Source organism: Mytilus trossulus, chromosome 1, assembly GCF_036588685.1.
Source record: "Mytilus trossulus isolate FHL-02 chromosome 1, PNRI_Mtr1.1.1.hap1, whole genome shotgun sequence".
NCBI lineage: Eukaryota > Metazoa > Mollusca > Bivalvia > Mytilida > Mytilidae > Mytilus > Mytilus trossulus.
In genome coordinates, this window is record NC_086373.1 from 42,079,587 (window position 1) to 42,215,979 (window position 136,393).

The following is a 136,393-nucleotide window of genomic DNA, read 5'->3' on the forward strand; positions in this document are numbered from 1 at the left end:
AAATATTGAATTGCAGAACTATTGTGGTTGTTGACTGGGAGTATAATAAAAACAGCTTCAACAGATTGGAAACTTGTCTTCAAAATTGATGCAAAAGGTATAACTTTGAAATTTTAATCTTCAGACGTTAAAATAAACAAATAAATAAAACAAGCATGTGTCCATAGTACACGGATGCCCCACTCGCACTATCATTTTGTATGTTCAGTGGACCATGAAATTGGGGTCATCACTATAATTTGGCATTAAAATTAGAAAGATCATATCATGGGGAACATGTGAACTAAGTTTCAAGTTGCTTGGACTTCAACTTCTTCAAAAACTACCTTGACCAAAAGCTTTAACCTGAGGCGAACGGACGCACAGACGGACGGACGAACGAACGAACGAACGGAGGCACAGACCAGAAAACATAATGCCCCTCTACTATCATAGGTGGGGCATAAAAAGTACTAATTTCAGGGTTACACTAAAGACCTGAAAGTGGACCTGAAAAGACCTGAAAAGACCTGAAAATATACGACTGAAATATCAAATTGCAATAACTTTTTTATTGTTGGATGAAATCTCTTCAAGTTGGAATTTTATTAATCGCAAATATTAATATTTCATTAAAATTTAAATATTTTAAATCAAAAACAAGTTTTTGAGGCAAAAAATTGGACCTGAACGGAGAAATGAAAAGACCTGAAGGGACCTGAAAATCTATGTCGGACTAATTCTAACTTCAATGACTTTTTTTTATATACAATGGATATCTTTCAACTTTTGATTTTGTGAAACTAAAAGTTATGATAAAATAGAAATAAAATATATAAAAAATACCATTTGGATGTGTAAACTCGGATCTGAACGGAAAATAAAGTAACATAAATTTGGTTGAAAAGACTGCGGTCAGATTTATTCAATATCTTTAACTGTTTTCAATTATTCTTCTTGAAATATTTATTTTGTTATAGGAAAGGTATCATTGAAATTATAAAGAATTTCATCGAAAATATAATGGTTGAGTTACAAAATTGGGACCTTGTCGGTGAAATAAAAGACACGAATAGATCATAGGGGTAGATGTATTTTAACTCTCAAAACAATGTGTTTCTATTTGTTTCTATTTTAGACAAACGTCTATTAAAGAGAATGAATGACTTTATATTTATACAGTCAGGAACATATTTGAAAACGAAGTACATTGTTATTGATGAATCCTGAACCTAAAGAAAAAAAGAAGATTGTCCATTGAAATTATTCAAACTAATACAACTTGCTTAAACTACATTAATATATAATATTAAAACAGGTCGTAAACTGTTTTATTAATAAATGAAAGTAATAGTATATTGCCGGCCCATAAACCATATTTTTATTTAAAGACGCATTCATGACTTCATTTTTCATTCAGCAGGTCGGACGTTTGTAACAAAGTGCCGGTTCCTGACTTGGGACACCATACACATTTTGACGGGGTTATCGTGGTTTAAAACACCAAACCTTTTTTCAATTATTTATTTCTATGGTATATTATGTCTCTTTGACTTGTAAGTTTTGACATCTGAGTTTTGGTTATTCTTTGGTTTCTTCTGTCTTTTTTTACTTGTTTTGCGTATCATAGTATCGTCCGTCAATAAAAACTAGAAAGATGTGGTGTGATTCCAATGAGACAGATATCTACAAGAGACCAAATGACATCAAAAATGAAAAGTTATCAACCATATCTTTCGTCTATGTTTATTATTTTCGTTTAAAAAAAAAAAGTGAAATTTTAGGCTTATTCAGATTTTTAATTTTCCGTTCAGGTCCGAGTTTTGACAACCTAACAATATTTTTCACATATTTTTTTTTTATTTTATCATTATAACTAACTTTTAGTTTCACAAAATCAAAAGTTGAAAGATATCCATTGTAAATAAAAAAAAGTTATTGAAGTAAGAATTAGTCCTAATTTCAGTGGGCATGACACGTTTCCTCCCAATAATTAACAAACACACATGCGACCTTAACAGAACAGCAAAAACCTTATAAGTTACATTTTCCAGAGCTGTAATCAAATGCATTACTTTCCTATCCTATACATGACATTCATGGTTGAATGTGTCTATTCATTGATACATATTTTTCCTTTGTTACACTTTAACGGCATAAATATAGACAACAGCAATCTAAAATATCTCCAACTGATTAACAAGATATAAATCAAGGAGACAAACAAACTGAGGGAATTACACGAGCTCTAAAAGGACCGAAACCCGGTACGTCTACTGGAAAAGTGTCTACTGGTAAAGCGTCTCCTGATAAGCATACTTCAAAATATAACAATTAGGAATAGGACACCCTCGGTAATCAAGAACGTATCAAACTACTCTTTTGGTGTCAAAAGAATGTCGCTATTGAGTTGAGCTACAGACACATTGCATCTGTCGACTGATTCATGATGGTATTTTTTTTTATATAAAAAAGGCATTATAAGAAATATAGCTTTATTATCTGAAAACTGTAGATTTGAATTCCTACAGTCTATTATTGTCGGAGATTTTGGAGCACAATAAAGCACAATGTTCAAATTGTTACTCGTTTTGACTATATAATTATACTCATTAGCTTAGAATTACTTCTTATATCATTTTTTTAGCATTACCGTACATAAAATTACGTCTTTGTTTTGTTATCAAGGAGAAAATAAAAATGTATATGATATGTTTATGGATGATAGGATAACCTACAATATTAACGACAAGGATGCACAAACTATTAATATCTCAAATGGAAAGCATTTCAAGTCCGATATCATAAATCACTGGAAGGATATTGACATCGAACAGGTAACACTACTTATTGAAATGTAAGACACGACATTTATTTACTACTTCTGTTAATTCATTAATTGCAACACTTTATTAAATTGATAGCAAAAAAAAAAACACACAGAATTATCTGTTTTGTCAATCTATTCCATTCAAGAGCAAACAAGACCAAAAAGTAAATGCTCAAAATCATATATTTATTGAATTGAATATTTGAATATTCAAATATTGTTATGTTCTTAATATAAAAAACAAAGAAATCAGTGGTAAGAATGGGAACACGTATTTTGTTGTTTTTGAAATTTTCTTCAAAATGTTAACAAGTTCGACTGTCGTTCAAGCTATAAAACCAGGTTCAATCCACTATTTTCTGCACTTGAAAAAACTTTTGTTTCAAGTTGGACAATTTTTTGTTCACAAATTAAAGTTAAAATAGATACTTTCGAAAAATTAAACAGTATAGATACAATTTTCTTAATTCACACCGACAGGTAAAGGTAGTTGTATATAGAGATAGTGTGGAGCAAGCTTTTTTACATTTCAATGGTTCTGGGACAGACAATAAAAACTGGTTCAGTCAAAATGGGCTGCTGAACAGTTCCTATATAGATCTGAAGTACGGTTTTTATATTTCAATTGAAGGGTAAGTAAAGATTTAATGTATAAGATAGAGAAACAATGTTATAATTGATCATGATACTTATTTTGATAAGCATGAAACTCATCAATGCTCTTCAACTTCGTACTTGTTTGGCTTGATAAATATTTTGATATGAGCGTTACTGATGAGTCTTATGTAGACGAAACGCGCGTCTGGCGTACTAAATTATAATCATTGATAACTATTATTGATACTTGAGAAATGTTAAATAAAAAAGTGATTACACAACTGTCATTGCATACATTTACCATAAAATTCATTGCACATGCATACAAACAAACAACCAATTTTTTTTATATAAATGTTTGTTGGATAAAATTAAAACAGACTAAATCGTATGCGCATATTACAAATTCATTATCTCTCTTGTAGCAATGTCTTGTAGCAATGAAAATAAAATATTAAAATTCAGAACATTGCAGTCATGTATTCCAAGATAAGGCGTTAATACTAACTTTAATTTGTTGAATTTGATAAATGATATTAATCAATCAAGGAATTTTGACGTTTCATATACGTTATATATTGACCTGTTCCAATTAAACTGGCCATGACGAAGTCTGAATGTCAATATAATCTGACGGGTCCATATATAATGTATGAATCGGGCGAAAGTTTATAATTCATATATATTACATATGTAAGAGGGATTTCTGAATTTTTCTTTGTATTTTGCAAGATTGATATTGACTGTCAAAATATATATATATATATATAAATAGAAACACAGCGTTCATATACTTAAAATAGATACCAGATTTCAGGTACATGGAATAACCTTTGAATCACATAACCGCAATAACCAAAGAAAAAAAACCCGATATGGCTCAAATATATACATACTATATTTCTAATAATTGTAATTATTATTATTATTATTGTTATTTATATAATTCTTTTGTGCTTTTCAGACGATTGATACCTTTCAATGAGGTTTTACATATAATTTGATTTAGAGAACATCAGTAAATGACAGATTTTAAATATAAAATCGAGAATGGAAATGGGGAATGTTTCAAAGAGACAACAACCCGACCATAGAAAAAACAACAGCGAAAGGTCACCAACAGGTCTTCAATGTAACAAGAAATTCCAGCACCCGGAAGTGTCCTTCAGCTGGCTCCTAAACAAATATATACTATTTCAGTGATAATGAACGCCATACTAATTTCCAAATTTTACACAAGAAACTAAAATTAAAATAATACAAGACTAACAAAGACCAGAGGCTCATGACTTGGGACAGGCGCAAAAATGCGGCGGGTGAAACATGTTTATGAGATCTCAGCCCTCCCCCTATACCTCTAGCCAATGTAGAAAAGTAAACGCATGAATATATATTGATACGTAATACTATGTTCTACCTTGAAATTTGCTTTACCTCAACTGAATTTCAATCCATGCTTCTAAAATGTCCTATATCATGGCAACAACTCTATATCGATTCCACTTAAATATCTATGATGAAAGTAAGTTTTAGTCGATTTATGCCTTTTTTCGTCGGCTGGATTAGTTATTGGTACAATGCACATGTTGTATTGTGGTATGTAGATGGAATTAATTGCAGGTCATATTTTTTTTGTCTGTCACATATTTGATTGTATATAATGGTCTCAATATGACTGCACGCTAAATAAAATAATAATACTTTCCGACAAAAATAGCTGATCTAAAACGTATTCAATCAACATGCTTAACAGCTTAACAAGTACATATCATATCTGGAGCCTACGAGAAATGCATTAATCGAGTATAGAAATCTTTAGTTGAAACGATGGTTTGCCTAAATGGTCTTGTACACTTGACACAGTACCATGGTGTTTTCTGTCTTTTTTCAGAGATTTGAAGCTATGCTTATTCAAAATGATGTGCAAAAAATATTATTTTGGGCGTCGGGTACTGTCGTTCTACGTCGGCTTCATTAAGGGTTGTAACATAGTGACTAAATCTGTTGTGACATTTTGCATATCAATAAAAAATGTGATATGACTCCCATTGAGATAATAAACAACCAAAAAAGCATTACATGTAAACAAGCGTAATTGGAACTCGCTATATCACGTCCTGGCTATCGTTAAGGTTTTGGGATATAACATTGGTTTTAATAGATGTATAAATAATAATCATCTACATATATTATTTTTTATATCTAGCTTATTTTTGTTTTTTATTTAAGTTACTTAACTGGTCGCAGACGCTTCTTTGTGAACAAATCATTTGGAGGATGTAAAAAGGATGCCGGTTGGTTGCTAGTTTCCGAAGGCGACCAATGTTCTTACGAACGAGACAATAATCTAACGGTTTTACGGATTTTACGGATTTTTTGTGTTATTAAAATTTGCTGTTACAAAATATTAGAAATTATTATAAATTAAGGAATGTATCTCCCTCATGCAAAGCTCTGATTCCTTTCACGAATTTGGCTATACTTTTTGGACCTTTTGGATTATAGCTCTTCATCTTTTATATATGCTTTGGATTTCAAATATTTTGGCCACGAGCATCACTGAAGAGACATGTATTGTCGAAATGCGCATCTGGTGCAACAAAATTGGTACCGTTGATTTTATTACTACCACTGGGTCGATGCCTCTGATGGTGGACTATTAGTCCCCGAGGGTATCACCAGCCCAGTAGCCAGTACTTCGGTACTGGCATGAAAATACGGATTTTTTGTGTTATTAAAATTTGCTGTTACAAAATATTAGAAATTATTATAAATTAAGGAATGTATCTCCCTCATGCAAAGCTCTGATTCCTTTCACGAATTTGGCTATACTTTTTGGACCTTTTGGATTATAGCTCTTCATCTTTTATATATGCTTTGGATTTCAAATATTTTGGCCACGAGCATCACTGAAGAGACATGTATTGTCGAAATGCGCATCTGGTGCAACAAAATTGGTACCGTTGATTTTATTATATTATATAGTCCAATCAACACATATATGAAAATGACAGATAGTATGTACATAAATTAGTTATTTATTGAAACTAAAAACCTGACAGTTTACATATCTTATCAAAGCATTATAAAGTTCAAATCTAAATAGGAAATTATAAAAATGTTGCGCGTTTGATATTATGACTTTTTACCGGAAGCCTAATGGTATTTGCCATGTTTACATCCGAAAACATATAATAATGTGAACTATTTTTTTCATCTTTGTTCAGAATGTCGTCTTGTAAATTTCATTTTTGAAGTTTATCCTAAAAAACAGCTTACTATTGTACTTCACCGTTCATGAAAAACTAATAGTCAGCTTTAACATAATATTTTTGTTGTCGTGTTTCGAAACTTTGAATATGTTTATAATGATATGTGGATGTTTCACGTCCGGCTATCTTTTCTAGATTGCGGACTGGAAAAATCTATTTTACAGACAGGGGTCTGTATGTCGTTTGGCCTTCATTTTACTTCGACTGCGTTTTTGTTGCTGGGAAAGGGTATCTGGTCGTGCTGCTAGTATGGCTGTTTGTATTGCCTCTTTCGATACCGTGCTGATGACGGGCGATGTACCGTATAGCGGGTTATTTTCACGGGGTGCAAATTTCGCTTATTTTCGCGGATAGAACAAAATCGCCAAAATAAATTCCGCCAAATTAAAGGTGTTCATACAAAGGTATAATAAAAGTTTTTAATCCGCCAAAATAATAACCGCCAAAATATTTCGTATACCTTGTTCAATGAAAATCGCGAAATTTTACACCCGCGAAAATAACCCGCTGTACGGTATGTGGTGGTGTGCGCAGTAGGTCTGGGTCATTGATGTCAAACCTTGAAACATTGAAGTCGATCCTACTGTGTAGAATACCAGGTGATGGCAGTTCTTTTTGGGGTTGTAAGGACTGGTGATAATATCCTTATTGACTACAACCCCAACTGGTTCCCCTTTGTACTTTGTCGGTGTAAGTACTCCGGTGTCTCTTGCCTCGGTTTGCATGATGTGGTCTACGCTGGTGGTTTGTTGATTTTGAGTAGCAGGTACAACGACTGTTTTGTTGGCCATCCACTGAGCGTAACGGTTAGCGTTGCGTCTCCTGGTAGATAATGGCTTGTTCAGGGTAGGATCAGGATTCATAGATGTAGTATCTTGTTCTTTGACCTTGATCCAAGTGAGCTGAACTGATACTTGGTCAGAACTGACGGTCAATTTTCATTCCGGCTCTTTTCCATCCAACTTCATTGTTATCAATAAGGCTCTCAGTTCATTAGATAGTTCCATAATGTCTGTCAATGATTTTTACGATTCTCTTTCCAACTCACCAATATATTTATGTTTTGGGCTTCCTTTTATACAATAATTATTTTACAAGGTTAAAAGTAAATGAGAATAAAACATGTTTTAGAAAAACTACCACATTTATCAAATTAAGATTCCAGTAAGTTATACTTTTATATTTTCTATTTTTAGTGTTCACAAGAGGATACAGAGCAGACACGTTGGGGATTTTTGTCAAATGTATGTACCAGTATCAATATTAAAGATTTAATATTGTTTTTTTATGCTATGGTATTGAAATAATCAAGTGGTCTGAAGGGATTGACAAGGAAAATTTATTTCCAACACGCTTCTCCTTTTTTTTGTATGAAACCTTAGTGTGTCTGATTTTTCTTTTCATTGATAAACATTGATAAACTATTGTTAACTATATGCAAGTAACTGCTCAACATGATCTCTTTTGTTGTGTTTAGTCAAAGCATCGACATGCCAGCCGTTTACACATCAAGCTGATATGTGTTCCACCCCTGTGCAGTTAGCATCTTCCACTTATTGCTACCAATTATGTAATAAGTCACTACCAGGGAACAACTTGCAGGATAAAATTCAGAAAATGGAGAAATTGCTTAAAGTCGACAGAAAAGCTACTAGTAGTAAGTTATTGTGTATGAAATATCCATAGTCTTGTTTCTTTTTTTTTGTTGTTACTTTAATTCATTTCTTTATTCATATTTTAAATTATCTTTTACATTAAGAGGATGTTTAATTTTATCCAATTAGACGTTACTCATTATTCATGTTTAGTTTTTATATGCCCGTCAAATTTGGACGGGACGTATAATGGTATACAAATGTCCGGCGTCCGTCTGTCTGTCCGGAGTCCACATGTCGCACTTTAACTTGAGAACCGCTTATCCAAATTTCACGAAACTTAATATCGTTATTTCTTATGACAGTCAAACGATCTGTTTACTTTTTGGTGAAAATAGGAATTTAACGTTTTGAGTTACGGGACTTTATATAACTAAAACAAGGATGTGTATTTTTCACATGTCGTGCTGTATCTCAAAAAAAATTTTGATTATTGCTTTAAACTTCACACACTTCTTAATTATATTAATCCAAAGATCTGTATACTTTTTGGTGATGATTCAAAATTTTATTTTCGAGTTATTGATTTTTTTGTAAAAAAAAAAGGGGTGGTGGATATTCACATGTCGCGCCATATCTCATAAACGTTTTATGATTATTGCTTAAAACGTTACACAGTTCTTAGTTATATTAATCTAAAGATCTGTATACTTTGATGATGCGTTAATTTTTTATTTTGGAGTTATTGAGTTTTTTTGTAAAAAAAAGAGCAGGGTTTCACATGTTGCATCGTATCTTAAATATAAAAAAAAAGATGTGGTATGATTGCCAATGAGACGACTATTCACAAAAGACCAAAATGACACAAACTTTAACAACTATAGGTCACCGTACTGCCTTCAACAATGAGCAAAGACCACACCGCATAGTCAGCTATAAAAGGCCATTAATGACTATTGCTTAAAACTTTACACACTTCTTAGTTATATTAATCTAAAGATCTGTATATTTGTTGGTGAGGATTCAAAATTTCTTGTTAAAGTAATGGAATTTTTTGTTAAAAAAAAAGGTTTTTTTTTTCACATGTAACAGAAACTATATATGATTATTGCATAAAAAGTCTCACACAAGACGAAGGGCGTATCATGCGCTCATGGCGCAGCTGTTTATTCTATAATCGTTTAAATTCGTATTAACTCATAGAAAAATAAAATAAAAATATGAAAATTAATTTGTTCTCAAATTACCTTAATCTTCATTCAAAATACAAGTATTTATGTAAAATGTCTAAAGTGAATGGATAAATAGATTATATGAACGCATTTTTTTCATTGGTTCATTCGGATGTATATGTTATATAAATAAATCTGTTTATTAAAAAAATCTTTCACTGTAAAACATTGCTTCATTTTAAATTAATAGACGTCGTGCAGCTTGTAACCAGGATTTAATTCAAAAAATATTTATACAAAAAAGGTTACTTTAATAAAATAGATTGCTATTATCTGTTAAATAGTGAGTGCTGTCTGCCATTAATTTGTACTTAATTCATTCGTATGTATACATATTGCCATTTTTAGAATACAGACGCCTAATAACCAGTGCCCTGATGTCAGGTTTTCATCAAAGACCATGTGTATAGTGGGAGCAATGTGCATTGCGCTCGTAGTTGGATTGATCGTAACCATCGACTGCCTGCGTCAACATTTGTCAGAAATGGTCAAAGTCAAATAAGGTGACAACAGTGAAGGAAGATTGCACTAACAAAGTAAAAGAGGAATTCTACTAAAAGAAAAGGGCATGAACAAAGACGTATGAAATCTGTTAGAAACCTCCTGAAAATGGCTGAAAATGATTCAAACAGTATTAACAGGAAACTGCTGAAATATTATATCATCCTTAAATTAATATAGATTAGTTGATACTGAGTAACTAAAAAAACCCATCAATCTCCTTGGAACAAAGAATTGTTCTTGAATAACATAGCGAGACTATTGAACATTAAAATCTGACAGATGTAGTTATGGCAAAAACCTGTTTTAGATAACATATATTTTTATAAGTGGGATAACAATTCTATGTTTTATGACATAATCTATTGATTCCTTCTTTCATTCTTTCTTTCATTCTTTCTCTCTTTATTTATCTATTAATAAAGTAAATGTCTGAAACTATTACATCCACTTATTTTAAAATCGGGTGGACAGTTGTCTTAATACGAATCACACCACACCTGCTTCTATTTTGTATAAAACGTTTGCTACACTGTTTTTATAACAGTTGAGTAGTAAACAATTTTCAATTGATTTATATAGGGACAGTTGATTTATGGTTGATACTCAAAACTTCTAAAGAGAATGACCATGATAAAACAAAATGTATGCACTGATGATGTATGTTTTTGTTTTGTTTACAACTGTATTTATTGTTATTGATGATAATAAGGGGTATTTTCATTTGCACAGTGGTGTCAGCATTTTTTATTTTAAATTCCTGAAATTAAATCCCTTCACAGATATTGCATAAGAGTCTCATTGGTCACTTTAAGCGGCGATACAGTACCAACTGGTTGACAGAAACATATAAACGCAATTATATTGTTACAGTAAACTGTAATGTTTTCGGGAGAAATTACTTAGTCACGTTAATCTGAAAAAAAACCGCATTGAGTGCATGCCGTGAGACTAAACAGCTAGGAGAATTGTAGATTTTGCATGAATATTATATGCTATCCAAAATTTTTGTTGTTGTGACCATCTCTCAATACTGTTTTTTTGAATCGTTGGATTTAAAAAAAAGATTGATATGCTTGTATTCATCATTTATATATTGTATACCAATTACTAACTAGTGTACTATGCACGTACACTGACATATGAATTAAAGGAATCAACCTCAACAATATCTATTTTAAAACTGTGAACGTATCGTGTATATTTCATGTGATTGGGGTTTTTTTTCTTCTAAAAAACCTCTGCATAATTATTGTTGGTAGAATATCATAGCATTGAATGTCATTCATAATTATAAGAACAAAATACTTATCTACGGACATGTGTCGAGCTTTAATCACTCATCATTCGATACTGTTTATTTGAATTTGTGATAGGAACTTTAATTTGTCGATACGAAAATTGAGAAAGGAAATGGGGAAATGTGTCAAAACGACAACAACCCAACCACAGAACAGCCAAGAGCCACCAATGGGTCTTCAATGTAGCGAGAAACTAAAATATGAATACTAATGCAGTGATAATGGACGTCATTCTAAACTCCGAATTATACTTACACAAGAAACTTAAATTAAAAATCATACAAAACTAACAAAGGTCAGAGGCTCCTGACTTGGGACAGGACCAAAATTGCGGCGGGGTAAAACATGTTTATGAGATCTCAAACCTCCCCCCTTTACCTCTAGACAATGTAGAAAAGTAAACGCATAACAATACGCACATTATAAAATTCAGTTCAAGAGAAGTCCAAGTCAAATGTCAGAAGATGTAACAAAAAAGAAAATGAAAAAAAAATGACAATAATACATAAATAACAACAGACTACTAGCAGTTAATTGAAATGCCAGCTTGGTCTCATAATGATTGTTGTTGGTTTTTTTTTAATTATTATTGATGGTTTTTATTGTTATTTTGTTTAAATTTAGTTGAAAAAAACTTACAAAAAATGTATGTGAACGAAAAGCATCAGTTCTAGCGAAGAATTTCAATAAATTTCTTTTCGTTATAAGGCTTAACGAATACCGTTATGCGTAGTAATTTGCACGGGTAGATTCACCCGTGCATACCTAAGCGGGATTTAAATCATTCGACGGTTTGCATTCAATCAGTCTACACGTTAAATTCAATTGCTGTTAAGGTCTGTTTGACTTTTTCTCCTACATGTCTGACATGTCTGACGAGGAAATCCAAAGTACTCACGAACGTGCACCTGCATGAAGTCATCATAGGAGTGAAGACGACGTCAACCCTACTAGCAACCCTACAGCTGATGCTTTTTCGTTGTTTTCCACTGGACATTGGTCGTCTAACTGTCCCGAAATAAGCGGTCTTACAACACCAGCAGTTGCAAATGAGGTATTATCTTTGATTGCCTTCAATTTATGTTTAGACATATATAAGTATGACAACGAGTTGGTACAAGTTTATAATGTAAAAGGTCAGTTATATTATAGCCTACATTTTTGGAAAGAAAAACTTTTATTGGCTGAGTTCAGATTAACAAATTTAGTTGACATCAAACACGTAGTGACGTACTTCAATACAAAATGTTATTTAAAATTAAATACGAGGTTGTAAAAGAGTCCAAAACGTATGCAGAAAATTAAAAATTTTGCATTTAAGTTTGATTCAAGACATCATCGGGGTACCTTCATATAAAAATGCATGTTGAATCACAAAATTTCTTGTGTTTTTCATAGAAAAGTTACACTCAAGTAAAATATAACACTTCAGCTTTGTCTTTTGTGCTGAGCTCAGCTTGTTCCATTTTCACTAAAATGGTACGCCCTCTTGTAAAATTTTGGCATAGAAAATGTACGAATATTTTGAATAGTATTGTTTTAAATCTTTGTAATACGACTGCAAAGAAAGTTGCAGCGGATATTGGTAAACTTATTGCATTATCACCCGTATTAGGTAAATTATGTATAATGTTGACAAGACACTTTCATCATTTAGTAAATGATCGATCCTCTTGGGACTCTGGAGTTAAGTTAGATCTCGTGTCTCACTAAAATTTCAAGGTCAACTTTGCGAGAATTTAAGGCAGTGATTTTGACTTGGAAAGCATTCGGATCATTTAAAATAAATTTTAAACTACACACTGATTAACAAAACGTAGCTAAAATATCTGAAGTTGGCAGTATGAAACTGGATTTGCCCAATCTAGCTATTGAGATTTGTTATTTTTGTATAGAAAATTCGATGTGTTTAAAAATTGAGTAGATACCAAGAACTTTGAATACTACCGCAGATCAGTATAACACAATACTTGATTTTGACGATTGGTCGTTGTCCGATAGAATTTTCCATTATTTTAATAAAATATTGGGACCTTTTAGCTTTGATCGGTTTGCTAAAAGTGACAATGCTTAACTCCCAAGATATAATTTAAAGTTTGTTTTTATCCTTTAACAAAAGGATATTTTTATAATTGATGCATTCACGTTTGACTGGTCAATCGATAATAATTTGCTCTTGTCACATGTATCGTTAATAGCTTACACTGTAAAACATAATCAATTATATGTAAAGCTAACGGTACATTGGGTATCCTTTACATGAAATCAACAGTCGATACTGGAGTCTGTTGACACCGGCAAGTTTGTTGGTTTAGTGCAAGAGTTTGTTGAGTATGAAACCCCTTCTAATTTTTACAACGGGGGATGTGCTGAGAATTCGGTTTTAAACGAATATAGGTTTATTTCAAATGTGCTTGTATTGAAACTTGTTGCTAAAGTGAATGAATGAATTTTGGGGAAAAAAAAAAAAAAAAAAAAAAAAAAAATCGTTATGCGGACCTTGCCGCTTTTTAATTTTTGATATTGTAACTGTAGATTGTACAGTGTACATGTGTTTTATATGCGGACCTGGCCGCTTGTATCACGGACCTGGCCGTGATTTTCTGTCCTTGAAGGATAGGATTTTGCATATCTTTTTATGTCTTGTATTGAAACTTGATGCTAAAATGAATGAATGAATTTTGAGTAAAAATATCTTTGTGCGGACCTTGCCGCTTTTTAGTTTTTTGATGTTGTAACTGTAGATTGTACAGTGTACATGTGTTTAATATGCGGACCTGGCCGCTTGTATCACGGACCTGGCCGTGATTTTATGTCCTTGAAGGATAGGATATTGCTTATCTTTCCATGTCTGGATTGGAACTTGATGCTAAAATGAATGAATGAATTTTGAGGAAAAATTTCTTTATGCGGACCTTGAATTTTTTTGTTTTTGTTTCTTTGATATTGTAACTGTAGATTGTACAGTGTACATATGTTAAATATGCGGACCTGGCCGCTTGTATCACGGACCTGGCCGTGATTTTATGTCCTTGAAGGATAGGATATTGCTTATCTTTCCATGTCTGGATTGGAACTTGATGCTAAAATGAATGAATGAATTTTGAGTAAAAATTTCTTTATGCGGACCTTGAAATTTTTGTTTTTGTTTCTTTGATATTGTAACTGTAGGTTGTACAGTGTACATATGTTAAATATGCGGACCTGGCCGCTTGTATCACGGACCTGGCCGTGATTTTCTGTCCTTGAAGGATAGGATATTGCTTATCTTTCCATGTTTGTATTGAAACTTGATGCTAAAAATATCTTTATGTGGACCTTGCCGCTTTATGTTTTTTGGTGTTGTAACTGTAGATTATACAGTGTACATGTGAGTAATATGCGGACCTGGCCGTGATTCTCTGTACTTGATGGATAGGCGAAACCCATACAAAAGAAAGAAGTTAACTTTCTATTTAACCTGTATCATGATAATTCTAACCTGTCCAACTATATATATGTTACTTTGTATGTTATAATTGGCGTATGATTGATTTTTTAGATACAAAGAATTCTCGCTTATAATATTGAGTGATATCAGTTTTCATAAAACACACGTTGATACTATAGTTCACAATAGCAAGACCGATATTTATTGACAAGGTAGTATAGTTATGATAGCAAGTACTGATAAACCAACTTATTCACTTAATTAGCAAGTCTTAAGATTGATTCTTCGGAGTACATTTTTGTTCTTTGCAGCCACAAGAAGATACCTTAGTATTGAGTAAAATATATAAGCCTTCATCTTATACTAGAACCAGATAAGCTTTAAGCGCAATAGGGTTAGACAAAAACAATTTATTTTGTATAGTTTACGACGAGGAGGCGCTTCTGTTTCTTATACCTTGGCACTCTTTCGCCTTTTGTCTCGACTGGATGCTGCAAACCTACATCCCATAGTATATTTGTGTTTTGTGTTATTAAGCCTTGTATAGAAAAGAAATGCTTTATGTTCGGTTGAACCCGTGAAAAAGAACATAAATAAATTTCTTTTCGTTATAAGGCTTAACGAATACCGTTATGCGTAGTAATTTGCACGGGTAGATTCACCCGTGCATACCTAAGCGGGATTTAAATCATTCGACGGTTGCATTCAATCAGTCTACACGTTAAATTCAATTGCTGTTAAGGTCTGTTTGACTTTTATCTAATTTTTTTGTTTGTTTTGAAACAAAAACAATTGTTGTTCTATAGGACTGGTACTGTCTTTCACACGTATATTAAGATTATTCTTATAGAATTGTACAATTCAAAAGATGCACATGTATACTGTCCAAAGTTACAGTATTTAATCAATTTTCTCTTCTCTTTCATTTACATGTAGTTGTGAATTGTTTCTAATTTTTGTAATTATATTTTGTAGATTGTTCAGGCTGTTGATCATATTTCTAGTGAAGATAATGTGATAAAGACTGTCTTTTGACGTAATACCTGCCATTCTAAATTTTGTTTTTTTCACATGTTATTATGTTCCGAATGAAATTATTAAAAGACTGGATGCTGCAAACCTACATCCCATAGTATATTTGTGTTTTGTGTTATTAAGCCTTGTATAGAAAAGAAATGCTTTATGTTCGGTTGAACCCGTGAAAAAGAACATAAAAAGAAAAAAAAACAAGTTTAAGAATAATCTTTATTATAGGAAAAGCAAAATATCAAACACGGAAATTAACTAATGTGGTTGTGTTATAACATAATCTTAATACCATAGTTTACAACAAACAATATTGGGTGTGATTTTAGTGTTCAACTTTAATCTGACAGTCTTCCGTTATTTCAAAATAACCAGAGTTTTTGGCTAAAATGAGTAAAGAGACAGTTTATGTTGAGGGTGTTGCAAATTGACATTCAAGTCTTACTTTTTCTTATTTTCCAGTAAAAGATAGTTGCCATCTGAAAAGTGAGGTTTTAAATCAAAATAGAATAAAGCATACCCATTCTTGAAGTCCGATCTAGTTATTTCATTCCCCGTATCTCCGCCCCACTTTCTACAGTTTTTTTTAACATTTTAACGTATGCCGCAAACCTGTTTTCATTAAGTTGTAGTTTCAGATGAATGCCTTCTAAAGGAACTCACTCACAATACAGAGTTAGTTGGAGTAATTCAAACTGTTGAAAGTTGCAAGGATTGAGTTGATAATCACCGTTAACGGCGTTTGTCGAAGTTAGCCCCATAATGATTCGTTTTGGTTTCACGTCTTGGAAAATGTTTTCCAACACTGTATTTGTATTACAAGTACTACCCATCATATAAGAGTGATATGTTTCATGAATGTTTTTGTCATATAAACTATAATATGCTTTCTTCTCTTTGGTCGGGATGTTGTCTCTTTGACATATTCCCTATTTCCATTCTCAATTTTATACACAATAAGTTTGTGACAAATTATATGAAGACAAACATATACCAAAAACATCTAAAAAGCAAAACCATAGGAAAGTATATCTCATAAAAAAATATTAAACAAAAAAGACACAAACAATCTTTTTATCAATATAAACAAATCAAGAGTTTGGTGGGTTCAATTTAATGCCTGTTCAAAAAAAGGAACCCAAGCTAACTACTTCTTATAAGGTGTATGGACAAACTTCTCTCAAATTCTTGCCAGGACATAACATCCACATTTCCGTTATTATCTTTAATTAGTTTTGTTTACTGTATTAAATATAATGTGCTTCATCCTAAAATGCATAACAGGCTGGGCATAGTCTTTTTTCTCTATGTATTTAAAAAAAAATGTATATTTTTATTTTTTTTGGTCATATAATCATTCTTGTACAAATTAAAAAATAACGGTGTTTTAATGTTTTTTTTCTTCACAACTACTAGTATCACGAATGGAAACATCAATGTTAACTTCTTTCAAAAAAGCCTTGTACCTTTGAAAACTATTGACACCACTGGTTAGATGCCACTGATAGTGGACGTTTAGTCCCTAAGTGTATCAACAGCCCAGTAGTCAGCACTTCGATGTTGACATCAATTAGTAACTATTACATTTACTCTTTGCAAAAGTATGAATTATTCCAAAAAAAAAAGACTTTTAAATCCCATGAATAAATGACTTTAGCAGTATTTGGAACAACTTTTTAAAATTGTGGGTCCCTAATGCTCTTCAACGCTATCATAATGGCTTTCCAACTATTTTGATCTGATCATCACTGATTAGTATTATTGTAGATGAGACAAGTTTGGTGCATCAAATTATACATTATGTTATAAGCCTGGTAACTTGTATAACTATCATGTAATAGAACTTGAATAATTGAGATTAAAATTTAAAATTTAAAAAGAATAAAAAAAAGAGCAAGCACGAAGGATTTCAATTTTTGAAAAAGAATTATAAATAGAATATGCATATACTAACGTGTAGGATTCTATATATAGATATTTATTATTTTCCATATAAATGAAAGGATTTAAACACAACATTTTTTATCCAAATTCATTGTACGATCTGGCCATGGCGAGCAGCGGCTATGGTGACACAGCTTATGTAAGTAATACTAATATACAGCACGTTAAAATAGGTTTTGAAATACCCGAACATTGACCAATAAATTACTGAGCGCGATCATTCCACGAGACGTGTGACTAATTGAAATGTATTTTTTATTACAATTAACCTTTTAGTGGATACATTTGTAAACGGCCTCATTTTAAAATTCTAAAATATTTGAAATGAAGTCCCAATATAAATCTACCATCTTTGGATTGTTATGAAATAAAAATCATATTAATTTAAGATTCTTATATTTGAAGTTTATCCAAATGGTATTTGAAACTTGAAAGTAATTGAAATTTGGCAGTCTAATATATGGAGTAAGAAATCTGCCGCACAATTATTTATCATTGCATTGAAATAATTGGGGAAAAAATTAGGATAAGGTACACATGGTACACCTGAATGAATTGAGCAACATAAATCTTCAAATGGAGGTTTATTTTGATAGACATTGACAAAGAATACGATACTTTCAAATATATTTTATTATTTCAAGTGATTCAGAAATGTATAGGGTGTAGATAGGCAGAGTAAATGGTACACATTTTATTTTCGATTTCAACCAGGAAGTTAATTAATTGAACCTATTAATACTCAAAACTGTATTGCATTATTCAATGCCGGTCATGCAGGACCCTGAAAGAATTATCAAGGAAACAACAAAGGGGCTAGTACTAGTATGAGAAAATAATTGAATGTTGCAGTCTAGAAATACAAAAATATGCTCCTCATTTTTGATAAAGTTGAAGTTAAGAAATTGAGGAAGTAATTTGGTCCCTGTTTTTTATACTTACAAAATACCCATTAAATTATGTGATCATAATAACCAATCACAAAATAGTTTAAGTAAATTTAGTAATATTGTCATTTGAAGCTTGTGTATCATGTTTATAGTCAAATAAAGATAACACGAAGGGTGTTCGATTCCACCACTATTAAGTGACTTCAAAAAAGAACAGTTAGCACAAAAATCACTTGTCATTTTCTAATAAATTAATAGCATACTTAGTATTTTTACGCTTTGCGACAATATTTGCGAACTCGAAATATGATATATTTAAACACAAATCAGTTAATTCAATGCACATAATTATAGATAACCACTTTAAAGACACACATGCATGTGTATTTGTTAACATAAGTAGAAACTTGTGCATGTACAACTCTTTAATAAATACATATGAATATATTCTGCCTTATACAAGACCGACAAATGATAAGTAGGGTTTTCACACGCTACACCACAAGATGTTGATCCACAAACAAAAAATATCAATCGATTCAGACAATATTGACCCTCGAGTAACCATTCTGCGCTCTTATTTCCAAATGTCTAATCAGAAAAAAAGCAGCAACCACCTTTTTTAAAGTCTGCCTTTTTAATAAAGCGAAAAATTTATACCAATACATCCTGTATTCAAGGTCTGACTAAAAAAGAAGGTGCATACCTGTTATTCAAAGAAAAGTCTTTACAAAACATGTCTTTACAAAAACAACTATCAACAGAAACAAGGGATAAAATCTTAGCAACTATATATGGACAATGTATTGGGGATGCAATCGGACTGCTCACTGAATTTTTATCAAAGGACGATACATATATGGTGAATATTGTTTTTAAAAAAGCTTTTTAGTTATTCTACGGATACTAAAATCATACCACAGACAGTTATTAATTGTAAAAAAAGAAGAAAATTCATCAATTAAAATGTCAGAACAGGAGATTCTACGCCTTATTTGTCTTAGACCCGGCCTCAAAAAGTATTGAGTTTTAACTTTGAACTGCAAAAAAGAGTGTTTCGTGAATGGAGATTTAGGTATGGCATTTTGCTGGATATCATTTAGATTGATAAAACTAAGAATCAGAAAAGTTTTTGATTAAACAATAATAGAGATTGTTACTTTATAACACAGTATACACATTTCCTCTTCACAGTCTTCAGCAGTGGCACTCGAATTACATTAGTAGGAAGGTTAAATAAACAACGAAGTTAATGGAAATTGAAAACAGAATAATTTAAAAACCTGATAAATGCACTCTATGCCTCGGATCAGAATCCTAGGGAAGCGACATATCATAAAATATAAGCAGTAAATATACAAAAAGAACTACATTGTTTATGTTTCATGTCAGCTCAAGAGTGCTGATTACTGAACTAGTTAAACAATCACGAAAGAAATATCCAACAGTATTAACATAGAACCATTGGTTGTTAAAAGTAATCAGAAATGTAAGAAAGTAATATCTCTTTTTTTGTGAGTTTGAAGGTTATTTCAAGTAATTATATAACAGTGTTTTTAGCATAAAAAAACTGTAATAAAACGAATTGATGGCAGCCTGATCGTATATACACAAAGTCTTTGACGCATATACGTTCTTCCTTATAATATAAAAAGGAAGATGCTGATGCCCAATTCTATAATAAATGTATCGTTTGTAAAGGATATACATAAAGAAAAAATTTCCTTACAAACAGAAACGTATTCAGATCAGGGAATTAGAGCCCGTATGCATTAAAATACGAATGCTCAGATTTTTTCAGAAAAGATGGATTTTTTTCATAATATCTTACAATAAATTAGTACTACGAATGAATATCTTAACTTTAGTAGTTTTATGCATATGTGCCCAGTTTAAGGAAATGATTTGAACAAATCGTTATAACGAAACCGTAACATAACAGCACAAACTAATGCAAAACAACTATTTGGATTAGGTTAAGATAAAATTTCACAAATTTGATCTGACAAGGATGCATATTTATTGCTAGGAAAGGAATATAGATCATTGGCAATGGTACTTACTTTCCCTTTTAAATCATCATATTTAATGTCTCTTCATTATTATGGGAAAGTAGCTGACGAATAAGAATATCGCCATAAACAGATTGTAGATGATTTTCACAGGTCAAGGTGGGAAGATGGCGACTGGACAGATGATAGGGATCAAATGATACTGATCATGAGGTATTTAGTCGAATGTGGTGGTAAGGTATGTTAGGAAAGGATAACTCATATTTGGTTAAAAAAAAAATCCAACAACTATGATTAATTAAAAATTTTCTTTGAAAATGACATAATCAAGATGTTTGATTTTTAGATTGACAACATATTTATTACGTTATTAATACGACATTCCTGGGCTTCTATTTCCTATCATGATTTCCTTGATAGAGAGTTGTTGCTCAAAAGAAAGCTATAACAAGCAGAGTGTTCCAAATAGGGAAGTTGAAATCATCACTTCAAAAGATTTACGGACGCCATCACGAGTTATTTGACCGTTATGGAATATCCGTTTCACAGATGATAGCGGATATGATCCCGTTCCATTTTCACGAATGTGACCCACCGGATTAGACTTATTTCTGGGTTAGTACAAACACGAGCAACTCAACGGTGCTTCATGGGGAGCAGTATCTATTTTCCCTTTATCCGGAACACCTAAGATTAACCCCAGTTTTTGTGGGGTCGTGTTGCTTAGTCTTTTTTTTCTATGTTGTGATTTGTGTACTATTGTTTGTTTGCCCTTTTCTTTTTTTAAACTATTGGCATTGTCAGTTTATTTACGATTTATGAGTTTGACTGTCGCTTTGGGATCTGCAACGCTTTCAGAATTTCCAGTTTCGACGTCGACATTCAGCAGTTCAGACAATTTAACCATATTCACTTTATAAAAATGAGGCTAACATTGTCGATTGACTTACCTGTAAATTTACTTTTAAAAAACAATATATATACCAGTATGCATGTCTGCAATTACTATTAGGGTTAAAAATAATTTCATTTATATTTCCATTTAATACTCTGATAAACAGGCTTGATTAAAAATATGTACTTAAGTATCGGGTTTTCAATCATTTTTATTTATATATTTGATGTAAGTAATTTATTTTCATATATTGGGCTGGGGTATAAATCAAGTGATATTCATTTATTGTTGAACTACGCGTATGTTGCAGTAAAATTGCTATCGTTTATGCCTGTACCAAGTCAGGAATATGACAGTTCTTGTCCATTCGTTTTTGATGCGTTTTAATTTTTGATTTTGCCATGTGATTATGGACTTTCCAAATTGATTTTCCTCTGAGTTCAGTATTTTTGTGATTTTACTTTTTATATAACCGTACATATTAGATCCTACCTAACTAAGTCTAAAGACACAAAAAAATATTTCAAATTTAAAGACGTCCCAATAATTAATTTTATATAATAATGTGACTTACTTCTAGGTAGTTCCTGTTGACTTTGCTAAAAAAACATTAGAAACCTGGATAATGTGTGGTTTTAGTGAGTTGGGCGATGATGGTGGATGGATGTGATTTAGGGACTACAACAAGCGAAGTGACTTCACACACAGACTATCTAAAAGACCCACACGAGGTAAGACTCAGTTCTCTTGGTACTTACTATAAACTAAATTCACTGAACAAATTAAACGGAAGATTACACAAATTTTCTTTTTTTGTCATTTTTGCCAAACACTTCCAAATATAACTGACAACTCATATCATCTTTCAGTACTTTTAATGTATAAAGCAAATTCTAATTTACCATTAACACAGTATTATGTACCAAAACAGTAGTGCAAAACATTAGAAAATATGATCAGTTTTTTATACTGTCATATATATAGCCGATATAATATACTAGTTAACATAAAAACGGTAGAAATATTTGTTCCTACTTAATTGGTTTGACAGATTAAAAAATAATGCAAGATACAGTAAATTCAGCTCTATAACTCCTATCAGATATTTTTTACATATATAAAACAATCTTAGAAAAAACACAAAATTATTATTCTCGAATACCATTTCACCACTAATGTGTTCAACTTCGGACTCGATTCATTCCAGTATGCCCTACAAAATTGACTTGATATATATACTCTTCAATTTCGTTCTTTATTCAAATTGGCTTACATTTCGTACTTGTTGTACATTACAATGTACTTATTTGAATGCACTTTAAATACGTACACAATTCAAATGCTCTTGAACTTCGTACTTGATTCCAATGCTCTTCAACTTTGTACTTGATTCCAATGCTTTTCAACTTTGTACTTGATTCCAATGCTCTTCAACTTTGTACTTGATTCCAATGCTTTTCAACTTTGTACTTGATTCCAATGCTCTTTAACTTAACTTCGGGCTTGATTTGGACTTTTTTTTTTATTGCACGTCACTAATGAGTCGTTTGTTGACTAAATGCAAGTCTGATGTAATAAATTTTAATCCTGGTATATTTGATGACTTTATTCATTTATGTGTATTTTTCGCCCTTTAAGATGAACTCGCAATGTATAAACTACTCTTTTAAACTAATCAAAAAGTAATGATGTATAGAGAGTATGCTTAATTCTGTCCTTTGGTATTGTTTTTAGAAGTTAAATAGCGGAATCGATTAATTGTATTATTCAGTTCTAACTAAAAAAAGTACCTCTATAACAGCACTAAAAGGTATGCATTATTTGGTTTTTAATCTTTCAAACTGCAAGATACTTACATTTGAGGTAGCTCGGTATGTTTGGGAGGAACATGATAGATATATTTCACCCAATGGTGCTGTAATGAGGACCTCTATTGTTGGTATTCACATGTACTGGTGTTTCGATGATGTAACTAAAATGCAAGAGACTTTGCAAAAGCAACACATCATGATCCTAGGTAAATTTGTTTAGAATAAGTGTACAAGGTTATTTATTACAAAAAAAAAATCCATCATCTATCTTTTATAAGATACGTTTGGATTTTTTAACTATATTTATATGGAACTAGAAGAATACGTTTCGGCTCTCTAACTTTTTACAATCTTAAGCTTCAACTGGGTGTTAACAATTTCGATCAAAGTTTTAAGTCCTAAGAACTGGAGGATTTTTTACCTTCCCTTGAATTGGATACTCACGCTAAAGGCAGTGAGCAGAGTTTTCGCCTCACTCCTTAAATATCTTTTTCCTTATTACAGTGTAACATGTGTTTTTGACACACTGGTGGACCAGAAAAAAATGTTGTATTAAGCAGGGTGTTGGAATTCTCAAGGGTTTTTTTTCTGAAAGGATAGGTATATGTTTGGACCATAAAAATGCGTCGATTAAAGCAGAATGTTTGATTAGGCAGGTTACACTATACATTGTTTCAATTTGCACGATTATGATGGGCTGTGTTGCTTATTCTTTAGTTTTCTATGTTGTGTCATGTGTTCTATTGTTTATCTGTTTGTCCTTTTCATTTTTAGCCATGGCGTTGTCAGTCTATTTTTCGATTTATGAGTTTGACTGTTCCTCGTGTATCTTTCGTCCTTCTTTTACAACAACACAAAGCAATGATTATTCATCCATACTGTAATTTAACGTTTTTTTCTGTACGGGAAATATTCCGAAATCTATATTTCATTCTAGCTAATAGAATTTATGTTTCATCATTCGGGAACCAATCAGAACTGATATTTTTTTGTAATAATTTCAAGATGATTTTTATATCGAATGAAACAAATAGGTTAGCACTGTGTTGCGATGCAGAAAGCAAAGCAAAATAAAGATAAAGTAAATATTTTAACAAAAGTTTGTATGAAACAAAACAAAAAACCAATCTATCATAACATAGTAATTTTCTATAAAACTTAGAGTCTTAAATGATTTAAGAAATGAACCATTAAGATGTTTTGTTATGTATATTTTGAAGCAATTGCATACTGGGAGAAATTTCAAACAGAAATGAAAAGCATGTGAATAACACTTCCAAAAACAACTTACTTCGGAGGAGAATTGTGTGTATAACTGGCTTTTACACATTTTGTTTTTCGTCTTCTAGATGCCAGGCTTCAACAGTAGCTGTGTCTGTTGCCATCGCAACCATGTTACAAGGAAAGCACAAGGACCAACAAGGGAAATTCAAAGTGAACGAAATAATACAAGAAGCTTACGAATATGCATCAACGCGTTTAGAAACGGATGGAGAAAAGGAAGAACTGCTGTTTTATTTGAAATGTAAAAATATTGATAATTTGAAATTAGATGAAGCCGATAAAATTGAATACACATACAAATCTATGGGTACAGGATTCTGGGCATTGAATCAAGATAATTTCCGGAAAACAATCACCACAATTGTCATGCAGGTACAAATTTAGTTTTAATTGCATGTTGTAAAACAGTTGACATAATGAATGATTCGAAGTGAACAGTCTATAAGACAAATATTTTTCCAGATAAAAGTGCGTCACTACGCTACCATGACTTCAAATATTATTAATAATAACAATGATAGATATCATCATTATTATCATTATTTCACCATCAGGAATTAATAAGAAACAAGAGATATTGTGCTTATCATAAATGAAGTGGTAAATCTGAACACCAACTTTAAGAATGAATAAATACGCTGACATATGTGGTAGATTTTTATTTTACTTCAACGTACCAGCTTGTAGTGCCTTAAGTTTGAAATGTTTTCAATTCTTAGGGTGTTTTTTTACTTTGATATTAGTTTTGTAAGTCTTATCTATATTAAACTAGGTAGACATCAAAAAGAATGATATTGTGCTGCCTTAATGGTAAATTTTTAATTTACCATTTCCAATCTATCCAAAATAAAGATATGAAATTCAAACTCGCATCCCTCTCTTTTGTTTTAGTGAAAACCTGTCAAATCGGAACTTTACGTCTTTTTTATTCTTACTAAGACATAAAAAGATTGCTTTATGTTGTAGTGGTCTACGCATCCAGCATAATCGGTGACATAGAGATTTTTTAAGCATCTACGCCTGTGGCTACTTCGATATTGCTTTAGCTGTGCAGTGTTGTATTTTCATAATTGAAAACGTTTATAAAATTCTTTAGTTTCATCTTTAATTTTCTATGGTTTTAAAATGATAGTTTGGTTTTTGCACTCTTTTTTGTACCGTTTTTTCGAAAAAGTAATAGTGTGTGTACAATTTGGTCAATTGTCACTACATTAATCTTCTACTTAGGGAGGAGATGCCGATTCGAATGCCTGTGTCGGAGGTGCTTTACTGGGATGTAAACTAGGTATGTCTGCTTTACCAGAATCATGGTTGACGAAGCTTTTACACAAGGACTGGTTGGATAATGAGATTAAAAAGTTAGTCTATCTTCAATTTTTTTTATATGTCTGAACCACCGCCGTTGCGTAGGGGACATTAGGTTTTTATCTTTTCCATCTGTTGATTTGTCCGTACTTTCAAAATTGGTTTCAGTTTTCAAACTTTAGTCTGCATAACCAAATAGTATGAAACTTGAACATATATAATATTCATAATGCGCATTACCACAAAACACATATAAAAAAAAGGAAAAACACAAAAAATACTCCGAGGAAAATTCAAAAAGGAAAATCCTAAATCAAATGGCAAAATCAAATTTTCAAACACATCAAACGAATGAATAACAACTGTCATATTTCTGACTTGGTACAGATATTTTCTTATGTAGAATATGGTGGATTGAACCTGGTTTTATAGCTAGCTAAAACTCTCACTTGTATGACAGTCGCATCAAATTCCATTATATTGTTAACGATGCGTAAACAAAACAAACAGACACAATTGGTAAAAATGTCAAAAATAAGGAGACATAAGTTTGTATTTTGGTAGCGTCACTATTAACGTTTTAGAGTTATGCATTATACTTAATTTATCTTGAATAAAGCAACAAATGAGCAATAATTGACTAGGTTACTGACTTGATAATTTTATTTTCATCCGGATGGTTTTAATGCCGTAGTGTCGATGCATTAAGTTTTACACTTGTCTGTCATTAGTCCGTCTGTAAGTACCAAAGTTAATTTAAGTTCTCCAACTTTAAATAAAAAAGAAGGTGTGCCAAATCAGACAGCCTTCCACAAAAGACCAAAATGACACAGATATTAACAACTATGGGTCACCGTACGTCTTTCAACAATGAACAAAGCCCAAACCGCATAGTAAGTTTTAAAAGGCCACACAATGACAATACAGTTTTTCTCAACTAAAAGTTATTAAACAGTAATACTTATTACCACAAAATTCAGATACAAAATGTGAATCCTAGTATCTATGATGATTTCATTTATAACCACTTGGTCGATGGAGCTCACTGTTGGTGGAGGTATCCTTCCCGAGGAAATCACACAGCCAATAGTCATCACCTCTGTGTTGACATTCATCAACATTAATATGGTCAAATTATAAATTAACTTTGAAATTTCTATAGACGAAATGCGCTACTTATGTACAAAATTCCGATCCTGGTTATCTATATATATGATTAGTTTATTTATTAGCAAAATATTTCATTTATTAAAAAAATCACATGATAGTTAATATTTTGATACATCAGACTGGTTCCACAAAATTTTAAATTTTTGTTATGTATTCCAGATATTTTGAAATGATGAAATGGGAACAGAATGAAAAATCAGAAGAATCTAAAAAATAATCTACAAGAGAAAAGAAGATAAAATGTGTGTATATAATGCCAATCGTTTTTTTTCAAAATCGGACAGAAAGAACAACTAACCATCAACAATTTAAAAGATGGAAAATATCGAGATAACTTCACTCATTACTTTAATAAACCACTTTTTTCAATAGCTACTACTGAACTCAGTCTCACCACCTAATGACTATGATGATTATGGATTTAATACTCTTTTAAGACAAGTATAAAACACACATACATACTTGATTTTATACCATATAGACACGAGTAAAATATAAAAAATGATTATTGATTATATACTGTTAGAACATCAATGAAATATAAAAATGTATGATTGATTGTTGTTTGGTTCGAGGCGAATATAAAAGAATCATGACAACTGAATACACCTTATCGCTATTCCCGGCTGACCCGAGAATCTGTCCGGCTTCAATCATTGACGTCATACAACAAACACGTTTCTATTGTGGCGTCAGTTATTTTGTATAATGACGTCGAATTTTTACGGGAACCTGTGTAATGTCCAGTAATGGCGGACAAATAGCGATAAGGTGTATCTCAGCGCAATAAAAAAGTTTGCCAAGTTTAATAATCTAACTAGAGTACTTCTAGTATTTGAACCATTACTTAGTTTTGCATGTGAAACTCAACATTGAAGTACATGTATCTTGTTATACTTCTCTTTTTGTCTTGAAGATACTTTAAATGTCACAAATTGGCTTCCGTTCTATAATTTGAGTTTTCTACAGCCAAATATTATGAATCTGATAAAAAAAAAAGGTAATTATAATATGACTCAGATCGAATATGAATTGAAAGGGGTCACTTAGATCTTTCAAGAGGTATGCCCTTTTAAAAATGCGACAAAACTGAATTTTCGTTTGCCTAAACCATATGTTATGAATCTTTTACACGATGCTTATTACCACAAGACACAGATTAAGTGTGCATTTGGACGTGATCACTTATACCTTTTGAAGAGTTATGCGCATTTACAAAAAGAAAAATTAAGTTCTTTATCCTCAGTTTTCATCAACCAAAATGAAATAAAACTTCCTTATTTCGTAACTACAGTACCCTTCACTTTTCACGAATGTGACTACCGAGTTATACTATTTACCGAATTTGCAATAACATAAGCATTACGACGGGTGCAACGTGTGGAGCAGAATCTGCTTACCCTTCCGGAGCATCTGAGATCGCCCTCAGTTTTTTGTGGGGTTCGTTTTGCTTAGTCTTTAGTTTTCTATGTTGTGTCTTCTGTACTATTATTTGCCTGTTTGTCTTTTTATTTTTATGATTGTCATTTCAAATCGAGTTAAATCGAACAAACAATTTCAAAAAAGAATAAGAATAAGAGTAAACACGAAAGATCCTCAATTTTTATTTCGAATATTAATAGAATGTTAATATATTCGATTCTATTTATAGAAATTGCTTATTTCCTACACAAATGAAGGATTTAAAGACGACGTTTGTCATCAAAATCATATGATATAATAATGGCGAACAGTGGAGATGGCGAATCAGCTTCTGTAAGTACATGTAAACCTTATAAACACCATGGTAAAATGTGTCTTTGAATACTCGAATTGACCAATAAATTACTGAACACGTTCACTCCATGAAACGTGTTTCTAAATTAAATGTACTAAACATTACAAATAAGCTTTTTTGTGTATTCATTTGTATACACATTTGTTTACTGAACATAACTACTTCCTTAATTTTGTGAATATATGAGGGTGTGAATGGGGGTTACAGAAAAGAGAATAATGGACAAAAGTTTAAACATAAAGAATAGAGAAAAACAAACTATAACAAATAATGACAAGGAAATAGTCATATGTCGAATAGAGAATAATTGAGAAAAAGCATATATAATATAGAGAAATTAGCCTAATAATTCAAATAAGACACAGTCCCTTAATAAATCTAATATCTTGTAATGAGATGTTGTAAAAAAAAAACTAAGATGGAAATTATGTAAAGATGCTTAAATTTGCAGTATAGTTAGAGGATATTCATTAAAATTTCAACTATTGTAGAATTTTTAGTGAATCGAAAATGTTTAGGGTAGATGACTAAATAAATGGTCCAAATTTTTATTTTCGATTTTAACCAGGAAGTTGATCAAATGACCCTATTAATAATTAAACAGTATTGCTCTCTTAAATGCCTCTTCATGAAGAATTCTACAAGAGACCATGAATTAAAACTAGAATGAGGAAGTAATTGAAATTTTGTAGTATAATATAGGGAATAAAAATTCTGCCCTCGGTTTTAGATAAAATTGCATAGAAGTAATGGGAGAAATACTTAGGTACCCGTTCTATATACTAAATAATCTTTGAATAATACATCGTAATGTAAGTACATCAGGAAAGCAATCAGTATCACAAACTCATTGAAATAGTTCGAAAATAGAAAAGCACATTTGTTTCAAAGACATATCTTGCCAGCTTGTGCAGATTACTTGATTATTCTATCATAAATAGTATTAAATAACTTGAGCTCCGCAGATACGTCAACATCGAGTCTACAAAAAAGAAAATTAAGGAGAGAAATCATATAATATTTCTATCCATGAAAACAATACAAAAATACAAACATTCGTTGGTGTGGTAAATACACGAGGGTCATCATCTTTACGTATCTGCATATTGTACGCTTCAAATGACAGTATTCCTAAATTATTTTTTAAAGCAAGAAAACTATTTTCGCTTAAAAAGTCCTGTGCTGTTTACACATACTATTACTCACTCAATATCTTTATAATTTGCTAGAAATATTGACAACTCCGAAATATCATATATTTAAACACAAACAAATTTACTAAATACACACATTTACATATGACCACTATAAAGACACACACTCATGTGTATCTGCTTACATAAATAGAAACTTGTGTATGTTTAACTTTAATAAATATAGAGAGATATTCTGCCTTCTGCTAGATCGACATTTGCTCAGTTGTGTTTGGGGTGCTACATTACAAGAAAGCAATCTTCAGAAAGACAAATTAATCTAGTCAGACACATTCGACAAATCTACGCTCATATTTCCAAAAATTTAATCAGTGGAAAGTAGTAGCCACCAACTTTAAATTAAAAGTTTCTTTTTACCAAGCTGAGAGTCGATACCAATACCTCCACTACTCTAGGTTTGACTAAGAAAAAAAAATTCATACCTGGTACACAAAAATAAAAGTTGTTTTAAAAAAGATGAAATTATTAATACAAATGTGTCAAATCAATAACAAAACTGAACCTTACACGTAACGATTTATTTTCAAATGCTTTTTATCTGATTTGGAAATAATTGCACTGAACCGATCCCAAATACACGTTTTTATCCAATATCTGTTTCTTCAAAAACTCTTTGAGAACCCCAAATATAAGAGTGTTAGAGAAAATTCAGAGTTGGGCAAAGCCAATGATATACTTAAACTGGACAGTCAAAAAATACCAACAACACAATGAGTAAAATCAAAGACCAAGGAATATTAAACACATTCACAAACACTACATAGACAATAAAACAGCAGAAAGTATCTCACAGAAAACAGTGGATTTATTAGGCTTCCAACTCGTGAAGGAAATGTTCCCGAGTATTGAAATCGATTCAGTTGTTGTAAAACGTAATCAGAAATAAAAAGAGAACCTATATATCTATTTTTTTCTGTAAATTTGAAGGTTAATTCAAGTCAGGAATAATAGTCAGAAAACTGTACTAAAACAGTGGAATTTATGAGGCTTCCAAGTCCTGCATATAAAGAACCATTAATTACACATGCATATATATACTCACAAATATATGATTATGTACTAAAATGTTAATGGTTTTTTTTTTTTAGCATAACCAACCATCACCCGAAACGATTGATAGAATCCAAACTACTATATATGGACAATGTATTGGGGATGCAATCGGACTTCTCACTGAGTTCTTATCAAAGGATGAAGCAAAGATGGTGACTATTGTTTTAGCCTTCTAAATTATTTTAAAGATACTAAAATCCATAGACGTTTAAAAGTTTATCAACAGTTATCAATAGCTTGATTAACTAGAAGTCAGAAATAAGTATCCGATGTTTTAAATGACATATTGTTTGAGAAGTCTGAAAAGATGAAAATCTGAATGACAGGAGATGATATGAAAACGTTTATTACACCACAACAAAGCAGCACAAAGAAAACTCTTCAACAAATTTGATCTGGCAAGGATGCATAATTTTTTCTGTACCTTTTTTTTTAGATTATAGCTCTTCATCTTTTTAATAAGCTTTGAATTTTAAAATATGTTGGCCTCGAGAATGACTGAACAGTCGAAACGCGCATCTGGTTCCTAAAATTGATACTGTTAAAGTTATTGCAAAGAATATAAATCATTGAAAGTGGTACATTATTTGTGTACTTACTTCCCATTTCATTTATTCATTTTAAATTTCTCTTCAGCATTATGGAAAAAAAGCCAAAAAGAAATTAGAATATCGACATAAAAAGATCGTTGATGATTTTCACAGATCAAGATGGAGAGAAGGCGACTGGACAGATGACAGTGACCAAATGATTCTCATTATGAGATCTTTAGTAGACTGTGGTGGTAAGGTATGTCTCAGAATTTACAGTCGACATCAAACGCTCTCGACAACTTTACAACTTTCACTTCATAAAAATGCGGGTAGAAGAATTGATTGTCTATCCAGTAAATTGAGAAATGACTAAAACAATGTAAATCGAAACGAAAGGAATATTTCTTCAAATATTATTATGGTTGTTAAGTTATTTTTTATTGTTATTTTCATTTGATAGTCCGATTAACGTGCTGGATAGAAAATAAAAACGTATGTGTCGGGTTTCCATTATTACTTTATTGTTAGATATCAAAATATTTTATGTACATTTTTTTAATCTATTTTCAAATACCGTATAGCGGGTTATTTTTGCGGGTGTAAAATTTCGCGATTTTCATTGAATAAGGTATACAAAATATTTTGGCGGTTATAATTTTGGCCGATTCTAAACTTTTATCAATACTTTTGCATGTACACTTTTAAATTGGCGGCATTTATTCTGGCGATTATGTTCTATCCGCGAAAATAAGCGAAAATAGCACGCTGTACGGTGTTAGTCCTTGGTCATCAATAACGAGATCGAATAGACGTTCATTAATTGTCTAAAATCGCATCTAGTACAGTAAAATTGGTATGGATCATATAACCGTATTTGGCAGTGTTTAACTACAGATTTTTCCTATGCACATCAAAATGAAATTTTACCATTCAAAAAAAGGTCTAGAGGCAAAACACAAAACACAAATCACATTAAAATGACGTCTGAAAATATTACTATAATATTAAAAAATATTTTATTTTAGGTAGATCCAGTTGACTTTGCTAAAAAGTTTAAAACCTGGATTAAGAGTGGTTTTAGTGAGTGTGGTGATTTGTGTGGATTGGGTATAGGTCTTACAACAATGATGGTAACGTCACGCCCGGACTTCATTGAAGACCCACACGAGGTAAGACTCATTCCATGTGATACTTACCATAAACTGGGTACACTGAACAAACAAAAGTACGAGCAAATATAAAGTCTTGTTGTATTTCCAAAACTTTTCATTATAAAATAGACAACTCATATTATATTTGAGCACCTTTAATATAATTAGCAAATACTATATTACCATTAAGACCAAGTAAAATCTGCCAATTTTAGGAGTTATCAGCTAAATGGTAAGTGGTCAAGAAACTCCAACTTTGTACTTATTTTCAATGCTAGTTAACGTCGTAATTGTTTCTAATTCTCTTCAACTTCGCACTTGATTTCAATTATCTTCAAATTCGTACTTGATTTCAATTCTCTTCAACTTCGTACTTGATTTCAATTCTCTTTAATTTCGCACTTGATTTCAATTATCTTCAAATTCGTACTTGATTTCAATTCTCTTCAACTTCGTACTTGATTTCAATTCTCTATAATTTCGTACTTCATTTCAATCCTCTTCAAATTCGTACTTGATTTCAATCCTCTTTAACTTCGTACTTCATTTCAATTCTCTTCAACTTCGTTATTGATTTTAATTCTCTTACACTTCTTACTTGATTTTAATTCTCTTCATCTTCGTAATTGTTTCAATTCTCTTCAACTTCGTACTTGATTGCAATTCTCTTCATCTTCGTAATTGTTTCAAATGCAGCTTCAACTTCGTATTTGATTAGGCCCTTTTTAGCTCACCTGGCCCGAAGGGCCAAGTGAGCTTTTCCCATCACTTTGCGTCCGTCGTCCGTCGTCCGTCGTTTGTCGTCGTCCGTCGTCGTTAACTTTTACAAAAATCTTCTCCTCTGAAACTACTGGGCCAAATCAAACCAAACTTGGCCACAATCATCATTGGGGTATCTAGTTTAAAAAATGTGTGGCGTGACCCGGTCATCCAACCAAGATGGCCGCCACGGCTAAAAATAGAACATAGGGGTAAAATGCAGTTTTTGGCTTATAACTCAAAAATCAAAGCATTTAGAGGAAATCTGACATGGGGTAAAAATGTTTATCAGGTCAAGATCTATCTGCCCTGAAATTTTCAGATGAATCGGTTAACCTGTTGTTGGGTTGCTGCCCCTGAATTGGTAATTTTGAGGAAATTTTGCTGTTTTTGGTTATTATCTTGAATATTATTATAGATAGAGATAAACTGTAAACAGTAATAATGTTCAGCAAAGTTAGATTTACAAGTAAATCAACATGACCGAAATGGTCAGTTGACCCCTTTAGGAGTTATTGCCCTTTATAGTCAATTTTTAACCATTTTTCATAAATCTAAGTAATCTTTTACAAAAATCTTCTCCTCTGAAACTACTGAGCCAAATAAATCCAAACTTGGCCACAATCATCTTTGAGGTATCTAGTTTAGAAATTGTGTGGCGTGACCCGGTCAACCAACCAAGATGGCTGCCATGGCTAAAAATAGAACATAGGGGTAAAATGCAGTTTTTGGCTTATAACTCAAAAAGCAAAGCATTTTGAGGAAATTTGACATGGGATAAAAATGTTTATCAGGTCAATATCTATCTGCCCTGAAATTTTCAGATGAATTGGACAATCGGTTGTTGGCTTGCTGCCCTCCAATTGGTAATTTTTAAAGAAATTTTGCCGTTTTTGGTTATTATCTTGAATACTATTATAGATAGAGATAAACTGTAAACAGCAATAATGTTCAGCAAAGTAAGATCTACAAATAAGTCAACATGACCTAAATGGTCAATTGACCCCTTAAGGAGTTATTGCCCTTTATAGTCAATTTTTAACAATTTTCATTAATTCGGTAAATTTATGTAAATTTTTACCAAATATTTTTCTCTGTTACTAATGGGCAAGGTTCATTATAGATATAATTGTAAGAAGCAAGACCGTTCAGAAAAGTAAGAACTTCCAACACATCACCATCACCAAAATACAATTTTGTCATGAATCCATTTGTGTCCTTTAATATGCACATAGACCAAGGTGAGCGACACAGGCTCTTTAGAGCCTCTAGTTATATTTGTTAATTGAGTGTCACTAATTCAGAGTCTTTTGTAGACAAAACGTACGTCTACCATGCAAAATTTTAATCATGGTATATATGCTGTGTATTTCCTGGAGCCGGCTTCACTGAAGAACTTAAGACTAAGATCGGTCGTAAGTATACTGACTTGTTCATTACTTAAAATCAATCTTAGTCGTAAGTGTTTTTGTGAAACCGACTCCTGGCCCTTCTAGATGTAAAGAAAAAAATACACCTTTAGACTAAATAAAAAAAACATAATTTTGGAATAACTTATTTTAGCCTTTTGACTAGGGACTTTTTGAATATTCCTCGGAGTTCAGTTTTTTTTTTTGTGGTTTTATTTTTTATGATAGAAAAAGATTATGCATAATTTTATTTTTGGTTTTAAGATCAAAATGGTTCTGAATCTTTCATATTACAACCATAACACTTAAAACTTTTTAACACAACATTTTAGGTAGCTCGATTTGTTTGGGATACACATGATAGAAATATTGCTTCCAATGGTGCTGTAATGAGGACCTCTATTGTTGGTATTCACATGTACTGGAGTTTAGATGATGTGACAAAAAATGCAAGGGATTTTGCAAAAACAACACATCACGATCCAAGGTTAATTAATTTATTTAGTATAGTTAAATGCACACTCAACATCAGTAAAAACACATACGATATTTTTAAATTTATGCAAAGTATTCTCCCCCTTAAAAAACCAAAAACAAAACATCTTATATCTCCAGATAAATCTAGATCTTTTAAATTGTAGAACTTTATATTTTGTGCAAAGGTGAGGCCAACAGGCTCGGGCTTTGAAGAATGTGTTCAAGGCTCCAGCTTATCAAAACTATTGGCCTCCACTTGCTGGTAAACAAATCATCTGATGCTTAATTTCTAAGAAATTGATTGATTGCATGTGTTTAACACAATTTTCCCTAGTCGCCAAATCTTTTAAAACCGAAGTGACCAATCGACGTGCAGCAGAAAAAGTTACAATCGTAGTCAATTAAGATAAAGCCGAACACATGTACCACGTGTGGTGTTCGAAATCACAACCCTTAGTGTTGACAGGCTTGTGTTGTAGTTGTTTTACTACTTAGTCTATGGCCACCGAGACCTTTTTTCAAGGATTGGAAGATATCAGAAATGGGATACCTTCCCCTTGAATCCGATACAACAGAATTGTTCGCTTCTCTTCTTTGACATTCGTTTCCTTATAATTCTCTTATTTTCTGATAATGTCTTTTATATCGTGTGTATCAGTGAGTAGGTTAATTATATACTATTTTTTTTACCTTTAAACCGATTGTGGAATCATATCAATCAAAGCATCTGTTATTCAAAATCATCATCATGGCATGTAAAATAGAGGTAACAGAAATATATAAACAAAAGTCTGGGTGAAATAATCGAAACGAGATTGTTCCTTTAATCAAACTGAAAAATCTCAAATGATTTCAGAAATGTTACATAAAGATGTTTTGAAATATCCAATCGAAAGCAATTGAATACTTGGCTAAATTTCAAACAGAAATGATAAGGTATTGGAATAGAAAACATTTGACATGAAATGCGATTCCTCCGTTACTGAATAATGATGACACTTAAAACGCAATTGACTATTGAGAGCAAAACTGACCTTGAAACTGACTTTTACTCATTATGTGTGATTATCTACTAGGTGCCAGGCTTCAACAGTAGCTGTGTCTGTTGCTATAGCGACCATGTTACAAGGAAAGCACATGGACAAAAATGGCAATTTCATAGTCAAAGATATAATACAAGACGCCTACAAATATGCATCAACGTGTTTAGAAACGGACACAGAAAAGAGAGACCTTATGTTTTATTTGACATGTGAAAATATCGAAGATTTGAAATTAGATGAAGCCAAAAAAATTGGCTACACATATAAATCCATGGGTACAGGATTTTGGTCATTAAAGCAAGATGATTTCCGGAAGACAATCACAAATATTGTGATGCAGGTACAATTTTAATTATAGTTATTCTTGCAAATCCAGTGATCACTTTTGAAATTCTTACTTGTGACGCAAATTTTACCCTCATTTTCAATATCATCATTTCAGCATCAAGGGTTTAAAGAAAATATGGTGAATTGCGGCAATAATAGATAAAGGGCAAATAAAAACTTTAATTTAACATCAAATTAAAAAAAAATGAATTAATGCAATTTTTTTTAAAAAGATACCAAAGGGATAATTAAACTTATTAGTCGAAAACAAACTGACAATTACAAGGGAAAAAAAGAAATTTAAAACGAGCAAATAAAAATACTAGTGCACAAAACACAGCATAGAAAACTCAAGACTGCACAACACGAACCCCACTTACTATCACACTTTGGTTTGCATAGTGTGGTTCAGCACTTAAAATACCGGGGTTGTTCTTTATGCGTGCTTTACATGAAGCGCTATATTTGGTTTATCTCCTCTTATAGATTTAAAGAGGTTAATTGGATTTTATTAAAGAGGGCAAGGCAAGTGTCTCGAATTTTTTTATATGTTTTTTAAATTTTGTATTAGCTCATTCTGTCTTGTCGGTTTTCTCTGTATCCTATGTGCATATCTTTATTAATTATCTAAATTATTTTCTACTTAGGGAGGAGATGCCGATACAAACGCCTGTGTCGGAGGTGCTTTACTGGGATGTAAACTAGGTATGTCTGCTTTACCAAAGTCGTGGGTGACGAAACTTTTACATAAGGAGTGGTTGGATAATGAAATAAAAAAGTAAGTTAACTGTATATCGAATAGGTATAACATGTTATGAACAGTTGACGTACAGACAATTACCAAGCCTTGAAATTAAGAACGTCATTTGTGCGTTTTGTCAACTATTCAGTGCTGCGTTATTTCTTAAATGAAGTCAATATGAACGAAAGGATGAGCATTTAAAATGAAAACTTCCAAAAAGTTGTATCATATCTGTCTACGGTCAAGTACGTCTTGTGAAAGTGTGAATGCTTTTGTTTTCAAAACTACTCGAAAATAACATGATCTGTAAAAACTGAAAGCTTTACATCCGTTTTTTGACAGGTTTTCGAGCTTCGGTGCTCGCTTGCAATTTTTTTTCTTCATATTTGTCGTCTATACTTTCAAATTTTAGTTTTTTTAATAAATATCATTGTAAACCTGGCTAATTGTGAGTCTAATATAAAGCTTGGTACTTCACTTACAGTCAAACACGTATACTTTAATCTGATGTTCTTTTATCTTCTTTTTTTTTAAGTCAGATTCATTCTGTACCTATATTCATTAATAACTGTCCTCATACTTTATAGCGTATAGGTTCACAGAATACACTGAATAATCGTATTCACTTGAAGGAAAGTTATGCAGATAAAGGAAGATATGATGTTAGTGCCAATCAGACAACTCTCCACTCAAATAACAATTTATAAAAGTAAACCATTATAGGTCAATGTACGGCCTTCAACACGGAGCCTTGGCGCGCACAACTAACAACAAGCTAAAAAGGTCCCTAAAATTACTAGTGTAAAACCATTTATAGTCTTGTACTTCATTTATTTACAAATACAACCTTGAAATGTCGTATCTTTGATGCATCCTAGTTATTCATGTTCACATTATCTATTATATGTCAACTTTTTATTTATATATATCATACATGTATTTGCAATCCGGTTCTTCATGTCCATGCATCATATTTTAACTTGCCACTTTATCATGTATATCTTGTACTTCTTATTTTAGTCTGCTCGTTTATGTATGGGTAGTATAAATATACTTAAATATATTTTGGTTTGATACTTTGTAACTGATATTTTATGCACCCACTTTAAAACTAGGTATATCATGGTTCTATGTTTTATATGAATTTACCTTTTCCGTGTACTATTTTTTTATTATTCTCTATCGTTATATAAGTACGAACACTTTACCCGGATACTGTGTGTTCCTAAATTTCCCCCGGTTTTTAATGTACACTACATATATTGATGTGGTATTTTATGTATCTATACTTTTTCCATTCGAAGTTTTATTAAGCAACATACTTCATTTATTAAATCTTTCACTTCGTATTTTATAAAGAAGGTGTAAAGGAGACCCTGATTCCCACTATCCCTCCCCCACTACCACCGGCCATTCCCATAACTCATACTTCCCTATCTCTTTACTCAGATGAAAATAATTTATTTGACATTTTTTTTTTCACCATATCCTTCTATTTACTCCCCCTCTTCCCTCGGTTCCTGTCCACTGACTCACATACCAATGTGCACCTCTAATATATGGTACATCAGTCTCATTAAAATTTATTTGATGTATTGCAGATACTTTGAAATGATGAAATGGGAAAGGATTGATAAATCAAAAGTAAAATGAAAAAACTCAACATGATCGAAGAGGATAAATGTGTAGATATGGAAAAGGACACAGAGGAACGCTAAATAATTAGTTGGAAAATATCAGATAATCGCGAAATTACTTTACTATTTGCTTTGACTTTACCAGCTTCCCCCCATTGCTTCTAACAGTTGTCTCAGTATCTAATGACAATGATGATAGTTGGCATGGAAAGAAAATTTGAGATCTCTCGTTCTTTTGATAGAGGCAGCTTTACTTGGTAGTTCGAGAAGAATTAAAATGAAAAGAGTTATAGCATGGTTTATCTGAGAAGAAAACATATATTTAAGAACTTTTTTCTGGCATTAACCTTGTCAATTTAGATGTTTTTTTTCCAGATTATGCAAAGTTTGTTTCAATATTGAACTCGAGTAACTAATTGGACCATGATACATTATTGTCACTCTTTATTTTGATTTAAAACTCATTAAACAATTGCATGTATAAACTATTTGATATTGCGATGGTGTGTTTGATGGAGACGACGCGTCTATATGTATGCTCAGATGTATGTTTGCATCCTTCCTATTACAGTTAAACTGCTGCAAGTTATTGTCAGGATTTTCCTTTACTTGATTTTTTTACGATTTTTTTTACGATTGTTAAATTTCTATAGACGTAAACTTGTCGTGTTTTGTTATCAATGCTGCTATGCTTTTTAGTTCGAGTAGATTTAAAATGAAAAGAGTTATAGCAAGTATCTCTTTAAAATATTCCAAATGTGTTAATAAACGTAGATAACTTTCTTACTTACATTGCTCTATTCTTAAGATTTAAAGGAAGGTAAATTCGTGTTCTTGTTGTTTTTTTGTTTTGTGATATGAATGTGTTTTCTGCAAACAAGCTCCAAGATCATTCAAATATTTTTTTTTACTTTATCAAATATTGCCGAGCGCCGTCATTTCTATTGTATATCAATATGACAAACTCCGAAGCAATGGTGACAAAATGATACGGTTTTCGAAGAGATTGGGAAGTATGATCCTAAGAAAGTTTGTCAATATGGATGATAAATGATTTGAAATGTGTGTTTTTTTGTGTTTTTTTCGTACCATTATAAACTGAATAACAAGGAAAATACATTTGTCAAACGAATATTAATACAAGGAGGTGTTTGGTATATGATGTTCATGATACAACAACTAAACGACACATACAAAGTTTAACCAAAGACATTTGAGGAAGACACAACTTCAATGATTTGATGCTAATAACACAGTTTAAAGGTTATAAATGCTTTTTATGAGAATATATTTTGTTTCAGCTTATTTAATTGTATAACATAGGATATATGTATTGGTTTAGATATATTTTTGCAATATATATGAAAAAATACAACGGTGTGGAATATGATTTAACATGTATGTGGAACATGAATAATCATGTGGGTGGAATATTTTGATATACATGCTGTAATTGTTAAAAACTTTTCATTTCAACATCTAACTTTCTTCCCATTTATCATTTTTGTATTGATGTTTACTGAAGTTGAGTACGACAAATGTTCAAAGTGATATTATTCATTAACATTATGGTATGTATGGTATGTATCTGAATTTTTATTAGATATTGTCTTATTATTTCATGGACTCGAATTTTTGTAAATTTTTGGACAAATTTTTGTCAGAAGCATTTCTTGTTTTTATTGTTATTCACAAAAACAGCCCTATAGTATATATGTATATCACAATCCATGTTCTTCATCATCCAATCGGAAAAAAGAAAGATACACAATTCATTATTTAAATCCAAGACGTCTTTTTTTCTGACAGAGCTGAAGGACAGGTGATGTACCGCTATTTAATGCGAATGTTTTTGAAGTTTTGAATAGTTGCATAATATTTGTTTTATTGATTTGTATGTTATCGAACATAAAGCTCAAATGTTAAAAGTTTTTTTTTAATATATCAAACCATGGAAGTATACATTATATTCATGATCAAACGTATGTGTTATGCTTTATTGTTATAGTAGTCTAATAAATATAAGTTATAGTCTATGTTTCCAATACCTGCATAATTTTAGTAATATAATTATATGATGTTTATTCAATGTTAGATGCTTATCTTTTACAAGTTTTGTTATGATTTATACTATATTGATATGAAGTATTCATTGAAATAAAGTTATTGCCATATTTTAAATGCTAATAATTTTGATCTAAGAAAAAAACCTGTACATGCCAGAGGCGGATTTAGGAGACAGTGTACCCCTTTTTTGGGGGGAAATGTGGTAGATTATTTTGAGAATTACTGAAGCATGACTAGAACAGGCCCCTTGCCCCTTATAAGGCAGTCAGCGCCCGCCCCCCCCCCCCCCCCCCCCCCCCAATTATGAACATTTTTGGATCCGCCACTGTATTTGTAAGGGGTAGGGGTATGATCTTACAGACCTTACAATTGCTGTTACTCATGAAAATAAAAGTAGTGCACTTCATTCACAAACACCAGGTCATCGTTTCCAATTCTCAACGAGTCAAAACTGGTGTATAAATAGAAAATATGTTGGAAATATTACACAAACGGAGTATACAGTACCTAACCAAAGTATTCGTCACCTTCCTTATTTTGCTATCTATTTATATAAAAACATTTTTTTTTTCAAACAATTATTTTGAGGGAATTAATGGTTGGATTTTGTTCCAACAAGGTCTTAAAATACGTAGAATTGTCTATAGTATGTTTGTTTATTTGGTTATAGTTTTGTGACTGTTTTCATGTGTTTTTGTTTCTCTTGATGTGAACATATACAATCCTTTTTTGTAATTTAATTTGGTTGAATATATTCTTAACAGAAAATAATACTTATGTTTATCTTGTGAAAAAAATAATGTTCATACCTTTTACGTTTTATGCATGTTCCGTGAGTAAATTAATAAAACTGCTCTGTAGGTGCAGAAAAAAACGTATTTTAATTAGAAAAAAGATATCAATTTGCTGGATATAAACGTCCTTGTTCATTTATCTCCATTAAAACAATATAAAACGCATTATTTCGAGTTGATAAGCATTCGATTCTGGGTTTTTTGTTAAAAATGTGTTGTCCCGGGTAACATTTGACGATGAAAACTGAAGTATAAACCTTCTTTTCGCCTTCTTTTTTTACCGATTTTCTTAAAAAATTATTTGCCGCGAATCACCATGAAATGGCAATACTTTATGACGTATTTGAATGGCGGCTACTGACGTCATATTCTGTTTCGCCAGGCAAATCGGCAAAGTTGCATTGTGTCCTATCTCCATTTCCGCAGCTAATTCATCGAAAACAGTCCAAAAATACGGATAAATGATGTCATCAGGTGTGAAATTGATAAAGCTAGTATAATGTTGTTTTTCTGTAATTAATTAATTTCAAAAGCAAAATCGTTTAAACACAAAACAAAAAAAGATTGTACATTTTTAAATTTGGTGAAAAAATGTCACACGTTCATTTTTTTGCAAATACGTTGCGTACAGTCGTAATTAAAGCTGACTAGGTTTCGTTTTGCACTTGATTGTCGACAGAGGCATTCTAATATAGAAATGTTATTTTTCTAGTCTTTCCAAAATACCTATATTGATCTCCATAGCATTCGTACTTTCCGAATAAAATATGTTTAAAATATGGTGAAAAAGATGTCACACGCATTAAATTCATAACGGCGGCAACCTGACGTCGTTTCGAATTGTGAAAACAACAAAATACACGGCTCCATGAACAAGCGCACAACTTGGTCGATTGTCGGTGCATGCATTTTAAAACTATAAATATATATAGAGAGACTGTTTAAGCTACGGTTTGATTTATCTTTATGTTACTGATTTTCCGATCCTTTTTGTTATTCCTCGATATTAATAAGTGTTGCCGTCGACGCAGAACAGATTGCATGTTTTATTTTGCCCGCAAATTTTAACTTGGGTGCAAAACTTTCAAATTTTTGTTTAAACAATTAAAACGTGGGCGCGTAATAGTTTGAGCATTTCTTTTATGCGTTTTTATCTTTTAGCACTACTTAAGAGGCTTCTTTTAACACGCGTTCCATTTTTCAAAACTCAATCATAATTTTTTGGTAATGATTTTAATTTGCAGTTAACAAAAGCACGTCTGCTTTGAGATTTGAAATGTGGAAGGAGAAAAAGGCACAGAAAAACAGAGAAAGGTGTTAACAAAAAAACGAAATGAAGAAAAACGAGAGAATCAATGCATTAAAACAAAAATGTCACAGTTGTGGTTATTCTGACACTTCCGCGGCCAAGAGAAAAAGAAAAGAAAGGAAGATAAAAGCTGATAAAAGACTTTATGAAACTGAACGGAAAAGAAAATATAGGAAAACTAAAAATAAAGATTCCGCTATTCACACTATAAATGACATTAAAAATACGTTTTCGAATAAGATGGAAAAAAGCAGGACTGTAAAGGCAATGAAGAGTGCACTCCCTACAACACCGAAGAAAAGAGTAGCAGTAATGGCCACGTATTTAGAAAAAACAGACATTAAACTTGGCAATGCTGTTCTAAATGATCTCAAGGAGATAGTCGACCAGGCAAAATTTTCAAGATCTGATTCGGCAAGAACTGCATTAAGTGTAATTGTAGCAAGCACAAGTGGTAAAAACATAACTAAAGAACGAAAGAAAACTTTGCTTTCAAGAAAGTTGGGACTACCCCTTAAACGGATATCGAAAGGAAAGAGAGTACGCACCCAAATATTTAGTTCTGAAAAGTCATGTTGGACATAATATATTGAGAGAAAAACGAGGAAAGATGCTATTACTGACGATGTAAAGAAAATCAAGTACAATTTTTGGACAGATCCTAATACATCCCGTCCGTCTGGAAACAAAAATGACACAAAGCGTATCCGTATTGGTCCCAAACAATTTTTAAACTCCTATTTATATACTTGATAAATCTCAAACTGAGGTGTTCAATGACTTTTGTAAAAATAATCCAAACATAAAAATGAACCAAAGAACATATGAGAGATTGAAGCCGTATTTTGTTCGGTCAGCAAGACCAAAAGATCGTGTTACCTGCTGTTGTCGCTACCACATAGAAGCAAGAACTTTGTTTTCAAAAACAATGGAGTTTAGAAAAAAATACACAATTCCAAACATTTTAGATTTCGAGAAAAACGTATACCCTATTTATGAACACCTGACAGATATCGCCGTTGCTACTGTATGTGATAAGGATCAGGTTGAATCATTTCCATTGCATCTGTTAATTACATTTCACCAACTCTTCCATGTTCGACGCGTGGAACTGTTACTCTTCCGGAAACTACACATCTTGACATTTTATCAGTATTGGATGAAATGGAAGGAGCACAATAAAGTTATTATTTAAAATTTCTTTCTTCTGTAGTTATATCCCTCCACAAAAAAAGTGTAGGGCTTTACAGGAACCACCATGTCCTTCTGTCTGTCAATTTTCCTTGTTAGTGGTTATCCTTGTAAATTACTTTATGGATACTAATGTGGACACAATAAAAATATATAACCATATAAACAAATAAATCTGTGACAATTCTGCTTCTATTGGTATCAAGTTGCTTAAAATCAAACCAAAAATGACCCCCAAAATATTTTTTTGAAAAAATGATGTTTTATATATAATATATATATAGGGAAAATTTCAAGTGACGAATACTTATGGCCACACTCTGTGTACATGGTGTACATGACACAATTAAAAATGCATAGGAAAAAAAACAACAAAAAAACTGGCCAACATAATTAATTAATTAATAGACAAACACATGTGGCGCCAGTTTATTGCATGCAGAAAAGTGAAACACGTTGCTTTTGCAAACTTTAACAGATTGGAGATATTTGTTCCGAACGCCAATTGACCATAATGTTTATAACTGCTAAAATTGCTGATCCTCAAAGTCAGAGAATGGCTTTCAGCATGTGAGTTTCAGACCTGGTACCGGTTTGAGCTGAATCCTTTGCTATTTGCCGAGTTACTCTACATCAGTGCATTGAAGAAAACCGGGCTGTGTGGTTATATCATCAAATCAAAACAAAAATCTAGCAAAGTCATACAAATTCTATCGTCGAATGCAGAAACAATACAAAAATTTAAAAAAAAAACATGGATATCACAAGCTTTGTTTTTCGTAGTAATTTAGGTATGAAGGTAAAATCACTTATATGTGAACTATAGTCTCTTCGGGGGATCCAGTTTATGCAATTTTTAATCTTTTTATATCTATCAATAAAATATTATGGATACCAGTGCATTCAAAAATAACACCAACTTTGATATTGCAATTGTTAAAAAATTGATCAAAGTTAAACGTCGTTAACATTGGAATTAGTTACTATAAGTACCGTACAACAGAACATTCAGACCAGCAGAACATCCGGAGTCTCCAGACTGATGGACCGTCGGAAAAGTGGACGTATGTAAATTCGGACAATCGCACGATCTTATCAAATAAGATCACGCTGTAAAACATTTTTGTTAATAAATGTTTAAAGAGTGTAATTTTTGTTTACATTGAAAACGTACTTCATACTCTACATTTCCGCTCGTATTTACCATTGACAAACCATGAATGACTTCAGACCTTTATTTTATATTGTTATCAATATTGCATCCGATATTATACCATGCACATTATATTCTTATCTAAGTTTAATAATACCTTTTGACATTTGATCAAATCTAAATGTTTAAATCTTTAAATGCCTTCAATACACATTCCTCTGTTCAATTTCATTTAAATGGCAACAGTTACCATACAAATATTTATTCGTCGGCTGAGTATGTCTTCCGATTGAAACCCTATAATTACCTTTTATCAAATGTATAGTCACGTTGAGTCTAAATTATGACTTGTAACAATATTATTAATTAAGTTAATTTACGGCTATTTTATTGTGAAAATACCAACTGTACTCAATTTATATATACAGTACACTATAACATACGCAAACCATTTAAACCATTGACGACTCAATGAATATAAAAAGATATAAAACTTTTTTATTCTTTTTTTTTTATAAGTTTTACCCAGAGTTTTAACCAGTTGTGATATCGAATATTGGTACTAATTTGGGAAGACGTTCAATACGAAATAACTTAAAAGAATAAACTTTAAAATTCATTGTTTACCATTAAAATTTTACATTCATGTAAACAATAAACATATATTTTACTTTATTGATCTGTTTTAATAATTAATGTATTTAAATCTAAAAATAAACCAATCATCCAATTTAAATCACGTTGATACCATCGAAAACCCCTCTCTGCACCTCGTTAATGAGGCTTTAAAACTTTACCAGCGTAAGAAAATTGTAAACTTTAATATATACATATGTACACATACGAACCCTACATATTAAAACACCTCACTATTTTATGAATATCTTCGACTAAAGTGGGAAATACTCATAGATTAAAGAATTTTAAAAATGGAAAGTGAATTTTATAGATGGACGGATTATTGACAGTTGGATTAGAAAACTATGCCTGCTTATATGGGAGATGATGGCATCTCACCTGAACAGGTAAGATAGAAATAACCTTTTTAATACATGTTATATTTTAATGTTAAAATATTGATTTGAATTCTGGGTGAAGGAATAACACAACTCATTTAATTTGTTGAATACTCTTAAAGTATGGTCCGGTTTTAACATGTGAGTCTATTGAACGTAAGTGGTTGATTTATTGTACTGTATAACTGTTAAAACTATGTTGGGTATATATATATATATCTGTAAAAACACAAACTGGTTACCACTGAGTAGTCCAGTACAAACTTTAGGATTTAAATTTTGGGATTAGGGGGTTGTTTGGATGGGGTGAAGTTCGTCCCCTTGCTTCCTCCTAGGTTCAATCCTGTTGACGGAATATCAACATCCAAAATGTTATCCACAATGAAACGGAAAAAGGAGTACCATAAGGCCCGACATAAGGCTTCGAATTTTTTCCCAAAGGAGTGATCTTCTATATTGTGTATCCTCTAAATATTGTAAATTTACTAGATATTGTTCAAGTGCTGGGACATGACCGTCTAGTAGATCAGCCAGAATTGAAAATCAAACCCCAATTTTAAATTATAGCCATAGGCGGATCCAAGTGATCCAAGAAATCAAGTGATACAGGGGAAAGTAACATATTTTTCTATTGTTATTGTATTGCTTAGAAGCTGTCCCCACATGCTTCATTCATTTAAAAACACATGTATAGGGGTATATACGTTTCCTTGGGCGACGTTTAGAATGAACTTTGCTTTTTTTTTGCCACATTTTGTACAAAATGGAAAAAAATATTAAAAATAATCTGGTGCTGTATAGTGACCACAAAATAGATATCAAATTAAATATAATTATTTGGCATTTAAACACGTTGATGATTGTAACACATTATTAAATTGAACGCGACACAAACATGAATCTTTGTATAAATATAGAGAAATGTAAACAAAAACATGAAAAATTAAACTACCCAGTCTAATATCTTTAGTTCTGACCATTGCTTCAAATTTGAAATGTTTGATTGATATATATGAATGACTTTTAATACATTGGGCTTAGGAAGCTGTGAAAAAGTAAATAAATTATATAATGGTCAACGTGAATAGGACATAATACAATAGATGTATAAAGTGTAATGGAGAAAAGGTAGTAAACTTATTTATGAACCCGTTGATAAAGAAGAATCATTCAGGAATATTGAATGATGACATTTCAAATTATTATGAGATCATGTTTCAGACAAGTTGCATTATCTAAATGTACCTGACCATAAGTATAAAATCACTACGAAGATGTTTACCCAGACAATTGCTTCTTAAATCAAGGTTCTGTCTAACTAAGATCAATATCCACTTTATCTCTTTTTGTTATGTACTTTAAGTAATTAAAACCCAGCATTAATTGCATGTAGTGTAATGTGATAATGAAAATATCAATATTTAAATTGTAACATGGTAAGACTTTGTTCGTGCTGTTATTGTTTGCAGGCAACATCTGATAAGTACATTTGTAAGAAATCGATGCAGGAGAAGGACAAAGTTTAGAATTATCTGTAACCCCTTCTTTCACTTACCATGCAGTCCGACGTACTCAATGAGTTCCGGTTGTATGATAAATATATTACCCTGTGTGTCGGTCTAGTACCAATCAGAATATTCAAAATTAAATAGTCAAAGTTAAGAACATGATGTATGATCGCCAATGAGACAACTCTTTACCAGATACCACACGAGGTAGAAGTAAGCAAACTTAAAGTCACCATATGCCTTCAACAATGGGCAAACTCCATAACGTAGTGCAAGCCCCTTAAGGTATCTAAATGACAAATGTAAAACAATTCAAACGAGAAAAATAACTATATTCATGTAAAAAAAACGTATCGTCCTAAATAAAATAAGATAAGATAAGATATGTATAAGAGTTGTCGTTTTTTTATGGATATGTGTTTGTCGATGTGTTATTTTTAGGTAGCGTAAATTACATAAAATCCATGTTCAAATGGCACAAAGAAAACAAACCACAACATAAAGTTTCCATTCAAATCACTATGTAATCTGCTAAATGTATATCAGTTTGACAAACTAAAACAGTTGAACAATAATCCTAATTCACTAACACAATATTATTCTCAAGTCTTCTAGCTTACTATCTCGACTCTATATATTCTAATTTCTCTCTCTCTCTTCCCTTTATAAACATAATAACAGGCGATACCCCGACAGTTCAAACGATAGGGTACCGGGCGGTACCTTAACGGTTTTAAAGAAGGGCTACCGGGCGGTACCTTGACGGTTTCAAAGATGGGGTACCGGGCGGTTCTTAACATACCGGGCGGTGTATTTAAATTAATTAGATATCGTTCAAATAAATAAGATACGGGGCGGTGCCTTTTTGAAATGTAATTTAACCAAAATGTATTAAAAAGAAAGACATCTTACATAATTATATATTATACTGACTTAACCAAAATCGCTACAATAAGATTATCTTATATCTTATCTTATCGCACTGAATATGATTCTTATATATGGCACTGACCGTTTATCATTTATTCATTTTAGAAAAAAAAACACTTTTACTTGATAAAAGAAGAAACCATATGATGCTGAAAGTATTATTTAAACTGAACACTTGTCTATATTGCTTACATCCACTTGTATGAAATTTTGTGGATATAGTTGTATCAATGGCAATCATACCATATCCCCTTATTTTTTGCAGAACAAACTTTACTTCAGGAGTATCTATACTTGACTTAAAAACAAAATATCCGTATAACTTGATTTTCAATTCTGCTATTAACATTACAGAGAAAAATCAATGATGCTTGTCTGGAAGGAAGTTTGAAAGATATTAAAGAATGTCTTGGACAGGATGGTGTTTCGCAATATGTAAAGGTATGTCACCGATTTGTTAAAGCAATTAAACTTTTAATAAGATGTAAGTATTAGTATACATGATTGGCGTAACGATAAATTTGAAATTAATCTTCCTGATCTGCAATACTAGTAGTTGAAATCATTGGTAAACATGCATCTGAAAGAAAGTTTTACAACATTTCGATTCAGTATAATATATGTCAAACCTTATAAAGTGCTCATATCTTTGATTTTAAAAAAATATAATCAGTCAAAGTTGAGCTGCTGATATCTTTTAATAACAGTACATGCATATATATTGTACACATATCGCTTTTGTCTCGCCTATGACGAATGTTTCAGAATGCTAACTGTGGAAATTTTAATCAGGCAACGACGGCAGTAGCTTTTTCCAGAGAGTTTTATGCTTTGTCTTTACACCTTAACAGCAGTTGCGAGAGTCCTCCTCCCAACTTTATCAAGAATGAATGAGTGGCTTTAAGCTAGCTGTCATGTAACTGCGAGTACTATCAGATCAGTACCTTGTGTTTTTTTGTCGTTGGGATGTACAAGTACTCGGCCACGTCCACTTGTATTTTTGTCAATCGGAGGAGTTAAGCCTTTTTAAACGGAGTTTTACGGTTCGCGCTTATGTTCATATGTTGTACTGTTATACCACTGTTCCGGCTTAAGGGAGGGTGGTATCCCGCTTACATGCCTAACTCTGCCACAGTATGTATGTATGTATGTATGTATGTGCCTGTCTTATATAAGTCAGGAGCCTGTAATTCAGTGGTTGTTGTTTGTTAATGTATTGCATATTTGTTTTTGTTCATTTTTTGTACATGAATAAGGTCGTTATTTTCTCTTTTTAATTGATTTACATTGTCATTCTGGGGCTTTTATAGCTGACTATGCGATATGGGTTTTCGTCCCCATTCACAGGTTATGCCTGCCTCATATTATTAATCTGTTTGGAAACTGATTTTGTTTCAGGACGGTATGATGCCGATGCATATTGTAGCATGCAGCGGACGTGAAGATGTGGAAGAAATAATAAGCTTCTTGTTACAAAGCGGAAGTGACGTTGATGGACAAACTAAATCAGACGAAGACACAATTCTTCACTTGATTCCAAGACATAATATTATTCGGATAGCTTTCCCGACAATTCTTAAAATACTAGAATATAAACCGGATGTGTTCATTAGAAATAGGGTAAATATTATTCTTTTAAGTTTTATATAATGTATATCCATATCTGTAATACTAAAATAACGAGGTCCAATTCGTCAGCCGTCATCACGTAAAAACGATGAATCAAAGAATTCAACTTTATATATAACTAATATAGTACAATGCTGTTGATTAAAAATTACACCACTCCAGACCCTTTTGTTTTCAACATAATTGATATTGCCAATAATTAAGAAGTTCCGGGTCGAATCCGATACCGATACCAATAGTGGCATATTCACCTGTTACCTTTACCTTATCTGTACGTTCCGCATCTGACAGGCGCATCGCCAAACGCTGTATTTAGGATTTTGCTATATACACGGGATGTAATCACAGGGTTGACACTACTAAATTCAATCATTGTCATATTGTTCCCGATTGTAGTATTTTAATCAGTATTACTTTCTTAGATGACAATACGAATAATAAAAATCTATACTTAAACTAAGGCGTATAGGTACAGCATGTACAGTTTTCAATTTGTTAGCCGGAATGACGTAAAACAGCGAATTAAAGAATTCAACTTTATTTATAAATCATAAAGGACTATTCTGGTTATAAAAAAAATACTCCTTTCCAGGCCCTTTTGTTTTCCAAATAAAATTGATAATACCAATAATTGATAAGATCCAGGTCGACGGGTTCAAACAGAAAGATGCTGAAAGCAGAGAAAACTGTGCATCTTATAATCGGCATGAATTTATCAGATGACAATACAAATACTAAAATAAGACTTACGCATAGTTATATTCTTTAATTCATTTACAGACCCGTGATATCACGGGTGTGTTCTAGTATTATGTACTTTTATATCCATTAACTTTTTCTATTACTTCGTTATTTCTGTCTTCCCAAATTATGTACAAGTCATTTAACTAGCTGCGAAATTACGCAAATTTAAAAAACAGACGATTTCATGAAACTTCCCTTGTATTGATAGTAAAAATGATATCAACACAACGATTTTTTATATCCCCATTGATTCGCGCGTTTTTCATAAGATTGTACTTCATGCTTCAATGTACCATAACCTCAGCTAAGTTAGAATAGTTAAATTTTATATTTCAGCATTTACGTTCACCTTATGACGAGGCAATAGCTCTAGGATACTATGAGTTAGCTAATGTTTTAGATGGTAGTAGAAGTGCGCAAGATGCTAGAAAATATTACGAGCAAGGCATTGGCGCTATGTATGGTGTAAGTGAACCTACTATATCTTTTGAATTCTCCATTAAGTCATTTCATTTATATAATCAAAAAAAAAGATAGGATAACAATGAGTAATAATCATATAGCCTGGTATCGGTATCTTTGAGGAGGTTTTTATTTTATTTCAATACGCCATGGAACTGGTTTATGCATGCAGAGGAACACATACATTGACATACTGTTCAAATAGTTATCAAAGGTATATACCAAGATTATAATATAGTACGCCAGACGCGGGTTTCGTCTACAAAAAACTCATCAGTGACGCTCAAATCAAAAATATTTATAAACCCAAAAAAGTACAAAGTTAAGAGCATTGACTACAAAAGGATGCATAATCTTTGTGGTTGCCATGGTACATGACAATGACATCTGATACTTAAAATATTAGACTTAGATTATATTATATCAAATAATTCAATCAGAAATGTTATTTTTTAAACAAAAATACCGAACTTCAATGTAATTTCTAAAAGGGGAAGTCCATAGAAGGTTAGACTATATATCACCCAAATGGACAGATAGAAAATAACTGGCACGTTCCTGACTTGGAACTGGCATTTTTCGAAGAAAATGGTTGGTTGTTATAAATAAGAAGAATGTGGTATGAATGCCAGCGAGACAACTATTCATCCAGGTCACAATTTATAAAAACTAAAAGGTTCACAATTATAGGTCAAAGTACGGCCTCTAATACGGAGCCTTTACTTCCACCGAACAAACCTGGTTTTGTAGATACCATATCCATGATATAAGTAAATTTGTAGATGTTGTTTAAGTTTGCCTTATTTTACCTTTAGGCAAAACTAGTGGAGGCTGTTATGAATAGTAAAGAAGATGTTGCAAAAGATTGCATAAAGAATGGTGCTAATGTTAATTATGTAAATGAGGTCAGTAGTAGCTGCAGTGCAAAAGGAGTTTAATTATTCATAAAATTTTCTTTAAAATTAAACGTCATTGCTCAGTTGAAAACTTAATAAAAATATAACAAACTTGAAATGTTAAACCTAGGTATAGTTTCCTTGTTATTTGTTGCGAATTTTTAATGGTTGCCTTGGTTTTATTTTTTCGTTTCAATATCTAAAATTGAGAAAGGAAATGGTGAATATGTCAAAGCGACAACCACCCGACCATAGACCAAACAACAGCCGAAGGCAACCAATGGGTCTTCAATGTAGCGAGAATTCCCGCACCTGTAGGTGTCCTTCAGCTGGCCCCTAAAATATGCATAATAGTACAGTGATAATGGACGTCATACTAAACTCCGAATTATACACAAGAAACTAAAATTTAAAATCATACAAGACTAACAAAGGCCAGAGGCTCCTGACTTGGGACAGGCGCAAAATTGCGGCGGGGTTAAACATGTTTATGAGATCTCAACCCTCCCCCTATACCTCTAGCCAATGTAGAAAAGTAAAAGAATAACAATACGCACATTAAAATTCAGTTCAAGAGAAGTCCCAGTCCGATGTCAAAAGATGTAACAAAAGAAAATTAAAAAAAATGACAATAATACATAAATAACAACAGACTACTAGCAGTTAACTGACATGCCAGCTCCAGACCTCAATTTAACTGATTGCAAGATTATGTCTTCATCATATGAATCTAAGTTATTTTGCTGTGTATTGAACACAATTATTTTCCAAGTCTTTAAGTAAATTTATTATATTTTATTATTTCGTTGCATACGTTTTCATATAAAGTGTATTTAACATTTCTATTATTCATATTTTATAGCATGGGGCTGGTGCAATACATTACCTGTTTACGCATTATGAGCTTCCACCAGAAAATATTCTTCCATTATTGTTCACATCAAAAGCTGATCCAAATCTCAGAGATTATGTAAGTCTAGAAAGTTTAGATGAGTTTGAATAGTATCAATTGCCTCCTACCCTTCTTAACTGTCTAATATGGGATTCAAATGTAATCTGCCTTGAATAGTAACAAATAAGATAATAAAACTTTTAAGATGCAATGGGTATTTTATCTTTATTTGCTAATGATATATCAAATATGTGTGTCTATGATACGATCACAAATACTTACCAATCGGCTTCAACTCAAATAGTATGTGTCCATTTGACCCGTTACATATATGTTATTTTTTTAATAAACAATGTACTTTGTTTATGACTTGAAATGTTTTAAAATAGAACATCTACATAATATAAGTTCCAATTAAAAATATAATCTCGAAAACTAATTCCAGTGGAACAAAAATTAGTTGTAGTATAAGTTTCTTTATACAGAATAAAGGGTATAGAATACATAACATACACAACAGGAACACATATTATGGTTATACATGTATATATAACAAAGCTTCGCGGGGAACGTCTATTTGGCGGATCAAAAATACATACACGTTGACAGAAGCACATTTCATTGAATTGGTATCGCAGGGTTGTTTCTTCAAGGAAAGACATATCGTTCGGAAAGAAAAAATATATGATTATAATATACGTCTTTCATTTTCTATGTTGTCTTTTGTGTACTTCATGTATTGTTTGTCTGTTTGTCATTTTCTTTATTAGTCATTGCTTCGTCCACTTATTTTCGACTTATGAGTTTGAATGTCCCTCTGGTATCTTTCGCCTCGCTTTAGTTAATATTATTGCAAGCATGGAAAATGTCATGATTAATTATTTCATGATAGAATGTATATAAAGATGCAAAATATTCAACAGCTGTGAACATAAAATATTTTTGCGTTTTACAGGAAGGTGATAACTGTTTAAATTTGGCAATAAAAAGTCAACGTCTTAGAGAAAGTGGAAACATGTACAAAATTGTAAACCAACTATTAGAAAAAGGTGCTCTCTCTACAGTCAAGGATTTGGTACGTACATCCTTTAAAGGAATATAATAATAAAAAAGAGAAATATAGATGACCAGAAAGGTTTCTTAGATTTTAAAGAAGAAAAAACCCTTATGACATCAATTCCATACAAATGTATAATAATAAACATAATGGCTTATCAAGGTAATAATTTTACGGGAATAATAGACAAAACTCCATTTTAAACTCGAATATTTTATAGTTCGACTTAGTAACCAACAGAATATTTGCTAAAATTCCTGTTTGAAAACATGAAGCAAAGATTCAGTACTATGTCTTGGTCAAAATCTAAGATCATTAAAAAATGCATGCATTTTGAAGATTCATTTTAAGGAATTAAAATAATTACCAAGAGTGAATAAAGATAACACTTTATAAATTATGTACGCTTTTCTCGATTTGTCTTCATTCGCCCAAATCGACAACAAAGATCGATCAAAAAGTTAGAAACTTCAGCAGATATATGCCTCAAACGTCCAAACTCAATTTTAGTGATACCTGCATGTGGTAGTTTTATCAACATATAATACAATCAAGTCATGAACCAAAACAATCACTACGTCTATTCCTGACCATGCTTTTGCCAAACATTGGTGTAAATGAATTTGACCTTCGTACATTTGCTTCAAAGAACATGTTTTATTCGCGTCCATGAAACGACACCACAAAAATGCAAATAAACAAAAAATACATTTTGTCAGTTTTCCTCTCCTTTTAATTACAGGACGGACATGATGCTTTTGCTATAGCAACATTGAGAGATTACAAAGACATAGTTAAACTGATTCGAAAGTTCAGAGCTGGTCATCTATCGGTAAGTTTGGTGAAGATTCATATCAAATATATTTTTTGAAAGAACAGTTTGATATAAAGACAGGTATTCTAATTTTGATCTACAGCTAGTATTTGATGCAAGTTCCTAGTTCAATTTTTGTATTCTTTAGTATACCATTATTTATCTGTCTGCTCCTTGTTCTTCCATTTATATTCGTTTAAACATTATCAAGCCTACAGCTACAATGTAATTTGCCCTACAATTTTGTTAATGGCACACAAGTGAAGAATTATGCGATATCCTCGTTCAGGCCAGAATATGAAAGTATTTATAAATGTTTTCTTTTTTAAATTGAAAATGTTTTTTCTTCCCTACTAAAACATTCTCCCAATCTAAAGAGTGTCCAATTGCTATGTTTTCTTTGACATAGAAAGCAAATCTAAAGTATATCTCTCATGGTCAATTCTTGTACTCGAAAGCAAAACCGTTAAAGCACGATTAACTATAATGATATCAACTGTTAACCTATTGTCAATTTTTATCAAAATACAATTTAAAGTACTAGTGTTTTATTTATTTTATCGTATTATTATTCCATTTTGTACATTTTCAATTTTGAAATAGGATGAAACGGTAAGATAGTTTGTTATATTTCAACACCTTTATCTGCAGACTCTATGTAAACAGTCATCCTGTGAGTGATTGATCTTACTGTATTTTATTTTCAGACGTATATTTTCACTTTTCAATACAATTCTACCCTGGAGTACCCTAAATGAATAGCTGTCTTTCAGCTTATCATTTCAGCTAATACTGTGAATAACAATGTCATTGTAGGATGTGCGAAGAAAACCCACAAAAAAGACACTTTATATGCAATAACTTTCTTACACATGTACAAATTTCCTAGTATTATAAGTGAAAAAATCCTAATAAACTAGAATACTTATAGGACGACGACGAACCTTCTATTATTACACCAACGGTAAGACATCGCACATGCATGATATAGAAACACACGTACAAGTTTCCTTTTACGTAATATATTTTATATTTTTAATTCAGCATGTACTGGTTTATTGGTTATATTATCAAAGATGTTGCATGGATGTATCATTCTGTACTTCAATCCTCCTGAAGCATTTTCGCTTGGTTTACATACACTTCCGCATGCAGCAGTTATATATATTTTACCTCATGCCAGCACTGTTTTCTTTGCTGATTAAATCTCAAATTATCCAAAATCTATGCACAATTGTTCTATATCAAGTGCTTATTTTACTTTTTAATTGGAAACAGGCTTTTTTGCTTCTTTGTCAAATATTTTCTAGATTTGTTTTTTTTTGCAGCATAGATCGTGGCATGTTTCAAATTATATTTTTTACTTATATATTTTTTTAAGAAACTTTATTTCAGCAGAGTCATATATTTCGACTTCATCAGTTTTTTGTTATTCTGTTTATGTCCCTTAGTTTTAAATGTTTAAGACGTTATACATACCAGTATATGGCTTCCTCTTTATACTTTACATAATAAACATTATTAAAGAAACTTATCGTGCTTACATAAATTGAAGTCATGTTGTTGTAAAACTGAATTACCTTAGAGTGATTAAGATGTTCTCTCCAGGTTCCCATGTGTCATAAAGCTCCTCACGTTTTAAAATGTTTTTTTTATGGGTTGAGCGTTCCTGCTAAAGATAGACACAGAAAAGCGCTACAGACACATCAAAATTATTTTTATTTTCTAACGCTGGGTCAAAACCCATGATGGTAGACTAGTATTATAAGTATACCTCGAAGGTATCATAATCACATCAAATTATTAAAGTATTGTTTTATTTTGAATTATTTAAATGACTTCAAATGCATTTGACAAGTCATATATATTTGCATGTTGTGGGTTCTTTTATGTTCTCAGATTCGAATTCTATTGTTTAATATTTTATCTGAAAATGGAATTTAAGACAAAAAAGGTTTATATCTTATTTCTCGAAATTATATATATATTCTGCAGTATCATTGAATGTGTTTCGTTTTGGCGTATCTTCTCTGAACCTGATATGATATTTACTGTTGATTAAGCTAGGCTTAGTCCTGCTATCAAGCAGATCAATATATTGTTTTTCCTTGTTTAGTTATAATCTTGCAAAATTGTAGACGAAAAAGAACGCTCATAATACACCGGTAAGAATGGATGTTCACTAAAATTCACGTTTTTTATTTCTTTGTTTTAAAATTTCACTTTAACATAAAATTAATCAATTTTAAAAGGGGTTTTTGTTAAAGAGTTCTTTTGGTTTTTATTTCGGATGAACACTTTAAATTTTATTTTTTTATAATTCATTTTTTGCTTCATCAGAATGTGAATTATAAATTTATGATAATGCTTTTTTTGTTAAAGTGAAAGATGATAAATCGACGAATCTTATTGTATTGACCTTATACCTTCAACCCAACTGTTCGCAACGGTAGGTGATGCATGCACTGTAGGAGTCGCTAACAATGCCGACACACCCAGTATAAGTTCTTTTGGAACTCATGATACTCCTTTAGTTTTGTTGGTTACCATGAATTGTGTCCTATTTTGATTTTTGTTATCTATCATCAATTCCCTATTCCTTTGCACATTAAATTTAAATAATATTAGATTTGTTCTGCTTATTCAACCCATAATTGAGGTCATGTAAGCCGCAATTTCTGCGACGATGATATTTGTTCAACAAAAACAACAAAACGTAATTAAGGTTGACTTATTATATAATTTTGTAGGAGAAAAAGGAACAATTCGTGCCAGCGGTTAGACAAACATAGTCGTAATTGTTTTGTCCACTAACACGCATGTGAAATATTGACTAAAAAACCCATTAGTATATTTGTTATGTTAAAATAATTTTAATGTAATTTATGAACGATAAGCGAATAGACTACTTTCGAGTTCATCCGTCACCGGAAAAAAATTGTCAATTATACGCGCCTTTATCATCGTCATTTGTGCGTTTAGGGGCGTCGTCACTTCCTTCCAATGTTGAGCGAGTGGTTGGAAAACTATAATTCTATATTGTACGAATAATTCGGCAAATTGAATTCTCAAAATTGACAATCAACACTGCTGTCATTAGGGAAATGTCAGTAAGTACCTACAGAGCAACCATTATTTCTAGTTTATCCTGCACAAAGACGATCACTAAGACGCTTGATGAACGTAAATAGTGCAGGGATACAGGCGAGCCCCTCTATCTGGTAAATGACGTCATAAAGGCGTGTATAATTGACGAGTTTTTGCCGGTGACGGATGAACTCGAAAGTGGTATATTAAAACTGAATATGATGCCTGAGGCATCGTAAACGTATTAGATTGAATAATTGGCAACAATAATTTGCTTATTTAATACTGCAGTGCTTACTTTAACGTCTTGGAATTGTGATATTATAAATTGCTTTTTAACTTATTGGCTTTTTTATTTACTTAAATATGATATAGTTCATAGGTGATTTTAAAGTTTCGTTTACTAAATAAATAGTTATTTTATATGCAAATTAATTTGTTTTAAGAAAAACTTACTAAGCATATTTGTGTTGTTGAAAATAAAATAAAATGATGTTGTAGAAAGTAAAGAATCACGATACACCACGGAAAGCTTCAGTGGTAAGACAAATAATACACCCACTCGCACCCATCACATTACGAATTCAGTGTTTGATTACAACTTAAATGTTTGTTTTAATTTCTATTTGTTCCTTTAAACATGTTAAATGCACTTATTTTTAAAATCATTTGTGCCAATAAAAACCCGTAAGAATAATGTTTTTTTTATAAAATGCGAAAATAGAGTAAGTGTCAACGAAAAGGTTACCCATCAACACACTTTCACTACATTATTTCGCACTTGACCAGTCGTTTTTTTGTGTTATTACATGTCATAATTCGAAGTTCATTTTTAAAGGGATTTTGAGTGAATCTAACAGAAGGCAAAGATTAAGTCACGTCAAAAATTAGAAACCACAAAGAGAGAGTTAAAAATAACTTCAAGTTAATTTGGACAGGCAAATTGACCTAGAGGCGAGTGGCTATTTGTTTTTGAAAACTTATCCCTTAACCTATTTATTTGGAATACGAATGCACACTGAAAACATTAAAACAAACAGGAGCAATAACATTTAAAAGACAAAACTCTGTTAGTTCAATTAAACTGATCGGAGAATAAATAAACACAATAAAGTAAAAAAAAAAACAAAAAAAAAACACATGTGTATTGAAAATAACAAACGATCTTTTTTTAACAGGTGATAGTGTTTTTTTTTTATTTCTATTGATATATAATATGCACTACAGGGTAACCTAAAACACACAAAAAGAGTGTCTAATTGATGTATACACTACATTATCTTTGGTCTTTTTTGATAACATACGTCTTGACTTGTATCGTTTGAAATTCTGCAATTAATTATATTATTACTAGTATTTGATGTCATAATATATTTTGTCACTTGATTATCCAAAATATTTTGACAATTATATGAATAAGATTGTGGTCCTTTTTACAAAAAATATGAAGCTGTAATTAAAAAAAACAAACATTTATCGGAATATTTGAAGTAAAAAAAAACTGTATTTAGCAACATTATAAACCTGTACCAAATCAGGGAAATGACCATTGTTATATCATCGTTCGTTTTTGTGTGTGTAACATTTTAACGTTGTGTTTCTGTTGTGTCGTAGTTTTCCTCTTATATTTGATTCGTTCCCTCCGTTTTAGTTTGTAACTCGGATTTGGGTTTTTTTTCTCAATCGATTTATGAATTTCGAATAGCGGTATACTTCTGATGTCTTTATTCATAAAACATACACCTGCTAAATAAACATATATGTATGTAAACTTTTAGAATAAACCAGAGACAAATACCCCACACAAGACCTTGGTATGAATTTTGAGAGTTAACATTCACTCCTCTGTTTGAGAAATCACCATAATCTACGTTTGGTACTATTTTTATCGCACATCATAATCTACGTTTGATACTATTTTTATCAAACATGAAGTATTTGTACACTATGAGTTTAACCCTCATACATCTTCGTCTTCCTTAGTTGTATTAAAATATTTATGTTAAATAGACCACATAATGTCTTGAATAATAGTAAAGCAAGTAATTTAGGAAAGTTGTTGATATCGACATGAATTACAGTGTCGTGTTGTGGCCTTTTATTGCCGACTATACGGTACGGGTTTCCTCATTTATGAAGGCCAATTGAGTGCCTTTAGTTTATTGCATTAATTTCATTTGAATTTTAGTGGATAGTCGTCCATTTTCAGTAATAGCACATCGCATTTTTGTTATAACCTAGATTAAATAATTCCATTGTATCTTATGATCTCTTGTATTTTACCATATATGTTTTACTCATTTACAACGTATATAGTTTGTTCTGGCTATTTTATTTTCCAGTCGATACTGTGTTATTCCCTTCACTGAAATTATATTTAGATTTTGCCCCACGGAAATCTGGTACTAGATTTAATTTCAAATATACAATCAGATTCAAACATTGTTGTATTTATATGGTCGAGATCATTCTGTTGCATTTTTATAAATCGCAACAATAGTTAAAGCATTTTTTTGTCAACAGATGGCACTGCCAAGAGAATAATTAGGCGTTACGCCGCACTTCTATTAAAAATTGGAACATCAAATAAATGATATATATACTAATATTTTAAAACAACTTAAGCTTATGATTTAGCTTGTTTTCAATAGAATTTGTTTTGTTTAATTTTGTATATTTTTTTTATTGAACGGATTGTTTGAGTTTTCTGTTATTTTAATTTTCATTGATTGTCTTCTTCGAGTAGTTAATTAAGTCAGTTTTAATGTTTTCCTGTTGTTTTGCTCATATGAGTATGTTTAGTTTAAAATAAAACTATATTTTAGGAAGCACTCAAGCGTGCAGTTCGTGTAAGTTGGGTTTGTTTTGCATGTCATTGTATTGGTAACTGATGTTTGCCGTATTTATGCATTACTGATAACTACGTATGCGCTCATAGATTTTGTGACTCTTGAAAATGTTGCTTTAACCATTTCATGCAACAGCGTAATCGACATTTTTGTCAACTAAAAGTATTGACAACCGTAGTTTTTACTTCTGTTTCAGCAAGAGAGAAACACATGATGAAATGAAATAAAAAAAACTTTGATTTGGTCTAATGAATCATATGAGTCTTTATCGAGAAAAAACAATATGACTGTTAATCGTCGATTAAAAGAGGTTTTTTTATATAAAATTCAAATAAGTAATGGCTGTTCTTCAGTTAATTTTATCGTGTGGTTTTTTTATTTTGTTTTTTATCTAATTATTTTATTTATCAGATTTCACCTTTACTTTTTTGTTTATCATAACATAAGTGGAATGAAAGTATATTTGTTTGTTATGATTTCTTGATATTGTTTTCAGAGTGATCAATATTGTTTGTGTGTACTAATGCGTAAAAGACAAAAACAATTTGGATATACGAACTGAAATGTACCAATGCTCTGATTTATTTTTACAATAATTGAAGTTAAATTTAGTAAGGTACGAGAAAAGAAATACATAAATACAATCTACAACTTTCATTATTATTTAGGACGAACCTCCTGCGCCAGTTGTAGACCCTGTAAAAGAGGTAAAATGAAACTCATCCTTCTTGTAACGGTCTCCTATTATCTCACATATCTTGCTTTTAGCACAATAATATATCCAATCATATCCTTTTTCCGTATTATATCAACAACGATTTTATTTTAGTTCTGCAGATGGTGTTTCTCGGTAGCATTTTTTACTCACTAGGAAAGTTTTCTGTGCACAATATTCTATAATTTCACTTAACTTTATATTACTTGATCCGCAATAAATGATATAAAATAAAATGGCATTAAAACCCTATGATAACATAGCAGTATTATAATTCAGGAACAAGTGCACTAAAAAAATCAAGAATGTTTTTACTACCACTGACCGCTACTGGTTGACAATAGTTATTCGTTCATTGCTGTAAATTTAGTATTGACCTCATTCAAATGATACGTTTTGTCTACAAATTTCCGGTTTATAACACTTTTGACTTTCATTAACTAGATTTTGTTGTGATTTTAAGCCTGTTAGCTTTTTGTAATGTTCAACATTTGATATATTATTTTTTCCAAACTTTTGAACTTGAGCGTACCTGGTGAATTCTATTTTAGAAACAAATTTGATCTTTACTGAAATAATGACATGTGTGTTTGAGAGTACAGCTGTAATTTATAGGTCTATTAAGTATCTTTCAAAATTAAAACAAATGTTTAATATCACGATGGATTTGAATTAAAGTCGTGTTTATAGCGGATGAGAATGTTATACCATTGAAGCATCGACTTAACAATACCCAATCGGTTAATAATTATATTTACTGTTATACTGTTTAGTGCTTTTGCATACATTCTTTCAAATGCATAGTTACAATTTCTATAATATTATACAATTAACTTATTTTTTCCTCATGTATATCATAGAAAACTCAATTGATGCACCAGGTAAGGACTTTTCAGTCTACTTAATACATGTTGTTCGATGTTGTTCACAATTTACTTATTCTTAAATCAAATCGATATACCCGTTACACAGATATGTTGTCTTAATTTTTTTAAGTTTTCGAGTGAACTAACTGTGGCAAAATGATTAAACGTTTGCATAACGAAAGTGATGACATGTTTTGCTTTTCTTTTAAAAAGCAACCTTGTCAAAATGCATATTTAACATAACTCTTGAACTTGGGTTTGCAGTAATCGTTACACAGACTAATCTAAACTAACGTATTTTCTTTCATGTCATCATATAGCACAAATCTAATTAAGATTAGTTCTACGCACTTGCTCCTCGTTGTTTGAATGTCGCGCTCCCATGCGCGACATATAAACAACGAGGACCAAGGACAGAGAACTAATTATAATTAGGTTGCATATAGCACCCAAATGTCACGATAACAAAAAATATATTACGTATTTGCCACTTTGCTTGTGATGAAAATTAGAGCTGTAGCAAATGAAATAGTCATAAGTTTCGTAATATTTTACCGATTTTTTCAAACTAATTTCGGAAGATTGATTTGTTCATTGAAATTGAAGGAAAATGTTATAACGTTCATTACAGCTATAAATTCTTTTAAATTTTAAATTCTATAAGCAATTATATAGATTTCTATTTTTTATAAACTTCTTTCTAGTATATGTAATATTTTTTTTCAGCTATAACATAGATTAATTGACAAATAAAACAGTGGTAACATGCGTATTGTAAATGAAATAAAATCACCATACCATCATACAAATTTTATCCTTGTGACTAATATTATATACTTTTATTGTATTGATTCACTATCGGAATACCAAGGTTACTGACGATCATACTTTTATTTTCGGTGTAACTGTTTATTTGTTTGTCGTTCGTTGCTAAAATTTGTATAAGGTTTTATTTATGAAAAATGAATGGCTGATATTATTATCTTATGAATTGAAATCTGATGGTATGTTGATCGAAATCTTCGCATATCATTTTGTTAAGTTAGGTTTTGGTTTGATTTTAATGCACATCAACATGTATTATGAGCCACTGTTAACTGTACGTATCTAACTGCCGAGTTTTGACTAATTTGGTATTGCTTAATCTTAGTATTCAATAATCTGTTTTGGTAAACCACTGTTTTGTTTTTGTTTCCTACTGTTGTTATGTACAATCATTTGATATATTACTAGATCGTTAGCGGTGCTCTGTGGTTTTTAGTAGAGTTTTTTTTTTATTTTGTGTTTTGATCACCATTGTTTGTCTTTCAACCTTTAATCATTTTTCCAGTTTTGCTATTGCGTTAAATTTGTCTTTTTATTTTTGACATATAATTTTGAATGTCTCTTTAGTATCTTTCGCCTCCTTTTATAGTATTTTGCAAAACATAAGTAAAAAAGTGACAGAAACTACTCTGTATAAAAGTATATTTTAAAAATAAATTATCTTACCAGTGAATATAGATTTTCTCCATTGGTTCTAACGGTACAATTTAATAGGTTTAATGCGGGTTATAAATAAACTCATCATAGATACCAGGGCTAAATTTTGGATAAACGATTGACATGAAAATAAACTCATCATAGATATCAGGACTAAATTTAGTATATACGCCAGACGCGCGTTTCGTCTACAAAAGACTCATCAGTGACGCTCGAATCCAAAACAGTTAAAAAGGCCAAATAAAGTACGAAGTTGAAGAAAAGTTTACTTAATTTTTGTTTTCTTTTGAAATAATAGCCAATTAAAAAACAGCCTACGGTTACTACTTTGAAAGAAGATGAAGACGATGAAGATGATGAAGAAGATGATATATTGGATGATCCTGATTTGGATGTGAATAAGCCAAACGAGGTAAAGATATATTTTGTTAAAAACCATTCTATTGCAATTAAGATTAAGCAGCTACATAGTTTCTCGAAAAGGAGACATATTTGTTATATTGTCATTGTGTTATATGTAATAAGAAACGCATGGTCGATGCTGGTGCTATTGAACTGTTAGCATCCGGGAGTATCATTACTCAAGTAGTCAATGGATGCCCGCTGGTATGGATAAAAAGCTAACTGCACAAGTGTTCAGTTGATAAAAACTACCATTCCAATTCTCGTAGGGAAAGTTGACCCGAGATGGTTTGGGCTATTTGTTGGATCTCTTGGCTCTCATTTCTTTTTATTAAAACCGTTGCTGACGAAAATCAATCTTAAAAAAGATATCGGTATAAGAAAAGTATAAAAACTATTCCCCATTGCATGTTTGAGTTTTATGTTAATGCATGCATTTCCTTTTTTTCTTCATAAAGTGTCTTTGTTTTAACAGTGATATATATGTGTTTTTGTTCTGTCTGCTTTAGCTTGGATTGTATCCATTACACCAGGCAATACTACGCACAGATCCAGCAACAAGAAATAGACTCGTTTCTAACATTTTGGACCGCGGAGCTGACGTCAGTGCAAGAGCTCTAGATGTAAGCATGCAACTCATTATGTTTAGTAAATTAAGTGTAAAAAGAAAGTACATTTGTATGTTATTTTCAAAAAAAATTGCGTTCTTTCGGTATTTTTTTGGGAATCACTTTTTTTCAACTTGCCACCATATAGAGCTTGTCAAAGTATATATACATTTGTTTTCTTATGAGAAATTAAGTATAAAAACATACAGTCGTTTTGGTTTGTTTTTGTTTTTGTCACTGTATTTATGTGATATGATATCCTTCATCCAAACAGATTAATCAGCAATTATACTGGAAATGTAGTCTATACACATTAATTGTATTTGTCTTAATATTGACATATCAATATTGAAGTATGTAGACTAATATACTGTAATGGAAATTCAAAAAAAGAGAGAAAAGATTTTTTTTTATTTATATCACTTGTTGAAAAATTAAAACTTTTAGATTTGATTCACTAGGTTCAAATTCGGACAGATTAAAGAGGTAATAAGTATCCATTTCCTATTTCCGTCAGGACAAAATCATTCCTTATTTTAAACATCATCCATAAGATTGTAAATTTTATTAAAATGTGTATTTGACTCAAATAATGGTGAAGCTGGTTGTTTTGTTATAAAAACTTATATTTTCCTTATTTGTATTTATAATTACAATAATTACATGCATTATATAGAGTGAGGAACATGATGAGGTGAGAATATACATATGACCTTGGTGTTGGTCTTATTATTATTGCTATTAATGTCTAGCTTAGATTTTCGTAATTAGACTGCTGTATAAATTCTTATGCTTGTAGTATATTCTGTATACATTTATCTTTAAGCATGTTCATGTTTTGCATAAACTATCTTTTACAACTTAGACGCAGTCGCTTTTCCATTCCAAGGCTTGATCGATATTGTAAAAAGTATTTTTTATTTAGTTACTTGCGTTTTCACTTTTATAGAATACTTTATGCTCTTCAACTTTGTACTCGGTTGGCTTTATAACTATTTTGATCTGAGCGTCACTGATGAGTGTTTATGTAGACGCGTCTAGCGAATAATTAATAATCATGGTACCTTTGATGACTATTTTCACCACTAGGTCGATCCCGCTGCTGGTGCACGTTTCGTCCTTGAGGGAACACCAGCCCAGTATTCAGCACTTCAATGTTGACATGAATATCAATTATATGGTCATTTATATAAATTTCCTGTTACAAAACTTTGAATTTTACGAAAAACTAAGGATTTTCTTATCCCAGCAATATATTACCGAATTTGGCATAACTTTTTGGAATTTTGGGTCCTCAATGCTCTGCAACTTTGTACTTGTTTGGCTTATAATATTTTGATTTGAGCGTCACTGATTAGTCTCATGTAGACGAAACGCGCGTCTGGTGTATCAAATTATAATTTTGGTACATTTGATAACTAATTAGATCGTGCAGTGAATATATAAATACACAGCCGCACCCGGCCTTATTTACATGTTTAGTGTTTCAAGGATTGTTGGTACTTTTCTTGTTCGGATCTAAAATTAAAATAACGTCACATAATTTGTTGAATATACACTTTAAAGGAGGAACCAACCTCAACGTTTTGTTGAACGCTTTAAAAAAAATATATTACTCAGAAAGTTTTAGATTCTGAGAAGGAGGTTAACTTAAAGATAAATGTGTGATTAATGACAACGAAGTAACAGTTAATGTAATATAACTGGGTTGATACGGGCTGATAATCTCAGAGGATATCATAAGCTCAGTATTCACGGCTACATGGGTTATAATAAACTTGTCATTTTTTCTGAAATGATAGATTAAAAAACAATATTTCAGAAACTAAGGTTTCAACTCTCTAAGCTGATTTGACTATTCTGTTTTGATAATGTTTTATATAGCTTTTCGTGTGTTAAGTGTTAATACATACATCATTGATTTTCAATTATTTTGGTTAGAGCACTCCTAGTAAAAAAGAGAAACAGAACTGCTTCGTAGCACGAATATAATTTTATAAGTGAACAGTTTTGCGCGGCGTAATAGTTCTTTAAGCTTCTTGTCTTTATTTGGACCTGAGATCACCCCCAGTGTTTAGTTTCATGTTGCTCATTCATTAGTTTTCTATGTAGTGTTTTGTGTACTTTAGTTTCAATCTAATTAAAATATTGATCTCTGATTACACCGTGTAGAACGCCACATGCGGGGTGTCGGCTATGTATGACATGGGGTGGCAATTTTGAAGCGACGAAAAAGTAACAAGGTAAGTTTAAGCATAAAAAATTCTTATTTTAAGAACTCTCAGTACCATATAATGTTTTGCACGGAAGGAACAGCAACATAATCTATTTCCTGAAAGCAGAAGCAGTCGTTTACAGTGCTTAGTTTTCTCAAACACCTCGCCCTAGTTTTCCGTGTTGCAGATTTTGAGGCTTTATATGCAAATTTCTGTATAAAAAACTACTTTATACAACTACCCTCCGTATGATTTATATAGAATTGTATTCCTCTCATGGACTTCTACCAAATATCAGTTTCTTAGTTAAAATTAATTGGTTTTAAAACTATTATTCATCAAAATTTAAAGTGTCGCTCGGGGTGTCAGATTTTGCATCTCTGGGGGTAGAGGCTTGTCATAAAAATAGAATACATTTTCTTATAAATCAGTCTCTATCTGATATTTTTTTAATCAAACACACCCACACTGTTATGATGACAAATTACAAACTTAAGGTGTGTCATTTGGTCCATATTTAAAGTCTTTTAAGTAGAAGTCTGACTAAAACACGTCCTCATCTAAAATTAAAAATTCTCATATGCCACTTAAGTCATGTTTGTGTGAAAAGGCTACATCGTTTGGGATTACTTATATATTTCGCGTCAATAGTCACTGTATAGCATTACTAATATTTGTGGTCTTTTTTTTGTAAATGCGAATCAACAATTTCATCATTTTATCATAAACCTTTTTCATAGGATGCTAGAATAAACTATTTCAACACCCAGGAAAAAGTTAGAGAAAATAAACCTTTCATGCTGCATTTTTGTTATACTTTTATCCCATTTCTGAAATATATACATGACATAGTATTTACCCATCTTTATTTCAGACGTTTTAAAGAAAACCTGATGTATGCTAAAACCCCACTCTATGTGTATACAAGAATTTGTCAGGCCTGTTTGTCAGCATACAGACCTGGTGTATTATAAACTCTCACTCTTTGCATATACCAGTACTTGTCAGGTATGTGTGCTAGCATACCGGCCTGGTGTATGCCATACTCTCATTTTATGCATTTACTAGTATTTGTCAGGTCTGTATGCTAGAATACCGACCTGGTGTATGCTAAACTTGCCCTCTATGCATATACTAGTATTTGTTAGGTCTGTATGCCAGCATACCGACCTGGTGTATGCTAAACTCTCACTCTAGGCATATACTAGTATTTGTCAGGTCAAGAAGGGCGAAATATACCAGAGGAACAGTCGAACTCATAAATCGTTAATAAACTGACAACACCATGGCATGAAAAAGACAAGCAGACAAATTTCATCTGTGGAACGTTTATTCCATAACGGTCAACAAACTCGTGATGGCGCCCTTAAAATTTACACAGGATGATTTCAACTTCACCATTTGAAAATCTTGGTTATAAATTGATGGAGAAAAAATAAACTGTTTTAAAATCTGATATAGCTGGCATTATGCATACTAAATAGATAGTGAAACCGCATTTTTTAAAGTTGTTGTGTTTGCATTCTGCCTGTCAACATATTGTATGCCAAAGTTATTGTTTGTTTTTTGTTAAATGCTTTTAGGGGGATGTCTGTATTACCAAACATGCATACATGTATTTTAATTATCGGTAATTTAAACAATTTGAAATGATCTGTCTTCACTGCATATCATAAGTCGATATCAAACTGAACTAGCTTAGATATGAAAATAAGTTAATTTATAGCATTATACTATAGTAACAATTGTGTATAATGGCATATACACTGGAGTTGTAAAAAACAGATCCTTCATTCAGGAGAGCCAAAGAATTGATGCCTTTTCTATTTGTCGCCCTTTTTAGTGAAGCCTGGATGATGATGTATACATTATTAGCCGGAACAGCAAAAAATCTGGTGTTGTTCATTGGTGTAATAGTTTTCTAGGAGGGCATTAGTTTAACCTAGCCAGTCACTGAGACGTGTCACAAGTAAATTAATAAGCAACACATAAATAGTAACACGAAATGTATAGCCAATGTTTGAAAAATGTTAAAACGAGAAATGGAAACTACATATCATACATATATATGTGTGAGTGAATATTATACACTTCACAATTCATTAACATTGAAGTGGCGTAGTCAACTACCTCAAAGACCTATAAACGCGAAATATATTAGTCATCCCAAACGATGAAGCCTTTTCACACACACATGAGTTAAGTGGCATATGAGAATTTTTAATTTTAGATAAGAACGTGTTTTAGCCAGACTTCTACTTAAAAGACTACAATATGGACCAAATGACACACCTTAAGTTTGTAATTTGTCATCATAACAGTGTGGATGTGTTTGATTAAAAAAGGATCAGATAGAGACTGATTTTTAAGAAAATGTATTCTATTTTTATGACAAGCCTCTACCCCTTGAGATGCAAAATCTGACACCCCGAGCGACACTTTATATTTTGATGAATAATTGTTTTAAAACCAATTAATTTTAACTAAGAAACTGATATTTGGTAGAAGTCCATGAGAAGAATACAATTCTATATAAATAATACAGATGTTAGTTGTATAAAGTAGTTTTTTATACAGATATTTGCATATAAAGCCTCAAAATCAGCAACACGGAAAACAAGGGCGAGGTGTTTGAGAAAACTGAGCACTGTAAACGACTGCTTCTGCTTTCAGGAAATAGATTATGGTGCGGTTCCTTCCGTGCAAAACATTATATGGTACTTAGAGTTCTTAAAATAAGAAATTTGTATGCTTGAACTTTCCTTGTTACTTTTTCGTCGCTTCAAAATTGCCACCCCATGTCACACATAGCCGACACCCCGCATGTGGCGTTCTACACGGCGTGATTACGTTATACTGCATATGAGTGCAGTATAACGTAATCAGAGATCAATATTTTAATTAGATTGCTTTAGTTTGTATATTTGCATTATGTTCAGCCATGTAGTTGTCTGTTTATTTTCGACATGAGTTTGAATGTCCCTCTGGTATCTTTCGTTTCTAATTTTTTTTACAGGACTAGTATAATACAATAAAAGTGACAACCAAACAGTCATCTGTGTCTTTAGTATTATATATAAATATATATTGAAAAATTAACATGCTCTATCATTGCACATGTATATTTGAGAATGATAAAGTCATAAAAGAATCATTTACTCTTTTTATTTTAATGACATTTCATTTGTTCATTTCCTGTGAAAGCTATTACCTAGAATAATGTTTATTAATAAAAACAGTTAATCAGCATCATTATTATGCTAATAGATGCTAGATACTTCGGTGTGGGCTTTGCTCATTGTTGAAGTCCGTACGGTGACCTATACTTTGTTAATTTCTGTGTCATTTTGGTCTCTTTTGGAGAGTTGTCTCGTTGGCAATCATACCACATCTACTTTTTATAATACACATATATGTATTTAATCACTTATATTTAAGGGGTGTATGTTGAGAGTAGTAGTTGGCTAAAAGAGGACAGCTTGTACTCGCTTAAACATGAAACATTTAATTAATGTCAAAATCATAATTGCAATATTTAATTTCATTTAACGATTTAATAAACTGAACACATTCTGATGTATTTGACAGTATTCTAGATTCAGATTCAATATTTTATTATAGTCTCACCACATACAAACATAAAATGAGATTCACATACATAGATTTAAAACATTAAAACATTTGCATTGCATGTACCAATTCTATTTATTAAAAGATATATAACATCTTCAAGGAGGTAATTTCAGCTGTAATTTTCCGCTAAGTTTAAAGTAAAAAAAAAAAACATTTGTTAATAGAAGGAGAACCTTTTTCGGTTTTTTTATCGTTTTTTTTTTAATTTAATTTGAAACTTGTTTTGTTTTCTGTGCTGTTGTAAATTATGGTCTTTAAATATCTCTTATTGTGTAAATGGTTTCTCCGTTTAACAAGAAATAAACTTTATATTAAAGTTAAATAATATTTTGTAACTTTGATTGAATTTCAGGGTGGCAATACAGCACTTCACATGGCAGTAGCAAGAGACCAGATAGGAACCGTAAAAATAATTTTAGGCTACAAACCTTTATATGCAGTTCCAAATAATGTGAGTATAGTGATATATGATGTAATTGAACTACTTGTAGGTGCCAAATTAATAACTTTTTTAAAATTGTAAATAAAAGATATTGAACTTTTCATAAAAAGTTTCTACCAGGTTAAGAAGTGTCATAGCGTAGTTCAAATCTTCTGTTCTCCATTCATTGATAATTACAATATGCGTTTTCAAATACGTTTGAATATCCATGGAGATAAGATAAACAACACTAGATTGAACCCAAAACTATTTACCCTCTCTGCAAATTTCAATGTCAATTGATTGACTGATATTCTATATGTCAAGTTAAATGGTGGTCGATAGAACATAACACTGAGATTATTCCTAACCATGTTCAATGGGGAGTTCAAATCGAAATCAAGACACAACAATACACAAAGTAACGAGACAGTACTGTCCAATAAAATCACACTCATACGAACATCGAACAATATCTTTTGGCAATGCGATATTCCAACAATATCATTATTTTTCTGTCAATTAGTCAGAATCAGCAGAAACACTGATCATGGGGAATAAAAGTGAAAAATGCACCAACACGCTGTAATATAGATAGTCATTAATAAACTATAATTCACATTTCAAACAGTGCTGTAGAGATTTATTTTCAGATTAAGGTAAATTATTAATACGTTTCTAACATTTTTTTATATATCTCAATTCATCCCATTGAGTTATAAGCAAACAACAATCATGCAACTATATTGAATCAAACATGTTTATGTCTAAACATAAATAAGTTTATATATATATATCTTAAATTGTTTCTATCAACTGTGCAATTTAACGATATATTGGAATTCATTCTATGGACAGGAAGATCAAACCATTTTACAAATTGCAGAATCTAACGAAAACGAAGAAATGATTGAAGTCTTAAAGGATTACGAAAAGACAATTCCACCGCCCGAGAAAACAAAAACTGATTTAAAAGGAAAAGAAAATGGAAAAGACAAAAATTGTGTCATCTCATAGTAACTTTTTTTTTGTCTGTTTTACATCAAGCATGGTTTTTTTAATAATTGAATTATAGATTTAATACTAAGTCATATAAAAATACATATATTTGTTTTTAACTTAGTTAGCATTTGCATGTTTAAATGATACGTTGCATGACCTTTAACGTAAATCTTTCGTTTACACCGTTACTGTCCATGATACTTGTTACATGGCATTCCTTAGTTGAATTTTAACGTTACTTTTATAGAAAAAAAATAGTATATGGGTGACTAACCATCGATACAGGTATTATGCAATATTAAGAGTATTTCAATGCGATTCGTTCACTACAACCAAACTTTCAGGAACGCAGTCATCCAATCACTTACCAAGATCGACTTGATCCTTAAAATCAACTTCATTTTTATAAGTTATTTAATATTAATAAATAACAGTCGGATTGCTGTTTAATTTTGGAAAATGTCAGCTTTAGGTTAACAAATATACTCATAGAACAAAATTGGCCATATATTCCTGGGTTATATTGTTTTCCTAGTAATTGATTTTGACAACATGTCTATTGAATGCATTCTAAAAATGATGTCCGTATTTTCAGAGGCTTTTGTTGTGTATTTAAAAGAAATCGTGGTTTTTGAATTGACCAACTTAAACGTTGACTCCTTGTTTGTTTGTACGTATAAAAATATAGACGACCAACCTTTTTTTATGATACTTAAGAAGTGAAACTGTATAAAGTGAAATGTATAAAAAGTATATTTACTTTTATTTTCCTGTTAGATAAGTTCATATTTTCTATTGTATGATACTGTTTTATGCTGTCAATAAGAAAATGTATTTATGTGTAGGAAGGTCAAACTGAAATGCAAATTGCAGAAAAACATGACAACAGTGAAATAATTGAGGCGCTTAAAGACTACGCAAAGACGTTGCCACATGAGAAAACTAAAACCACTCTCAAACCTAAAGACAAAATAGAAGACAAATCTTGTGATATATTATAGTAAATTGCTTGAAACAAATGGTTTTAACTAATGATTTGCGATTTCAATTTTATTTTCTTAAATATTGATTTGCTATGTTTTATGTGTTAAATGTTTTAAATATATATTTTTTCTTGTAAAATGGTGTGTATTCAACATTTGTGAACTGGCATATTGAAGCGTGAACTAAAAATATCAATCCTTACCCAAATAAAAGTAATATATATTTATTTTCTCCTGGTAAACTCTAAACAACATTGCATCGTATAAGAACAATTTAGTACATAAACAAACATGCATTTAGTATAGTGGATGCCATAGACACGTTTAAGGTTTAGTTTTTTTTTCTATTTCAACGCATCTGTTAAAACGGTTTTCTTTTTCTCATAAAAGTGAAGTTTGAATTATAATAACACATAGAGCAGATACAAAAACTGTTGATTCCTTATATGAAAGCGTAATACAAGAATATAAGGTAATTACCTTTCTACGCTGATAAAGGAAGATACAAGTATTTTTTTACAAATACCTATCAATATAATTATTTGTTGCATAAACCTAATGATTTGGTCATGTGTGTGCAAACTGTGAACTAATCTGTAGAAAAAAAAACATTGGTTCAAAAATATTTTTATAAAAAAGAATAAGATGTACTAGTATCCTAATATACCACCCGGAATGGTTATGCTGTTGTAAATGTTTATCATCATATTCATGCTTTCTGCTCTTTGATCGGATGTTGTCCCTTTGACATATTTTCCATTTTCATTCTTAAGTGTTTGCACTTCAATTGTAAATTTCGAATTATCTCGAGGCAACGATATAATTTTTATCCTAGACAAAATTTTTAAACTAACTTCTCTTTTAATAACTGGTATTATGTGATTATCCCATAGCTAGAATGTAATTGAGCTGGTTGTTATTCCGTAAAACATTGTTAACTGTGGCGTCACAAAGGTTGCCAATGTATTTTCGAGGGGTTACAATCTACTCTAACACTCTTTATGTGTTATTCAATTTATTAAAATGAATTTTCTGTAATTACTGTCTAATAAAGGCTCTCCCTTGACACCATTTGCGAGTATGGTCTTGAGGAAACAATGATAGTCCGTCGGAAGGGGACGATAAATGGCTGACCCGTGTTAAGAGAGAGCCATATCTCTTGCACGTTAAAGACACCCTTGTAGATTTCGAAAATGAGTAGGCTAATGCCGCTACAAGGCAGCACTCGCACCCGCAAAGTGGAAAGGGATTAATATAAGTTGCAATGTGATAGAGTAAATGTCTCCCTCTTCTTAAACAACTAAAGTCTGGCATTTTGACATGAATTATAATTCTTCTGATTAGATGTTTCCTTTGTGTCATGTTGCGTTCATATGTTATATTTACGTGATAGTAGTTTGTCGAAGGGTTTAAGATGACCATTCTATACCTACAAAGGGTCTGATTTCAGAGAAAGATTGAATAAACTCATAAATTTATATTTCTACAGTTTTAAATAAGCTTTTGGAATAAATGTTAAAAGTTCTGAATTGGTAAACGCATGATTAGCATTATTTAATTATTGTAATAATATTCCTCTTACATTTAATAATCAAAACACGTTTCATAAAAGCCAAATAAACTGCTTATTTGACTTGCTTTTTACAAAAACACTAGTCAAGTCATACATAAGAGTAATGAATCTTTGATTCAAAGGTCTTTGGCCATTCGAAAAATTTTTTTTTTTTCTATTTTGGCCATTGCAATCTATACTTTTCTTCGACTGATTATATGTTGTCCCTTTTTATATTAACCCTGTATTATGTATGTCGTGAAGTGTCATATTTTACAGTCACTAACCATATATTTTAAACAGTTTTTTTTTGTATTTAATTTGTCTTTATTAATACATATGTGTAGGTGTTGCTTGCTGTGGAAAAAAATGCATGTTTATGGCCTTTTTTAATTATTTGAATATGTACTGCATGCGGTGTTCTTTTTATCTAAGTTTAACACTAGTTCATTTCTGTCTATAATGATTGGAATTTTTTTCTTTCTTGTCCGTTGGACATAACTTATAATGTTTTTTTACTTCAACTACATGTTTCTGACCTCAACATCTACAGTGAAGACAAACACTTTGAGAATATTTATTGCATTCGTTTTTAATTAAATTTAAGCCTTTTCTTTCAAACATTCTTTACCTGATAAAATGATTCAATGTAAAAGCTTGATGAGTGCAAACAAATATATTTTTTATTTTTGTAGGAAGGGAAAATGCCGAATGATATTGCTGAAGATAATGATAATTTGGATATGATGAAACTTTTAGAAGACTACAGAAGAAGTCAACTAAATCATGACAGGAACAAATCTGGATCTTGTAGTGTTCTATGATATTGTATGACATCTTCTAATCTAATGTTCTGTCATAGGCTGTAACAAGAGCTATTATATGGTGTTTTAACGTTTAACAAGAATCGTAATCATGCAAAAAATCACAATCCTGCTGAAATATTTACCCTTATTTAACTTCTAATCGTTTCAAACAAGCACCTTTTATCTTACTGCATGTAGCTCATAATTATAGAAGTAATTCTTTCATTTAATTATTGCACAAACGAATTTTCTGATTTGGAATATGATTCTGATATATGATAAAGAAAATGTTTTTGATTACCAAAAATATGTATTGAAATACAAATGCATTTGTTTATTTATTGATACATTTGTTAATAACGTACCACAGAAAGGTAAATACACTTAACTAAAATTGAGAATGGAAATGGGGAATGTGTCAAAGAGACAACAACCCGACCAAATAAAAAACAACAGCAGAAGGTCACCAACAGGTCTTCAATGTAGCGAGAAATTCCCGCACCCGGAGGCGTCCTTCAGCTGGCCCCTAAACAAATATATACTAGTTCAGTGATAATGAACGCCATACTAATTTCCAAATTGTACACAAGAAACTAATATAAAAATAATACAAGACTAACAAAGACCAGAGGCTCCTGACTTGGGACAGGCGCAAAAAAAGCGGCGGGGTTAAACATGTTTGTGAGATCTCAACCCTTCCCCTATACCTCACCAATGTAGAAAAATAAACGCATAACAATACGCACATTAAAATTCAGTTCAAGAGAAGTCCGAGTCTGATGTCAGAAGATGTAACCAAAGAAAATAAACAAAATGACAATTATACATAAATAACAACAGACTACTAGCAGTTAACTGACATGCCAGCTCCAGACTTCAATTAAACTGACTGAAAGATTATGATTTCATCATATGAACATCAGGCACAATCCTTCCCGTTAGGGGTTTAGTATCATACCATCATAACATATATGAGAAGAACATAACCCGTGTCATGCCAACAACTGTTTTTAGAATAATGTCTTTAGTTCCGACGCAAAGACCTTATCAGGGACTCAATATTAACGCCAAAATATGCAATCTTTAATGACTTGACAACAGTATCGTAATTATATCCCTTCTTAATCAGTCTATTTAAAGGTTTTGTAAGTTTCTGAGGTGAATACTGACACCTTTGTGCTTTATAAAGAATATTTCCATAAAAAATTGGATGTGAAATACCTGAACGTATCAAAAGTCTGCATGTTGAGCTATATTTACGAATGATGTCTTTATACCGATGATAAAATTTAGTAAAAGTTAACTGTTTATCATGTGAATTGGATTTGTAAACATAAATTGCAAAATAAAAAATAAAAATCACTTACTTTTAAGCAAAACAACATGAGTTTATTTGATGTAATAAACCTATCATTATTGTCCTTATTTTATCATTCATAAGTTTAAGTCAGTATTTTTGGCAGTGCTAAGATGCGACTGTCTTACAAGAGAGCGATTAAGCTAGCTTTAAAACCAGGTTTAATCCACAATTTTCTACATTAGAAAAATGCATGTACCAAGTCAGGAATATTCCTTGTAGTTAAGTATTCTGATTATTTTACTTTTTTCGTTACGCTTAATGTAAATGGAATTCAAGCAAACCTTTACCTGTAGTGAAACTCTAAGGGTCGACATGTGTTAACCCGAAGATGGATGGAGCATAGGATTCAATATCCTATAAAATAAAACATTGTAAAAACCATCAAAGATCATCTTAAAATATTTTTTAGTTAACAGACTATCCAATTATATAATTTTGGGACTACAAACGATAAGACGTAAAGGATTATCCAACAGAAACCATAAAAGAAATATCAAAAATAAATCCATGAATGTTGGATGTATGAAACACCGAAACACACCATTACATATTATTCAACCGAAACCATAACGAACACATCAACAGTTAATACATGAATATTGAATGGAAACAATACCGAGACACATTGTGCAGCTATTTAAATTGACTCTCGGTATAACAGTCATATAGGGGAATAGGTCAAGCTCGGTACTTAGCAGACAGACGACAAAGATGTTACACCACAATCTAAAACATAGTAAAAGGTCATTAGCTAGTTTAAACACAGACACATCGTATAGATCAACAATTCGAGATGGTGTCCATAAACTTTACCAATATTATCTGTATCAGCCTATTTGTAAATTGTTAAAATGCTTCAAAGGCAATATCATTATCATTGTTAGTTTTAACCCACCATTGCAAAAATCACAACCTTAGCGAGATTAAGAACACAAATACAAATATACATAGAAACATAACGGTACATATGAATTAAAAAAAATGTGTGTATCTCTTTTTTGCTTATTGTTGCACAATTATTGTATTAAATCCCAATGCGATTGACGAAATATATTCCTCTAGGGCTTCCATAAACTGGTCTAGTATATCGAATTTAGCGAGCTTTTTAATTTTTTACTTCAATGTACAAAGTATATATCCCAAAATTGACCTTATACAAGCCGAATACTCTGAAATTGATATTTTAGTTTTTACTTAAACATTGTTAAACGTCAATCACGAAGACGAGGCAATCAAGCTTCTTAATTAACATGACCTAAATCTTCGCGACAGAGGTCCAAATAAGAAAGGGGAAGTAATAGTCTATGTTAGAAATAATATACATGTCAAAAGCCGAACTGACCTCGAAATTGACAGTTTGGAAGTAGTCTGACTAATACTTTTAGACATTTGGATGACATATTGACTCTCGGATAACGTAAAAGAAATCATAAACGAAATAACCAAAATCATCATAGAAGCTGCTGAAAAATGCAATCAAAATAAGACTATAACAATTAGAAAAAAAATGAACCACAATGTCTCACAACTGATATAAAGAAAAATATAAGGAGGAAAAAAAGAATTTACAAAAAGGCAAAAAAAATGATAACCAATCCGATTAGATAAAATTAAAAAATAAATCCTAGAGTAATAAGAAACGCTATGGAAAATTTTAATTACAACTTGATATTTTTTTTAAAAACGGCAATCCTTCTGCTTCCGATAAGTGGAAGACAACTAAAAAGTAAAATCACAAAAATACTGAAAATCGTTTAACAAATGCATATACATGGCAGAAATATGATTCATATTAGAGTGTTGTTAATTATATCCATTTATGTTAGGAAAGTATTACAAAGCAAACAAACAATGTCCTTGGCAACCAAAATGGACAAACTAACAAATCTGGTTTTTTTATTATATCAAAATATTATCCAGTGCACAATCTGACAATTAAGAGGTCAGGGGCCGGTTTCACGAAGCTATCGTAAGACATGTCATAAGATATATCTTAGGACATGTCTTATGATCCTCTTAGGACTATCCTACGACATATCTCAGACCTCGTCTCGAAGCTGTCTTAGGATGATCTTAGCTAAGACATCCTAATCCTGCATATGTCTCAAGTTCTTTAAATTTTCAAATATAAATATAATTTACGGAAAAAAATCATGTAAATGTAGTATGTCTTACCGTAAATTATTCTTAATGTATTAACTAATTCAATGACATAATTTGCAAAATAAATATAAAAAAAAGTAATTTATATATAAATTATCTTTAAACAATACATCAATATAAATATGAAATTTTTAATTCAAAATTAAGAAAACAGAATATAAAATGATGACATTGTTTGGGTACAAGTGAGTTGAATTCAATTTCGACTTTATTGGTTATAAAAGGTTAAGGGATAAAATCGTGCAATCTTGATATCAATACATCGAATTTTCATTGTTGACAAATCATGATAATCCGTCTATCTAAAAAGATAACGCTATAAGCAGGAACAGGAGAATAAATAATTAGATGATAAATAAGGTATTTTTTTTCAAAATTAATGTAAAAAAATAGTGTAGTTTATATAAATGAATGTATGACTATCCTAAGACCATCATAAGACACCTCTCGCGTTGTCCTAACTTTATGACCAACATTAAGATATGTTCTTATTTAAGACCACTTTGTGAAACCCACTTAGGACTAAGATATGTCTTAAGACCATCCTAAGATATGTCTTAGTCCTAAGACAGCTTCGTGAAACTGGGCCCAGATATCAATCATCCCAATATGAAATGAGTAAATTCAACATTATCTACTTTAACTAGCAATAACTGTAGCCTCCTAGTAAAATGATTCATTCAATGCCAACAATTTAAATAACACAAAATAGTAAAATAACAATACAAACATGTATTTTTTTTTTATCTAAAGAGTTCTTTTTAATTAAATCAAGGTAAAGTCTTTATAAATATTCTGATGGGTTCTCATTATCCACCCCAAAATCCCCAATCCCTTATTAATAACTGGTTGACAGTTGTATGCATACATGTATACCTAATAAAGGAGGATATTTTCAAATGTTTCTCATTTTTTGTGTTAGCTAACATTTTTTACCAGATACATATTGGTCTGAGACCTACATAATCTATTTTTATAGTATTTTTTATAGTATCTGACACTAAAATTCTAATTATTTAAAAAGCTCGGCGAGCCTCACGCTTTGAATATCAAAAATACAACTGTCTCTAACACATTAACAAATGTGACAATACATTAACAGATGTAACAATACATTAACAGATTGTAACAATACATTAACAGATGTAACAATACAATAACGAATGTAAATTGTAGAGTCTAGACAGACAGGAAATAAAGCACATAATACATAGGTTATCGTTGCTGTCTGCCATTTTTTTTCATTTCTTTTTTATTTAAGTATAAATAAGGCACCTGGTAGCCTGTTTTTGTAGGGTTCTTATTGGTGGTGTTTAAATAACAAATATAACAGATATTTTTTTTAATTATATTAGTATTACAATTATAACATAATATAATAATAATAATAAATACTCTATTTAAAGAGGGTAAAATCAGTTAGTAAAATACTAGTCTCCCCTGATGTCCTCTGAATAATTCAAAATATAACAATAATATAATATAGACATTTACATACATACAACTTTATGCAAACCAAATGGCGAAAAAAATACAGAATCGGTTCATAAACATATGTTGTTAATGTCAGATATTCAAGACAATTAGTTTTCCATATTTAGTTTACTTGTTTCTGTCCATATAATAACTTAAATTTTATCGTTATTAGAAGTTAATTGTAATACCTACCGCACAGTTATCAATAATTTCACTAATTTCGTTATTAAAAGAAAATCAAATCATTTTGAAATATCACTTAATGTGTGTTGTCCTCCTTTGGTTCCGTGATATCATTCCAATAAATCTTGATACAATGTTCCTTTAGTTTTGAGATCAAATATGTACTTCAATGATATTTTCTGTACTTAGGACAAGCTACCAGATACAGTACCACTTGTTTGTTGATTCGTTGTTGTTATAAGTGCGGTTCGGTTCGTTTTTCGACATCTGCATTTTAATTGACAGCGCGCATCTTCGATACTTAAAATATATATGAAGGGGTCTACCAAAGGATTGAGCAAAAGGAAATTGTTTAAGGCTTTAATGATGTCCTCATTGAGAGTGTCCGTAATGTTGGCATAAAGACCATAGAGAGTCCTGGGTAAAACTGAAACTGCTGTAACGATAATGATACATCCTAGGGTAATCATGTTATAGCGCATTCGCATTGCAGCCTTCTTTCTCTGCTGACGTTGCAAGTCACTCAAGTTTGCGTTTGCATTAACCTGCCGCCGATCGCGAACTATTCTCAAAATGACACCGAGATAACAAAAAGCAATTATTGCAACATATAATGCATTCGGAATATCTCCATATAGGAGATAACGTTTCAAATGTGTCACAATCTAGATTGCACGTGTATTAAGTAAAAATGCCAAAAAATACATCTTACAATTAACAATTATAATTGTATAATGAATCAAATAGAAAATGGAAACGGGTAATGTGTCAAAGAGTCAACAACCCGACAAAAGGTCAACAAAAAAACACCACGAGGTCACCAATGGGTCTTCAATACAGCAAGAAAATCCAACGCATGAAGATGGGTTTCAGCTGGACCCTAAACATTGTACAGTCAGAAAACTGACCCCGGTCTGACCCTATTTATTAAAGCAACAATGAAAGTCATGTGACTACCATATTTGGTCATTTTTTTTGTGTCATTTTTCATTCAACTGAAATGACTCTGTTTCTTCCAAAAGTCCTATCAAATGAAATCAAAGCATGCTGTACGTTACAAATGCAAATTGTGTATACTTTTTAGAAGTTCTCATATAAAATTGTTTTTAATAAACGTACTGAATTAGTAAACGAAGCCTTCAAACCAAAGGTCGTCACTCTGTCAAGTTTTTTCAACACATCAGTGCAAATATCTTTCTTAACTTCTTGGGAACCTATGCTGAATTTAATATATGTGATAAGGATTTTTAAAAACTGGTCCTTGTCAAATTTGTGCCACTAAATACACTGTAATACGCAAATGGGCCACTTCGATGTGTCGATATTTCTGACGAAGCGGGGCCGATAGTAATTTACGAGTTACGTCCCTTTGTTGACACTTTGCATGAACAAGCTATTATTATATCAAGCACCATATGCTGTTTTTTACATGTGGATATTTAAGAATTGAATGCTCTTTTTGTAAATTTATTGGGGTGTAAAAGCGTTGACCGAAGTACATTTTGTATGAAGCGCGGAAGCGCTTCATACTAAAATTGTGCGCACGGCCAACGCTTTTACAACCCTATAAAGTTAAAAAAAAAAAAAAAAAAAAGCATTCAATACTTATAATTACATTTTTTACCTAGGATCATGAAAACACGCCTTTTATCAAGTTTTTATTTCATTTACCTGTGCACCTTATTATGGCACCTGGTGTCATCATGAATGATAAGTTGCATTGTGTAATGCAATTGATTAAGGAAGTATCACGGGATTGCGAGTTAGACAATCAGAATAACGTATTGTAATGAAACATACATCTAATGTAATTTTTATTAAATATAATAATTTTACTAAATATATTTTTGATACTAAAGACATATAAAAAAATAGAGAAACACAATTTATCAATTTACAGAACTCAGTCTTTGTGAAATAGGCCCTCTATGCCATACTATTATTTTTCAAAGAGTAACTTTATTTTGATAAATATTTTTACTGCTGTAACCTTACCTTATTCTTTTAGTTAATGTCAAACATTTCCCTGACTTAAAGAGAATAATTAATCCAGTCAAATGCACAGCTGAACTCCCCATTGCTTTTTCAAACAAACACACTATCATAAGACATTATATTCAGATGAATGTTGACATCGATGTGTAAGACAAAAAAGAATAACAATGTCAATAAATGTCTTTCTTTTGGAATTTAATTCAAACAGGGTTTCCTAAGGTGTGATAGAATTTAGACCTAGAACTAAGTTACTTAGACTTGAAAATCTTTTTTTTTAACTTTGAGATACATATCATTAATATATTATATAGTATATAATATATTTGCTTATCTGCGAAAAAAAAGAAGAAAAAATAACAGAGAATTTCCTATAATTTCTTTCTGTGTGACGTATAAATTTTCTGACTTCAAACACGCAATTAAAGCATTGAATGTGTTTTTAATTTGATATATGCTTTTGTGCTTTTTTTGTAAAATTGTTTGTTTTAAGATTGTAACACAGTAATGACTGCTGTGCCCATATTTTGACTATTTTATTTATTATGTTTTGTTCACGCATCGTTGTAAATATAACGGAATTGGATGAAACTGTCGTATAAGTGAGAAGTTTAACGCTATAAAACTAGGTTCAATCCACCATTTTCTACATTTGAAAATGCCTGTACCAAGTCAGGAATATTACAGTTGATTGATGTGTTTTACCATTTGCTTTTGCCATATGATTAGGGACTTTCCGATTGAATTTTCCCCTCGGAGTTCAGTATATTTGTTCTTAGTAAATGAACAGCGGGAAATACATGACACATACAAAGAGGTTAAGATAGAGTAAAATGAGATGGTGAATGAACTCAGAATCAGAATTTAAATTTTGTATTTGCATCAGACATCAACCTTTCAATATAGCATGGGAAATAGTATTATAAAGAATAGAAAAATCAAAGGTCTTAATTTTGCTGCAAAATTGCAGAGATTGTGATCTAAGATTTAGCAGTAGATCTTTATATTTTTTTTAGAATCCACATCTGACTGACATCACTGATTATATCTCATCACAGTTTTTTTGAAGCCATCTTTTGATGTAGAAAGAATAATAGTTAACACTAAGAAAAATATTTAGTCGAATATCTAGATGATCCAACTATTTGAAGTTTTTGAATGCATGATAGGATAACGCTTATCCATTCAAACTAGGTGTACAGATCTGGTTCGTCTGGTTTACTTGTTTTCTAAGCATGATTCTCATCTGCGTCCTTCAGTTACCTGAAGTTCTCTCTCCAGTTGATGGGCTGGGAAATTTTATATTTTGGTACCTGGGCTTCCAACTCTCTTAGTTGTTCACTGGTAACAATGCCAAGGTCGCCAGTAATCACATGAACAGCTTTACTATAATTGTCTTTAGACGATGCTTATGACTAATCCAGAGGTTTTGATTTTACATCTTTCATGTAAAAGACCACTATCCTGTAAACACCAATGTTGTGAGTTCGAACTCGCTCGATGCAAGCTGTATTAGGTTTCGGTCTTAATTTACCATGTTTACCATGGTTGACAGGTATTTTTGTAGAAAGTCGATGCATTTCTCTGGACACTTCGAGTTTCCTTCCACTTGCAACTGGTCGCCATGAAATAACCAAAAACTTTGGGAGTTGGTGTTAACAATAAAAAGGGTATCTACATTTCGAAATATTAAGGGGTCAGAAATATTCAAGTCAATACATAAATTTTTTCATGCAAAAATGTCTTGATTTTGCCATTTGATTTGTGACATTCCGTTTTGAATTTTCCTCGGAATTAGCTTTTTTTGTGATTTTACTATTTCAGACGGTGTATGTTTTATGGCATACTCATTTAGAATACATAAACACATCATCGGTCTTGCACTTTTGCATTTTTTCATAACAAATTGATGAAAGAAAAATAGATGAGAAAGATAAAAAAAAAAAAGTGTTTAAAACTGTTAATATCAAAAAGGAAAAAAATCAGTCGTCCTGGATCTATTCGTACTTCTTCCTTATCCTAATTATTTTATAGCACATGTTTGTATTTTTCCTTATTATGGAAAGTAGAAAAACATTTGTCCATTTGGTTATAATATTGGTTACTGATGTTTGAATTTTATTGAATGAACATGGGTTTATGTTGGCGTGTGCCCCAAATACACATATTTTTGTAGTTAATCTTAATTTTTTTTTATTTAACTTTTTAAATTTTGTTCGGAACTTTATTGTATGCCAGACATTTAGTATTCAGCATTGATTTTCAAATACATTGATAAATATAATCAAGCAAGAAGTTTCATCCATCTATTTTAACTAATGAACATAAACAGATGATCTAGAATTTAGTAAGTATTTTTCACCAGTATATATAATATTCTGTGGCAAGGTCAATATTTTCCTTGGATTGTTTCCCTTAGGCATGTTAGGCATGTATTCGCAATAATATGTGTAATACAGTGTATATTGATTTGTGAGAAAAACAGTAAATTTGTAATCAACAGTTTATTCTATAAAATTAGATGATTATGAATGGCTTCCTGTGACGACCAGCCTGTAGCTACACATGTAAGTACTGTGTAATTTTAAGGGAATGGCGACATGTTTAAAATATTTAATACTACATTTAAAAACATTCCACAATAATAAACTTCAACAAGGTGAGTTCCAACATCAGAACACATAGTAAGATAACAAATGGTACTTTCATTTCGGTAACAATATTTAGTGTGTTTTTGTACAAAACGGTTGATCCAAACATAGAAGGAAACGATATTATAACCCTGTCAACTATTCAAGTTTCGCCCTGTCTAGAGTTTACGTGATTTCCTCGGGTGAGCAGGTGGTTGTTTATGTGCTATATTCAGAATGTATTTACGAGATCTGAGCATCGATGATATACTTTTTTATTTGCATCTGATATGAATAACTATTTTCAAATTTCAAAACGTTGAAAACGACTAAAACCAATTAAATCAACTACAACAGGAAATGTTTAGTATTATTGAAGTATAAATGTATTACATACAATTTTGTATAACACATAATTTTATAGCTCTTGTTTTAGAAAAATGCAAATATTTCATGATTGAATTTTGGAACTGGGGAAATTGTCAAGTACACAAACGTACATGGCTTCAGAAAGCTTAAAGATTTTTGTCACAAAATCTATAATGTTTGCTTTTCAAAACAAAACTTGTTGCTTATTTTTATTGCATGCTATGTATGTGAGATTTAAACTTTGTATTACAGGTTGTTTTATATATGTCAAAATGCACTGTTTTATGATATTTATATGTTTTTATATTCGGCGAAAAGCTCCTTAGAACTTGTGTTGCTTATTTGTTCTTATGCCTAATCAAAATAAAGTTTTCTTATTATTATCTTATATTCTTATTAACACAATTTCTTATGATACTTAAATACAAAAAAAATAGAAAACATAAAAGCTCTTCTTTAATATTCACTCATGTTTAAGACAATAAATCAAACTTGTTTTGCAATGTTTAACAGTGATTTCAAACCCTGTATCACATTCTTTTTAAGATCGGAACTCAGTAAATGCCTGTACCAAGTCAATATAACTTTTTTCATCCATGTTTGATGTTTGAGCATTTTATTTTGTCATTTGATTACGGACTTTCCGTTGTTTTTTGTTGGGTTTTTTTTTTTTGCATTTTGACTTGACCCCGTTGTTATTTATCTTTTTTATGTTACAGAAACTAGTTTTGACATTTATGTATAAATATCTTGTTATAAATTTAGCACGAACAAACATCAACAGACACAATAAACAGAATATTGGCTACTATATATGGACAGTGTATTGGAGATGCAATAGGACTTCTCTCGGAATTCCTTTCAAAGCAAGAGGCAAAGGAGGTATTGGTTAAAATATAATTCGAATGGTTACCTTACTGATAATACTTGAATATAATACGGAATATGTAAACATATAAACAATATCATTAAACAAAAATATCAATTTGTACATTTCGACTGATCAGTTTTATGAAGACGAAACAAGCGTCTGGCGTATTAAATTATAATCCAAGTACCTTTGATAACTATTGACATCACTATGTCGATACCACTGCTGGTTGACGTTTCGTCTCCGAGGGTATCACCAGCTCAGAAGTCAGCAGTTCGGCGTTGACATGAATATCAATTATATGGTCTCCATAACAAGCAAACATCAGTCATAAAACTCTGAAAAAAATCAGATGCTCCCTACGAATCTGCAGTTCCTGCTCCTATAATGACAGCCGTTCTTTTGATTTTGTCAAAATACATGATAACGTAGCGAAAACAATTACAATTCTTATTTATGACAATCATTTTCAGCATTATGGACCTGTTGCTAAAGTTCTTGAATACAAACATAAAGACCTCTGCAAAGATGCACATAGATTGAGCTGGAAAGAAGGCGATTGGACAGACGACAGCGACCAGATGATACTAATTATGAGATCTTTAGTTGACTGTGATGGGAAGGTAAGATAATACGCTAAATGGTAGCATTGGCATTGGAAAAAATATAGACTTAAAACCTGTACATGTGGAAATTGTTATTTTAAGTATACGCTGTTGCTGTTTTTATACTGATATTTCAATTGTGGTAAAAAAAAAACACTGCATGATGGGTTTTTTTCATTTAGAAAATACATTTCTACAGTTGATTGTCAGAGTGTTCGGGCACTACAGACGTCAGAGGTTCCAAAACTATAAGCCTGGTACCTATAGCGAAACTTGACTGACAAGTGAAATATCTAAACAATGCATAAGGGAAGTAATTACAACGAAAACATCAAAGTTTTCATCTTTCAGAAACATTTCCCCGTTGGTTAATTTAGCCGTTTATTTGATCTTGTTACGTTATATGTACTTTTTTCAATTTAACTTGCAGTTCGCTGTAAATATTCGTTTATACGTTATACATCTTATCATCATTTCATAAAATTTGTTATATAACCTTCTATTCAAGTAATAATAAACTCTAATGTGTGACCATTCACTCATTCTTTTTAATCATGCAGTTCACGTACTGAATTCGATTAAAATAATGGAGTTAACAAATTTCAGGTGAATTCCGTTGACTTCGCTACAAAACTTACAGAATGGATAAAGCATGGGTACAAGGAGTTAGGAGACCATGCTGGATTAGGCTTAGGTACTACTACAGCAAAAGTGACGTCAAATTATGAATACCTTAAAGACCCACATGAGGTAACATACAACTTATGCTTAATGGGGAATGATAAATTAACTTCAATATGCATTATTGATAAAATAAACAATTTTCATTCATTGGTTAATGCACAAAAAACTTCCAAAAGTGTTTCGATTTATTTGAAAGGATACCTATGGACTTTTCCTATTTCAATTTCTAAAAGTAAAAATATCAAAAATACCCAACTTGGAGAAAAAAATCAAAATGGAAAGTCCTTATTCAGATTGCAAAATCAAAAGCTGAAACACATCAAACAAATGGAAACCAGCTGTCGTATTCCTGATTTGGTACAGCAAAATGATCAATCTAAGTCGATTGCTTGATTCTCTAAAATCTTTTCATAGAGTTAAAAATAGTTATCATTTTACATTTATAGAATTGTCTTAGCAATCATGGTCTTTGAATTTTTGTGTTTCGGGGAAAGTAATGGCGAATACTTAAAGGTATCTTTTTTTCAAAGTCTAATTTATACATTTGAATGTATTTTTTTTCTCACTAATTTTTTTTTACTTCAAACTTGATACGTTTGTTCGGGGTGAAAAATATAAATTTCAATAAGTTTTTTTGGGTATTAAATTGAATATAAATACTAGTAAAAGTTTTTGTACACATATTTTTTAACATACACATGTTTTCCATGATATGGTTTAAACAACATCTTAATGATTTGCATACACTTTAAACGATACATTTGACTGTAGGTGACATTTGTTTTGAAAGTCTGATTGTAATTTCATCCAAACCACAAAAAAAACCTTGAAGCATTGCAATGTTCATGCAAAAATGCACATCAGATTAAAAAATAAACATTGTATACCCCCACAGTGGAGCTCAAACCAGCAAAACAGGCTCATACAAAAATGTAAGATTTTGTTAACAGGCAATGCAAAATATATCTATGTATATTTTAGAGAGCTCGTTTAGTTTGGGAGCGCAATGGGAGAAAAGTTGCTCCTAATGGTGCTGTAATGAGAACTTCTATTCTTGGTGTTCACATGTACTGGAGTTTAGATGACGTTGCTAAGAACGCTAGAGATATTGCCAAGACAACACATTATGATCCAAGGTAAGACAGACTTTATTAAGCTTGCAACAAACAAACAAACAGACATAAATAAAGGCAAGAGTAGTATTCTAGTGTTCATAAGTCATAAATCGATTATGAGATTTAATCCGGGTTACAAACCAAGACCGAGGGAAACACATCAATTTTGAGAGGAAAAGGGAACGACATGAACACCAAAGTGCAACAAAAACAAACACCAACACGGATAGAAACGATCTATTTGATAACAACTGCTATATTCCTGACTTGTAAACATATGAACAAGCAAAATCAGTCTTTCAAATTACACATATAACAAAAAAGAGATCACTGATACTAAATGATATTATAGTGTATAAGACAATTATAAATAATTTAATAATTTTCAGGTGTCAGGCTTCAACAGTGGCTGTATCCGTTGCCATAGCATCTATGCTACAGGGAAAGCATACGGACCGGAGTGGCCGTTTTAGAGTCAACGACATAATAAGCGAAGCCTACGAATATGCATCAGCTTGCTTAGAAACGGACGAAGAAAAGAAAGAACTCATGTTTTATATGAAATGTAAAAGGATTAAAAATTTGAAATTAGACGAACATTTAAAAATTGGCTACACATACAAATCAATGGGCACTGGATTTTGGGCTTTGAAGCAAGACAATTTCAGGAAAGCTATTACTAAAGTTATGCTGCAGGTAAACACGTTTTGTATATTAAATTCAGTCAAAGACCGTATAGATCTGGTAAGATATTACCTTGAACTATATAATGTAAAAGTTACATAAGAACAGATTCAAGATTTATCTTTAGATTCCATACGCGTATACCCATACGCTTACATAGCGTTCAATCTATAAAATAGGTAGTGGAGAACAACACAAACAACAGGACAGGATGTTCCAATAAACAAAATGGTAAACTATTCAGAAATTCTTTGAGTAGAGATAACTCAAATTTACCTCTGGAAAAAGTCACCCAATATATAGATCAATATTTGTAAACTCAAATAAGACAAACGAATGAATGACAGAACATTTATACTGTCTAAAACCGACTTTAAATGTATTTTACCCAGTATAAACTGTATAACCTGTAACTTGGTATTGCCTGAAAAATAAGTTATAAACGCAATGATAATACATTTCTATGTCATTGGGTACAGCTACATGTTTCAACGTTTTTACTTCTTATATCATTACACTATAGGGTGGTGACGCAGACTCAAATGCCTGTGTAGGGGGTGCTTTACTGGGATGTAAACTAGGTATGCCTGCTTTACCAGAGTCATGGCTGACGAAACTGTTACATAAAGACTGGTTAGATAATGAAATAAAAAAGTATGTGTAAATACTCCTGTATATATATATACGCCGCTAGATTAAAACTGACGTGGAAAGGTAAAACATGCCCACCGAAAGCTCTGTTTTTGAGAGCCCAGGTGGTCGTGTAGTCTAGCGGGACGGCTGCAGTGCAGGCGATTTGGTGTCACGATATCACAGTAGCATGGGTTCGAATCCCGGCGAGGGAAGAACCAAAATTTGCGAAAGCAAATTTACAGATCTAACATTGTTGGGTTGATGTTTAGACGAGTTGTATATATATATATATTTAAATATACTTTTTCACTCTTTTGGTCTTTTGGAAAATGTTGTTTGTGCTGTTTTTAGACCCTTCTACAACGAAATTTGTTTGACATGCACACGTATAAAAATTGCGGTTTTTATCCAACGCAGTCATAGGTTTGAACGTAGTTTTCAATTTAGACTCGTTTATATTTTTTGTTTGGGCATGTATCATATTTTCCCTCCGGTTTATATGATCCGTTCATCCTATATATTGACTCTTAAAATTCAAGAGTTAATCTAAAAATGAGGGTACTTTCTCTAAAAATGAGGGTATTTTTTATATGGCCTTCCAAATACCGTTTCGATCCCTAACATCACTGAAGAGACATTTATTGTCGAAATCCGGATATGGTGTACTAAAGAAATATTGACACCGAATGTTTGTGGCACAACATTCTGTCCACAAGTTAACAAATTTTATTTCTGTGACGTATTAAATTTATATTAAGATCCATTTTGTTACATCTTGTGATCAATTTTATTTGGCAATCGCCAATGGCAGTCAGCAGGGTTAAAGAACATCAGTTGTTCGACTTGTTAGTCAAATGCGTTTTGTTTAAATATACTTTTTCACTCTTTTGGTCTTTTGGAAAATGTAGTTTGTGCTGTTTTTAGACCCTTCTACAACGAAATTTGTTTGACATGCACACGTATAAAAATTGCGGTTTTTATCCAACGCAGTCATAGGTTTGAACGTAGTTTTCAATTTAGACTCGTGTATATAGATGGATACATCTGTTGTAGGGTTGTCACTGACTCAGACGTACTTATATATATATAGATTAAAACTGACGTGGAAAGGTAACATATGGCCACCGAAAGCTCTTTTTTTGAGAGCCCAGGTGGTCGTGTGGTCTAGCGGGACGGCTGCAGTGCAGGCGATTTGGTGTCACGATATCACAGTAGCATGGGTTTCGAATCCCGGCGAGGGAAGAACCAAAAATTTGCGAAAGCAAATTTACAGATCTAACATTGTTGGGTTGATGTTTAGACGAGTTGTATATATATATATATATATATAGATAAGAAGATGTTGTATGATTGCTAATGAGACAACTACTCCAACAAGGTTCATGACGCGGATGGAAATAACTATAGACAGACGTATGGCCTTCAACTATGAGAAAAATCTATAAAGTATAGTCAGCTATTAAAGTCCTCGACATGAAAAATAATAAATGAAACAATTCAATTGAAAAAAATTAGCTGTCTTTTACTGCCTCGACAAGTTTGACTGCTGCCATACCAAAAGAGCACCGTTAGTCCTCATTTAGTTTGTTTGTTTGTGATGTTTGTCATGAGACATTCGTAATCATTCTTTAACTGTACTTTTGATATGTTTAGTCTTGTTTTGGAATAAATGTATTTTATAAAAATGTAAAATCTGAAATTATACTTTTTTAATTAAAAAGACATAAAATATAGGTATATGTTATGAATAAATCATGGTTTTAATGAACAATGCTCAAAACGTACGAACGAGGCATAATGTCACAACACTTAGTCAATATATTGCATGCAAACTGCAATATCTATTTGTTCTGTAATTCTTTAATTCATCTTAATCTTTTTAATCATGTTTTTGTTTCAGATATTAAATCTTTGTTTTTATTCTCTTTTAAATTTAGATATTTTGAAATGATGAAATGGGAATGGAGTAACCAACCGAAAGACACATGATTATAAACATCATGACAAGAGTTGACAGACCAAGAACAAATAACGTTAAAATATAATTATTTCTAAAATCAGTCATAATTTGACTAGAATTAGCCAGTAATGCGTGCGTCTAAACTAGTCAGCATATAGAAAAAAGAGTCATGTGTCAAATGACAAATAGTACTCATGAACTATATGGAGAGAGAGAAAGAAAGACAACGTAGACTACATGTACGTGTGTGTCGACATATTATCTTAATCTGATTGAAGATGAATTGCAATTCATTTTTTTTTATATAATATACATTGATAACAAGATTTGGTGGGGTGGTGGTGTTCTGACCCTGTCTTGCTACTTATGTGTTCTCTGTGCAAATATAATGATTATTCAAACAGTTCATAGTTTCATTGTTTAACACTTCGAACAAATATGTCCAAACCAGCTAAGTGTCTATTCAAGCTCCATTAATTGTAATTGGAGTAATAACATGCTTGTTTCTGTTCTGATGTTCGACTGATAGATGTCAAAATAATAAACAAAAAACTAAAACAAAAAACGTGTGCGACACATGGTCTATATAGACAATTGGGAAGGTTTGTGTGGTCGTAAAGTAGGTTTTATCACCACATGATATGCTTGCAGCAAGCCAGCAGGTTATATATGTTGTTCGTTGTAGTTTGTCTTTGTGTGTACGTCTAACTTGTTTGATATAACAAATGAAGGGCTTGTTGATTTTTCAGCGCATCCTGATAACTAAATGTACTAAAAATTAGAAGGATCAAGTTTGTTCTCTTACTTAGAAAAAAGAGTAATGTTTCAAATTGCAGTTTGCTGTTTCGTATGTTTCTAGAAACTAGGTTTAACGGGGTCATTTGATGGATTAAGAAAACAAAAACAAGAACAAATCAACAACTTGCATAATTGGAACAAATGCAAAATAAAGGCAACACTAGTATACCGCTGTTCAATATTCATACATCGTTTGAGAATACAACAAATTCGGGTTACAAACTAAAACTGAGGGAAACATATCAAATATAAGAGGGTAACACAGACACAACAGGAACACTAAAATGCAACACACACAGAAACTAATTATAAGATAACAATAGCCATTTTGTGGACATGGTATAGGGCATTTTAAATACAACTGCAGATATGCCTGCAAAAGATATCAAAACACCATCAGAACTGCAACATGTTACAAAAATGCAGTTTAAAACCTATAATCGAGATGTTCAATAAAGTTATACACCATATTATTGCCATACCATACCATCGCATAACATACTTTTTGAACGCCAATTTCTAACAAAATCAACCAATCCTACACCATACAGACAACGTCAATGCAATAAAGACAGTTTCAAATATTCATTATTTGCCAAACAATCCAGATTTAAATAAACTACCATACCAAAATTCCACGGACAAGGAAGTACCAACTCTGATTCCTCATCAAAGCCTTTTACTTAATTAAATGTGCAAATATTTTCATTTCATAAAAAATGTAGAAATTAAAAAAAGTTGACCAAAACTGTAAAGCAATAATAAAAGAAATCAATTGTAATCATTGAATTGTAAACTTCAAAACATCCTCACACAGGCATGCGCTGCAAAGTGATCGATAAACAGTGGAGGGATTTTTGTATCTAAAAAAGGAGAAAAACGATCTTTTTTCCCTAAATGATAATTTTATATTGATTTTCAATGTCTTGAATTTAAAAATATTATGAGGGATAATTTTTATAAATATTTATAAATTAACTGTTTACAAAATTTTTTTTTTTTTTTTTAAATATTAAGGCTTTCCTAACTCAGGCATATATTACCTTAGCTGTATTTGGCAAAACTTTTAGGAATTTTGGTCCTCAATGCTCTTCAGCTTCATACTTTATTTGGCCTTTTTATCTTCTTTGGATTCGAGCGTCACTGATGAGTCTTTTGAAGACGAAACGCGCGTCTTATATCTTATAAATGTTGTGCGTTCGAAGATAGTTTCTAGGAATACCTTCATGAGAATCGCTTAAACCCAAACATTTTAAACTAAAGAGGTATAATTACAAGGAAAGCTATATGGCAAGTAAGGCTTACAAATTTGCGTAACGCCTTGGAAATACTCACAGGCGACGCTCGAATAATAATATGTGAAAAAAGGCCAAAGGAAACTAAAATGAATAGAAAAATGTATCTAAGGTCCGGTTATAATGAATAAGTGCGTCCGTATTTAGAATTACAAAATCTTTTAACTTTATAAAGGCAATAGTAGTATACCGTTGTTCAAAACTCATAAATCCATGGACAAAAAACAAAATCTGGGTAACAAACTAAAACCGAGGGAAACGCATTAATTATAAGAGGGGATCTACAACTCAACACCGAAACGCAACACAGACAGAAATGGACGAAGCATCAGACAAAATACCACGAGAATAACAAATATAACATCAAAAATAAATACATGAATTAGAGATAGACAAGTACCGTGCCACGTCTTATCGTAATATCTCAAAAATAAGAGAAAACAAACGACACAACGTTAAAATGCAACACACACAGAAACGAACAATAATATAACAATGGCCATCTTCCTGACTTGGTACAGGATATTTTTAAAGGCGAATAAAAATGGTGGGTCGAACCTGGTTTTATGGCATGCCAAACCTCACACTTAAATGGCAAGGGTAAATATAACATTGAAATGACAACATAATATTACAGGACTACAATACAAATGAATAGGAGACCATATTAGACAAAGAAACAAATGATTAACGGATAACAAAAAGCATCAGGTTTAAAATTCAATACGCCAAAAACGCGCCTCGTTCACACAAGACTCCCCAGTGACGCCCAGATATAAATGATCGAAAGTGAAAAAAGTACAAAGTTGTATCATTCATGACTTTCTTACATCAATAGGTGTGGGTGCTTAGTGTACACTTTAATATAAAAAAAAAAAAAGGTTAGAGATATTCTTTGATAATCGTCTTAGATAACTCAAAACCTTGCATGTTTTATTTTTCAATTGTTACCATATTTTATTTGAAAAGGTGCAATTCCCCTTAGAAAGCATAATTTTATATTTATATGTATCTCTTATAACCATAAAGGTTAAGGATAAAATCAACGGTACCATTTTTTTCTGAATCAGATGTGAATTTCGACCACAAAAAATAAACAGCTTATAAACCAAAAAGCACATAAAGTATAGCAAAAGTCGGCAAGGTATCCGAGTTTTGCATGAGGGATATAAATTAAAGTATATGATTATAAGGAATGGATAACATAAAAATTAATTGACACTTCTTTTCGTGTGTGATTGATCTTGAATGAAAGCTTGTATCGACTTTTATTGGTCCATAAAATAACTTTGCTTCTCATTTGTCATAAAGTTCCTAAATGTATGAGTTTTATGAATTAATATGCAAGATGAAAATAATTAATAACATTTGTTTTTACACTATCTGCTTTGATGAACGGATATAATAAAAAAAATGATGACGATGATGAAAATATGATAATCAACTGCAATCTGTATAAATCTATATTTAATGCTTACAAATGTAAATCAGATTCAAATTGAAGCCGTCAAACGTATTGATCTGCCAGACAGCACACTTAAAGCCAATAGTGTATTTATAGATATTGTTCATCGTTCTTCATATATTCCACACATTAATTCAGAATGGCTACCGAAGATAATAAACATGTAAGTTTGCGCTATAAAACAAGTTGTGTATGTATGTGTACATTTCCATTTTGTATAATGTCTGATCTCGTACACTAAGATCACGATCGCTGTGTTTCTAGTTAATCAGTCTTCTCGTGATCTGATCATCAGGCTATCGTCGAGAACTGAAAAATTATGGTTTCAATAAAAATTAAAAAAAAATAAAAAAAAAAATCGCTAGTATCTGAATTTCAACTTAAAAAATATGTTTCAGTTTACCCGAACCTTCATCTGCCTTGTACGATAATATTAAAACCACTCAAAGTAAGCAATTATAGTTGATTTTCCGCAGATATCTTTTCTGATAAAAACTTGCCTCAATAACAATCGCTGTTTAATGGTTCAGATGGAATCAGTTTTATTCAATCTTGCAATAGAAATCAGACACACAATAGAACATAATAATATTTCTTAACGTATTTCTTATTCCATAGATGTAATACCCAGTATTACATTTATGCTTATTCATATTTCATAGGTATTTTAATTAATTCATGTTCGGACTTTTGTTTTTAGCATGAACACCCGTCTCCCGAAGTTATGGATAGAATATTGGGTACTTTATATGGCGGGTGTATTGGAGATGCTATAGGTATACTATCCGAATTTTTAACAAAGGAGGAAGCAAAAGAGGTAAGTAACAGACAATTATAAAGATAACTAACTGTAATGTTCATGTAGGGTAATATATTGTATACTACGCCACAGTTAAAAATATTTTGGTTTGCCCAAATCCTACCCAATGTTAAGGATACAGTTACGTCGGAGGTAATAACGTTGCTAACGTAAATTGTTATTTTCGCGACGTCAAACTATGACTTACCGGGAAATGATTCAGTTTCGACTAATTTTTATCATTCAAAATTATTTAACTTGAAAACGAATTCATGGACACCTCTTTTTTAAAATGCCATTGGTTTGATTACGCGAGAAGATTATAAGGGCCACTTTTCATGAAAAAGTAAATAGTGCATTTTTTTGGAATTTGATAATATATGCAACATTTTTTTTTTCTTTCTACATTCATTAACATTTGAGGAATATGAGTTATTTTTGAATAAAAATGTATAAATTTTTAGGATACTTATAAAATGCAGAGATTACAAATTACTTAACAAAAAACAATTTGTGTTAATCTTTTAAAACGAAAAGGTAATGTCTTTCTTTCGAAAGGGAAAATACGGCCACAAATCCGAATTTTGAGCAAATATACAAAAATTTCTACCTCATTTTACTCAAAAAGTAGCACGTGGAGGTATATTTTTTATTACATATTTGATTTAATCAGGTAAAAAATAGTCTATATGGAAATTTTTATCTCACTGTAAATACGGGATCAAAACTGTATCGTATGCCCTTCAGACAGTGGGTAGGTACATGTAGGTAGGCATTTTTTTTTTTAATTGAAGTATCGGATGTTTATTAGTCTTCATGCCTATTTGATTAAAAAAACTTCTTCAAATCAGGACAATAAAAGAATTTGAGTAGTCAGCTTTTTTTCTGGGTAGGTAGCGTTTAGGCAAACAAACCTATTCTTTTGTATGGCCTTACCTGTCCATAGTAATGAATCGTGGTTGAACTGTTAGTTCAAAGTCAGGAATATGACAGTTGTTTTCTATTATTTTTTTTATGGGTTTAGGATTTGAGTTTTGCATTTGCTAAAGGACTTTATGTTTTGAATTTTCCTTGGAGTTCGGTATCTTACATTTTTTCCAAAGTTGTACTGATGTCATCATGGTTTGGTTGAACGTTATGGGGTATCTGTGTTTCCCGGCTCTATCCCACTTGTTGATAATCTCGCAATAAATGCGGCTTTCCATCAAATTTTAAACATTATTTAACTATTTTCTATTTTTTAAATCAAGCATTATGGACCAGTGGCTAAAAAACTTGAATACAGTCATAAGAGTCTGGTAGACGATGACCACAGAATTAGATGGGAAGAAGGAGATTGGACAGATGACAGTGACCAGATGGTACTTATCATGCGATCATTAGTGGACTGTGATGGTAAGGTAGGTAAGAAATAAAAATATTGCACTTTGATACTGTATGCAAATAAATGCGTTCAAAAGTCATAAATTGATTGAGAAAAAAACAAATTCTGTCTACAAACCAAACCGAGGGAATCACATCAACTATAGAAGGAAAACAAAGGAACAACACTGTAAAATACTGTAAAAGGAGAAGTTAAACAACAAAAATTACCAAACTCCGAGGAAAATTCAAAACGAAAAGTTCCTAATCAAATGGCAAAATCAAAAGCTCAAAATATATAAGACGATAAGGTATGAGTGCCAAGGAAACAACTCTCACAGTTCGTTCTCCATGGTTACAATTGTAAAATTGAGAATGGAAATGGGGAATGTGTCAAAGACACAACTACCCGCCCATGGAGCAAATAACAGCCGAATGCCACCAATGTAACTTTAAAAGCCTGGTGGGGCTGTATAAATAAATTAAATAAATACATAACCAATATAATATACTGATTAAATATTCATGGAAATGTATAATTTTGCCCTTATTTTTCTAGGTCGACCTAAGTGACTTTGCAGTCAAATTAACAAATTGGGTTAAATATGGATATAAAGAACTGAAGGATTGGTGTGGATTGGGTATAGGTACTTTAACAGCAAAAGTAACAGCATATCCTGATTATCTTAAAGATCCAGAAGAGGTAACGTGCGCAAATTAAGTCAGTTCTCTTTAAGTTTTTAGGAAAATGTCACCTTTTAGGTATTTGAAAATAAATAAATAGTTACCATTTTAAGAAGCGAATTTCCATTTAACCTGTTAATTATATTTTTACCTGAATTTTGCACTTATTTCCCCCCCCTGTTTTCCCCGCAATTTCTTTCTGTTTGCCAGCTCTTTCTTTATCGCATTGTATCCCTTTCCAAGCTCTTATTCCCATGTACTAATTATGCAGTTTGGTCAATAAAACACGAACATTTAACCAAACTGCATATTTTTTTTATAACTTCAAAAAATTTAAAGAGAGCGGACAATAAAATAAAAAACTAAATGAACAACTATGATCATGCTTAATAGTACAGGAAATAGAAACTAAGAAGAGGACACCAAAATAGTATATGTGCCGATGAAATAACTTTATTTTTTCATATGATCGCTAATGGACAATTGTATCATTGGCAATCATACAACACCTTATACATTTTAGGCTGCTCGTGCAATTTGGGAACACCAGGGTAAACAGGTTGCATCTAATGGTGCCGTGATGAGAACCTCAATTGTTGGTGTTCATAATTACTGGAATATGGATGAGGTTGTCAAGAATGCAATAGAAATTACAAAAACCACGCATTATGATCCAAGGTAAGGTGGCTTTTATTTGCTGGAAACGAAAATAAAAAGACTTTCGCATTTAGTTGCATATATTGTTTATAAAAGGGTAGAAGATTATTTCCGGTATGAATTACACAGATAATGAAAAAATTAAAGACCACGAATTGAAGAACAACACTAAACATTAGTGAGGAAAATCTTTAGTATGATTTCTGTACATACAGTCAATAATTCAGTAGTCTGTGTCCCGGCCGTTATTTAAATTCTTGACAATAATATTTGTATATTCCAGAGGCCTACTAAATGTTTTACGTCAGGGACCAACTTAATAATTCTGTGACTCAAGTCAGTGTTAGTCAGATTAGAAAAATACATAACAAAGTTTTCAAAACGTTGTGAATCAGTCCCAATATGAGTTTGACCTGACAGTTTTCTAAATCGCGAGTTAAGTACCTTGTGTTTATATATAAAGGTATGTAAGGGAAAAAATTCTGAGACGAGTGCTTGTGGTACAGTGCCTTGGATTATTCCTATTTTTAAATATAAATATGCGATGTATAGAACCTCATTCCCTTTATAATGTGTCATTTCTAGATGTCAAGCATCATCAGTGGCTGTATCCGTTGCTATAGCAACAATGCTACAAGGAAATCATAGAGACAAGAAAGGTCATTTTAAAGTCAAAGACGTAATACAAGAAGCTTATGAGCATGCATCGAAGTGCTTAGAAACTGACGAAGAAAAGAAAGACTTATTGTTTAATTTAGAATGCGAAAAGATTAAGGAATTAAATCTAGATGAATCCAAGAAAATTGGTTACACGTACAAAACTATGGGAGCAGGATTTTGGGCACTGAAGCAGAGCGATTTCCGGAAGGCAATCACTAAAGTCATGCTGCAGGTAAAACGTTTTCTGTATAGACAAAAGGCGCGTTTCTGCATTTCAAGAAGGGGCAAGGGGTTTAACTGTTATGCTGTTATGGAGCAATTTAATTCTTTGTTATCTGTTATTTTGAAAATATATTTGCTGTTAGCTGTTATTGTCTTATTCTTTGTTAGCTGTTATTGGGCTTTTAGTTTTTTTTTGTTATCTGTTATTGTGATAATGTATTTGCTGTTAACTGTTATTGAAAATTGGAATGTTTGTATTTTTTTTTTTTGACAGTCAATATTCGGTATAAATTGAGGAGCATTGGCCATTGGGGTCTACCACTACTAATATGTATGTCCCGTATTCAGAGAAGGATTCCATTAACATATACCCATCACAGAAGTGAGGTCCAGGACAATTCAAGTATATCTTATGATTATCCTTTGTAATAAATACCTTTTTTTTATGAATGTGTATTCAGAATTATCTTATTTTTTGTATGAGAATAATGCACGGCTGGTAATCTACACACACAGAACATTTGGTTCTGCAATGAAAACGGTGAATGGATTTTCCGGTTGTGCTTGAGTGGAGTAATTGTAACCGCTTCAAAAGGTGTGTACATTTCTAAATCGCATTTTTCTTAGTCGACAAATCAAAATATTGAAAATCTGAAAATGCTATGTTGTGATGAATACTTGAACGAAGAGATATATGTATCATTTAGTGTTGTACGTGTAGTTGACCTCCTACAAAATCAGTTGTCCCACGATAATTTGCCTAAAAAAGTGACATTTAGATTTTGAAATGGTTCTATTAACAGACCTACAAGTTCAAATTTACTTTTTATTCGGTCAATGGGTATGAATGTCGTTTTGGGCGACGTGGACGCTGTCCGGTGTTGATCGACATCTTAATAAATCTAAAAACCTCATATTTTCGATTTGTCATGCGTGAGGGGATCGGTTCTGATTGAGGACATCGTGAATGCATGAGGGGACTTGAAATCATATCTTTATATACAAGCTATCAGTCGTAGAAAGTTGCCTAAATATGGTTAGATTGTTTATGAAAAAAAAATTGTGTGCATAAATAAAAATTATGAGATAGAATTTTAAATAACAACAAATGACCATGTTTTCTTTTTATGAATAAAAATCTAACCAATAAATTTCAAATATGTGTCCAAATTCGTGGATTTGGGCAAATAATCGGTATTATAGTTTACTACCACAATTTGATATTAATTAATATTGTAATTTTCAGTGTTATTGATAAATGTTATATCAGTATTGCAAATATAATCCTGAATTCTGTCTATCCTATTTTGGGGATATTGTTAAAGAAATTCATATATTACGTCACTTTGTGCGTTTAGGGTTTTGGCTAACTCGGCTGTGAATTTTTATGTGCTGGTTGAGGTAGTTTTATGTATCTGTTTTTATTGTGTAGTTAGTCACCACTTCGATTTTATCATGTACATCAAATTAATAAATCTATTATATAGTCATTTTATAAAACATCACTGGTTGTAAAATTATGAATTATTCGATATAACAAGGATGTTCTTATTCCAGGCACAAACCCTCGCCGTATTAGGCACAACGTTTTTGGAACTTTTGGTCCTCAATAAACTTGTCTTGGCTTTCGGACTTTTTTTTTATCTGAGAGTCACTGGTAAGCATTGTTTGGACGAACGACGCGTCTGACATATAAGTGTTTTTAAAACCTGGTTCCTTTTGTTAGCTATAATTGGAGTGTTTCTCTGTCCTATATGTTCTATCATTTATTTGTATTGTAGTCCTGTCATGTAATGTTGTCTTTAAATGATATATTTACCATTGCCGAAGAGGCGGGAGGTTTGGCATGCCACAAAACCGGGTTCATCCCAGCAATTTTCTTAAAATGTCCTTTGCCAAGTCAGAAAAATGGCCATTGTTAAATTGTAATTCGTTTCTGTGTGTGTTAAAGTTTAATTTTGTGTTGCTGTTGTGTCGTAGTTTTTCTCTTATATTTGATGTGTTTCCCTCAGATTTAGTTGGTAGTCTGAATTTGTTTTTTCTCAATCAATTTATGAATTTCGACAACGGTTTACTACTGTTGCCTTTAGTGGAAACATGTTTGCAATTCATTGGTTAGACTATTTATTCATATACAGAAAACTTTGTGATGTATTGTATAAATCAAAATATTCCAACAATTATCAAAATTTGTGTTTTCGCGATCCATTTGTTTTTTTTTTAAATACGCATTACAAGGGGAGTTTACTCTTTTCGTAAAAATATATACTGGGCTGATATTTGTAGCTGGAAACAAATCATTGACAAAATTCGTCCTTTTATTGTTCGTAAAACCTATCTTCCCACAATGTATTTCAAAATTCTATCTCATTAATTTTGTTCATGCACACAAATGTGTTTTTTCATGAACAATCTGACCACAATTAGGCAACTTTCAAAGACTCATAGTTTGGATATAATATTATGATTTCACGTCCCCTCAAGCATTCACGATGTCCCCAATCAGAACCGATCTCCTCACGCATGTCATAATGAAAGTATGAGGTTTTTAGATTTATTAAGATGTCGATCAACACCGGACATCGTACATGCCGCCCAAAACAACATTCATACCCATTGACCGAACAAAAAGTAAATTTGAACTTGAGGGTCTGTAATAAGAACCATTTTAAAATTCAAATATCACTTTTTTAGGCAAATTCTCGTGCGGCAACTGATTTTTTAAGGAGTTTAACTCCACGTACAGCAGTAAATGATACATGTATCTCTTCGTTCAAGTATTCACCACAGCATAGCATTCTTAGATTTTCAATATTTTGATCAGTCGAATAAGAAAATTGCGATTTAGAAACGTATATACTTTTCGAAGCGGTGACAATTGCTCCACTCAAGCACAACCGGAAAATCCTCTCACGGTTTTCATTGCAGAACGGAATGTTCTCCGTGTGTAGATTACCAGCCGTGAATGTTTCCCGTACGAACATATTAAATTAAAACAATTCTTGATATGACAAAAAAGAAAACATATGGCCAGGAATATCTGACAAGGATCTCAATTACGGACTAACCACTTAACCGTTTATATAATATGGTACATAGACTGTGATTCTTTTCAAAGCAGAACCAAATGCATTGTACAATGAAAGTTCCAACCATGTACTTTGGTCGGAAGCTGCACATAACTCATTACAAACAAAGATTTATTTCGTTTCAAGCCATTGTTTAACGACTAAATTATGTATTCTACTTACTAGTACACTTGGTACAATCAAAAACCTAAGCTGAAAAAAATGTTCAAATAAGGCCTTTGAAAATAGTGGAATAAATAGCTTATGGAGTGTCAAAATTCGTTCGAAATACTTGATAACTTGCATGCTTATAATTGGTGCTTTTGATTTTTCTACCCCATATACCACTTTGCCTCATAGTCTTATAAAGAAAAATGCACACACCTCATTGAATGGTCATTTAGAAAAAGTCAGAATATTCAAACTCTTTTAGGTCATTCTTTTTATTAGCAACAAAGGGAGCTTCAGTCAATATATATGAACAATACACCAACGTTTCATGAGAACTGCTGAAAGCATTTTAAAGTTATTTTTGAAAACTAGAAAATACCACCTTTTTTTAATGAATAAAATCCCATAACTCAAAAACATAAAATCTAAAATTAATAAAAAACGAAAGGGAGTTTATACAACAATAGATATAAACATTTCAGCAAAGTTACATGAGAACTGCTGAAAACGTTTTGTGTTAATGTCTGAAAACTGGAAAATCCCCCCTTTTAAATTAATAAAACCCGTTAACTCGGAAACGTAAAATCACAAAATTTATAAAAATTGAAAGTGACCTCATGTTAATAGATATAAACAATTCACCAAAATTCCTTGCTTTGTGAAAGCATTTTTGAGATATTATCAGAAAACTGAAAAAAACACCAATTTTATTGAATAAAAACCCATTACCCAGAAAACTAAAATCTAAAATTTAAAAAAAAAGGGAGCTCACGTCAATAGATATAAACAATTTCCCAAAGTCTAATGCAAATTGGTTAACACGGTTAAAGAGTTTTTGAGTTAATGTCGGACATGTTGACAACAGACGGACAACAGTATTACCATAATACGTTCCGTAAACGAGCGTATAGAAAATATTATAATATATTGAGTAGTAATTTAAACACATTCTAGATACATAAATTAATCATAGAAAATGGAATGCATTACAAAAGATTATATCCGTAATAAGAAATACTGATTTGTCAAAGACCGAATTATTTAAATATTTCATTTACTGTTATCTGTTATTGTCCATTTTAATTCCTTATTAGCTCACCTGGCCCGAAGGGCCAAGTGAGCTTTTCCCATCACTTTGCGTCCGTCGTCCGTCGTCGTCCGTCGTCGTTAACTTTTACAAAAATCTTCTCCTCTGAAACTACTGGGCCAAATTAAACCAAACTTGGCCACAATCATCATTGGGTTAACTAGTTAAGAAAATGTGAAGTGTGACCCGGCCAACCAACCGAGATGGCCGCCATGGCTAAAAATAGAACATAGGGGTAAAATGCAGATTTTGGCTTATAATTCAAAACCCAAAGCATTTAGAGCTAATCTGACATGGGGTAAAATTGTTTATCAGGTCAACATCTATCTGCCCTGAAATTTTCAGATGAATCGGACAACCAGTTGTTGGGTTGCTGCCCCTGAATTGGTAATTTTAAGGAAATTTTGCTGTTTTTGGTTATTATCTTGAATATTATTATAGATAGAAATGAACTGTAAACAGCAATAATGTTCAGCAAAGTAAGATTTACAAATAAGTCAACGTGACCGAAATGGTCAATTGACCCCTTTAGGAGTTATTGCCCTTTATAGTCAATTTTAAACCATTTTTCGTAAATCTTAGTTATCTTTTACAAAAATCTTCTCCCCTGAAACTACTGGGCCAATCTATTCCAAACTTATCCACAATTATCTTTGGGCTATCTAGTTTAAAAAATGTGTCCGGTGACCCAACCATCACATCTAGATGGCCGCCACGGCTTAAAATAGAACATAGGGGTCAAATGCAGTTTTTGGCTTATAACTCAAAAACCTAAGCATTTAGAGCAAATTTGACTAGGAAAATTGTTCATCAGGTGAAAATCTATCTGCCCTTAAATTTTCAGTTGAAACGGACAACCAGTTGTTGGGTTGCTGTCCCTGAATTGGTAATTTTAAGGAAATTTTGCTGTTTTTGTTCATTATCTTGAATATTATTATAGATAGAGATAAACTGTAAACAGCAATAATGTTCAGCAAAGTAAGATTAACAAATAAGTCAAGTGACCAAAATGGTTAGTTGACCCCTTTAGGAGTTATTGCCCTTTATTGTCAATTTTTAACCATTTTGCGTAAATCTTGGTTATCATTTACAAAAATCGTCTCCTCAGAAACTGCTGGGCCAAATTAATCCAAACTTGGCCACAATCATCTTTGGGGTATCTTTTTAAAAAATGTGTCCGGTGACCCGGCCATCAAATCAAGATGGCCGCCACCGCTAGAAATAGAACATAGGGATAAAATGCAGTTTTTGGCTTATAACTCAAAAACCAAAGCATTTAAAGCAAATCTGACAAGGGGTAAAATTGTTTATCAGGTCAACATCTATCTGCCCTGAAATTTTCAGATGAATCAGACAACCTGTTGTTGGGTTGCTGCCCTTGAATTTGTAATTTTAAGGATTTTTTGCTGTTTTTGTTTATTATCTTGAATATTATTATAGATAGAGATAAACTGTAAACAGCAATAATGTTCAGCAAAGTAAAATTTACAAATAAGTCAAGTGACCGAAATGGTTAGTTGACCCCCTAAGGAGTTATTGTCCTTTATAGTCAATTTTTAACAATTTTCATAAAATTTGTAAATTTTTATTAACATTTTCCACTGAAACTACTGGGCCAAGTTCATTATAGATAGAGATAATTGTAAGCAGCAAGACTGTTTAGTAAAGTAAGATGTACAAACACATCACCATCACCAAAACACAATTTTGTCATGAATCCATCTGCTTTCTTTGTTTAATATTCACATAGACCAAGGTGAGCGACACGGGCTCTTTAGAGCCTCTAGTTATCTGTTATGAGCCAAGTCAATTTGCTGTTTTGCTGTTATTGGAACCCCCTTTCCCCCCTTTTTCAAGTCTGTTCTTTATTTATGAATCTGGGGTGGTGTTCTCGAAGCTATCTTAGGATTAGGACGCGTCCTAAGTCTATCTTATGACAAGTCTTTGTCCTAAGTCGTGTTCTCGAAGCTCTCTTAACTTATGATATATCTCATTTTTCGTCCTAACTTTAGGACACCCAACAAGGTGTCTTAAGAGCATCCTATCTTCATCCTAGTGTAATAAAGTTTGGATTTCGCTTTTTGATCATAATTTTACGTGAACATGAACATGAAATTAAACGCACCATCGGTTATTAACTCGTATATAAAGAAAAGGTGCATGCTTTTAAACTTGAACTTCGTGTTTCACGATACGATTATACTAAAAATTTAATTCTCTTTTCAAAACAAATTGTTTTCCAGTTTAAATAACATTCTTTTTTTATATAATTACATTGGTAATTATGCAATTTATTCTGTACATGTTATTATAAAATTCGTAAACAATTTTTTTAAATATTTTCGTCATTAATAAATGTTTTATCAACAAATATCTTTAACGATTTAAAATTTCGACTTAGGATATGTTTAGGACGTCCTAACATAAGATTCGTCTGAGATAGCTTCGAGACACAACTAAAGAGTGTCCTAAGTTGATCTTAAGTCCGTCCTAAAATTGGTCTTATCTATGACTTAGGACGAATCTTAGGATACTTTCGAGAACACCACCCCTGGGGTGGTTTTCTCGAAGTCTTTGTCCTAAGTCGTGTTCTCGAAGCTCTCTTAACTTATGATATATCACATTGTTCGTCCTAACTTTAAGACACCCAATAAGGTGTCTTTAGAGCATCCTATCGTCATCCTAGTGTAATTAAGTTTGGATTTCGCTTTTAGCTCATTAGTTTACGTGAAAATGAACATGAAATGAAACGCACCATCGGTTATTAACTCGTATATAAAGAAATTGTGCATGATTTTAAACTTTGAACTTCGTGTTTCACGATACGATAACACTACAAATTTAATTTTCATTTCAAAACAAATTGTTTTCCAGTTTAAATAACAATCTTTTTTTTTTATATAATTACATTGGTAATTATGAATTTAATTCTGTACATGTTATTATAAAATTCGTAAACAATTTTATTAAATAATTTCGTCATTGATAAATGTTTTATCAAAAAATATCTTTAACGATTTAAAGTTTCGACTTAGGATATGTTCATCCTAAACATCAGACTCGTCTGAGATAGCTTGTGTCCTAAGTTGTTCTTAAGTCCATCCTAAAACTGGTCTAAGATGTGTCTTAGGACGAATCTTAGGATACTTTCGAGAACACCACCCCTGAACATTAATGAATTATTACATTCACATTTTGGGTATTTTTTTTAATTTATGTTTAGGGTGGCGATGCAGATACCAATGCCTGTGTTGGAGGTGGTCTTTTGGGATGTAAACTTGGAATGTCTGCTTTACCAGAATCATGGGTAACAAAACTTTTACACAGGGACTGGTTGGATAATGAATTTAAAAGGTATATATGTTTAAAAAAAATGGTTTTGAATGTCTACTGAACAAGTGATTCTACATAATAAGATCACTGACCAAATTGAAAAGAAATGATCTAAAGTTTTCTTCATGCGTCAGGAATAATAGTATTGGCAAAATAATGATGAGAATAGTTTGTTCGATCTGATGTTTTATTAGTTAGACCAAATCCTATTTCAACATTTATTTGCCTTGAGATTCTTTTAATTTAACTTTCTTGTTATTGGTGATTGTTGATAGTAGAACGAAAAATAATAAAGTGATAGCCAGCATACATAACTTGTTGAAGACATTTGAAAAAAAATTAAATCACTAAAATTCTGAACTCCGAGGAAAATTGAAAACAGAAAGTCCCTAATCATGATTATGGCGAAATCAAAAGATAAAACACATCACACAAAGGGTTTGTTTTGTGAAACTATACAAATCCTTGCTCATGCGAATGGACAACTGTCGTATTCCTGACTTGGTATAGGCATTTTCCAATGTAGGAAATGGTGGATTAAACCTGGTTTTAAAGCTAGCTAAACCTCTCATTTGTATGACAGTCGCATCAAATTCCATTATATTGACAACGATGTGTAAACAAAACAAACAGACACAATAGATAAAAAAATTATCAAATAGGTTTACAACAGACACTTCACTTTTTTGTCAGTTAAATATTGACAGTTTTTGTAAATATATAATTAAAATCAAAGTGGCTAAACGCAAAATAATCCGTTAAATCGATGATATTATAAGTATTTTCATACGACAGTAAAATGTAAATCAAAAAATAAAATTCAACAAAAAAATCAGACATTGGTTGAATTGTACAATAATAAAAAAAATATGTAATTCAAAACTTCCCTTGGTTATATGTAAAAAAAATAATTGGATCATTTTTTGTTCTTTTTTAGATATTTTGAGTTAATGAAATGGGAATGGAATGATAAACCTAAAGGAAAATGAAGGATTATCCGAAGGACAAAATGTATTGATCTCAATATCAAAAGAGGTTTAGCTTCAGTAGAATGACTCATAGTTACGTTGAGATGATGGACAGCAACACAAGCGCTGTTCCTTTACTTTTCGTGTTTTCTTTTATTCTACCTGGAATATTCTTCCTTTTCTATTGGACTTAGAAATACCATGTGTTATTTTTTAAAAAGGTAAAACTGTTCCTTTACTTTTCGTGTTTTCTTTTATTCTACCTGGAATATTCTTCCTTTTCTATTGGACTTAGAAATACCATGTGTTATTTTCTAAATAGGTAAAAAATATATAAAGCCCAAAAAGTAAGCATATGTAGATATACGAAGATGTGGTATGAGTGCCAATGAGACAACTCTCCATCCTAGTAAAAATTTATAGAAGTACTCCATTATAGGTCAAAGTACGGTCTTCAACATAACTGTTTATATTGTTCTTGTCTTGTCTTGAATACAACTTCTATGTAATTATTAGGTGATAATCAAAAATAAGTGCTGTTTATCTCTCGAGTTATGGTTCTTTGTTATTAATGTTGTAGTTGAAAATAGGTTTTAATTCTGTGTTTAGTGAATGTATAAATCTGTCTCCCGTAGAAAATGTTGAGCATGAAACTTTTGTATCTATATATTCACTATAAATGACGTTATTTATTTTCATTCAAGGTCTCTTGATATTTTAATAGCAGGTGCTTCAACTGCCAGTTTGTAATGTTTATATTGGCTTATAATATGTGCCTACGTGCATATGGGTACATGTATATCTGTTAATACAAAATAGTCTCTAAATGTGTATACGAATATTATGTTTTGAACGTCTATATTATGTTTTCGGAACGTCTATATTATGTTTTCGGAACGTCTATATTATGTTTTCGGAACGTCTATATTATGTTTTGAACGTCTATATTATGTTCTCGGAACGTCTTTATTATGTTTTGAACGTCTATATGATGTTTTGAATATTTATGTAATGTTTTGAATGTCGAAATTATGTTTTAAAATGTTTGAATGTCTTTTGGTATTTGTCGCCTTTCTTTAAATTATACTTACGATTATTTACGGGTTAATTCCAACCGTTTTGTTATCTGTATTATCCTGGGGCCGTGTCAATGAAAGTATCCTAGGATATGTCCTAAGATAGGTCTTAGGACATTATTTAGGATGGTCTTAGGACGTGTCTGAGACATGTCTTAGGATGTAAAACAAAGCTGTCTTAGGACTGTCCTAACTATGATGGTCCTAGGACCATCCTAACACATTAATTTAATTGAAAATATATGTAGAGATTTGTATGACAAAGATTGAATTGTATTTTAGAACCTATATGTAAAGAGAGGGAGGATGATTGACTCTAATATAGAAAACAATTAACGCAAAATAAAAGTTAAAGTTTTTACGGAATACTAATAAATACGTTATTAAATATGATAAAAGTTACAAATGAATTTAATACGAAAACAAAAGTAAACGTTTACAAAACTTTGTGATATTCGTGCTGCAATTTTAGTACATAAACTAGTTTTGTCCTTAGGTCCACTCGATTTCATTACATATATCGAATCGGGATTAGGTAAAAAAAAAGAAGTAAACTTTTCCCCATATTTGAATTATTTAAAATATGTTGCTTATGATGATAGTATTGTTCAGGCTCCAAAAAAAGGCAGCACGAAATAATTTAATATAATACAATTAAATCTTTAACAAACATTTAACATTTTTTTTTATTAATATTATCTTATGATAGTTTAATATTGTATAAGTATTTTTAGTATTGAGTTTATGCCATATTTATTGTTTTTATTACGTTTTAGGACGATGTAACCTTTAGGACTATCCTAAGACACCTATTTGTATATCCTAACTTTAGGACCAAATTTAGGACATATCTTATTTTAGGAGACGTTCGTTAACCCGACTTAGGACTAAGACGTGTCCTAAGACCATCCTAAGACATGTCTTAGTCCTAGGACAGCTTCGTTGACACGGCCCCTGTTCGATCTTAAATACTATTTCAATAAGACCCAGAGTGTTGTAACAATATGAGCATGAATTCATGTTCAATGAGAGAAATTTATATATATTTTGCGTATTTACTGTGTGATCGAAATAAATTTAAAGCGAAAACCGTTGTTATTTTGTGCCCACTTTTGCATATATCAAGTTTATTAATATTTACAGATTTTACGTTATGTACATCCTAAACGACAATTAGCAATTCCCTCATTAATAAAAGTGTAACATTGTACATGCGTCAAAAAAATCATTGCGAAACCAAAGGGCTTTAAAGGATCAACAACAGACTATAGTCAGCACCATATGTCGAAGTCTAAAATATTTAAGGAATAACTGTAATATTGTTTCTGTCTATTTGAAATAACCTAAAACAATTTGAGGCATACTGAATAACCCGCATAGCAGCTCATTTTTTAAGCGTGTACAACATTTTTTATGTTATTTCAAATAGAACAAAAAATAGTACAAACATTCCTTATAAGTGAATTTTAATATTCATTTTAAGCCGGAGTGAATCATGAAAAAACGTTGGTGACATTTCGGTCACATGCATGACAAAATTATGTCTATGAGCTGATAGACAAAACACTGTCAGCCAATCATAAGACGCGTTACAATCAAAATATAATTATTAGAGTATATATTCAATTGAATAAATGTGTCAAGTCAAAATTCCCCAATGAAAACTAAACGCTTGAATACGAAATACAGTATCGATATATGGACTTCATAATATTCCTGAATTGATACCCTGTACATTTATACGTTTCGAGTCAGGTATAACTGTTCAAATACTGAACCCTTTTTCTTTCAATCGGTTATAAATTCATCAAGTCAAAAATAAAAATAACTAAAAATAAGATGTACACATAACGCAATATTCTGCCATATAAAAAAACGAAGGGTGACAGCAAGGTATAAGATTACAGACATATAAGGAGGTATGTAGCTGAATAATTCAGCTATTGGCTGTAATGCTATGTTAGAATAATACGAGTATATCGAACGAAGACACTAACAAAACCAAAAAAAAGACATCGTATCGTATACATAATAATATTTGGAATGTGAAAAGATTAAGGAATTAAATCTAGATGAATCCAAGAAAATTGGTTACACGTACAAAACTATGGGAGCAGGATTTTGGGCACTGAAGCAGAGCGATTTCCGGAAGGCAATCACTAAAGTCATGCTGCAGGTAAAACGTTTTGCCCATCAATTTAAGAGGATATATATATATAATGTATGCTAAAAGTGGGATACATAGGTTTGCTTTATACATATACACATTCTGTAGATACCTGTATATTGGCATTGCACAAGGTCATGTTTTCCTCTGACTGTTTATGACATCTTTACACTAAATTCATTGGATGTTGGATGTGTACGGGTTGATAGTTTAGTCTTGGATACATGATTTTTTTATTAGTTGTTAGTGGCTTTGAACAAGCTGTCAGATAACTGCGAGTACTCTCAGATCTGTTCCTAGTGTCTTTTTGTTGTCGGGATGTACAAGTACCCGGCCACGTCCACTTGTATGTTTGTCCTCCATCTGATGAGTTAAGCCTTAATCAACTAATTTGTTTAGTTCGTTCTTATGTTGTACTGTTATACCACTGCCCTAGGTTAGGGGAGGGTTGGGATCCCGCTAACATGTTTAACCCCGCCACATTATTTATGTAAGTGTCTGTCCCAAGTCAGGAACCTGTAATTCGGTGGTTGTCGTTTGTTTTTGTGTTACATATTTGTTCTTCGTTAATTTTTTATACAAATAAGGCCGTTAGTTTTCTTGTTTGAATTGTTTTACATTGTCATATTAGGGCCTTTTATATCTGACTATGGGCTTTGTTCATTGTTGAAGGCCATACGGTGAACTATATATAGTTGTTAATGTCTGTGTTATTTTGGTCTCTTGTGTCTCATTGGCGATCATACCACATCTTCTTTTTTTTATATACAATATATACAATATTTAATTATACAGGAACGATTTGCTTACATTATAAAACTTCATTGTTAGATTTATTATCGAACATGAAACACGTGCAACATATGATATAGAATCTCTTTGATGAAGAACAAAATAAAGACACCGTAATTTAAAAAGAAAAATAAATGATTAAAGGGAAAGCCTAATTCAGGCTCCTCTGAAAATGTTGTCTTCTGTATAGACAAAAGGCGCGTTCATTTCAAGTCTGTTCTTTATTTTTATGAATCTGAACATTAATGAATTATTACATTCACATTTTGGGTATTTTTTATAATTTATGTTTAGGGTGGCGATGCAGATACCAATGCCTGTGTTGGAGGTGGTCTTTTGGGATGTAAACTTGGAATGTCTGCTTTACCAGAATCATGGGTAACAAAACTTTTACACAAGGACTGGTTGGATAATGAATTTAAAAGGTATGTTTAAAAAATGGTTTTGAATGTCTACTGAACAAGTGATTCTACATAATAAGATCACCGACCAAATTGAAAAGATATGATCTAAAGTTTTCTTCATGCATCAGGAATAATAGTATTGGCAAAATAATGATGATAATAGTTTGTTCGATCTGATGTTTTATTAGTTAGACCAAATCCTATTTCAACATTTATTTGCCTTGAGATTCTTTTAATTTAACTTTCTTGTTATTGGTGATTGTTGATAGTAGAACGAAAAATAATAAAGTGATAGCCAGCATACATAACTTGTTGAAGACATTTGAAAAAAAGTTAAATCACTAAAATTCTGAACTCCGAGGAAAATTGAAAACAGAGAGTCCTTAAAGGAGACGTGACACAATTTTTTTTTAAATTTTTTTTTTAATTAATTAATAAATATTGGTAAAAAAACATATTGCAATAATTTTTTCTTGTCAAAACCTCATTTAACGGCCTTTTAATGGTCAAAGAATCCAGCGCTTGTCGTAATCTTTGATTTTTAATGAGATACCGGTCACGTGATCGTGATGACGTCAGTGGATACAAGCCGAGAAAATGTCTCAATAAAGACGAAGTCGATCATATTTCATGATTATGGCGAAATCAAAAGATAAAACACATCACTCAAAGGGTTTGTTTTGTGAAACTATACAAATCCTTGCTCATGCGAATGGACAACTGTCGTATTCCTGACTTGGTATAGGCATTTTCCAATGTAGGAAATGGTGGATTAAACCTGGTTTCAAAGCTAGCTTAATCTCTCACTTGTATGACAGTCGCATCAAATTCCATTATATTGACAACGATGTGTAAACAAAACAAACAGACACAATAGATAAAAAAATTATCAAAAAGGTTTACAACAGACACTTCACTTTGTTGTCAGTTAAATATTGACAGTTTTTGTAAATATATAATTAAAATCAAAGTGGCTAAACGCAAATTAATCCGTTAAATCGATGATAGTGTAAGTATTTTCATACGACAGTAAAATGTAAATCAAAAAATAAAATTCAACAAAAAAATCAGACATTGGTTGAATTGTACAATAATAAAAAAAAAATATGTAATTCAAAACTTCCCTTGATTATATGTAAAAAAAATAATTGGATCATTTTTTGTTCTTTTTTTAGATATTTTGAGTTAATGAAATGGGAATGGAATGATAAACCTAAAGGAAAATGAAGGATTATCCGAAGGACAAAATGTATTGATCTCAATATCAAAAGAGGTTTAGCTTCAGTTGAATGACTCATAGTTACGTTGAGATGATGGACAGCAATACAAGCGCTGTTCCTTTACTTTTCGTGTTTTCTTTTATTCTACCTGGAATATTCTTCCTTTTCTATTGGACTTAGAAATACCATGTGTTATTTTTTAAATAGGTAAAAAATAAATAAAGCCCAACAAGTAAGCATATGTAGATATACGAAGATGTGGTATGAGTGCCAATGAGACAACTCTCCATCCTAGTAAAAATTTATAGAAGTACTCCATTATAGGTCAAAGTACGGTCTTCAACATAACTGTTTATATTGTTCTTGTCTTGTCTTGAATACAACTTCTATGTAATTATTAGGTGATATTCAAAAAAAAGTGCTGTTTATCTCTCGAGTTATGGTTCTTTGTTATTAATGTTGTAGTTGAAAATAGGTTTTAAATCTGTGTTTAGTGAATGTATATATCTGTCTCCCGTAGAAAATGTTGAGCATGAAACTTTTGTATCTATATATTCACTATAAATGACGTTATTTATTTTCATTCAAGGTCTCTTGATATTTTAATAGCAGGTGCTTCAACTGCCAGTTTGTAATGTTTATATTGGCTTATAATATGTGCCTACGTGCATATGGGTATTATTAGTTACATAGTGTGTTAGAATTTATCTTACCGACTATCTTTATGTGTTGAATTTAGACTAAAGTTGTCTTATTTGCTTTTATAACACATCTCCTTATTTCTGTATTAAAGTGTTCAGGTGTTCAATTTTAAGAACCTTCTTCAATTGATATGCACTAAAAAGACTAATGTAAACGATAGATATTTATAATAAACAACCTTGATATAACAATATTAAAAAGAACTTTCAATATTTGAAATAATCAAACAGTGCCTAAGTCGAAAATTCACTACTAACCTAATATTGAAATAAGCCCCGCCTCCCTACTAACCTAATATTGAATATACACGGTCTCCACGAGGTCGCTTTTAACCAATCATATTCCTAGAAATGTATAGGAGGTAAGATAAACATGTATATCTGTTGATACAAAATAGTCTCTACATGTGTATACGAATGTTAAGTTTTGGATGTCTATATTATGTTTTGAACGTCTATATTATGTTTTGAACGTCTATATTATGTTTTCGGAACGTCTATATTATGTTTTGAACGTCTATATTATGTTTTGAACGTCTATATTATGTTTTCGGAACGTCTATATTATGTTTTGAACGTCTATATTATGTTTTGAACGTCTATATTATGTTTTGAACGTCTATATTATGTTTTCGGAACGTCTATATTATGTTTTGAACGTCTATATTATGTTTTATGTTTTCGGAACGTCTATATTATGTTTTGAACGTCTATATTATGTTTTGAACGTCTATATTATGTTTTCGGAACGTCTATATTATGTTTTGAACGTCTATATTATGTTTTGAATATTTATGTAATGTTTTAAATGTCTAAATTATGTTTTAAAATGTTTGAATGTCTTTTGGTATTTGTCGCCTTTCTTTAAATTATACTTACGATTATTTACGGGTTAATTCCAACCGTTTTGTTATCTGTATTATCCTGTTCGATCTTAAATACTATTTCAATAAGACCCAGAGTGTTGTAACAATATGAGCATGAATTCATGTTCAATGAGAGAAATTTATATATATTTTGCGTATTTTATACTGTGTGATCGAAATAAATTTAAAGCGAAAACCGTTGTTATTTTGTGCCCACTTTGGCATATATCAAGATTATTAATATTTACAGTTTTTACGTTATGTACATCCTAAACGACAATTAGCAATTCCCTCATTAATAAAAGTACAACATTGTACATGCGTCAAAAAAATCATTGCGAAACCAAAGAGCTTTAAAGGATCAACAACAGACTATAGTCAGCACCATATGTCGAAGTCTAAAATATTTAAGGAATAACTGTAATATTGTTTCTGTCTATTTGAAATAACCTAAAACAATTTGAGGCATACTGAATAACCCGCATAGCAGCTCATTTTTTAAGCGTGCACAACATTTTTTATGTTATTTCAAATAGAACAAAAAATAGTACAAACATTCCTTATAAATGAATTTTAATATTCATTTTAAGCCGGAGTGAATCATGAAAACACGTTGGTGACATTTCGGTCACATGCATGACAAAATTATGTCTATGAGCTGATAGACAAATCACTGTCAGCCAATCATAAGACGCGTTACAATCAAAATATAATTATTAGAGTATATATTCAATTGAATAAATGTGTCAAGACAAAATTCCCCAATGAAAACTAAACGCTTGAATATGAAATACAGTATCAATATATGGACTTCATAATATTCCTGAATTGATACCCTGTACATTTATAACTTTCGAGTCGGGTATAACTGTTCAAATACTGAACCCTTTTTCTTTCAATCGGTTATAAATTCATCAAGTCAAAAATAAAAATAAGATGTACACATAACGCAATATTCTGCCATATAAAAAAACGAAGAGTGACAGCAAGGTATAAGATTACAGACATATAAAGGAAGTGTGTAGCTGAATAATTCAGCTATTGGCTGTAATGCTTTGTCAGAATAATACGAGTATATCGAACGAAGACACTAACAAAACCAAAAAAAAAAGACATCGTATCGTATACAATATAATAGGCAAGTGTCCATGCAACAAATGCAGAGTTCCGAATCGAGTTTCCATAAGTTTGACATCTTCACAAATTTTTAAAGAACAAAATAAGCAAGCAACCAAACACAAACAACAAGCGATATAAACCCGATATATTAATCAGCATATATGAGCATCTTCAATTGTATGACTTTTTCTGTCCCTTCTATCTCTGTATTCTAACTGATGACACAATCCTGATATTTTTTTCCTTGATCATTACAAACATATATAAATGTATTTTGTATGCATCAATATAATAAGTATAACAACAATGACACATAAATACCATACAAATTATCAATACTACCATAAATCGTTTTAAGTTATTTCAAAAATGTTCGTGTAATAGTTTGCAGTACTTTTTTCTTTATTCTTATAATCATATTCACTTTATTATAACACACCCTGATCTAATATTTTTCTATATATATCTCAGAAAAAAACTACTGGTATTTATCTCTGAACATATGTCGCTTTTGTTGTGGATGCCGTGTAGTCCATTAACCGAATTTTATACAATCCATTCTGTTTCCTCATATATATGCATCTATATAGTACAAGTATTGTAGGAAAGATGTAACATAGATCTGCACCTAATATTCAGTTTGAAAAATACAGTTGCAGTCAACTTATGCATACTTTTGATAAATGGATTTTCTTTATTGTAATCGATGTAAATGTTTTCTTGTCTTGTCAACATACCGTGAATCAATAATGCTTGAGTATAAACTATAAAGTTATTAAGACTCAGAAGTACTTGATTTTTGATACAAAAGTAAACGTTTAGAGGATATAAAATGAAAGAAACCAGAGCCAGTATAGATATAAATAAAAACTTCTAACATCAAGAGGTCAACACGTTATATTCCACAATATATAGATGTTTTGAGATTTTGGTACCATAAAACCCCCAACAAAAACTGGTTGTGAGACGTCTCAAAGCATTCTGTTGTACGCCCATATAAATCCCCTTTTCCAACGTTATCCACTTGAACCATGTAATAGTTGCAGTCCAAGATTCCTGTTCTTCTTCCCGGCATGCATCTGCCAATCCTCAAAGTGGAACTAGTGAATATATATATTGGCACTAGAATTGCAGTAAAACCCTTGCCAAAGCGGGATGTACAGTAACAAGTACGTATCATTACGTTCTGTCAGATTAATGGGAACGTTAATCCGATGCCCCCGGCGAAGAGAGAATGCCACGCTCTCTGCACATTAAAAAACCTTGCAACCATTCTTTGCGGATCCGTATATATAGGTGGCTTGTTTCAAGGCAACATTTCTGTCCCTATCCAATATATCATCATTTTTAGTGGCATCTTCATCTCGGACGGCCTCTTTCACAAGACATATCTATTGTTTCTTTATTGTTCTCAACATGCATGAAAAATATATGCCATTATATGGACGTAAACGCGGTAAAAAAAAACGCAAACAATCAATCCCAAGCGACCACTGTACGTAACTTACATATTTTATGAATTGATTCAATGCTAGTATGAGGCGCTCATGAAATATGTCGCTTGTTTCGAGCTTCATGATATGTTATAATTTTAAGGTAGATAATTTAAAAGTGAAATATGACTACGGCAATCAGATATTTGTCAAATATAATTTTTTGTTGTCTATCCACGAAATAGGGTCTTCGTATTATATATTATAATATGATATGATATATATACTAGTATTTATGCATGGTGAAAAGGGCAGTAGAACTCAATGTATCAGCTGCTCACCTTTGCTCAACTTCACCACATAAAATACTGTATTTCGAAAGCAATACAGCTTATAGGATACATCAATCTAATTAAAAAACAATCTCTAATCGCTCCCGTTTTCTGATATGTCGCGTGAGAGATCGGTTTTTAATCAGATTGAGGATACATATACACAATTTTACACCAATATATGAATTTTACAAGAGATATCTATAATATATATGTAACACTCCCAAACGTGTCCTTCCCCCCATACGTGTCTATTTCCCCCAAAACGTGTCCGTAATATTCAATTTTCCCCCACTTGACGTGTCCGATTTCATAACCCCCAAACGTGTCCGATAATTTGTTATTCACCAAAACGAGCAGGTTGAGCGCTAATACATGTACAGTATGTCCTAAATGAAATCGATAACGTTTAGTTTGTGCAATGCCGGTTTTTATAATGTTTATCATAATTGCAAATTTAATCTATATCATATGAATTAAATTTTGACTGAAATTGCTTATTGTCCAGTTGCAAGTATTTCATGCATACTAAGAGAGAACATACAAATTTTAATGTTTTTTACAGTTGTACTGTATAAATTAACTTTAACCTGATGATTGTGTCCTGTTCAGTTGCAAGTACTTCATGCATATTTAGAGAGAACATAGAGGTTTTAATGATTTAACATTTCTAATATTTAAATTAACTTTAGACTGTTGATTGCATATTGTCCAGTTGCAATTGTGTTATGCATATTTAGAGAGAAAATAAAAGTTTTAATGCGCAGAGAAAGGCACATTTTGACCAGGTACATGTACAGTTTAGATAAACATGTTTGCTTACAAATTAAAAACGACATAGCCGAAATGACGCCCCCACTTTTACCAAGTTTATACTGCCGGTTTTAAAAGACCTTACCGCTTTATCTTTATTTTTTAATGAAATGTTAAAATATTAAACGTTGATGAAATAGCAATAACCAAATAACGCTTGGTATGGACACGTTTGGGGATTGGACACGTTTGAGGGGTTGATGAAAAAAATGGACACGTTTGGGCGTTTATACAATTGTTTTACAGTTCATGCAGTGACGTCGATGTGGACATGTTTATGGGAACCGGACACGTTTGGGGGGGAATGACACGTTTCTGAGTGTTACATTTATAAATATGAAGGTGTGCACGAAAGAAAATATAATACATAATACAAAATACGAGCGGAGAATGATAAATTACTTAAATAAAGTGAGAACAAATATATCATTTTCTGCAATTAAATTAAATTCTTAGTTTTTCTGCCGATTTTAAAAATAACTTGTGACCTATTTCTGACAGATAACAACTGGATAAGTTTGTATGTAGAAGGATTTCCCCAATAATACTTTTTTATATACTTTTCACTTTTCCAAGGTCACTCACTTTTTTTTAATTTTCTAATTACTCAGCTTCAATAATATTATTTTCGAGTTTTCCTTAGAAATTTTAAATGTAGTTAATATATCGTCGTGTCATATGTTTTCGTATGTCATATGTTTTCGTATCAACCACATTTTGTCGGTTTCAACTGCATACGCGTATATTGTTGTGTGTTTTTCGGTTTCTATATTTAAAACAATAACACTACTACAAATTGACAAATTAAAAACATATTCAACAGCGCTTTTTAAAGACGTTAGAACAAATTTGATAAAACTGACCTATTTAGCCATTGTTATTTAATGTCAAAAATATGCATCACTAGAATAGTTATGGAAAAAAATTCAGAGGGGTTAAAATAAAGTCCAGATGTGTTTTTTGCCTGTCAGACATCTGATCTTCAAGGCATACGACTGCCATATGTTTTTTTGGCCGTTTTAATAACAAACCAGCGAGTTAAAATTAACAGGGTTCTTATATAAAATGGTTGTTCAAAATCTAATTATTCAATATTTTATTGACAATTCTTTTTATACATCATTGATACTTGAAGATGAATACAGTCTTAACTTTTTTATATTTAATCCTAAATTTTGAAAACTGCATTTTATTTTAGAAAAAATAATGTATTTTGTACAAACCAGGTGCCAATCTGAAACTAATCAAAATCTAACAATTTCAGCACATGAAACACCAACCTAAAACTATTTGCTAGTAATTTTTAGTACTGAAAAGTATTTAATATCTTTTTTTTATGATTCAAGCGATCACCAGAACCACGACTTTGGAAAATATTAATTTCCGGATTTTATAGTCATTTCCTGTCCGTGTACTGATCCAATTTTATTTCATACGAAAACATATGACGCCGTTTTTTTGACATACAAAAATCGCAAAGTAATCGGAAACAGTAAAAAAATCGTAGTAAGCCTTGACAAAAAAACTATATACCTGAAATCAATCTACAGGACATGCTTTTTAAATTTGAGTAAACACCTGAATAAAAACTAAACAGTGAAAACCGTAAGCAGTAAAAACTGTTATTAGTACGAAAACACATTACACGATGATACTACAAACAAGGATTTGTATGGTTATCCTTGCTACAAATGACTTGAATTTCTTATTCATTATTGATTCCAAGTTTAATATCCAAAGCGTTTACAGATATATCATAGTATATATTAATAGTGTCGAGCAATGAGCCAGAATCCCAGGGCTTAGTCCCCCCTTTTTTGTTGTTATTTGAAATAATAGCCACTACCTTTTGTTCGTAACTTTGCAACGACTTTGGGTTTTTCTCAATATGAGACGAACAATCTAAACGGTTCCGAAAAACATAAACCGGAAGTTGTCATTTGATCAAGTTTGAGGAATAACCTTCTTGTTAGTATGTTTTGTGTCATTTTGATTTATTATGTTTCTTTATTCACCATCGGTCTATGTTCATATGTAAAAGAGGTTCAGAAATATCAGAACTAAGATAAAAACACCCCAACCGGAAGTATTCGTTGTGAATCATCATTGCAAGCGTGTTCTTTGTCTGATTGGTTGGTAACTTGACTGAAATAGAAACCGTGCCATTAAAAAAGTATGTCAGTTGGTAAATCATATAAATCAAATGATTGAATAGGTTAAACTTTCAGAAAAGTCTTCTAAAACCATAAAATGTATGTTATTTATGTATGTTTGTCGTAAAAATAATATAGATGTTGACAATAATTTTAATTTCAGGAAAAAATAAACTTACGTGCTCTCCTTTCCTCACTTCCGGTTTGATAAGGATTGTATTTTGTTTTTTTATTTTGACCATTGTGATTTATATTTGTCAATATTTTAGGTGAGAGAGAAGTGAAACCCCCCAAAACAGTGTCCTTTGAACAATACAATAACTCTCACTAGCTGTCACACAAACAGAAAAGATGTACAACAGTGATTTCGGAACGACTTGAAGTGAAACTGAAAGCAGTGTGAAGCAATGAGAGAAGTATGTTTCCATTTAGATAGTATTATTGATCACTATAAAAGATAATACATGTATTAAAGAGATATTCAAAATCATTTAGCATGATAAATATTAGGTGATAGGTCATTCTGAGTGTCTGTAGATGTACTTTATGATTTTGTGTTGTTAAAATTACAATGAAGGAATGTTGTTTTAAAAGGAGTGGTAGACAAAGTTTGCATTACACATTAAAGGCTACACACCTCTTATAATTTAAAATATATGCCTTTTCTTGAAATCTTATAAATAGTCATTATAAAAAACAAGAAACACTTACAAATTTATGAACCACATCAACAATTACAACTACTGAACATCAGATTCCTGACTTAGTACAGGTTCAAACACATGCAGCAGGTTTAAATGTTTTAATAGGTACCAACCTTCGCCCTTATGACATAATGTAAATGCAAAATCATTAAAGTAGGGGTTACATGTTTTCAATTTCAGGAAATCAAAATTGAACAAATTCAGCCAAATAGAATATATAATGTACACAGATAAATGAAATTATTTTTTTTGTAAGGTATACAATAAAAATGGAGAATGGAAATATTATTTACAAATTTAAATAATTTGTTGTTCGTAGTAAATAGAACAGAAGTAAAATTTAAATCAAACACAAAATTATCAAAGCTTGTTTATATTAAAAATAGAGAGACAAGATATTAAGTAAATATTAAATATCAAAAAAGCATTACAAATTGTATCAACAGGTCAAATTAACAAGAAAGTACAATTTGAGACTGAGAGTAATCAATTTTACTGAAAGCTAATTAACGCCAAAAACAATTGATAATAAAAAAATCATGCATCAGGCATAAATACAATACTGGTGTACCTCAGCAGTGTTCTCCCCAGAAATGTTGGAGGTGCAAAATTTGTATTGTTTAACACATCTTTCAGAGATACCTAACATGCCTAAACTGGTACGAAAAATCTTTCAAAATTGAGAAATACATGCTTAATGACAGACTACATGTAGCTGTTTTATTATTTACACTACTTAAGAATTATCATAAAAAATATATATATAAAGTACATGTACATGTATAATCAATTTACACACATATAAAGCACATTGTAATATATATCACAGTCTATTTATAGAATTAAGATTCAATTTAAGAGTAAAAATTTAGCAATTTCAAGAGAATATTCTCCTATTCCCTACAACTTAGCAGTGCTAAACAACAGGTTTAGAAATGCTCATGTGTGGTGCACCTGCTTCTTAAGATTTTGAATTATTTATCAGTTTGTAATTCTTTTTTTAATGTAGTCAATTCCACTTCCATTTTTGTGCACACATTGAACATTGAATATAAGAATATAAAATTAAATGGCTCTTTGTATATCATGGTTATAGTACTGTAAAAAACAATCATTATAGCGAGGCGAGCGAACAAGCTCTCGTCCCTCTCAGTTTCAAAAATATAAGTCACTTCTCCCTATGTTTCTGAAGTAGTGTGAGCCCTATTTGCATATACATATTAAGGTGTACATTGTACAGTCTTTAATAGCACACTTCCTCATTTTTAATGGTTCTCAGCTGAAAGAAAGAAATTTAGGAGCAAGTTAAAATGTCATTGTATACAAAAAGAGGTCTCTGGATGATACATGATGGGTATGAAATGTATGAAGGGACATGAAGAAGATATAAGGAAGTGAGAGAAGCTTTCGATTTTTGGGTCAAAAGTCTAATCATGTGACATACTTGTACAATAGGTAAATAGAAAATTGAGGAAAATGGTTTCATGGCGGTAATATAACTTGATTTTCTCTTGTCAGATTGGAATTATAGCTGTACAGTATAGAACTTTGAAGGGAAGAAGCTTATCATATGGGTGTTTTGTCAATTTGTCAGTTAGACTGTAACAGTTGTTTTTATTCTAAGTGTAAAATAGAATATTGAATATTTATATGCACCCAATCACTAAAGTTTTATCCTTTTCTGTCATTCTGCAATTTTTATCTTAAGATATATATACATGTGGGTCTACTTTGATGATTTCAGATTCAAATTTACGTTTGGTTCTGCTTTATTTTAAATTTTTGGGGCAGTATTTTAACTGAGCATGTGTGAAAGCGTTTAATTAAATTAAGACACTGATAGATAACAGTCTCTAAATTTGGATATATATTCTAATATTTTATAAAATTTAAAGCTTTCTTTGCAAAAGGAACCATTTGTGTCAATTTAGAAACATATAGTTTCAGTTTGTCTCAGGATAACATACCACTTAGTATCAATTGTCACATGCAGGTGAAAAATTTGCAATTAAAGTACATGTTTAGTCATATCCACAAGCATAATGATATTTTAAACCCTTGAAATAAAAATGTTTTCTCTCAATAAATGTTCAGTGACTGGAGCATCATTTAGTGTGTCAGCTTCATTTTACTGGTCTAAAACAAGTACTTGTACTTATATTTTGATAATCCTGATTATTGCCTAAATGGTTATATTGATTTTGTTTATATGGTGATACATTTAAAGACAATTTATGGCATATTTGTTTAATTTATTCAGAACTCAAAGTTAATAAATTGTAAATATTACCACATATATGTACATGACATAGGTGTGGACTGGTGTCTTAATGCACATTCATATTTATAAAGGTTCAAATGAATTTGTTTAACTAACTTTTTGGGAAGCAAACTACATGTAAAAGTCAACCGCCGGTTAACTCAACCGCCGGTTAACTCAACCGCATGTTAACTCAACCGCCGGTTAACTCAACCGCCGGTTAACGCAACCGCTGGTTAACGCAACCGCCGGTTAACTCAACCGCCGGTTAACACAACCGCCGGTTAACCCAACCGCCGGTTAACTCAACCGCCGGTTACCATATCTATATAAATAGGGTGCAAACATTAATCCACCATTCTGCCTCTGATGAAGGTCCTTTATGGACCGAAACCGGTCAGGCTATCAAACATCACCAGGCGCTGTTAATTATGTGTATTGGTATATACATTTTTGTACTATATTTTTATACATGTAAAAGTCAGCTTGCACTAAAAAAGACAGGGATCTTCTTACTTGTCATAAATGGGGGCCTCTGTGGCTGAGTGGTCTAAGTAGTTACTACTGTAATCACTAGCTATATATAGCCAGTCATCACTGAGGTTTTGAGTTCGATCTCTGCTCTTGCGGGTGCACTTGACTCCAGTTTAATTGAATAGGATCGTCAGCTTTCCTATCAAAGGTCGTGGTTTTCCCTGTGCACTCTTGCTTCCTCCACTCAGTGCTTTTAAAAAGTGGCATTATAACACCAAAAGATAAAAAATCCAAATATTGTCTGAAATAGTGACTGAGCTGAATAATTACATGTACTATATATGTATGGTCAGTTGATGTAAAAACATAAACATTATAGAGCAGAGCTTTATTTTATTGACCTTTATCATTCATTCACTACTTATAAATGCCCACAAATCACAAAAGTGACCAAAAATTATAAGTAAGCTATTTAACATGTTTAATAGAGTATATATTTTATTCAAAGTCATATTTGCAAACCTTGAAATGAATATGTTTAGTCAGTAACATGGGTTAACAAATTTTAAAAGGACAAGCTTATGAAGCAAAAAGTTATTTTTAACCTGAGTTCATTTTCATTATTCAGATGGATTATTTTTTAAATCATTGTAATCAGATGTAATCGTGACTTGCCAATGTAATTATTAATTCAATCAGATACATTTGTACATGCACTTTGAGAAAATGGGATCATTCTTTTTATCAGACCCATCTGGGGTACAATTAGAGGCTAATTTGGCATTGCATACTGTCTGAAAATATAATACATTTATGTAGTTGCATGAAAATGTGATACACTTTTTCAGTTACCTTGTTAGCTGTTTAATTGTTACATTTGAGGCTTATTTTGCCCTTTACATTGTCTAAAAATACGTTAGTTGGAACCATGAAACCATTTTCTGTTACCTTTTTAAATGATCAAGTATAAGACTTAAAGTCATATGAAACTTCAAATTTTAAAAATAATATGTTTTTGTATAACTAAATGGTTAGTTTTTAATATAAAACTTATGTTAATATACCTTTTCTCAAGAAAATTCAATAATTTGTCCAAATTTAGAAGAAATTTTCTTTTATTTAATTGTAAGCTTCAAATTCCAGTAAACAATTCAATTCTCCAAAAGGTTTTCTGTATGCAGTGAACTTAATGAGACCTTTCTTGTAAAAATTCGGGGATCGCAATACACATAGATCTCTCATTGAAACAAACTATTATCTTTTATTATTGTACAGCTCAATATCCATGCTTCTTTGTTGATTGTTTATTATTAGGTGACAATCAGTAAACAAAAAACAAAAAACAAAACATGGCAATTAATTAGCTGCCATAATTTCGCATCATAACAGACAGAAAGTTTTCTTTTTGACCATTATACGATATATGGATGTGTAAAAAGTTGTATTTTATAATAGTACATCACATATATAAAGGTTGAGGATGAACATGGATGTGGCCACTTTCATTTTTGACAAAAAAAACATCTGAAAAGTGACATTTTTCGACATATTTGGTAGATTTTTCATATTTGAGCTTGAATTGTGATTGTACAATCCAAGATGGCAGTATACCATGAATCTACCTTAAATCAGTTACAATCTTTCACATTAACTAATTGAATCAAATGAAATAGACACTTAATTATAAGTGTTTAAAAAGTGGTCAAAATCTTTCGTCATATGAACCTGAAATTTGAGGCAAAAATCGGTCCTTACCGGACCTACCCCTTTCTCTCGATTACAAAATTTTTCAAATATTTCAAAACACACATCCTCCTTAAAACTATTTTTTCACCAGTCACTCGTTTCATATTAATCACATTAAGCTTATAAATGAAAATTTCTTTCAATTACAAAATTTTTCAAATATTTCAAAACACACATCCTCCTTTAACTATTTGTGGGTGCCATATATGCATGAGGCTTGTGTTTTACATTGTATATCATTTCATGCATAATAGATCCTGTTAGTCAAATTGACAATTTTACTGAATTCACTGTCTTAGCATGTCTGTATAATCCACAACGAATGGCAAATATTTGAAATTAAAACCGCATTTTATAAATCGTACATTTTACGTGTTCATTATCATGATAGTGACTTGGTTCATTAGATATTGTGCAAATTTTAGAAAATTTTGGAATAGTTTATGTTTAGGTCATTTTTGGGTACCTTCTCCATAGTTTATAAATTCAATTTGTCTTTGTGAATAATATTCTCTTAATGATGGCTGTCTTGGGTGGTTCATGATAAATCCTGTATAAGCCTGATATATTCCTGAATATAAATTGTCTTCAGTCATGTCAGTGTAAATTTTATTTTTACCAATACTAAACATCAAATGGAGTAACAATTAAAGATGATTTTAAAACTTTGACAATATGTATAGTGTATTATTTTCAATTCATACACGCTTATTAGTACATGTACTAGTATGTAAAAATGTAAGTTTGTTTTGAATGTTATTACAATTGTGTAATGTTAATTTATTTTATTCTTTGCAGGACACTAGTCAGTCATGGCTAGTTCAGTAAAGACACATGGCAACGGATCCCCTTGAGCGTTTCTGTTTTCGTATAATCATGGAGGAAGCAACAACCAACAGGGTTCTCCAAAATGGTGATGCATATGACGAGGAGGAGAACCCGGTTGATATGTTTGGTGTTTTCAAACAGGGCTTTGCCCGACTGTCAGAAAGCCTGTTCGGTTGGGGCTCAAAGTCTCCCATGAGAAAAAGTAAAAGTGCTGATCATGCATTGGAAGACGATGGCCAGATGGGTGAAGGATTTGAGATGGCCCACTTCCATAGACAGCACTCAGAGCTCAAGACTAAAGGACACGATTTCGTTCTGCAACATTTATCCAATCCCACATGGTGTGACGAATGTGGAGATTTCATATGGGGGTTGTACAAACAGTGTCTGAGGTGCAGAAGTAAGTACATATTTTCTCATTTGCTTTGAAATCTAATGCAGTCCAGATGTACATGTACATACATTGCACATGCTATTGTGGGACTAGGGCTAAGCAATCACTTTCCCTCCTGTTACTTTGCTTCACAGCTAAATCGCCTGACCCTTAAAAAGCGACAAAAAACAAGTTGCTCTCAAATCTGTGCAAGTCACTTTCAATTGCCTGCCAATTTTTTGCAGTAAAATATGTATAATACAGCATGACAGCAACATGCTTTAGAATTCTCCCTTAAAGAGTCCGTAAATCCAGGATTCATTGAAATCAGGCTAGAAAAACTCTTCTTTTATTTGATTGGGGATATGAGTACCAATAAAAATAATAATCTCAGACTCAAAAAGTGTTTTGGCTGAATTCAGTCCTAATCATCATGTTACAAACGTTTCAATCTAGTTTTGATTCCTTTATCATTTTGTTCTAGTGATTATAGGACTTGAATTAGGTATACGTAACAGGTATTATTTCTGTTGTAGAAATTCGGTCTAATGCCCGGACTAAACAGGGTCTGCCCATGGCCATGAACTTATTCTTAAGAAACCTAAGTCAGATTCAGTCCCATGTATTATTTGTACTATTTGATGTTAATCACAACTAAGTGCACACAGATTTATTTTGTGTTCACTTTATATGCAATATATGGTACATTTATCGTGTTTATGTTGTGTGAATTAATTTAGATTTTCCATCAGTGGAAGTGAATTATTGAAGGCTTATTATTGATTTTACATTAAGACTGAGGTTTTAAGAAATTACTGTGAATTACATGTACAAATTTAATTAATTAGCTATATATATATATAGAAATGAACATGTTAACAAAATGCAATATATAGAAAAACAGGAAATCTCCATGAAGTTGCAGACAAATTAATTTTAATCAGCATTTTAACCTATACATGGCAATGTAAATATAAATAAACCAACAGGAAATCTTATTATAATGCTGTAAAATAAAGTAGTTACAAGGAAACAAATATACAAATTTGATACAATCCTAATTATTCATATACATTTGTTATATATGTACCGGTATATGTTTATTACAATAATACAGTTTTACACATTGTTATCCATTTTGACATCCCTATCAGGATTTATTATTCAGTCTAGACCTTGAATTAACTTACCCAGTATATTTTGTACATAACTTCTTGATACATGTATGTAGATTAAAGTGATTAAATGATAAACTCTTTTTATCAAATAGACTTTTATCCTGTTTGAAAAATATATTCATGTACAAATGTACAAATGTTTCTAACCTTGCCACATCCTATTTGTGCCTGTCCCTAGTCATCAGGAGCCTGTAATTCAGTGATTGTTGTCTCTTGCTGTATTTCTTATTTGTTTTTCACTTTTATTGGTTTGTACATAAATCAGGCCATTTAATACTTTTCTGTTGTTTTAAAATTGTCTTCAATTTGTCTTTTCTGAGCCTTGTTATTACATGTATATAGAAAACCATTCAGGGTTTGCTCATTGTTGGAGGCTGTAAGGTGACCGATAGTTGTTCAACTTCTATTTAATTTGGTCACTGGCTGGAAGCTGTCTTATTGGCAATCATACCACATCTTCTTATTTTCTTTAATATCTAGAACTCTTTTCAGTATTGTTGTATTGTACAAATATATATCTAGATTACTTTTACGTTGTCATGGTATAATATTGTTGCACACATCTTTTGATTTGCACAAATCAATAGATTTGTATATTTTTTCTTGTTTGTGTAGAAATGTCTTTCTAAACCATATTGAATACATACATATAAAGTTATAAACCTATATATTAAAGTCACTATTGTTATAGGTTGTTATCTTAAGACACTCATATACATATACGTAAATTAAAGGATATAGTATGATACCTCATGACATTCAGTATTATCTTTTCATGTCATGGTGACCTTTGCCCCTCTGTAATCTTATTAATTAAGTGTTTTAGCACAACCATGTGATAAATTGATTAACTATATTTACACATCTGTCAAATCTACAACCACAACCCATCTGTCACATGGTCTTAAATACGTTTTACAAGTTTGTGTGTATGTTTGAATGGCTAAGCTTGTTATGGTGCAGGATGTTTTATTGATGAAAATGAAATATTAGTTATTTTTTCTGATAAGGAGTCTGATTTAATCTTATTTCCAGACTTATTGCAGAGTTTATTTATTGATGCTTATTTTTGGGCCAGCTGAAGCCTGCCTCAAGGATTTTCTCACTGTTTTGAAGGCCCATTGGTGGTCATGGGCTGTTTTCTACTCTTTTGTTGGGTTGTTGTCTCTTTGATATGTTCCTCATTTCTATTCTCAGTTTTACTTTGATTTATTTTGATGTGGACACATTTCTTTTGTAGAATATCCTAGCAAAATCTCACTCTGAACAATCGTCACAATGTTGAATTTGTCTGTTTTTTTGTGCCGTTGGGATGTTGTTTCACTGACCTATATCCCTCATATCATTATGTCCTTATTTATTTATAGTTTGAAATTGAATATAAATGTTTGAAAAATTTCCCTCCAAGCTCAATTTATATCCTACTTAAGATTTGATGAAGAATTTCGGTGTCACTCAACCATAAATCTAAGCCTCTTCATCCTGTATTAAATTTACATAAATGTGATGAAAATTCTTTTGAAATTTAAATTATTATTGATAGAGTTAGCAATAACCTTTTATTCAGAAATGTTAAGCAAGGTTTAAATTATTCTGGTGTTGTATGTTGAATCCTGACCTCAAAGGCTTTCATTTTATGTAAGGAGAAAAGACTTGTCTATTCATATCGCTGAATTGACTAAATATGTTAAGAAAGTCAACTGCTTCTGAAATGTACAAAATGTACAAATGTACATGTAGTAGATCTCAGAAGTGTTGATATTGTTTAAATATTAAACTTATATACATTGTGAGACAAATAAGTTGAAAGATTACCAAAATAAACATTATTACTGTTTAGTTGCATATATATTATTGTAACCCTCTATCATTAATTAGAAAAAAGTGGATGAATACAGGAATATCTCTTTCAACCCATCACAGTCTTGTTTACAGAATTCACTAGTAGCAGTAGAATACAATTTATTTTAAAAATGGAATGCCTATGACGTGTATGGAGGCTGCAAATATGTTTTCTGGTCGTCTGGTCATTTTCATGGTTAAGTGTTCCTACAATGTATAAATGACATTTAGGTAGTTCTGGATCAATTTAAGGTATTCCACTAAGATTTTACATATTTTTCTTGTTGTACATCCTTCATTTTGTAAAAGTATTCATCACCTCTGTGGAAGAATCTTGGGTGGCTGAGGTTGTTGGTCTGAAGCCCTGCAGGGTCAAACACATTAGAAAACCAAACTAAGCATTTATGTCTATAGTAGAAATCAGTTTTCATTACGTATACTCATTTATCATATACTTAGACTAAATAACATATAAATTTTACCGTAAGATAATAGCATTAAATTGACGTAAATTTCAGATTTTTGGAATTGTTGCTTAGCGGGCTGATATGAAAAGTTTATCACATGCTTCGATTGTTATCACATGCCTTTCCGTAACGTTATCACATGGCATTCCGGTGATACTCGGCCAATTCCCGAAAATACACTTCAATGCTACATTTTCAGTGAAAAACATTACAAAGTAGTGTACACAACAACTATAATGGAAAGTATATCGTGTCAAATAATAAAAATAAGTTTCTTTAAAAAAATTGACTTTTCCAAGCAATGTTCATAATTGTGTATATTGTTGAATTATTTTAATTGTCGATTCGTTTATATTAAACTGTTGGTTTTTTTTTCTCTCTGTTGAGACATATGATAGAAAAATTTGATATTTGAATGTATCAAATTTTGGGTCCGACGTCCGTGAACGTTTTTACTCTATAAACTTTGGGAACCACGTAAAAGGATCAATACATTAATCTGTTAATTTTCTTTACTGTTGAAGCATATGATAAAAAGATCATAACATGTAAATTTTCATATCGCATGTATTATCAGCCCTCGGTCAACTTAATCAGCCCTATGAGCCATGCGGCTCTTGGGCTGATATTAAACCTAGGGTTGATTATACATGCGATATGAAAAATGCCATGTAATAATCTGATAATATTCACATCAGACTCAGAGTAACATGTTCTTGTCCTGATAATGATATGTACTGTACATAGTAGTATTGGCAACAGGATGTTATGTATCAGCCAATCATATCATTATCATTGTTTCAGAAAACTTTTTTGAAACTGAGAATCAGTATTTTGTATGTTACTAATTTTCATGGATTTTCTGGGTATAAGTATAAGTGAACCACATAACAAAGGTGTGTTTTTATGTACATTTAAAATTTGGCAAAAGGAGGTTTCCCCCAAATAACAAAGTTATCTGCAACCTGCAAAAATGAGAACATGTATTTGAAAAAATAAAGGTATCCATTCGCTTTTATAAATAATGTTAATGCAAAGAATATTTGTTAGCTATTTTACTTCCAAAAAATCTTCATGTACATATGTATGTCATAATATAACTGGCAATTTTTTTTCATAAAAACTCCTCACCTCGTAGAGTAGCACCTGTTCAGACTGTTCTTACTCTGAAGGACAAAGGTCAAACTAAAATCTTAGCACTGATATACATGTACAAATGTATCATATAATTTTGTGGTAGACATTTCTTTAGTATGTACTTGTTGATATGTGCATGTACATTTTTTATACATAACAATAAATGACATTAACAATAAATACAACACAGTTAACAGAGTATATTGTACTATTGAAGTGGGGTGTCTTGACAGTTTCTATTGTTAATTTGTTTTGTATCACAATGGTTGCAAGCACCTAGTAAACCCTCTCATTGTCATATATTAAATATGTATTTCCTTTGCACTTTAAGATTTAAAGATGTACATTTGTGTATTTGTTTCTTAATTGAATTAATGAAAAAGATCTTTCAGATATGGATATGGATATCTCTTGATAGGTTTTGTTAATTTTAAAAGCTTACAGTAAAAGGGAGATAACTCCATTTCTTTTTAAAGTTTTCAACTTTGTTTCGAATTTTCACATTTTAAAAATTGTTGAGTATAGTGGACCTATTGGTTTTTGTCGGAAAAATGTGATAGAGAACATCTTGGGTAGATAATTAAGTTTGTGGCTTTGTGCAATTGTCTCTACAGATAATAAATAAAACCTAAGTGACAACATCTGCACCCATAGCTGTAGTTGCCACACATGACTTATTCATTCGGATCTACATGTGTGGCAACCTCTGAAAAATTCGACAGCTTTACAACTTCTGAATTACATAATTTGTGGTTATTTTACATCATATAAAACATAAATTTTAAGTCAAATTGAAAGTAAATAGCTGCATTCCATCAATCAACAGACTTTAAGAATTAAGGATGATTTTCAGAAATTGTAGTTTAAACTTCTTTATTTATTGGCCTAAAATATTCATTTTGTCTCATTTTAAAGAAAAAACATCAATCTTCAACCATTTTTTCAAACAGTGAAGAGTTTGAGACGGTACAATTATTAACCCCCATTTTTGAAAAGGTTTACTTTGAATTATCACAAGTAATTATATCTGAAGAAGCATGTTGTTGACCTCAGTAGGATTGAGTACAAATGCATACTGATACATGTATTTAAATAAAAATCTTGTCTTGTACCTTTAAAATTGTCATGAAGAAGATGACTGTAATACAGATGTAGAAAACTTTTTTCATGATAAATGGTTAACTATTTTGTTTGTAAGACTAATATGTAAGAAAAACTAATGTTGTATAAAGATCTTGACCCATCTCTCAGATTCTTTTGATGAGCAATGTTTCATTCTTACATGTACTTATTAAAAACAGATGGCTTTAAAGTACATGTAATGGCTTACTGTGATTCGGCTTTCATAATATATTATGACAGTTCATAGGGTGATTCAAAACATAATGGATATATATATATATATATATCCTTCCAGAGACCAGACATCAACCCTAGATTTGTAAACAGTCCATTACATCCATGATCCTTATCTACATCTAAAGTCTTTGTCTCTGTCTTAAAGTCTTAGTCTGCTGACCTAACTTGTGTTTTTCTTTTTTGTCTAATAATTAATTGTCATGTATTATCTATCATAACGACAATAGGTTTAGTACATATCTTGAACCTGACATTTTATTTCAGTTTCTTTTTTCATCATCATCATCACAATAAAATTCTGTATCTAATAGAAATAGAAAATTCTATTTATTGTACACAAGCCAAGAAAATTGATTTCAACCAATGCATTTTTAGTGCCTTTCAGATGTATTGTGAATGAAACAGATAAATATATGTAATATTGTAAGAAAATCTATGCATGAATATATTCTTCATTAAAAACTCATTTATACTCTATTGATCTCGTACATGTGTTCACTGTATTGTGCTCGAGGGGGGATAACTCTAATTGATTTTTCGATTGATTCGCTCTGGTTGAGTGTACTTGGATAACAATGACAGACGCTCTGACGAATTAGTCACCTTTTGACAAATGTAGTTTTAAAAGTGTAAACAAAGATGACAAATTATTAATATCGTTTAAATGGATAGGTAAAATTATACAGGTGGGTTTCTCGGATCTTAAGGACGGAGTGTGAATATTTACGAATAATTAGATGTTTTTAAAAAGTTGACACTGAAGGAGAAAAAATATTTATACCTGGATTTAATATTTGTTTCAACAACGTTGGACAGAGAACAAAGGAAAGAAGGAAAAGGAAAGTAGAAAGAGAAAGTGAAGAACATCACGGAAAAAGGAATAAACATATGTTTCATATTTAATCTTTAATGAGGATTGGAATATTTACTGTACCTATTGACCAAGCTTTTTGCAAAGTGGAATAGTTAGTCAGTACCACAAGGAGAAAGATTTTTACAGACCTTGGACAAAGAAGGATCACAAATATTTATCTTAAATACCAAACTATTGAATATATGGTAATATGCACTTAAAGATTTGCCAAAATATTTCATTATTTAAATTTAAAATGGCTATTTAAATTCTCTACTTGAAATTTAACTTATGTTAAAGTGAACAAAGTAAAACCTTCTAGCAGTTGATATGTATTGAATGTAAACAAATTTGTTTCTAATATATTTACACCTGTAGTTCCTAATATTTTTCATAATAACAATAAGTGTCATAGTTTAATTTGAAATATAAATCACTTGTCATTTTTTTTTAAATCAAGGAAATAGAGAAAAAAAGATACATAATTGCAATTTAGTCTTATTGGATTAGATGATAAAAGTT

General features: G+C 31.5%; 5 protein-coding genes and 1 pseudogene across 20 annotated transcripts; all 6 read left to right on the forward strand.

Moving 5' to 3' along the window:
- The first annotated feature begins 23,409 nt into the window (after positions 1-23,409).
- Positions 23,410-27,336, forward strand: LOC134708089 (uncharacterized; annotated as a pseudogene).
- A 1,391-nt stretch (positions 27,337-28,727) lies between these two features.
- On the forward strand, positions 28,728-37,611 carry LOC134724749 (ADP-ribosyl-[dinitrogen reductase] glycohydrolase-like). Its single transcript, XM_063587965.1, has 7 exons — positions 28,728-28,829; positions 31,154-31,270; positions 31,755-31,907; positions 32,677-32,820; positions 35,303-35,457; positions 36,524-36,830; positions 37,465-37,611. Exons 1-7 carry the CDS (start codon positions 28,797-28,799, stop codon positions 37,597-37,599), a joined length of 1,044 nt encoding a protein of 347 aa, XP_063444035.1. The 5' UTR covers positions 28,728-28,796; the 3' UTR covers positions 37,600-37,611.
- An 8,805-nt stretch (positions 37,612-46,416) lies between these two features.
- LOC134724754 (uncharacterized) lies at positions 46,417-76,664 on the forward strand. 16 transcript variants are annotated; one of them, XM_063587979.1, is made up of 20 exons: positions 46,417-46,735; positions 49,519-49,605; positions 50,563-50,784; positions 51,874-52,002; positions 52,815-52,904; positions 53,758-53,865; positions 54,743-54,862; positions 55,587-55,676; positions 56,590-56,622; positions 58,409-58,435; positions 59,247-59,285; positions 60,524-60,559; positions 62,263-62,301; positions 63,170-63,190; positions 64,956-65,069; positions 65,569-65,682; positions 66,344-66,361; positions 71,869-71,967; positions 72,796-72,953; positions 76,170-76,286. In XM_063587979.1, coding segments are annotated over exons 1-20 (1,587 nt in total). In that variant the 5' UTR covers positions 46,417-46,693; the 3' UTR covers positions 76,171-76,286. The 16 variants fall into 16 exon arrangements, with proteins under 16 accessions (XP_063444049.1, XP_063444057.1, XP_063444067.1 ...); XM_063587987.1 differs by lacking the exon at positions 66,344-66,361; XM_063587997.1 differs by lacking the exon at positions 63,170-63,190.
- A 9,220-nt stretch (positions 76,665-85,884) lies between these two features.
- Positions 85,885-93,141, forward strand: LOC134724830 (ADP-ribosylarginine hydrolase Tri1-like). The gene is made up of 8 exons (XM_063588118.1): positions 85,885-86,021; positions 87,219-87,335; positions 87,798-87,947; positions 88,536-88,679; positions 89,595-89,749; positions 90,118-90,424; positions 90,936-91,066; positions 92,983-93,141. Exons 1-8 carry the CDS (start codon positions 85,986-85,988, stop codon positions 93,032-93,034), a joined length of 1,092 nt encoding a protein of 363 aa, XP_063444188.1. The 5' UTR covers positions 85,885-85,985; the 3' UTR covers positions 93,035-93,141.
- A 3,473-nt stretch (positions 93,142-96,614) lies between these two features.
- LOC134724839 (ADP-ribosylarginine hydrolase Tri1-like) lies at positions 96,615-109,762 on the forward strand. Its single transcript, XM_063588131.1, has 8 exons — positions 96,615-96,726; positions 97,264-97,380; positions 98,613-98,762; positions 99,284-99,427; positions 99,932-100,086; positions 100,651-100,957; positions 108,497-108,627; positions 109,544-109,762. The coding sequence occupies exons 1-8, from the start codon at positions 96,703-96,705 to the stop codon at positions 109,593-109,595; spliced, it is 1,080 nt and encodes a 359-aa protein (XP_063444201.1). The 5' UTR covers positions 96,615-96,702; the 3' UTR covers positions 109,596-109,762.
- Positions 109,763-112,658: 2,896 nt separating this feature from the next.
- Positions 112,659-115,903, forward strand: LOC134724846 (ADP-ribosylarginine hydrolase Tri1-like; the record flags this gene model as incomplete). The annotated part of the gene is given in 3 exon segments (XM_063588141.1): positions 112,659-112,826; positions 113,904-114,034; positions 115,189-115,903. Coding segments are annotated over 3 exon segments (351 nt in total), but the record flags the coding sequence as incomplete, so codon positions are not given.
- Between the last annotated feature and the right edge of the window lie 20,490 nt (positions 115,904-136,393).

Excerpts from the sequence above, each read along its gene's own strand:
- LOC134724749 (XM_063587965.1), top strand. The coding sequence starts at position 28,797 with ATGGCGAACAGTGGAGATGGCGAATCAGCTTCT. Across the intron at positions 28,830-31,153 it reads GAGATGGCGAATCAGCTTCT|CATAACCAACCATCACCCGA; the intron begins GTAAGTACATGT and ends TTTTTTTTTTAG. Across the intron at positions 35,458-36,523 it reads ACAACACATCACGATCCAAG|GTGCCAGGCTTCAACAGTAG; the intron begins GTTAATTAATTT and ends ATTATCTACTAG.
- LOC134724754 (XM_063587979.1), top strand. The coding sequence starts at position 46,694 with ATGCCTGCTTATATGGGAGATGATGGCATCTCACCTGAACAG. Across the intron at positions 55,677-56,589 it reads TCAGAGCTGGTCATCTATCG|GACGACGACGAACCTTCTAT; the intron begins GTAAGTTTGGTG and ends GAATACTTATAG. Across the intron at positions 65,070-65,568 it reads ATGTGAATAAGCCAAACGAG|CTTGGATTGTATCCATTACA; the intron begins GTAAAGATATAT and ends TGTCTGCTTTAG.
- LOC134724830 (XM_063588118.1), top strand. The coding sequence starts at position 85,986 with ATGGCTTCCTGTGACGACCAGCCTGTAGCTACACAT. Across the intron at positions 87,336-87,797 it reads CAAAGCAAGAGGCAAAGGAG|CATTATGGACCTGTTGCTAA; the intron begins GTATTGGTTAAA and ends AATCATTTTCAG. Across the intron at positions 91,067-92,982 it reads TTAGATAATGAAATAAAAAA|ATATTTTGAAATGATGAAAT; the intron begins GTATGTGTAAAT and ends TTTTAAATTTAG.
- LOC134724839 (XM_063588131.1), top strand. The coding sequence starts at position 96,703 with ATGGCTACCGAAGATAATAAACAT. Across the intron at positions 98,763-99,283 it reads TAGTGGACTGTGATGGTAAG|GTCGACCTAAGTGACTTTGC; the intron begins GTAGGTAAGAAA and ends TTATTTTTCTAG. Across the intron at positions 99,428-99,931 it reads ATCTTAAAGATCCAGAAGAG|GCTGCTCGTGCAATTTGGGA; the intron begins GTAACGTGCGCA and ends TATACATTTTAG.